Source organism: Patagioenas fasciata, chromosome 4, assembly GCF_037038585.1.
Source record: "Patagioenas fasciata isolate bPatFas1 chromosome 4, bPatFas1.hap1, whole genome shotgun sequence".
Classification (NCBI taxonomy): domain Eukaryota; kingdom Metazoa; phylum Chordata; class Aves; order Columbiformes; family Columbidae; genus Patagioenas; species Patagioenas fasciata.
This window is the reverse complement of record NC_092523.1, coordinates 45983893-46128071: the sequence shown is the minus strand read 5'-3', so window position 1 is coordinate 46128071 and position 144179 is coordinate 45983893. Positions and strand designations below refer to the sequence as shown.

Below are 144179 nucleotides of genomic sequence, written 5' to 3'. Positions count from 1 at the left end.
ATGATTAGATGTGTTGTTTATAAGGTTACAAATTTTAGAAAGAGATAGCTGCTAAGAAAGATAACAGCCTATTCAAACTTCAGGCATTTGGTGTGCAGGAAATGTCAAAAAATACTGCATGTATCAGAATGGAGGACTACCCACCCTCCTCTTCTTCGCAGCCCTTCAAAGCTTATTTAAAAACATCTACAGGTCAATCAAATGTGCTTCATAAACAAGTATTTTGTTGCAGATTTTAAAAGGTATTTAGCTCCTACACACATAAAGAGATGCTTTGCACTGTCATTAGCGTCACAGGAGAGATAAGTAAAGCAGGGTGCTCCACCAAGCAGCAGATGCAGAGTCCACATGAACGCCCTGAGATGCACGGGGTGTGGGTGAAGTGAGAGCAGATTTATGCCAGCACTCTGTTCCTTTACCCCACCCTCCTTCATGTCTGAGTTTCTACATGAAAAAGACAGCAAGCCATGACAGGTGCACAAGACTCCATCTACAATTAAAGCCACTAAAGTTTGGAAAGGTCAGGTATTACAATAGTTTCTGAGAACCTCTGTTTGACTGTTCCTGAATGACGCAAAATGTTTGGAGACAGGTTTTCCAATCCTGATCATGTAACATTACTTAGAAAAGGAAGTAAACATGGAATAGAAATTGAAAAAAAAATCTACCATTTCTCCAATGATTTCTAAACATCTGTGCCATGTGTTTGCCGTTTTGTTGCTTACTGCTTAAGTAGGTACCTATTCAATTAATGTACCATGTGTAATGTTTTAAATACCTTAATGTATGTTAATATTACATTCTTAGGAGTAGTTTACTTAAGACCCCTATTCCTCTTTTCTCCCTGAATGTTTGAATTTGTTCTTTATTTAGGTGGAAAGCTTGGAGGCAGGAATATGTATGTTCTGGCAACTATGCTGTCAATACATACTAGGTGCTATATAATTCAAGCAAACTGAAAAATGGTCCCTCTTTGAATTATTTTGTTCTAATGTACACTTGCTCAATTTTATTGTATTTATGTACAAATAGATACTCAGTTATATTTGGTCTCAGTCTATTCACACAAGAAGTATACAACTTTCCAGAATACTTAAGCATTCCCTCAGGGATAAATCCTAATTGAACTAAAACCAACACGCAGTTAATCTACTAGTCAATCAAGCTCTCTGGCTTCCTATATATTATCTAAGTAATGCCATTTTTTCCACTTTTACCTGTGGAAAAAGTGCGTCAAAGCAAAACTTCACAGCAGTTTCCATTATTAACACTCATGCACAATACCCTCTGAACAGTGATTAATGGGAACTATTGTAGGAATTGTATCAAGCTTGAGAATGTTTACTGGCTGAGAGACATTAGGACATATGAAGTTATTGAATGCAGTCATATGATGCCTGAAAATTATTATATTTCCATACTACAGAAACAACAATAATAGTATGCGATACAACACAGCTTCACAAGTGGCAATTTCCCAGTATCTGTTTTCTTAGTTTCATTCTGAACTATGCCAGCATGTTTTCACTTCAGTACCTCTGAAAACTGAAGTCAGTAATTTACAAATGCTTAACCAAAGGTGACAATTTGGGAACTTCTCTGAATGTGAGGAGGAAGAGCAGTGCTGAAATGGCAGAATGGAGAGCACATCATTATATAGGAGTATTACCGATACTGCTAAAAGAAAAATAAAAAAGAAAGTATTTCTAACTCCCATAGTGTTTATAAACTCACGTCTGAGTTCCTGAGTTCACCCTATGAGTTCTGCCACTGTGAGCTACTATCCAAAAAAACAAAAAGTAAGCTTTTGTAAAGATTCGGATAACATTCTTTGACACATGAATAATCTGATCAATGTAAATAAACCCTCTTCTTGAGATCACATTGAAGATGATCTCTTGTATTTCCATTTTTCATATTAGAGAATGAATTCTTCTTGCCAAGACACTGGCAAAGCAGTTAAATGGAAAACAAATGTCCTGTCAAATTAATATAGATGTCTACTTGGAAAGTCTGAGTTACTGGTTGCACTAGAGCAGACTTTATATTAAAAACAAACAAACAAACAGAAAGCTCATCACAACTTATTCTCATTGGAAAAAAAATTAAAATACACTGTGAAATGAATCATACTTTATTCACAGTGTCAATTTGCAAAGAGTATAAGTGTAGCACTAATAAACAGCATTGATCCAAAGCTTATTGCATGAAGAACTGCCTGTGGCCTTTGTGCCAGTCTTAAGTGAAAGTAATTTTAATCCAAATATTTTATTTCTGCATCCTTGTCTGTGCTGCTTTCCAAGTATGAGACTGTATGCATTTGCTTTTTTTTCTAAAAAGTTCCTATTTTTTTGTATATCAGGTTGCTAGTATTTGAGGATGGGTTTAAACTATGAAAAAAACCCTGTGTCATTGGCAGCACAAAACATTCTGACTGTTCAGAGGAAACTACAGGAAGGATAACAAGTTTCCCATATTACAGAGCAGACAGTGGTATCTTGCACAGAATCGAAGATGGTCCTATATGGACTAGCAAAATTCCTGTGTGCTGAGTTTATCTCCTACACTACATTAAGTATCGTATAATCCAAAATGGCAGCAATGAGAAACAAGAGTTCATGTTGACCATAACCAGCTAAAATGATATTTTTATAAATGCACATAGAATGCTTATTAATATTGTACAAGCTATTCTACTACATTGCTTGTTCTCTGTACAAACATATTACTTTCACTGGACCAGATAAGTCATGCTACAGGTGAGCCATTACTAATTCCATAGGGTGACTTTGGTCTAGCAAAGTAACTTAAGTAGGAAAAAGAAGATTCTAACTTTACCATAATGTCATAAACACAATTCTGTCTGCCACAGGAATAGATTTTTAATCATGTATTTGTCCTATTCATGTTGAATTACATGATTCAGGATCCTCTCTAGCAAAATAGGAATACCTGACCACATCCAAAATTAGCCTTAAGATATGTTGCAAGCATTCCCCTTTTCTATCTGAACCTCCTCCGTTGACTCAATGTTCCTGCAAAGAGGCCTTGTTCTATTTATATTGCTAAGAATAGTAAGATAAGTAAAAATCAGTACTGATGTAACATTACCTCCATTCACCTCTGCATTTTGTTCTCTTCCTGAATATTAGTTTATTGTTAGTATCGATGACAAAGCATTGGTATTTTCTCTAACTTTTGGCTTCACTTTTTGAAGCAGAACTTGGAAACTCTCCAATAAGAAATCAGAAACTGAAGGGTTAGTTCTTTAGCCATATAAAAATCAGCCTTTTCACCAGTTTCACTAGCAAGTATTTCCTCTGCCAGCCTGTACTTTACAGTTTTCCTTTGTATTTCTTCATTTACCCTGAGCTGTAACAAAAGTATGTGTGAAACACAGGAACAAAGTCCATAAGCATTTAAGTGCTTTACTGACTTACTTAAAAAAAAAAGTCAGGCAATAGCTCCTTGTCACATTGCCCTGCCCAAATTTCCAAACCGGATGTACTAACAAGAATCAAGGCTTTCACATTAACTCTGCTTTTCACAGACTTTGAATATCATCCATCCTGTCAAAGACAGCAACTTGCATTTTTCACTGAATTTCATTATGCTCAATATATAACTTGATAAAATGCCAATATTCTGCTCAAGTTTGGCTACTGTACAGTGCAATTACTTTTGTAAAGGAAGGACAGACTGAACTCCATTTTAGTACAAAGATGTGCACATGCTGCACACATGAGGTGACAGTCTACAGGACTCGGAATGCGGGAGCAAATCTGAAAGGACTCATCCAATGTGAAGATGAGGATAACTTTCCTGTCCCAGATCCTTTAAGATTTTTCCAAGAAGTGGATCCACTGTTGATAAAAAGAATATCTTGTAAAGACTATGTTCTCTCATGGTGGTCATGGACATATTTTTTCTATTGGCAGATACAATAGATATCTATTTCTACTTATGTATAAGGCATAAAAAGATACTTTCTTGCCTTCTTTTCATTGTAAAACTCACACACAATGCAGCTGTAAAGTGCAAGTTTGCTATTCATGATCATTTTAGAACACGTATCCTCCAAGGACAGAAAAATTATGACATTTTTTGATTTTCATCCTCATTCTCTAATATTGATACTTTTTCTGCTTTTTTTTTTTTTCTTTTTTTCAATTTAAAGGAAACTAACCACTGAATCTGAATGGTAAGATGTTAAGTAATGAGACAAAGGTATTCATGGAGTGAGACAAAATCTGAAGACTTCCTAAAAGCAGCAGGAGTACCAAACTATCATGCAGGCAACCTGGAAGTCAATTAATAGATTCAGAGTGAAATCCAGCAACCTAGGTTCCAAGTCCATTGCTTTTCATCCTAACAAACATATCTTCTGCAAAACTAAAATGCTTGTTATGTGGAATGAAAAACCCCTGGATGTGTCATTTGACAGTAGATGTGAAAGACCATTATGCATACAGTGGAGCTTGAAATAACATTCCATATGTGCCTCTATTTCCCTATGGGCCTGAGCACAACAGTTTCTGGATGGCTGCATAATCAGTGAGTTTGGCATGTGATGGATGTGAGTGGAAGCTTGGGAAACAGCAGAGATACACAAGGACAACTGACCACCAATAGGACCCCACTCCTTAATGTACCAAGATAAAACCCCATTTTTGAGATTGATTCAGTTTTAATTAAAACATGTATACAAAACTGGCGCTAGAATTAGTCATGGGGTGGAGGAGAACGTCTGGAGAAGCACAGACTAGATTAGTTCACTTAACTTTGCAAGACAAACACCATGTGCTCTTTATAGACCTGCTGCCTGATGTTTTATGTAATACCAGGGGAGAAAACTATGAAAGCTATACGAGAATTATGTTAACAGCAGAGCAAAATTTTAAAAAAGCTAAAACTTGCTCTGTATAACTTCAGCCTAGAAGTCAGAAGGAAGTTTCTTACTGTTAGAGCAGCAAGGGTATGCAACAGTTCTCTGATTAGAGTTGTGCCAGGTAAAAATAAACCCTTAATTGGTTTCAAGACTCATAAACTGATCTAGTTAAGAGGAATTACAAGAGCATGTTGCGTACAATAGGCTGGTTCCAGCCCCCTGCTCCTATTAAAGCTCTGGGCTCCTTTGGTAGTGTCCTAGCAAGAGGCAGAAGCCTTACAAGGACCATTGTGGCATCCGTAGCCAAACCTCCCCCAGGAGAATCAGAGCTGGTATCAAAACTACCTGGACTAGTACACATCTCCTCATATCCGATTGCCTCTCTGAGAAACCACAGAACAGAGCAAATGTGGAAGCCTCGATTCCAGTTCTGTTTGTTTTCAGAGTAATTATCCCTGTTGGCATCTCTGACAGAGAAGGAATGACTCAGAGTAAATCAATATGTCCACAAGCAAAAGCAGAGAGTTTACAGCTAAAACAGGACACAGCTACAGCTGCATAAGCATATCCATACTATAGTCATAATAGAGGAGCTTATCATACACAATACAAATCAAAGTGCTTCTTTATTCCTCACTTGCATATCCTCTATAAGTACTTGTAACATGAGGAATCACATCTGGATTGTTGCTAACAATGGAATTTTTTTGAAAATGTCATTATTGTGGTCTTTCAAATATTGCAATTTCACTTATGCCAAAATTTTGGGTTTCAAAAATGCTTTTAAACAGTATCAGTAAAATCTAAAATCCTGGACTTGCCCAATCCATCCTGACTAGAAAAAGAAATCTCTGGTTTTCTGTAGGCAAATAACAATTTATAAAAACCTTTTGTTTTGTGCAGAAAGTTGCACCATTAGAATACGGTGGAAAAAAAAAAAAGTCTTTGCAGTAGTTTTCAAACAAAATTCTTCTCTGGTCAGCTGTGCGACAAGATCAAATTTGCCTGCCATTAATGTGCACAGTGCCCACTAAACCTGAAATACTATTATATTGAAAACTTTGACAAATAACTACCTATTGTGGCTGCAAGTGATGTTAACACCAGTTTTGAACTGAGACAAATCAGGATTTGCAAATTTCAAGAATTTAAAAAACCACAACCTCATGTATCAGGATCTGAGTCAAAACATCCCAGGTCCAGATAAAAAGTTCACATGACTATGGTCATGATGTGTGATCAGAATCCAGTAAAGGTTAGGTCACTGGCCCCTGCTCTCAGAGCACTCCACATTCATCAACTGCTTATGTGAAACAGCCTTCCTCCTGGGACTCTCCCATCCAATGGAGTTTCCTGCACTGTGGCATAGTTCAACCAGGGGAAAAAAGCATCTGTCTCAGAATAACACGGCATATAGTTTGTGTGAGTAGCACTCTAATGCAAAGCGGAACATTCAAGTTGGAAGTCCCCCAGGCTCAGGAAGATTAAGACACTAGGTTGACTTTCTGGTCTAGCCCCTTGGCTATGAAAAGGTGGGTTATCATCAGTCAGATGACACACGAAAATAGTGGCTGGAGATAAGGTTAAAAATCAAGACGGATCTGGACTATTGGAGCATGGTTGTGTCTGTGAGGAGCTTAAAGTCAAAGACAATGAGCAAGGTACTTAAGGGACTGAGCAAGTTGTCTGAATGTAACAGTTAAGGATTTAAATAGAATTCATGCACCTAGTTCCACTTCGGATCGACTCCCCTATCCCCAGGTTTTATTTTCTAACTCTGTGTGCCCTGTGATACTCACTAAAAATATGCAATTCCTGGTTTGCCCTGAATTTGCTTCAGATTTTTGTTAGCTGCTACATTCCAGCACGGTCTTTCCTCTCCTTGGCAAGGTAAATTTTAAGAAAGACTGGGGCAGCAGAGCCATGTTTAAAGTAATTGTTAATGTTAAGGCTATTTAGCCTTATAGCCCACAGGAAGCAAAGGAAATGTGCAGTTAACTACTCCCTGTATGATGGCACACACCGAATATTTACCAAATAAACCACAACCTTAATGAAAGGTAATTTTCAGAGCTATTGCTTAACATTTAACATGCAGTGGTGGGCACATAATTTGTCAAGTTAAAGCCTTAAATATCTTTATCTCCTTTAGCTCTCCACACCATTATTGAGAGTTAAAATGAGGTAATGCTTTTGTGTGTTTGTTTGTTTGGCAAATAGATTCTAAGACACTAACTGCTTGCAAAAAAAAGATAGTCACAGCCAAATGGACACCAGGTAATTGTTAAAAAAAATCTCTACCAATAGGAAAAGCTCACATTGCGTTACCAAATGGCGCATTTTTTCAAAACTCCATATATTTGCAGTGATCTAACAATAAAAGCTCCCTTCTGTAGTCCTAATACCTGCCTGAAACCTCGTGGTGTCACTTTTCACACCGATTCCTTTTCTGAGGATGCTGTGGAAGACTGGAGAACAGCTCTGCCACCAAATCAATCCAATTGATTTATAGTAAGTTCTTCACATAATATGAAGAATCCTTCACGTTAAAAGTCAGCTGCAAGAGTTCATGACTACCACAAACTCCTTGCCAAGCCTTCTGACTGAAGTTTGAGTTTACTCAAATAGTTGCTGGAACACAGCAGTATTGTTTTTTCTAAGTGCCTGAGACTTTCAAATATTAAGATTTTGCATTCAAACTAGACACATTGTGTGCAAATCTTTCCTTCATTTAGGTCTTTGCACAGGAGACCAGGTGCACTGCCAGCAGGCTGTTCTGTTCAAATGATATGCAAAATACTTGGCTGTATACCAGACTATTCTGTAGAATATTAGGAAACTGGAATTTACAGGCAGGTCAACTAAAATCTTCATTTGCTGGGCAAAGGAACTGTGTTTAATTCATCTCTGGAAATGCTTTTCACATGAAGACACAACACTTTGTACCTTCTGCATCACTGTTCTATGGCTTCATTGTTGTTACCACACATAATGTCTGAATTTTTTCCACCATACATGAAAACAAATGAGTTCTGAGTTTGAGGAGCACTAGAAGTTCAGTTTCACTATTGTCCAATAGGAGATGTGTATTTAAGACATATTGCACAACACACCCACCATCTCTTCATCCACACAGTAAGGAGATGGTTTGTCCATTATTCCTTTTGTTCTGATATACTGTTGAACTCTTCCTTACACAGAATAGTAATTCCTGCCCAGCTTAATCAGACAGAAACCTCTACTAATAAAGAACTGTTTGTAGAATTTAAATAAGCTTATTAGTTAATTTTGCCAGGGGAAAATAAGTTGCAGAACTAGAAAATGGAAGATATTTCATATATTTGTATTTTTCTATAGCACAATTTTATTTCCTGTAACAGCAGAGAGAGGTTTCAGCAGACCATTGAGTGTATATCTAGCTGTGATTTATTTTATTAGTATGATAAATTCTTCATTATACGGAAAACAAGCCCCGTCTTTTCATCGAGCTCTTAATCATCTGGCAGCAACTTGCAGCATACATTTTGTAGCATAATTCATTGACTTTTAGATATGGACACTTTTTGGTATTCAAAGGTGCATCCACAAATTTAGTTCATACCAGGAGTGCACCTTTAAAGTGAATCTCCTAATTGCTCCTACTTACTGTTTATGGATCACAGAAGAGTCTTGGTGTACATTAATGGGTTCCTTCTGGATGAAATGAAAGCTAAAGATGGAACCTAGAAACCACCTAATGGACTCTGACCACAACTGGCCATTCAGTCCACAGGATCTTGTCTGAAACAAAACCCCTTGAGAACTGTATAGGATGGACATTAAGGGCCTGTTGCCAACCAGCCCCACTAGGCCACAAGATTAACTAATACAAGTGTAGTCTAAGTGCATCCCTGTAAGGTTTTGTGATCTGGAGGTTAGCTACCAGCAACCACAGACCCACTAAGAGGCTTCTGACATACCCAGAAACAGAACTTCAGGTGAAACAAGAAATTTAGTACCCAATGCATTCAGGTCTCAGAAAGCACAGATTTCTCACAGGCTTGGCAGCAGCTGAGCACTGAATGACACAAACAAGAAAAATGTTTTAGGTATTTAAGACATAATCTGGTCAACAATGTTCCCAGCTGGGCAGGTTAGGGCTCTTTCAGTTTTGTTTGAAGAGCCCCCAGCAACCTCTGTGCATCATAAAGCAAGTCTCAGCACTTAAATAAGGATGTTTATCCTCCCGCAGTGGATAATCATCAAAATGAATCACAGCCCTCCATGCTTTGACTCTAAAAATCCCGCAATGTGCACATATGTGACCCCACATCACTGCAAGGAGCTGTTATCTGAGATTCTAGAGGTGTGCATTAGCACACCACTGTGCCGAGACCAATGAATCCAGCTTCTCAGAGGACTGCCCAGCCAAAGTGGCAAAACCCTTCTGACACCATTTCATTCCTTCCAGGACCACCAGCTCAGCATCACATCCAACAGCACAGATGCAGCTTCCGTACAACAGGGCTTTGGCCTTACATGGCCAAATGTGGCAACAAAGACTCACCAAAAGGGAGAAAAATAAAACACCTGACAACAGTGGAGGTGGTCACACTACTTTGTAAAAAAATAACTCCAGACTGCTCCACAGACAAGTGTATTATTTAAATCTGCCTTTTCAGTTATTTGAAGCGGACCTGCGTAATTGAATCACCACAACTCTGATGCGTCAAAAGACCAGCCCCACGCAGTGACAGAAACACTATGTACCTATGCAAGCATAACCGGTGGTAGTTGGCTAAAAAAACCTGGCCATGCTCCTCACACCTCAGACTTCCACAAAAGCACCAGCTAAGGAGAGCCAGACCTCCTTCCAGCCTCTGTCAGGCAAGCTGATGCCCTTCCTCTGCAATGACCTTCACAGGTAAACCAGGACAGTGCTAGTTTAGTCTGCAGCAGCCTGCTAACACATCTTGGGCTAGTGTGGGGTTTGTATTTGTCATCAGAGAATGTTGTCTTGATGTTTCATGCCTTTATTATAATACTACCAAACTTTGCTGTACAGTGAACAAGCTACCATGTAACTTTTTTTTTTTTTTTTTTTACAATTGTAGTCCTCTCTGTACACCCTCGCTGAATCAACACCTAGTAAACTCAGAATAAAGGAAAACATGTATTTTTTCGAATCTGCTTCCTAAATCAGATGGCGGCCTCTCACAGAAAGCAGAGTGCTTTCTGTTGTCTTCGATGAACTTTTATCAAAACCTGTCAACTGCCACCTTCTTAACAGAAAATCTCTTTCTTCCATGTGGAATATTACATATTTTAACTTTGAATTATATTAATTACCTAATTAAAAAAAAATTTGAAAAGAATCCCAAATATTTCTCGCACCTTTCTTTTACTTGTAACTCTGGCAACCTGGCGTCTAAGTAACAGTAGGGACACTTAAAAAATGCTATGGTTTATCTTTGTCACAAAAGCAAAAATATTAATCTCTTTTTCAGCAATGCATTTTCCACAGTGACCGCGCAAGATCATCTGTTGTTTGTCATATGCTGGTGTAAGACACCCACTTTTCTTGCCGATGTCAAAACAATAAATGAAAACTGAGAAATCCTGGCATGTGTTGCTTCATGTTCTTAAATATAGATATGAAAATAGATATCACTCATAATTTTGTTTAGTATAATCTTTTGATACTCTGACAGAGAAATATCACTGATAGATATATAGCCTGATCATCAAAGTTATTGAATACGCCTTCTGCTAAGACCTTCAATAAAGACGTTAGCACAGGCACTGGAAGCAGTAGCAGGTATGTTCTCCTTACCACATTTTCAAGGCTTGTGTTCTGGAAATATGATCACTGTAAATCTGGCAGCACCCAAGAGCCCCAGGCAGAGGGAGAACTGACTGTTCTATCCTGAACCAAACAGTCACTGACATCTCCCCAAAACTACCAAGCGTGTTTCACTAAGTTTCTTTGTAGGTCTAACCTAAACTGCATTCTCCATAAATAGAATCATGTATCTTGCCTGAACCAAAGAAAAACAAATGGTAGTATCAGTTAAATCTGCTTAATTTGTTTCCTTGCAGGCTGGTAATATTTTGTGTTCTTAGCCATTCCAACTTAACACGTGCCTCTCTCTCACTGGGAGCTGCTACTTAATCATTGCTTGTATGTCTCAGTGCGTATATGCAACTTTTACTATCTGGTGAAATTTTTTAAATGGAGCTCCAGTCAATATCATTAATTTGTATATTAAAAGTGAATTTGCTGTCTCTGACTAACAGTTTTGCTAGACTGAAAACATGACATTTTGACTAGCAAATACACATGGGATTCACAATTCCAGATATATTCCATTAATAAATGGAAGCATAAAGTAAGTCTCACATTTGATCCCTGTTCACAGGAAGTTTATTCACATAGGAGCAGACAATGTCAGTCTTGCATGAAACAGTTGACAGCCATTGGCAGGGGACTAGATTTAGTCTGAACTATCTTTGACCCAGTGCCTTGCATTGTACTTTAAACAATGCTCCAGGAACGGAGCAGTCTCACAAACTGTGGATGTAAACTAGCCAGTTTTATACCCTTACCTCTAACGTGGCACACTGTTTGCTTTTGGATCTGACTATTACCTGGGAGGATGGGGGGCAGTTAAGTCCAAAAATAACTGTAGGGAAATTAAAATGCTCTGTTGCTCTGCGAGCTACTTCTATTATTACATCTAATTATCGTGAGAACCTTTCCTCAGTTCTCACCAGTAATTTTTTAACTTAAATAACGTGTCATAATAGCTGCCATCAAAGCTCTTCTTTAATCCAACTATAGCTATTTTAAATTCCTTAATTGACACTTGGAACTTTCTTGAGACAAGTTTTACAGTGACATAACCACTGCACAACTCTGTCAATGTCAGAACAAAACCTGACTCCCTGAGTCAATTTTTTTTTGGCTGAAAATGATTGTATTGAAATGCTGTATGCTATGGATAGGTTAGGAAGGTCAAGTTTCAGTGCTAGTCTTAGATGTGAAATCAGCAGATGAAATGCATTTGTCTCAATGTGGTTACTGAATTGCTATTAGTGTTCCTTTATTGCACTTACCCTGATTTTACAAGTTCCTTGTGTGATAAAGCAAAAATTATGAAATAATGGAGAAGTATATTAGAGAAAATGTAGGTATAAATTACGGGTGCTCTGTGCTGTGTTAATAAAGAATATTTTATTTTACCTATTGAATTCTGTTAATGTGGCAGTAACCTTCAAAGAGATTATAAATATTTTCCTTACATTCTCCAATGAATCATAGAATTAAACATTTTCTTTTTAGATATAAGCACAAATTTCACTCCATGCATAACAAAGTAGTTCCTTTTTTTCTCTTCTATTAATAATTAATTTGATGTGTTCACCTCCTAATATAAAGTTATGTGAATTTACATGTATATGGTTAAAAGCCATCATGAAGTCCAAACAACACGAAACATGAGACACAGAGACTTGCATGGATGTTAGCTAGTTAAATCTGAGTCTTGGTAAGCTGTTTCATTTACATTACTGTTTCAATGTAATACAGAATTTTTAGACTTGCTCATCTGAATCACAAATGACAAAATAGCAGGTCAACAGGACACCTGTAGTTAAGCTTCGGTTAGTGCTAAGCAGGTGTCACATAGAGGCTTTAAGGATTCAAGTCAAGTAAATAAATTGGATTGCATTCCCAAGCCAAGTTTAGCTAAAAGAAGAACCTTCTTTCTACCAACAATATTATTCAAATATTCCTATTTTGGTAAGATAAATTGATTTTGTTACTTAATTCATATACCAGCAGACTTGTGGAACTATTTAGCTGGTTACTGGTTAGTTTTGGCTGATCTAAGTTGATTTCTACTGAAAGACAATTGCTGCAGGAAACAGGAGCTTGGCTTGAAAACATCTGAGTTTCAGCAAGAATCGGGAGAAAAATTCAGAAAACTTTCCATCGGATTTTCCATAAACATTGAAGAGAATTATATAAACATGTGATATCCTCCAGTGTGACCACCAGGCTTGAGCTTCTCTGGTGTTATATCCCTGGATTTGCCTAAATAGCTCAGCATGTCAGTTACATGGCTGGTACTTTGTCTTATCCTCCGCCCTTGTATATACACTGATCATCCCCTAAAAACACGGTTTCCCAGGGATTTATGGAATTACATAGATGAATAGTTACAAAAGCAGTAAGCAAGGCACGTTACAGATCAGCTTCAGAAGAAGCTTTCTGCTTCTTCGCTTTGAAAAGTATTTTTACTCCTGAATGATTACAATTACATTTCTCAGAATATTGCTAACATTAAAAAATGATAAAACCCAGTAATCACGTATTCTTTATGTTGCAGTGCACTGTTGCTGTAGGAGAAGTGTCCTACTTTCACAGTGCTTCCAGAAAGGAAAAGCCCTCTTGCTCTGGGCCCCTTGCCTCTGTGTCCCGTCATAGGTTCTTGCTCTCTCAGCTAGGCCTCAAAATTTGGAATATAATAATCAGTTAACTACAAAATACACAGACCAGTGATGACAGTTGTTCGGTAGAAGTAATAAGATTTTATATTCCCATCGTTTCTTTCCAGTCGTGTCTGTAAAGACTGCTTAAGCTTGACACTTGAGAAACAAACTAAAAGGCGGTTCCTCTATCATGTCTTTATACTCAGTTGCATATTTTTGCATTTTCTCATCTCACATCATCAGCAAGGCCTCCTACCACTCTCTGGCGACATATTACCACATAAGTGTCAGTAATTTTTTTCTTTAAAATGCTGTAGCAAACAATATCTTCAGAAAGTTTCTGGAGAGTCTTGGTCTGTCAAAAGGAATAACAAAGTTTACTTAGTACTTTGTCAGATTATGATTATTTTTACATGGGTTAAATGCTACTCCTATTATACCTAATCTTGTCATGTTTGAATAGCTGCAAGTGAAAAAGGCCAGTTGTAATCAAGATACAATGTTTGCAAATCTTGAATAAACCATTTATACAATTTAAGCACAAGTGGAAATAAACTCTGGCATTTTAGTTCCTTACATGGCGATTTTTCTTTTTTAAGCCAAATTGTTATTTTGTAACTTCTCATAATGCAGAGTAAAGCACCACATGAAATGAAATTTACTTTGTGTTGTTATTTTCATGTTTGTTGCATTGCAGACATTAACAAAGGTCCAAAGTGATGACGCTGTGTTTAGAAGATGTTGGTGCGTGTAGTCATGGCAAGCGAGCACCCGATGTGTACCAGCCTTCCCGGTATTTACGGAACTTGTCAGATGATGTCAACATGCATTGAGTTACTTGCTGCCATAGTGTACGTTTTGTCAGAACCACCTAAGGTGGTTATGTTTGTACTAAGCTAAAATCCTGTGAGCAACTAAGGTGTACTAAAGCCAAAGCATTGTCTCCTTCCAGGGGTTGTAGTCAGCTGTGCTGCTTCTCCCGTGCACTTTGATGCTCAGGCAGAAAGTAACCTGCCTTAGATTTATTGAATACAGATGTAGTTCAGCCAGGAATATCAGCCTAGAGGGAAAAAACTAGGACGTTGCCCTCCAAAATACAAAATCTGTGGGCATCATTGCAGATGTGCCCCCTACCCAAAATACTGAAATGACACAAAGTTCAATGTTTGGTGACAGTCAGATAAAATACAATATAACAATTTCAGTCAAGCCACCTGAAAAGAAATGCATTGTCTTGATATTCCTGATAAAAAATGAAAAAGGACAGAAGAAGCAATCTTTCTGAGCACAATTTCAATGTCGTGCGCTCTGAATTTTCTTAAGAATTACTTTTAACTGCTCAACAGTATTTAAAATTATTTTAAATTACATTGTTTATATACCTTATTGAACAACAATGTGTGCAAACACGCTTAAGCAAATGTTTTTTCGCATTTGTCCTTTGTGCACATACTTTTTTTGCATCTGTCCCTTGTGGTGACATTTTCAATAACTAGCCTGTGGGTGACTCTAAGTTGTGTCTACTTGCAACAGCCAAGAGAAGGGGTAGGGAAGAGACACGCTGCAAGTCAAGAGGATTAAACTTCTATGTTAATGCTGAAAAACTTCCTGCGCTCAAGTAAACTCTTACACATAAATTCTAAAAAATTGGCAAAAAGGACCGTAGTCGACCTGATACCAGAAATGAAACTGGTTTTCCAGGGGCATTGGGAAGGGATCATTGCAACATTAATGGTCAATGAATGTAGATTTGAGGAAGATCTTAGAGTCAGCCATATCTGTCAGTGTAAATAAAGATCAATGAGTAACTATGCCAGGGGTCTTCTGACACAAGACATACAGTGATACAAAAGTAAGAATAAGCCCTAAGTACTGCCCTTGCAACACTAACTGGATACTAGCAGATTCCGAATTCCTTGCGCAGACATATTTTCTTGTTTACATTTAGTATATAAGCAAATTACATTAATCCCAGAAGTCCTATTTCTTAATTCTTATGCATGGTGTCCACTAGCAATATTACCAGTGTCACGGAGGCTCCCAAGAAATCTATTTAGGCAGGTGACAAGCTCCAAACGGACTTTATTCTACACAGAACTGTCTAGCAGAGAACCAAGTAGGAACAGGATTTATCCAAAATTATTCATCACTCTGGCAACATTCAGTAAACCGCAGGTTCAGTGTTCCAGTTGAGGATATTATTACTGTATGACCACACAAGAATAATGATCCACAGGGTGCACACACAAAAAAGAAGAAGCCTCTTTTACTCAAGGGTACCCAGAAGAAATAATTGTTTGCCTGGAGTGGGCAAGGGCTCATTCAAGGGTATATCCATAAGAAATCACTCATCAAGGAGAAAGCGAGGGCTCTCAGTCTCACGGAGCCTCCTTAGATGGTGTCCCTGATCTCAGGGCAGGGCTTTGATCACAGACCCACTGCTTCCAGAAGACCACTCCAAGCGGGGCTTTGGCAGGGGCCCTGTTTTATAGCTTGGTCAGATCTGGCTGTGCTCATCACAAGTGTGGTCCAGAGGCTTCCCTGGGCCTGGACACCTTCTTGGCTGAGGACCCTGTCTATTGACCGGGGGTCCTGCCCTTCCTGCCCCCCAGCCAGGGGAGGTGAGCGAGGAGTGAGGAGTCACCATGCCCAGGGCTGGGGGTTGAAGGGTCTATCAGAAACTTGGCACCAAGAAAGGTGTGCACCTTAGGACAGGCACAATGGGGGACAAAAGGTGCTAAAGAGCCATCAGCTGCCCTATTGAAAGCTCCAGATCTCACGGCGGGGGGGGGGGGGGGGGGGGGGGGGGAGGGAGCGGGGGGGACGGTGCTCAACTGCCACAACCAGGATCTGCCAGCACCTTTTTTTTTTCGTTTTTCTATCCCTGAAGCCTGCTGTGCAATCAGTCAATGCAATTAAAGGCTGGAGATCACTGCAGATCACAACATTTTCTACAGATATGTGAAGGACCGTAGCTTGTCTCAGACCCCTTAGTGTGTGCATTCCAGCTAAACTGGGCAATACTCCATAATAAATATCAATCTCTGTCATCAGCATCTACTAATAGTAGCTAGGGGCACAGCAATGCACTTGGCGATTATAAAATACTATATATATAAAATGTATATATATATAACATGGAAATGCGTAAGTACACTGGTTTCTTAACCAGGTGACTTCAGGTGTTTGGGTTTCAAAAAAAGTGAATAATATAGACAAGTTTTTTACTCTAATCAGTGGCAAAATATCCTAACGTGTAGAACTGATGAAGTGGAAAAAAAAAATAACAAAACAACACCAAAAAACCCCAACAAACCTCCAAAGTCTTAACTTCACTGGTATTTTTAGGTATTTGTCAAACAGTATGAAGGATTTCAAATAATTGACCCTTTGGAGCCCCCTCCATCTACGCAAACTTGTAACCCAGTTTTTCAGTTCACAGAAAACAACATTTTTCTCCTGTTTTACTTGGCTTGCATTTCAATTGGAACTTCTCTTTCCCACAGTGTACTCAGAAGTGACAGAGAGAGACAGATCAAGCATTTTCTTAATGGATGACGGAGTTAGCAGTAAAGGTCTGTGACTTGCTAATTTTCAGTCAGCAACCTCTTCAGTTAGTGAATATGCTAATTCATCATTGTGCTGTTCAGATTTTAAAATGTATTTATAATGTACCCTCAGGCAGCCTGCCATGGCAAATCTGCTAGCCATGCATTAATGGGTGAGCACAAGAACCAAACCTTTACTGTAAGACACCCAGCCAGTCCCTGCAGAAGAGGCCAGAGAGGCATCCTGTACTGCAACAACCCACAAAATCTATTTATCATCAGCTACTTGAATTTCAAAACAAACCAATAAAATGTTCTAAATCTTCTCACTGCCAGCTGGGAACACCTAACAAAAAAGCAGGCTTTGTGTGGTTACCCGAATGTCATTGTGTGTGAAGCTGTGGCTGGTTTATAAAGTAAACTACTCTGATGAAAAGTAGTGATGTAGTTCATGTTTCAAGCTTGCAATAAGAGTAAGTAATAAGGTACAGTAAAGGACCTCATGTTAACTTCAGCCCAAGTACCCTGTTTGGGTGTGACGCAAAGTGGAACATCTCCTTAAAAAAAGGCAAAATGGGGGAAAGACAACTTGCAGCTCTGGACAAACTCCAAAAAACATATCTCGTATACATATTCCAGGAAAGAAGGATTTGATTGAACTTTCACTGAACAGCAGTCTTCACTCTTCAACTGTCAGAAAGAATTCAACCACATAGCTTCGATTTTCTGGCATTGGTCTGGATATCATGTACTTCTAAGACTATAGCTGCAGCACTACTAAAATCAAATTTACTTATCTTTCTCATTAAAACTGTACGTGAGTCTGGACTATCAGGTAGCTATTAACCTACCAGAAATGCCCTCTGACTTGATCATTGCTGTATGAATCTATAATACAGACAATTGATTATGCCTGTACATCAGTATCAATTGTGGTTATGACCTTTTTAATTTACTTAGCAAAAAGTAATATGATTCCTGACAGGTACTATAATCCACATTTCCCAAGCTACTGTCAGCCATTCTGATAAGAGAAACACTGTGGTTTACCAGAGTAGCAGCCAGATCGATGTTTATGCATAAGCACATAAAATAGAAAGCCAGTCCTGTGAGAAGATCTGTGCTGTACCCAGAGAAGCAATTCAGTGTGTTTGTCTTTGAATACAAGAGCAACCTCATTATTTCCGTGAGCTGACTCAGATGTTTAATATCAAGTATATGTTGACCAAGCTGGCAGAACTAAAACCATAAAGCCATGCACTTTGCAAGGCTGAGCCCAAGGGGCCTTTCATCTCAACAAACAATGATTTCTGATCACACCACAAGGTCAGCCACTCACTACTGTTACGTGCTCAGTATCAGTCAGCTGCACAAAATGTATCAAAAAGCATTTAGAATAAATGAGATTATTGAATATTTTGTTGAAAAAGACTAGACAGAAGTACTAAAAATTTTGAGCCGCATTGTATCATTATAAGTTTACATACAGTTTCCAATGACTTCATATCTGCTGACTGCAGGGGAGCCACATGCTTCTGTCTGAAAGCAGAATTTGGCTCTATGACAATTTAAAAACAGAAAGAAGCCTTTCAAACCAGTTGGTGGATAAATACATTGTACCAAAGGCCTTTGTATTTCAATCACAGTGAATCACCACACTTTCTGTTTAGACAATACTTTTTCGAATCAAGTCAACCTTAGGAAAACCACAAAATCACATATGCTTATTAAAATACATTCTTTTTTTCCAAATGAGAAAAATTCTAACCATCCATGACCTACATAACTATTTTCAGCTAGATAGAGATTAGTCACATTTACAAGGCACTTTACTAATTCATCTTTACATTCTGATAGCAGAAAGCCTGTTAATGGAATTGAGACACTATAGCAACTGCTTAAATGCTTTATATATAAAACATATACAGATGGGATGTACTCACTTAGATGATCACAACTGATTATGAACTACATTATTTACCCTCATTAGTATGAGTATACAAAAGCTAATAACTGAAGAGAGCAGTCAGAACACAGAATTGACTGATGGCTGATAAACATCTGTATCTTTAAACACTGCCAAACTCCCTGGTGTGATCTGGACCTGCTCCAGCCAACCTTTTCCCAAACAGTTCAGCTGACAGCATGGGCCAGGGACTGTTCCCAGTGACCAGTCTGCATGTGATCACCTTCTGAGGGTAAGAAAGTCCAGATGCACAGACATGAGTATGTATGTCTCAGGGTCAGAGAAAACTCCACAACCCACTAAAAATTACAGAAACACAGAATAATTTCAGTTTGAAGGGACCCTGGGTGGTTACCTGGTCCAGCCTTCCGCTCACAATCAGGCTAATTTCAGTTGCTCAAGCCCCTGTTCACTTGTGTTTCCAATATTTCAAAAAATGAAAACTCTGCAACATCTCTGGACCACCGGCTGTAATGTTCAACCACCCTCACTGTGAAGATGTTTTTCCTTTCAGACATCAAAATTTCCCTTGATGCAGTTTGTGTCTGGTTTTGTGTCTGTTACCTCACCTCCTTTTGCTGCACACACTGTGAAGCTTCTGGCTCCATCTTCTCTGTAGCCTTCCATGAAATCGTGAAGATACCAATGCAACCCTCATGAGCCTCCTGTCCTCCAGACTGGACTCACTCCAGTTTGTCAATGTAGGTACACTCCAGCATAAAAATTGCTCCCTCAGCTTAGTCCCATTCATTAACTTCCTAAGTGTGCTTTCAATGCTTTTTTTTTCTTTTGTGAGCAGGGGTTAATGGTCCCTAAGAGATACTGCCTTGGCCATTTCTCTGCAACATTCTCAGTCTGGGCCTGCGACATGCAACAGACCTCTTGAGATTGCTAATGTACGGCTAAATTGACTCGTACATAATGACTAACATGCATTCAAGATAATGATCTATATTAATTGTGCCTATAAAACCTGCTTTAGTATATCCAGCTTTTTACATAGAGTCATGCTGGCAGTAGAGCGGATACTAGAAGTGATATAGCAACATTTCTGTTGAAGCTAATCCAACTGGCATTTTGATCTACAAATCCTTTGATGAAAAGCAGCATATATTAATCCAACCAATAATCTTTGCTAATTTGGTTTTATTACTTTCAGTATTCAGGCTCCTCCATTTACACATAACTCTGGCAATTCTACATCGTACTGCAAAGTACAGCATAGTCTTCAGCTGAGCCAACTGTATTCACTGTGACTAGAACCCGAAGAGCTTCCTTCTCATACCAGATGGCATCGTTTTGGCTCATGACACAGAAAGGAACTCATAGCTAGTCTTTAATGCATAAAAAAAATATGCATGTTGCTTCCATTTTGAAATCTGTTTGATATCTGCTTTTTTCAGTGCAGATAGTACTTCTGACAGCCCACTTTATAATTAATCCTGACATCTTTGATGGTCTGTTTTTACATGGAGAAATGGTGTTTTCTTGCTACACTGGCATTTCACATCCCACTGAGTTCAGAACAAAGGTGTTTTTGCTGTGCTGCTTGAATACTAAGCTTAGAGTAAGAGATGACAAGGTGAATGTAAGCCTTTGATTAGGTGGATCTATTTTTAAGATATGATTGATATATAAAATCTGCATCAGATTCTTATTTAAAAAATGTCCAGCCCTGTTAAAATCCACAGTATTTCCTAGAACAGTGCATGAACAGGATAAGTTCATACTGCTACTGATAAGTTAACATTATGTGCTATGTAACACTGGTGTTAGCTCTCTTATAACTATTACAAGTCTGGTTATGAGAATTTTTTCTACTTTACCCATATCTGGAGCATGTAATTTTGTTTCAAACTGACAAAAATCAGTCTCGGGAACTTTATCACAAGTGAGGCAGTAAATACCTGAAACTTGCAGGCTTTGTACACTCTTCTAACTCTTCATGCCCTCTATGTGATGGCATCAGAAGAGTGTAGGATATGGCTGCCTTTACTTGTTTGGGACAGAGGACCAAGTAAGATGCAGAATCTGTTCCTCAGTCTTTACACCAGCCAAGGGCAATTCAGCGCTCGATGAGCTGTCAGTTAGGAGCTTTAAAGCTCCTGTGCTCTACCATGTAATACAAAAATATTATATTTTCTGTCTCAAAACATATTGCACTAAGTTATTTTTCAATCCTTTTCCCACAGCTTCGCTGGGGTAGTCATAGGGGTTTGGTAGGTGATGAAGGTTTAATTTTATTCCTTTGGAGCCATACTTATTTGTTGATTTTGCATTGTAATCAGCTAAGATAGGTGCTGTGATTCAGCTTTAACGATAATTATGGTTCATTTAAATGATACTGAAGAAAGGTTTATCATCATGTAGCTAGTAGAATCAGCTTTATTACAGAAACTTAATGCCTTTGTTAAAATTAGGAAAACTAATAGCTTCTATGAAATGTATAACATTCCTCCACAGTAATAAAGACCACCCTCTATCTATTTTATATTTTAGTGCAGAATTTGCACATGTACAAAATCTGCATCTCAACAATAAAAGACATGGTTAACTGTAGATAAGCTTTTTGATGTGTACTTAATATTATGTCACAGCATAAACACCAAGTTCATCTTTAAGTTCTAAGTACAAACAGGACAATGCTAAGTTCAAGCCTCTGACAAGCATGAAAAAGTCCTGCATATTCTGATTATTGCTGTCCTGTCTCTGATCAGTAAGACATATCAGCATACAGCACTTCTAAGCAGATCTGATGAAAGCAACTATAAGCAAACCAGACTGGGCATGTCCACTTGCACTGTTGTATAAATTTATTTTTGCATATAGGGATTTTTTTAGATTTTACAAGATATTCTCATATTGCAGGTTTACACCAACCAGCAGACTTAAACAGCTTTGTAAAGATAGAGACTCCAGAAAAAGACCTTGCTGCAAATATTTTTGTAACCTTCTGAGATGCATGTCTCATACTGGGGGCCCAAAAATATACGGCAAGAGTACACCACCCACACTGCAGCGCTTCTTATGCGCCTGGGTGTGGAACAGAGAAGGATTGTCCTTTCTTCGTTGCGCCTGTTTTGAGCAACTGACATCTTGTTTGTGAAGTTGTAAAGAGGAAGAGCTTTCCTCTACTATGGGGTACTGGATTCTTTAATTTGCTAAAACAAGGTTCACTTGTAACATGCAATAAATGGATTAGATGGTTTTCTGTACATAAACATACACACATTTATAAATTTACTTCCACACATAAATGGGAAAACTGTTTAAACTCCTGCACATCTTTTCTGGTTTGTAAGACAAAAGAACTCATGAAGCAACTGACTTTGACTATAGTAATCCAGTAGCACTGTACAAAGCAAGGGATACAGTTCCTAAACTTGCATGTTTATTTTTATTTACTGCTGAGAAGTAAAGATGAGAAAACTTTGCTTGGCTCTTTTTCTCTCATAGATTAATAAGTTAATTGCCATGCACAGGTAAGGTCTGATTTTGGGAGTGAGTACCTCTGCAAAACACTTGCCAAATGGATTTGTGGACATTTGCCACACTATGGATGATCAACATCAAAACTGTTGTCACTGTAACCGATCCTTCCAGTGATATTTACTGAATCATTATTTGGGTGCACTGCAGCAGAAAGAGGAATTTGATATGTGCCATCCCGCTGCATCCAAGAAGGGATACAAAAGCTCAGCTTTAATATGGTGAAGTGAGGAAGCCATGATGGAGCTGATTTCCATTCTCATTACAATAACTGTCATTCATCACCCATTATTTTCCATTCCTGTCAGAAACTTTGCTGGAAATAAGAGATTTTCGGTTTAAAATCAAGATGCCCAGACCCCTTCACGCTCTCCAACATTTAAGTGAGAGGTACTCAGCATTTCAGAGAGCTTGGCCCAATGCTTCCCATTTTTCTAAAAGACTGTAGAAGAGTGAAGCACTAAAGAAAGGGAAGGAAAGAAAAACTCAAAAAGCTACCAAGAGAAAGAGAACAAAAGACAGAACAGCCTCAAATCCAGCTAGCAATACATTAATTCTGTCTGCTAGTGGTAAGAAATAATCAGAAATAAGAATTTAAGGAATAATAAAGGAAAAGAGCAGCTAGAACGCTTATTCTGATGTAATACAACCCAGAAATCTACTCTTTCTCTTACACTAGAAAATCTTCCCCATTAAATACATTTTTCAGTCTATTGTCCACAATAAATCTGTGTGCTTAATTTTAAACGGCATGGAGGTTTTTTTTTTCTAAAGCAAACAGCTCTTAAGTGGAGATTTCATAGTAATTTGATGAAATTTCATGGACTGTTTTCCATAGCTTTGTGAACCCTGGTGAAAGTCAGAAGGACAAAAATAGGATTTTTTCACAAATTCTTCTATTTCACTTTTTATCACGGGTTTACTGTTCTGCAATTTCTATCCTTCCTTCCTTCCTCTCTATTGTGCAACTTTATTCAATAAGGCTTTGCATGTACATATATTATACTTTTTTGCAATTGCTTCCTATAATTATGGCAAATGGCTTTTGCAACATCATCTGAATATGTACTAGGCTGCTGAAGTTTTGTGCGTGAATCCATAGCAGGAAAGCATGAACATTCTTGACAGGTTTTTAGACTGAAGCAAACATTACCAAAATGAACAAACCACAACGTGTTCACAATTAATTAGTTTAACCAGGGCACTTTTGTTTCTCATGAACAGAAATTTGAATGAATACGAAGAAAAATAATTTAATTATAAATATACTTGCAGTTGAACATAATGGTGCCATCAATTTTTTAGCAGACTCTACATCACAGTCCATGGGGGATCTGTTAAAATATTGATAGCAGGATATGACCCATTAGGAGAATACACAATGTGTTCTATTTTAAACAGTGAATTAATAAAGATTTGTTTGAGGAGGATGTAAGAGGAATAAACTGTAAGCTTTATTTCAGTATATCGCTGAAGCATATAAGGAAATCTAAATTATTACATTTCACTCCTTTTTGCCTTGCAACATGCATGTTATTCATGGAGGGGGGAAAGGGAACAGTGTGAACTAAAATATTTCCATTACATATATATTTTTTTACTTCTCTTACATAATAAAAACTAAACTCCTCGAATAGACCCTAGTACTCAAGGAAGTTAATTTTTTTCATCCAGGTTTACCAGATGGCAAAAGATGTTTCCATTTTTCTGAGGGAAGGAAATAAAAGCCTCCATTTTCAACTCAACCTCCTTGAAGCCTTATGGAACACCTAACAGATACAGACACTAATCCAGTATTTTGTATCTTTTGTCCTTTTCCACTTTGTTAGAAATAATTGAGGTACCTTTTGTAAATGTTATCTAACTGATACTTTCCAATGCTTAAAAGAGAAGAATATAACACTGGTGGCAACTTAGTCTTTGGAATTTTTATGTGATAATCCTTTCTCATTTTACATTTTGTTCCCACACAAAACATTCTTTCCTCCCCTTAATTTATTTCTTCTACTGAGGAAAGGGAGAGAAGCACACGTGTAACAAGGAAGCAGAGGGTTAACCCAGCCTGTCAAGCCAGCACAGTCCTTAGGACCCAACAGTTCAGAGGGACAATCTCCTTCTGTCTGCTGTATGCTGGGTTCATCTGTCACTTTTGGGCAGCCTTAAAAGCCTATTTTGGAAACAAGGGGAATTTATCACCTTCTAGACAGGGATCTTGAAAACCGATGATCAACTCCTTTATCTTCAGGTTTCACAGTTTAAGTGAAGTGGAAGCTTATGTAAGGTATTGTTACTTATTTTAGCTAGCACAATACATGAAGATAAGCTCTGTGAAGACAGCAAGCTGACAATGACAAGCTTTTGGCTGAAGCAAGCTTTTGGCTTTCCCTGTTGGCAGGGCTGGGATATCTCTCTGAGCAGTGATCAGGAGTTCACAGCTCCCCTTGCCTCCCAGAAAGGAGCGAAATCCGGTGTGTGTGTCACAGCTGCCAAGTCCACTTTGAAGCTGGAAACAGTTTATGCCAGGTCCACTGTGCAAGGGTAATTAGAATTGATAGGTCTTGGAAATACATGTGGCACCTGTACAAATGCCAAATCAGCTTATTAAAATTGGTGAGATTATGCTAAATAATCATTAAATTAATCAGATTTGTCTGAGCTATAAAATAAAGGGAAAATGTGTATTCCTGAATCCCCAATATCTGAAGTTACCTCAGCTTCCTGAGTTTCCTCTTTCCTTTTTCTTCACCTTTTACCTGTGTTGTCCAAGTCTAGCTAGCATACTGTGATTTAATCCCGGTCTCGCTAACATCAGTTTCAGCAGGGCTGGGGTGACGACCTTGAACCTATTCAAACATGGCAACTGAACAGGCTCCAGCTAACTGCATCTTTGTACAGAACCAAAACAAGCGATCTCAGTGGGGCCAACAGTCACTCATGCTGATGGAGTTCTATTAGCACCTGGTGCTGAGAGGACATTCCCTCCTTTTACAAAAGAGGTCACGATGACAAGAATTAGATCCAGGGTGGGGTTTCTCCAGGAGCTGCATCACAGGATGCAGTTTTCTACATCTATACTTCAGTGCCTTTTTAAAATTTTTAGTTTTAATGCAAGCCTTGATATAATTACTTAGTCCTTGTTTATATGGGAAGATGTTTACATGGAAGATCTAGAGGCCTCTTGAAAACTGAAACACAGAAGACCAGACTTTTTGTGAGGGAAAAATTTATACCTGGTCTAGTGTAGTCACACAAATAAATGGGTAGGAAAACCATCATTTTTCATCTGTCTGAACCTGCATCTAAAATGTGGATAGAGACTGCACAATTTCTCATAGGAGTAAAGTGCTAGCAAGTTGGGCATTCTTCTTGAAGGCTCTTGGCTTCAGAAAATATGTAAAATACCATATCTTGGATTTATGGAGATGGCATAAAGGTTGTATTTCACCATAGATTTTCTATACACAATTTTATCCTAAAATTGAATTGCTGATATATTTTAGCTACTCCACGGAGTGTTTGCTGGTGGTTTGCAGAAATTCAACTGACTTACTGCTGTTGCTCACTCCTATTTTCTAGCAGCTGAGCTGCATTACAAGATGTCTGGAAATACACAGAATACTTTCCCAAATCTGACCTACTGTGGAAAAAACTGCTGCTGTTGTCACAAGAACCTGAAGCAGCTGCAGAGGAGAAGAATAGTGTCTGTACAGATGTGGGTTGGAGGAGCAGCATGTGCGATTTACCAAACAAGGTCTGCTTTAAACAACTCATCTGTATGAAAGGCCAAAAAAGAAGGACATCTGGTGACTTCTCCTCTGGTGAGTAGAAGCCTTGAGAAGTCCAAGGCAATGGAGGGCAGGAGGGGGAGAGACCAGTCAGGAATGAGGTGGTCACAGCCAGGTGATCAAAGCAACCTGCTGCATTGTAAAAAGGGAGGATTTGCCCCAGATACACAACTGTGGTTCCTAAACTTGTATGACACTATTGAGTGCGTTTCCCTAATCAAGTTTAAAAAGTAGTTTGCCTGTGTGCTGTTCCTTCAGGAGGTTAGAGATGGAACTTTTCTGGTGAACAAGAAGCTCAGTGGCCCCAAAGCTGTTTTAAGCAGCCATTTTTCAAAACCATTTCAAAAGATGTCTATGTGTTTAATTATACCAGGAAGTAAAAAATATGATAAATGCCCTCTACATGTTATATCTATATTTAACCTATGTTTGCTTTCTTCTTTTTGTGAAATTTTATACATGATTTTTCTGCTGGTGATATTTTACAGAGTCAATAGAGGAGATCAAAGAGCAGAACTAAAAATAATTCAGAATTATTTATTCTCCTCCCTCCCTTTCACACTTCCCATTTTCTGTCAGTTCTGTTTAATTTCTACTTTTTCTCCTTCTAGTAAATCTGTGTCCTTTTAAATTCAACCAAAGCTCTGACACTTGATATTATTTTATTTTTCTGGTATATTATTGATAATAAAGATTCTATGGGTCAAAAATTTCTGTTACTTACAGAAAAATAAGCCATGGCTCACACGTTAGGTAACCAGTAATTTCCATAAAACTTAGTATTCTTTTATAGGGAGAACACACAAAGTTTCTTATGTTTCAGAGATTAGCAGGCACATGCCCTCTAAACAACATTTATTGTTAAACTTCCAGTACTCTGTTATTTGATTGTTTTTCGTTTAGCCTGCAATTCAGAAGTCAAAGGTTACATCTGAATCTCATTTCTTATTTGAAAATGAATAGGAATAATTTAAGAATATTTAGCATGCTATTTAAAATATTTATCTTCTTAAACTAAGATAATGATTACTTAAAATTCAAAGCCGTTCTATTAATGCATGGGATACTAATAGATAATATATTTGATGGTGATAACAACTAGCTTTTTAATGCTCTAGGAGCTTCAATGAAGAGCCAAAATTTGGACTTCACAGTAGTCTTATTAGATGAAAAAGACTTGTGTTGATCTCCTTCAATGACAAACTCTTCAAATACTACATTAAGCTCCAAATTTGTGAATAGAACTAATAATGTTGGGGAATAAATATTTGGGGCCAAAAGTCATAAGCTTGACACTGAAGAGATATCATTTTAAAAAGTTACAGAGGGTTCCTCCCAGGTATGTACTGTATTCATCTCCATGTGTCTCTTTGTCAATATTTATAAAAGAGCTTGCCTTACTCTGCTAAACTGAATATTTTGTGCAATGGTCTCCTAAACACAGGTGTGAATATGACAGGTACAAAAGAGCACTGACACCCTACATGTTGAAGAAAAAGATTTTTTTTTGCTCATGACTAAAAGCCTTTATCTCTCTTTCAATAGAGTCCTTTTGAAATTGCATAATAAGATTTCAAATAGGCCCCATCAATCCTTCAGTTCAATTAGTATATTAAATTGTCCATCTCACAAAGTAATATATTTCCCATAGAAGAGGATAATTATGTTTTTAAATGCACTTTTCTGCTGATTTTTTTTCTTTTACCTAGGAAACATAATCCAATCTCAAGCATATAATCCATTCCAAAGGAGCATGGGAAAATATATTCACGAAACCAACCCCAAAGTTAATAGACTGATCCATCATTCCAAGACTCAGGTGGGAGGTTTTTGGACAAGAGGCATGAAAGCAACATTTGAACAGAGTAAGCCTGCAAAGTTTGATGATGCTGACCTCATCTGCCTTCTGGCCTGAAACAAGTTTTTGTGTAGTTTTCCATTTATCTGTATAAATTGATACATTCCTAGTAAAAGATGCCAAAATCTCTTGAAAATCTCATTTCATGTTGCCCCTTTCTGCTTGGAAACCTGTTTAAAGTATACTATTCGTATAATAACATATGTCACATTTCATACATTTCAACTATATATTTTGATAGTTTTATTTGCATTTATTTTAAACCATCTTCCGCTGGCTAGAGTGAACTAGTTCAAGTTCTGCCCCTACCTTGATCTGATCAAGACATTAAGAAAACAAAATAGCATCATTTTAAGTTTTCGGTAAGTTTGCTTCAGGGCATGGATAAAACAGACTAGTTGATTTAAAATGTAGATTTTACACAGAAAAAAAATAGATACAAATATGGCAGTTAATCATAGAATCATTCAGGTTGGAACAAGATGCTTAAGATCATCAAGTCCAAACATATATGCTGAATATCAGTTTCTGGCACAGTCAGTAGCTATCACTGCAAAAGCAGTGATGGCAATCTTATTTAATATTTAAAATAGCACAGTATAACATAAAGAAAACTGTAGCTATGGTGTAAATCTGCACAGACAGGGATGAACAGGTTTTTTACTTTTGAGAACTGATTGGTTTCCTCATTTGCCATCTCTTTGTGAAGTCTCCCCTACAATAGAGCTTGATTATATAAAAATATTTCTCAAATGTGTAAATAGCCTCTTTTCCTTTCCCTCCTTCAGGGGCCCTCCTGATATTTTCCAAAATTAGGAATAAGAAGACCAGGAAAAAAAAAAAAAAGTGTTATTTGGGCTAGGATTTTTAGTGGTTTTGCTGTTGTACCTAAAAATTCATTATTTAGTTTTTTCTGACTTTAACATAACAAGTAATCAAGCAAGTAGCAGGAAATTCTATAATACAAATCTGTTACTCAGTGTCCTTCTCTGACTGATATTCCACAGGTATAGCAAGAGGTACAATATAAAACACAAGACACTGTTGTATCTTGCTGCATTTCTGTGTGCCACATAAGCTGTTATTGAGAGCAATCCTTCCACGCACAAATCCTACTCTGTGTAGCCACAGACAGTGCATAGGGATGAACAAGCTTCTGCCATGCCTTTATTCTGAATGTGGGATCCTACACTGAGTTATGACTTTTAATGGTGACAAAATGCCATGGATAATAAAGTAACTTGCATGTTAATACAACTAACAGTTTAATGGGAACCAACAGTTTAACAGAAACACAGCTGATTGTACATATATATATACCTATATTTTAACAAACAGCCTTCTCCACAATACTGTTATTTTTTTAAAAAATAGATCTTTCATATTTTGCTTGGTAGACAACACATTGTTCCATCCAGTTTAGCTCCCTACCAAGGGATATTGACTTTTTCACTAGAATGTCTCAAGTGCTCGCTCCTTCCACGACTCCTAGAATAATTAAGCCCAGAAGCCATAGGATAATGAATAACATAGTTGTGGGGTTTTTTCTCCCATAGACATAAAGATCTAAAACTAGAATGTAGGTAGTTGCATATATTTTTCCATTATTTTTTCCAGTCATCAAACATCTTTTGCACCTTTATTTCACATTCACCTATCTGTGAATGTTTTATTTCAAATATGCTTATATGTGAGTATCACCTGCTATTACTTTCTCCATGAATAAGTCAGTGTCATGCTTGGACCCAAGGCAGGAAGGTCCATTTGGATGCTTTGAGGTTCCTGCTGAAGGCAATTAGTCATTTCAGCTGTTGCTGTACAGACCCACACCCTCTCAGAGTGGTAGATACAAAACTGCACACCACAGCCTGGTCTCGTCATCTATTTCAGAAGTTTCCCACAAATGGATTGCTACAACAGGACACCATCACCTGTTATTCTGGCACTGTAAGAGAGATATTAAAAAGAGACTGTTTCGCATCACAAGTGACAAAACCACCTGTGGGATGGCAGCAGTTTATACACTGAGGTGATACGTGCAACTGAAATAGAATTAAAGCAGATGGAGGAAACTTGACCTCCGCTTAGAATGTCTTATGCATATGAATTGTCTCATCTTGAGAGATCTCTGTTATTGTGAGCTCCGTGATTACATTAGGACTAAGAGAAAGGAAGCGATGCAATAACATTTCAGTTTTGACAATTCTAAAACTGTGGCTACTAGGAAAAAAATTATTACAGTAAATTTTCAATTTTTTTCCAGCTCATTTCTAAAAGCAGCAAGCAGATACTTTTTTTTTAACCCATGAACATTTATAAGCAGCTATAAATAGTTGATTTACTGTGGACTTGGTCAGAAACTGGATTGACTATCTGTGCAGGCAAGTAAAGGAACAAAAAATTGGCTAGTGAAAGGGTGCACTATATGAACAGGAAAAGCAGATTTTGTCAGGATTTTTCCTGAGTGTAGGAAAGGATTGGAAATATATGATTTAAATGATAATCTGATTCTAGACATGTTTTCACCACACACAAGTAGGCTGGCTTGTAAGGTTACCTAGTTCAACCTTATGTTAACTAGAAAAACTCAAACAGTAGTTACCAAGAACTTAAAAATGCAAGCAAAGGGTACAAATTAAGCACAGAATACCTGGGGAAAAATGAAATGGATGAAAATTCTCAGCCTATTCTAGAACATTTTTGGTTTTATTTATTTTAGTATACAATCAAAACCTATCAACACAAAAATCTCTTTTCCAACAGCACCAGCTCCAAACAGTTCAGATATAAGGTGTGGCCATTCTGTATAACAACACAGGCATATTTTGTGCTCAAAGTCAGCATAGACCAACTGTAAAAAATAATTCCAATATGGCAGTTCTGAGATTTCCTCTGATCCCTGATTCCTGTAATTTTGTAATAGGATGGTTAATACTGAGTTTAATTTAAAACAGGCTTTAGGTTGTATATGTTGACTTTCAGGAAGTTACACTGCCTTGTACATTGCAAATTAGTATTGCTCTGTGTTATGAAAATTTTTAGTCATCAAGGAATTGCTTGTGGCTGACGAGGTTTCAGGAAGAGTGTAAAACAGTAGACGTATAAGACTGGTGACTTCCCATTTGGAAAGGTTAGCACCTGGTTCATTGGATGCTACCTGCCCATATCTCTTCTCATATTCTTTCAGCAGCCCAGTCTTTATCAGAATTATAACTTTTTGAGAAAGTGCAGAATTATTTTCTTTTTTAGGCAATGGGCAGCTCTTCAAAGAGATGAACCATCACCTCCCAAATGTCTGAAGCAATTTTTCATTCTAAAGCTTACCAAATTAAACATTTTTCTGAAAAAGGATGGCAGGTAAACAACCCTGCTGAATCTTTTCTCCCTAGTCCTGAAACATTTTTCTTATCTGGATATGTGCTGGAAAGGTTTATTATTATAATAATTCTTTTGACTAAGAAATCAAAGCAAAAGAGAATAGGACAGACCAGGATCTTAAAACTATCTTTAACTTCATCAGAACTTCTTTTTTTTTTCAGCCTTCTCTTTTGATTGTTTGTTTCACAGTGTGTGATTCTGTTTTTCCTAATTGGAAAGATAACTAAATACACTTCTGAGGTTAGGAAAGCATTTATAAAGAGATGCTTTCACATACCACCTACAAATGATACTAATTAAGCTACAATGATATTTATATCGTGCCTTGCTAACTGATAACTCCACAGCTTCGTAAATAACTTAGTTTGTGGTGCTGTGGCCTGTGCCAGCTCTGCAGTGGGCTCATTTCCATAGGGGGAAGATCAGCCAACTCCCAGCCTCATGTACCTACCCAGACACCTAAATCAATTGTAGGCAGAAAAAAAACCTTATAAGTACCCCATTGAAGGTTCTTCTGTCCCCCATGTTTTCACTTTTAAAATGGATTTTAAAGTGAAGACTGTTTAAATTCAGATTTAAGGTAAAGTTGCTGTGGTTCTGTTGCATGAAATGTCACAGGGTGATCTTGGTGGCAGCATCTGGATGTGCAGGAGGAAAGTGAACATCAGTGCATGTGTCTGTAATATCATGTATGTGCTTTGTATTTTCCTGGTTGCTGGTGTAGAGCATACAATTTCAAAATATTACAAACATAATAAAGTATACTTTTCACCGCACTTTCTTAATATTTTTCACCTAAGGAGCTACCTTGAGAAAATCACATTAAACATAATGATACTACATAAGTACTAGGGGAAGTGATGAGGCTAACAACAGATGCACGTGACCTTTATTATTTGAGGAAGAATGCCTTTTGTCTGCTGGCTGAAGGATTTTTTTAACTCTTGTTTTAAGAATGCATGTGCTGTGCAAAACTTCCCTGACACAGAGCTCTAACTTTTAGGACCTTTATGATATCAGACTAGTTATTATAGGAGTGATAATATAAAAACATACATTTGAAGCTTTTTAATTTCTCCCTCTTAACTTTGTGAGCAGCAGTTTGGACAGTGCAAGCCTGGATAGTGCAGGGACATATTTCTACTATTGACTATCTTGCAGCAAGTGCAGTGGCACTTGGTGTAATTTAGCAGTGGAAATTTTCATGGAAGAGCTAATGTGTATGGAATTTGAAATACAGAGACAAAAGAATAAAATCACTCAAGTGATGCTACACTCTTATTACTATTCACACTTTTTTATTCTTAATGATATTCCTCTCTTTTGCTAGGTAGCTCTTCTGGCTTTTCAGAACTTGGCTTCTTTTATCTTTTCCTTATTCTGGTTCTAGTCATTATATTAAGTCAACTTCAGATTTCCTTCTTTTGTTGTCTTATTATCATACTTAATATTCAAAACTAAGAGCATAAGTGCTACTTTGTACTGATTTATACAAAGAATCTGCTCAGAGACTTATTCTGTGGAAAGGTCTAGAGAACAAAAGGAGTGTCAGGCTCATTATAGGACAATGTGCGCTACAAAGAACTAATTCTTTGTGACAAATCCAATTGCGAGGTGAAAGGAAAATGACAAATGTTCATGCCTACCATAAAAAAAAAAGTTTCTGCTGAAATGTGGGACATATTAAAAATGACTTTAGGAAGTTTCAGAAAGAAGGGAAAATATATATATTTTTTTTTTGGGGGGGGGGCTGGGAAGAAATAAACATCTTATTTTGTAGAAAATCAAAGCTTCCTGTACTTAATGTGTCAAATTCAGGTGATAATACACCTTTATCTGTATTCAGTCTTCAACTAATTAATATGTGGTTGTTCTTGCACCATGAGTGCTCAGCCAACACAATGCATTGGGCTTCATAAAGATTACTGAAATAACTCTTTCTGGGTGTTATTTCATAAGAAGTGCTCTGCTTCTGCTACAGAGAGGCAAGAGGCAGTTCTACTGTCAGTTCCCTGTAAGCCACCCCATTTCTATCTCCCTGTGTGTGTTATTCCTTACCAGAAAAGTAAAATGAGAATTAAGAAGCACTGAAAGAAGAGATGAAGTAAGAGGAAAGTTACCTGACAGTAGCCTGCACTATTGCTGGGAAGTTAAAGAGGGGGAAAAAAAAGAGATGAGTGAATTGGGAGTGGGGTGGGGAGCAGGGAAGTGAAAGGAAAAAAAAAAGATCTAACAGGGAGGAGGAGGATAACTATAGGAAACTGCTTGAGAGTGCAGTTCCCATTTGCTTGAGTGCTCCCAGAGAAGCGAACAGGACTGCTTGCCTGTGCATAGTCCACAGGAGAAGACCTGTGAGAAAGAGGTTCCTTCTCTGGTATTTTTCTCAAAAACAATAACCTGGGGGGGGAACAAACAAACAAACAAACAAACAAAACCCCAAACAAAAATAAAAACAACAAACAAAAAACAAACAAACAAACAAACAAAAACACAAAAAAAACCCAACCACCTGAATTATCATTTTTGTCTCCATATGAATTTGGAGGTAGGTTTCCATTATCTAGTCATGATTTCTCTGACTAGACGAATTGAGGTTAATGAGGTCACTGTAGCTCAGTATTTATTTGAATTTACTAAAATTAAACAACACGGTTTAAGGGATGGGTGGCACTGTACAGTTTTTCTGATGAATCAGAAAGCCAACTCCAATCAGTTCTTCACAATATGATGAACCTATTCAAAATTTCCAGAATTCAGTAAGAACTGCTGAGAGCTACATGCTGTTGATGACAATGCCTTTGTTCTGTAAGTAGACCATTCATGTCACTCCATATGAACCAAGCTAAGAGGTTCCAAACTAAAATGATTCAGGAACAAACACTAGAAACTCTGCCCTGTTTACGGTATGGTCAGTAAGTTTTGCCATGGTGGGTAATTAGAATAAGAGAGAAACTTTTATCTATACAAACCAGTGTTTGCAAAACTGAAGTCAACCTAATTTTATCTGCAAACAATGCTCTTGCTATCTTAGTGGTGACGATTCAGTACCGTGTTTCATTTTCTTTTGACACAAAAGGATTTCTGGAATAAAGTCCCTCATGATAGTTTCCCACAAAATTGAGTGGATCCAGATGTTTGCAAACCAGTATCCAAAAGAGAAGCTTCACAGATCTTCTCAAGAATGCTTTAATAGGTGATTATATCTACAGAAAATTGAGAGATTATGTGTGTAGAAATTTGATCTTGGCATGTATTTGTATTCCCATAGCATCCAAACATGTAAAAAATGACTGGAACCCATTGTACTTGACACAATGCAAACAGAATCTCCTTAACAAAAAACTAATGAGTAATTTCTATAATGATGTAATTATGGAACTTTATATAATTTAGAAGATCAAAGATTGAAATATTGAATGGGAACTACTGTTATGCACAAGAATAATACTTGATCATATTTTCGATAATGCTAAGACAGCGGCTAAAATGAGCGCCAACTTGTGCAAAGGTTTTTTTCCTTCTTACATCATTTTAACAGCTGAATTAAGCTGATATTCAGAGACTGGGGAGAAAGGATGGCATTCCAGCAGTGGACTACCATACATAAACCAAATATTTCTCAAAACTGAGAAGTTTAGAAATAAATATATTTTCTGCATAATAACTGGCTTACAGTATCAGTGAAAGGCTGTTAAATAGCAGGAAAATCAGTCTGGAATGGCTGCTTTGTCCCAGTGCAAGTTTTCCACCACTGGTTAGAATCGTAGAATTGTTTTGGTTGGCAAAGACCTTTAAGATTATCGAGTCCAACTATTAACCTAACACTGCCAAGTCCACCTGTAAACCATGTCCCTAAGAACTTCATCTATGACTTTTAAACCCCTCCAGGGATGGTGACTCAACCACTGCCTTGGGTAACCTGTTCCAATGCCTGACCACCATGTGAAGAACCATGTGAAGAAGTTTTTCCTCATATCCAATCTAAACCTCGCTTGGTGCAGCCGTTTCCATATTGTTTTTCCTAGCTGTAAGAAATGGATTGAATAGACGACTCTTTATATATCAAGTTTCTTATATACTAAAAAATACCAAAACTTTGGCCAGACTTGCATTCCTGTACCTACAGGAATCAATTCACTAATCTGAAAATAAAATGTTAAAAAGGCTAAAACTTATTGCAGCCTAAACGCACTTTATGGTGTTTGCTCCCTGCAGTCCAAAGTCCCTGAGCTCTGTGCTCCCTTTGGGAGCGTTCTGCAGCCACGTCCTTGCCTGCTCGCCTGCCTGGGCTGCCTTTGCATGCAGATCAAGGCACAAGGGAAAAGAATGTGGTCACAGAGCTCATCCAAGACAAAGTCAGGGTGTCATCAGGGCACACACCTGGACCAGGGAGCTGAAAAATTATTCTGGATCACACGGCACAGGCATAGCCAATGTTTAGTACAACGCATGACAAAGATTTCATAACAACTCGCTCGGGACAGGAAGGATGCCATAACAGTTTAAATTAGAGGAGGATGCAAAGAGCTTGCAGTTACCCAAGCTGGAACTTGTATTTAAAGTTGAGAGCTTCCTAAATATGACCTCAGAAATGAAATACTTCTGTCCTCTGGCCAAGTATCACTGCTTCCTTGTCTAAAAAGAGGCATTAATACTTGATCAGTACAAACAAGCATTACACTTGTCTTCCAACTGAAAATAAGAATGCTGGACAAGAAAACAAATCCACCTGGCAAGAAAAGATTTCCACAGGAAGTTTGACTGCTTGTGACTTCCAATGAAGAAGAAGGTTGAGAATCCTATTTGTCTGTTGCTGCTGTTAGAACCATTGTAATATTTCTGAGATTCTCCATGGTAAATCACCTCAAAAATCTCACAACCTGTCTTTCTATACAAGATAGAGACGTATAATCAGAAGATATACAGTAAATCTAGCCTGCACTTCAGGAAACAGTGGTTTCCTAAGAAAACTTGCAATAGCAACAAAAATGCTTTTGATCTTCAGAAATCTTGTGTTCAGGGCAGCTTGCCTGCATGTGCATGAAGTCTATGAAAGAATAGGGAACCTGTGCTTTTGTTCATTCATTGAAACAAAACCCTTCCTCAAGGTAAATTTGAAATGTCTTTGGCGAAAATGTAGACATCACTCGTGATCAGTACTCAGATCTGACTGACCAAAGCTGAGTAACAGTAAGAATATGACATGTACCATTTGAAAAGGAGTCTTTCAGTGGAAAAGGGCAAAGGAAGAACATTTTAATATTGATACCCTTTTGAAACACAGCCTATTTCCAAAGAGCAAGACATGTTCCTGAGGAAGATATTTGTGAACCTTAAGTAGTTTCTAACTGAGATGATTTAACATTGTCCAGAATGGGACAAATTGAGCTAGATGTGGATAAATCTCTGAAACCTCCACTGAATTTGATATAATTTTAATGAGAAGTCCAGAGGACACCTTCAGGCACATCAGTGGTAGTAGATTTTCCACAGTGTTTTCAACTCTCTATAGCAAGACCAAGTGAAGCAATAAAATAATACTAACCAGGTGGCAGAGGTATCTAAAACCCATAGTTAATTTCAGTTCTGGTGTATTTTATGTACTGGAAAATTAAATTAACTCTTCAGTTTGCAGTGCACCTTTTGGCACTTAGATTGATCTTAGAAGACTCTTAAAAAGATACAGTGTATGATACGATATTTTTAGGTTTTCATATTCCTATCCACCTTCAGGAATACTTGTCATTTCTTGCTCTGTAAAACCTGATTTGATTACTAGTGCCATGGATCAGGTGACTGTCACCTTTTGGTGTCATGTGCACCTCCTCTGCACTGGAATGAAAAGCTAATGTGTTCCTCACATGAGTATCTAATAAATGTCATTGAATGGCAAAGCTGAAAATGTATCATTATGGAGTGGAGTAGAAAGTATAATTCCAAATAAGAAACATGATTAAAAAAAAAAAAAAGTCCCAAACAATCAAAGCTACAAAGCCAAGCATTATAGTTAAGGCAAGAATTAAGTTTGCCATGCCTTGAAAAAAGAGATGCACAGCATATCCACATGACTCCTGGGTTTAACAACCCACAAATTAGAGGTGAACTGAGCCAGGGAGTCCATGAGGACTCTGGTTGACCAGGTTGGATTCAAAAGCGGAAAACCTAAATGAGCGCAGTACTACAGCCAAATGGAGTATTAACTGAAGTGAAAAACTGCACAGTTGCAACAAGGCTATTTCTAGTGTCAGTGATAAATGCAAATAGTATCATTTGGGCTGCAATAAACCTTATATGGCCTGCAATAGGAAGACCACAGACAGCAGGTGGAGGGAGGGAATGTCTCCCTTCTACTCAGCAGTGGTGAAACACATCTGGAGTGCTGGGACTATGCCTGGGCTCCCCAGTACAAGAGAGACATGGACTTACTGCAGCAAGTCCAGCAAAGGTCTGCTAAGATGATTAAGGGATTGCAGCACCTGATATATAAGTAGAAGTTGAGACAGCTGTGACTGTTCAGCCTAGAGAAGAGGATGCTCAGGGAGACCTTATCCACAAGTATAAATATCTGATGGGAAAGAAAAGAATAGGGAGCCGGACTCTTCTCAGTAGCATCCTGTGAAAAAAACAGGAGGCTGTGGGCACAAATCGAAATACAGGAAATTCCATTTAAACACAGGAAAAAACTTTTTTGCTGTGAGGGTTGTCAAACAGTACAACACATTGCCTATGGAGGTTGTGGAGTCCTCATCCTTGGAGATACTAAAAACCTGACTGGACACTGCCCTGAAAAACATACTCTACTTGACCCTGCTTTCAGCAGCAGGGCTGGACAATCTTAAGTCCAGGGGTGCCTCACAACCTCCGTCTTCTGCCAGCCCTGTGATCTGCCAACATCTGCAGTCCCATGGTGACAGTGCCTGAAGCCGTAAAGGCTGAGCCATCAGTCGCTCAGCACCACAGCTCTGGACTGCAGCTTTCTGTATTTTCAGAAACTTCAGTTGTCATGGGGGAGATGATAAATTTGAGTGGTGCGTCTTTGAAGACATCTGATTTTTGAGAACTTGATTTATATACAATAGGTGCCAGTAAATGACAGTTTAGGAGTACTGATTATGCTCTAAATTATGATGCCCTTATATTTGATTGCACATGCAACTTAGTATCATTACATATTATATATATATATATATAATATAAACTTTCTGTTTTATTGGTCAAAACCAGATCTTTAATTTAAAAAAGAAAATTAAGGAAATGTGGCCATTTTAAAGTGTGACATAAGCGTTTCTTGATGGAAACACAGTTTCTTTTTAGTGTGTGTAAAATTTTATGAAATAAATTTATCTAATCTAATCTTGCTTAGAGAACCAAATTTTCAGTAACTAAAGTAAAATGAATACTGCCTTATATTTATATTTCAACTAATCTAATTTGAAACAGTATTTTCTTCTCCCAATACTCATTGCAAAGGTCTTACTTATATGCATTTTTTTGTTTGTTTCTTATTTTGTGCAAGTTTACAAGTCATTAGTAGTACATTGAGGGGATGAACAGTGTTTTTTCAACAACTCTGGGAGAACTTTCGGTGCTGATGATCCAGTTACTCACCAAATGTCCAAATTCACCCGTTGCCTGGCATTAATTCATTGCACTGAACATGACAGGTTTACACTGCAGTGATCACCATATCTAAATTTGCACAGCACATCCTGGAACAGTCATTCTGTGTGCAACAGAAGCTCTTACTCCTTTTGGTACAGAAAGTTGATAATGGAATTCATTTATATCAGTTGCTCAGAAGCTGGTTCTACTTTTTTTTTTTTTTTTTACAGAAGAAGCTGGTTCCATGAAGCAAGAAAAGTGGGACTAAACAGCAAGAGTTAGGGTAGTTTGCAGACGAGGGCAAATATTAGCAAGACCATGCCTTGCCTTGAGATTAATCTTTGTTTCTGGAGGCAAGAGGCTGCATCGATACATTATCTATTAATACAGTAATTTTCTGAAGTACACAATGTCCTAGACTATTTAGCACTCAATTAAGCTTCACAGTGCTTGTCAATAACTTCAGAAATGGCAACAAAATGGGTTTTGGTAGATTATTTTCAGCTGACTAACTGGTGGTTGAAGGAATTTGTCAGTTCTTTACTCTAGCTGACAGGTTTATCTTCTTTGAACACTGCAGGGAAGGAAGCATGGTGTGAAGCAGATATATTTATTAAACCGTTTTTCAGTTTTGACAGTCAAGGAGGCAACAAAACATTCACATCTTGAGCTCTTGCATAAAGCAGGTCTGTTCAAAACCACTTGGTGATGTGCTGCTTTTGTTTTGGTTGATTTCAACTCTCTCTTCTGCACTAGCTTGTTAAACTACAACAGAGAGCTAAAATAAATGATTACCCTTTCTTCTCTTGCCATGTAGGTATGGTGCTCCTCCAAATGCAGACTTCAGCTTACAACAGCTGTTTCTCTTGGTGAAATCTTCTGTTTGCTTCCATATGACTTGATAAGGCAGCTAATCCTAGTGTGAGGTCAGTCACTATTAATTGTCCGAGTCTAACAAAATAAAGATTTCTGACCCCGGGCTTCCGAAAAACAACAACTGTTTTCATGGTGAAAATCCTGTAAGTGTGTTATGATGTTAATGAAGATTTTAAAATTGTGGAGCAGTCATTCTGTTTTGTTGGAGGTATGTAAGAATTAAGAGTATGATTTCAGACCTGGGCAACTCTATAGAACGTGTTTTATGAATCTGCGTTTTAAATTGAACTTAACTTGGCTCTCCGATATTCCGATGTTCTTTGGATAATTTTTGTTTTCTGTGCTTATTTGGAAAGTGTCGTTTCCCTTCTGTGAGCACGAAGCTGTTAGCCGTAACAGTCACACTGCAAAGCCACATTAAAAATGTATATATTATGGATTGTATATATTACAGATTGCACAGAGTATCACTAGCAACAAGTAAATCAAAGCCGTAGTAGAAAAAGTGCAAATAAAACAAATATGGTAGTACAGAATTTTCAAATTGGAGAGTAATGGGAAGGACACTTGCGTGGAAAAGACACCCGTAAGTACAACGCCTTGCAAACCCTGATGACACTGGTTCCCACCCGTGCAGAAGCTGCAAACGGAAGCTCCTGGCCCTGCGCAAACTGACATTTCACGAAATCCAAATTCCTGCGGAGCTGCACGAAGAGGGGGAAACACCCCAACCCCTCACCCCCCGACCATGACGGGGGAACGGGCGGCAGCCGGGCAGTACGCGCCCCTCTGGCAGCCCAGCTGAAGCCCCGCACCAGCAGCCACCACCGCGCAAGGGTCGCGGAGCACCCGGGGGCACCGCGCCTCCCCCGCGCCGCCGCCGCTGCCCGCGCCGCGGCCCGAGGCCGCCCGCCCCGGCCCTGATTGGGCCCGCGGGGAGGCCCCTCCCGCCGGCCCCCCTCCTCCCATCGCCCCCCCCCCCCCGCCCGCCTGGGCGGCACCGCCGCCGAGCCGCGCCCGCTCCCCAAATACACCTTTGCGGCGCCGGGGATCGGCAGCGGCGCCCTGCCCAGAGCCCCTCCGTGGGGCTGCGCGGCCGCGGGCACCCGCGCGCCATGGTGAGTGAGCGGCGCCTGAGGCGCGGAGCGGGGCGCGGAGCGGGGCGGCGGGGACCCTGGACAGCGCTGGGACGGGGCGTCCAGTCGTGCCCGCGGGGAGCGGGGCACTCGGGGCGGCGCCGGGGCCGGGTCTCTGGGGCAGCCATACGATGTGGGGCTGAGCCCCGGGATAGGGGGGACGCGGGCAGCCCCCTCCCCTCAGCACCCCCAGCCCCGTTTGCAGCGTGCCCCGCGCCAAATATGGTCTTGAGCGAAATATGTCGCGATTCGGGGCTGGGAGCGACGTGGGAGCTCGTTGAGGTACTCGGGAGGCCTTTGTGCATTGTGAGGCTTTCTAAGAATTCGCGAACTGCTCGTGCCCGTCAAGGTAATTGAACCATTCAGGCTGGTTTTACTGCATTATACTTAGGTAAGGTTTCTTATCTCGTGTCCAGGGTAATGAATATCATTACACTTCATGAATTAGACAGAAACCTCATATTTAATCATATACTTGGTGCTCTAACAATAAATTCATTTTTGCATTTGTTATTCATTTTTTTTCCTCTAGAAAGAATATATGAAACCCCAAACTATGTTACATTCATTATGATCGGCAGTTTACTTTTTTTCAGTCGATTTTCTTGGCTCTGCTATTCCTTCTATTTTTTAAAGACTTAAGGCTTGTAATTTATTTTCTGAGAGAATAGAATTTTTTCTGTGACTGAAGTTCAGGGACCATTACAAGCCTACGGCCTAGTAGTCCCTTTATAAAATCATCTCTATGTATGAACGTGAGACACTTGAAAAGTTTTTCTCTTGGATGTGAAGGAGTACTTTTTATACATCTTGTGTACTTGCTCGAGCTTGATCTAATGCTCCTCCTAAAATGGCTTTGTCTTTGGAGCTGGTCACTTATTGTCTGTATGTAGTGAGATGGGTTTCTAACTTCAAAGGATGAGTTAACAGGAAAAAAAGTCCTGAGGAAGGATGTGGTATTACTAAAAACGTGTATTGGGGTGAAATGGACTATTAGTAATGCTGGATTTGGGCTGTGCACTTTCACTGTGCTACAGGATACACTGTGCTGCATATGGGTTGGTCTAAAGAGGAATGGTGGGACTTTTGATAGCTGAAATACTAGTAGGAAAAAAGAAATTTGTGTTCGCTCACATTTTCCATTGTGAAGTCTCAGAGTACAGAGTTGCAGATAAATGTAACAGCAATGTTTCATAACAAGTGTAAGAGTTTAATTATCTTTCTATGAATAGAACAAAGTGTTTTACTTATTTGGAAATGGTCTAATGTTATACTTTTTCCTAAGACAAATCTCCCAATGGAGCCACTCCCTTTTCTTTTAGTTATGATTCAGATGAATTGTTTCCAAACCAGAGAAAGTAGGCACAAGGAAGCATGCACTTTAGATCACGTAAGTGGGTCTACTGCTTTTCTAGGGTTAGGAACAGGAGGTAGTGACAGCCCATGCTGGAAAGAGATTTCGATAACAGACTGTTTTACATAATTAATCAGAATTTAAGCAATTTAAGCAGCCAGGGAATGTGTGCAAATATGTTACAAATGGAAGCACAGGAAGTTCTCTTTATTGTAGAGAACTTTATTTCTTGGATTGTATTGCTCTGGGGCACCACATATGGCCATACATTCTGCAGCTCTGATTACTATTCTCTTGCTTTACCAATAGCAAGAACCTTAAATGAACTAGGTGATTGTAAGGAAGCATGACAAATACTGTATTGGTGATGTAAGAGACTTTATGTTCCACATTCTCAGAAGAGAGAAGCAATTGCTGAAATCATGGTGGTCTAAAGCACGCAGGAAAAGTAAGGAAGGAGAAAGAAGGAAATCACATCCTGAGATCTCCTGGTCGTATTTTTTTCCATGGAATTATGTAGCTTGTATTATGAGTCATGATAGTGCAAGATCATAAGCCAAACATTGGAAGAGAAAATTAGTTCTACACTGGGTTTGTACCCTTTTTTGACATTGTCAATAAAATGGCTCACCATCCCCTCTCCCACTGGTTCAGCTGCTGAGTATTCATTTAAGTAATTCAATTAAGTTTTTGATGAACTTTCAAAAAGGCGAAGTCAAGGTTAGTCTTTGATGTCATGTCCATAAAAGTAAGTACGAAAGTCTTGTATATTTGTGTTACACTGATTAATGCTTTCTTTAAAAAATCTGTCTTTAACCATTCTATGACAGTTTGTTTCAAAACAGATCCCATAGTGAAATCAAAACATAAGTAGAGTTTATAATAAAATACAATACTCAAAACATCAGCAGCAGTCAAAACCTGGTTATATCATGTTATAAAAGGTAAAATATCACAGCCTTTATCAAGATAAATGCCTTCTGTTTGAAATTCTAAAAAAAATACTGGGACTCAAAGTAAGCAATCCAAGAAGTCAAAGCAGAGTTTGTAGCAAATGCAGCTATTCTATTTTTTTTTTTAAACTGAGTTGTTAAACCAAAAGATGTTGTAAACCATCCCTTAGTTGTTTTGTCTGTTTGTTTGTTTGTTTGTTTTTTGGGGTTTTTGTTGTTGTTGTTGTTTTTTGTTTGTTTGGTTTTTTTTTTTTTAAAGAAGGTCAGTAATCTAAGGAAACAGGCACAACATGTTAAATTATCAACAAGGAAATATGTATTAGAAGGTTCTGGCAATATTTTGTATCTTCTCTGTAGGCAAGCAGCGAGTTTCCTTTTTTAATACAAACTCATTTATCTAAAAAAAGTTCAATATAAGTAAAAAGAAGTGTTTAAAATAGTTACTGAAAACTACAGGACATGTTTTAAGGAATTTAGTTGTAATGATATTTAGGAATCATTACATTTTAGCTTGCACATTTTATTTGCAAATGACAATTGAGCTGTGGAGAGCTGCTGTTAGAGATTCTTTGCTGAAATTCCTCTCACATTTTGTACTATTTCCTTTTATAAGATCTTTATGTGTTTACTAAAATTCACTGCATTTATTTAATCTTTAGCACTGCAATTAAGATTCTTAGCACTTGAAATTTAAGTTAAGCCAAATCTCACATTTGACATTACTTTGAGTACTCTTTTCAGCATGTTTTGAACATCTGAGATATGGCCATAATGCGTATGATATATATTCAGCAAGTCTTGCAAGACTAGTTGTACCAGGAGTAGAGATTCAATTTTACCATTGAATAAATATTAATATTTTAAAGTCAGTGATCAAGGCGTAAGTCTTTGTTCAAGAAAGCAACACTGGTCAGGACAGAACATTAGTTTCTACTTAATTTTAAAATTCCAATAGGATTTAAGCATGTGCATGAATGTGCTAGGACATCTGGCTAGGGCTTCTAGCTAGGGCGTAAACAACAATTTTTTTTTTTTGTAACAAAGGCAGCAAAATCTGCTAGAGACAGCAGGTTTTTTGTTAGGTTTTTGCATATAGAACCACCTGCTATGAAACACTTGAAAAGATCACGTTTATATCTCTAATGAAGCCTTTTACTTGTAACATTGGTATTGATTGCTACTCATTTGGTAACATGCTGTTCTTTCAGGTTTTTGGTTGTCCTGCTCAGCTGATGCCACTCTTAGCTCAGTGCTAGTGTTTCCTTGTCATTTTGGCTCCTCATTTGTGGATGCTTTTTTATTTTTGTAGATGCAGAGTCTGGAGCAAGTTGACATCTGCTTCCTTTACGTAGGAGCGCAAGTTTCCGTGCTGTCAGTTCTGCTGCTTCATGACCTAAGTCAGAGCAAATATGTTCTCTAGGGATTAATTTTACTTCACCACAGGGAGACCTCACCAAGTCCTGTTCTTTGCTTCAGACCTCAAGTAAATTTGAGCTTCATGGCTTCCATAGGCCTTCAGCCTTTGGGAGAATCTAACCCTATCGGAGAACAATATTCACTTCCACTTATATTTACTATTACACAATAGTTTTGTTAAGTGGAATCAATGCCCTTGCTAAGAATATTACTGCTTTCAGGTGTAACTGCGGGGTATTTTAACTAACGTTCACATTTGACTGAAATGCTCCCTTCTGCAGTTGAGACCCTCACCGCTAATTTAGGCACCCTCCTTGCTTGTCAAACTCAGCTGAACTGTACTAGCCATTATTCTTGATTTTACTGCTCTGACGCCTTAAATTAGTTCCTTTGTGTTGCTTAAAGCCAACTTGTGAATTTATTTTCTTCTTGCATATTGATACTAGAATAGCTGTTCCAAAAGAATGGTGCCCTGCTAGTAGAGGTATTCAAACAAACCACCTCCTCCTGCAAGTCAGCACCAGCAGGCTGCTTTCTTACAGGCAGCATACTGAGCCTAGATGATAGCCAAGTTGTGACCTTCTGTATTATTTCTGAGAGGGCACTTCTTTGACAAGGCCCCTGGTCTGTACATCCTGTGCATACATATCTGCCTGAATAAGAACAGAATGCTACGCTCTCCCTGCTTGAGTGCCAAGGCCACGTGTTCTCTGCCCTGGGACAAGGAGGAAAATGCCAGAAGACTTGCATTCCAGCTGTGGGACACAGAGCTGTCTGAAACCCTCTCTCGGGACTGTTTGGCTATGCCTTGCACTTTATGCGTGGCTGTGTCCATTGATTGTTTCAGTTAAGTCCCTATAGGAAATAGGTCAGCCACGCAGTTGCTTAGGAAGAGAGCTTTGGTTGTATGGGTTGGAGTGTAGAAAGCAGGATGTGTGCATCATCATGGAGGAGACTGGAACCAGTACTGAAGATTTTGTCAAGTGTCATGGAATCTAACCCTTAGACAACTATTTGTATTAGGGGAGTTGCAGGGAATATCCCATGCAAGTCATCCAATTGTTTCAGTGTGAGGCAAAAATTTCTTACTATATGGCAATGTGCTAAAATCCTTTCATTATTTTCTCCTCCACAAATGGAGATGGAAAGAAATATTTATTGAGTCTCTTTGTCAGCCACATTCTAAGGTATTCAGAACAAAAATATATCACTCTTTTGTGGAAAATGTACTTTGTGGGAATCCTCCTGGTGTAATTGTAGAACATCATTTATTCCAGAGGATGCGGTAAACCTTACAGATTCTGTGATGCCACATACAGTAGTTGCTGCTAAACTGTCCACTTTTAATGAATAATAGCACAGTTATTTTTGAGATGCCGGAAACAGATTTCTCTGTGGCATATTAGACAGGAGTGTGATGACTGCCTTTCTAATGCTGAGCCACATAAACGTGTGTTTAATTTCGTTTTAACCTTGCATTTCACTTGGCACTTGATACAGATGGAGATTGACAAAAGTTGTTCAGGGAAAGCTGATTTCCCTCCTCGGCAAATATCGAAACTCTTCACACATGAAAGAGCATTAGAAAAGGCTGACTACAATGGAAGAACACCTCAGCGAGATTTCCAGTCTGTTGCTTCGAAAAATTGGGATTTTACATTTGCTCATAATTATTTCTGTGATTCGAAAACAGAAGACAATATACCCAGTTGCCGTCTTCTGGTTGGTAGGGAGGGGTGTCTGCTTATTAATAGCTGTGTGGCTCCCTAGTCCTGACTGCAGGCACCCTGGAGCCTAAAATACTCCCTGCAGTTCCTGTTTTAAATAGCATTGCTAAAAATGGCAAAATTTCCATGTCTTTGGAGAAAGCATGCATCAATCTAACTTTAAATTTCTTTTTTTTTTTTTTTTTTCCTTCCCAAAACTATCTTCATAGTTGTCTGTTTGCAGTGGTAAACTGAGAGTGCAAACCCTATTGTTTCATGTTGAGAAAAAATATTTGGTGGATTGATGAACTGTTCAAATTTTGGTGAAAATGTAGCCACTAGTCCACAGAACTCACAAAGCATGTTTAGAGGTAGGATTTTAGAGTTTCCACAGGGGAAGGATGGTCTTGTGGCTTAAGAAACTTCAAAAGGCTTTTGGTCAATGTGGAACTGATTTTTTTTTTTTTTTTTTAAAGTCAGAAAATCATGACAGCAATAATTACAATTAATTTTAGATCTAGTTAAATGCATATTTCGATGCAGTTAGAGCTTCCCAAACAGGTTGCATGATATTAATAAAACCAGCCAAGAGGAAATGCCTTTCCTATTAGCAATTACAGAGCCTTCAGATATGAGAGAAAGAAGTTAAACCTGGTGTGTGTTAGGCGTGAAGCTATAAGGTGAGGACACCTTCCTTGTTCTGCTTTTATATATATATTATGTACACCCTTTTTTGAATCCTACCTGCAAAATCTATTTGAATTTTGCTTGTAGAAATGTGCAAGCGTTTCAGTCCCATTGTTATTTTTAAAATCTGGCTGCAAATTTTGACAAGGTCTTTGACCTGACTTTTGTAAATGACTCAGATCTACTGAACTCCTGGCCAAAAACCTTATGCCGCTGTGTTCAAGAGATCTGGATTCACTTCTTGGCTCAGCTGCAGTCTTTCTTCTGTGATCCCCAGCATGCATTATTTCCTCACTTCTGAAAGAGACATTGTAATGCTTCCTTTCATATCCCATTTTTCTGTCTTAGTTATTTAGAGGACAAACCCTTCAGATCAGACATAATCTTTCACTGTATATTTGTATATGGCCCTGATCTTAGTTTTAGCCTTCTGGGAAGTTAAAATAAATAATACACCTAGCAACAGTGATAAAGAAAAAGCAGAATGTAAGTTAACATTGGCACAATTTCTCTGCTGAGCAACCTGCCCAAGGATGAACTCACCAGACAGAAGGTTAAATACTAGTATTTCCATTTAAGCAAAGGCTTCATAAGAATTTTCCCATGTTGACAAAGTATCAGTCTCGCTGACTGAATGGTGGCCTACATGAATGCTAGGAGGTATTAAAATAGTTTGCTTCCCAGACAAAAACATTTGGTTGTGTGGTGGCAATGAAATAGCATAGAGGGGACCAGTCTTTCAGCCAGAAGGTAGCATGGCTTGTGAAACATTTTGATGGGCTAACGAGGCAGAAACTACATTTGTAGTATGATACCGAACATTTACAGCTGATCTGAAAATTAATATCAACTTAGATCAGCTCTGCACTTGCTCTGCATGTCACACGCTCCAGATCTGTGGGCGATCCAGCATATTAGTCAACTATATGTGGAAAAAGTCATTGACCATAACTATATCAAGTTTTAGAACAGCTAAGTCAAAGTTTGAAGTGTACAACGATGCCATGCTTGAGATGATGGTGGTGGTGAGCATCATGAGAAGATAATTATTCTCTTAGAAGATCAGAGGCTGGTACTATTAAATACCAGTAAAAAATGTTTTCAGTTGTTGATTAATATAATATATGAAATGTAATTTCATCATATCTTCCAGTTTCTCTTTGAAAAGATTATAACTTGCAGTTCTAAGCAATACTAAGTTCTAAGCAAAAATAGGTTTAAACAATACATAGAGGGGACTTACAAGTTAAAAGTATCTTTTCAAATAGACCTTGAAACTGTGAAGAGTAAGGAGTACTGATGGAACACAGGATTATGACTTTACATGTAGCAAGAGCTAAAAAAGAACATCTATTCCTGCCCATGTTGTGGGCAGATTTTTGTTAACAATAAATTGGAATAGGAAATAAATAAGAAAATGAAATTAGAGTAGTAGTGGCAGAAAAGCATCTAATGGGGTTGGTGTATTTAAAAAAATATGGTTGGATTTTATTGCAGTTTTTGTAATGCCCTGTATTGTAAATGGCTGATCTGTGAAATGCTGAAATAAATATGCAAAAAAAAGGCAGTTTTGCAAGTATTTATATAACATATTCTCGCTGTTTTCTTTCCCAGCTGTTACTCTACAACCATGGAAAACCCTCATAATCTTTAGTAAAATATTAATAAATGTATTCAAATCTTTAATGCTAAACTTAGGTTTGGTACCCTGTCTTGCAGCAAAGAAGCTGTGTTACTTAGGAATGCAATCCTGTTGTCTGTTTAATATATTATGGGGAGTGTGGGTTTTAGATGCCTACTATAAACAGAGTTGAACACCCAGAGCAAAGGTTTACAACATGAATATTCTGCAAAGATGCTTGTGATACTGTGGGGACTTCATTTCTCCATTGTCACAGGATACTTGTAAAGTTAGCACTTTTGTCTCGTTGGAACTTACCAAGTACAAATATTTACAACAAATGTTTTGAATTTTCAACATCACCTAAACTGTAAGCAGAAATGTCAAAAGTTTCTGACCCCATGCACAGAAAGACTATACACAGTGCAGCAAACTTTCTTTCCTCTTTTTTTTAAACCTGGTGAGAGTGCACAGTCTGCAAGATTCATGGTGCTTCCAGATACTCCAGAAGAACAAAAGGCTTAAAAAATATTGTCTTCATCTTGGCAGGAAAATCTTCATGACAGAGATACTACCTTTCTTTACCATTAAACTTAGGTCTCTGGTTATATCCTCATGCCTCCCATTCTCTCCCTCTGCCCCAACTATACACATGGTCCCTCAAACTTTTCATCTTGGAATTCCACAGATTTCTAGAAAAAGGGAGAACTTCCTATGTAGCATCCTCTTTCCGTGCACATACATAAACAAACACAGAAGTGCAACCTATTATTTGTTAAGAGAGCTCTTTGATCAAGAACCCAGTTAATAACAAATTTAACTTGCCAGTCAGAGAAGCATTTCTTTTCAGGATGATATTCAAATGACATTCAAAACCTATTTGAAGTGATCCTCTGAGTATATATGGCCTTGCTAGGGCCAGAATTGGATTTTGGTTCGTTTTTAGATTTTCTCCCACAGTTCACTGTTCAGTGCCTCTGCCCTTTCACCTCTGAAAAGGCTGAACTGTTTTCTGTGCTGGCTTGGAGCTGCTATTCACAGCACCAGTATGCAACATAGCAAGTTGGAGACATTCTATTACCTGGCCCCATTTTTGAAATGAATGTTGTTTCCCAATATAATGAAAAAAACCTCAGGTGTTCAGTGATGGATGCACATTTTACAGATTTAGAAAACCGCACATACAGAGTTGTTGTTCTTTAGCATTCTGGTGGGAAATAGTACTTGAAGGGTCTTTGATGGGGGACGGCTCCTACACTAAGAGTGAGTGTTGTGATATCTGGGTAGTTTATCTGTTATTGCACAAGCTGAAGTGTTGAGACAAAGATATTTAACAATTACATTTGATATTAGTTTTGGTTCTCAACCTAGTAAATCTGAGATGACCCCATCTCTTAGTCAAGGCAATGCAGCCGAGATCCTCAACAGTCCTTGGTGCCACTTTAGGGTTCAGATTTCAGCCTTCAAGGACGACTGGCACCTCATGTCCACTGGCCAGCTGTCATTTCCCCATTCCTACCTGCTGCTGCTTCTCCTTAACTGACTCTCTCATTTGGAGCCGCAGCCTATAGAGCAAAGTTCTTATGCTGTGTTCTGTGCTCATTTTGCCTGAAGACTGAAACCCAAAGACTCCCAGCACTGAAGCATAAATTGCCACACTGGGAACAAAGAATGGAGTGCCCTTGTAGTTCCTTACCTTCTCTGGTGGCACAGCAGGAGGAGGTTATTGGTGGCTTGCAGCTGCCAGTGGTCGCTGACACCGGTGCAGCTCCATGCTGCCTCTCTGGGATGCAGGTCAGGTAAGTGGTGCTTCCATCTGGGATCTCAGATGCCTGCGTGGCACTGACGGGTATTTCAAAAGGCCTGATGGAGAGAGGAAAGAGGTGCCTTATAGACATGTTATAAAGGAGAAGTGTAATATCTTTACAAAATAAAATATAAAACTGTGAAATCTTAAATCAGGAACAATGTGTATCTGGACTTTAACTTACAAGTCAATGCCATTTATAACAAAATACTAGAAAATAACGTGAAATGTTCGAGCCTAGAAAGTTTTTACTTCTTTATTAACATGGGGTAAATTCATCACACGATGCAGCAAAACAAGGTGTCTCATGCCCTGGCTCCTATTTGATGCTAGTGAGGCAAAACACTGGAAGTAGATATTTGGTCTTGGTAGCTGAATCAGGGTGATAAACACTTATGCTTCCTTAATTGTGCAACACAGAGTAACATATAACCAACAGAGTTGGTTAAAACACAAGCTGTAACTACCACAAAAAAAAAATCCCCTAAAATCTAAAATATTGCTGAAAAGCTCCTTGAAATTATCATTTCAATAATTTCTATATGCTACTGTGACACATTACAGAAAAATTGTTTGCATGAGTACCCACCATACTTCAGTGGATTTGTTTGTAAGGAAAAAGCGATATATCAATAAGAGAACTGTCTGCCTTTGCAAATTGTTTTGTTCTATTACCCATGTTTTCCTTCTTTCTTACTTTTTTTTTTAATCCTAATGCCTTTCTACAGCCTTCCTCGTCTACTTTATTCTGTTTTTTCCTCCTTGCTCCTTTATTCTGTCTGTATCTCCCTTCTGTCATTTTTCTTTCTCATATAAGAACAGCAGATTTCTCAAAATAGCACTACAATAAATGATAAAAACTATGCTATCTGAGAAATGGAGCAAAGCTGTAATCCTTCAGACTTCAGTAAGAATGCTGTGATGTTAACATTGTTGCAGTCAATGCAATTATACAGGTTGTGAGATGAAAAACCGTGGGCAGTTCTAGGTACTCTACATAGAATAATTCCAGGAAATTACCCTGTGGTTCACACAATGCACAAAGTTCAGGTTATGTATCACAGAAACATATTGTGTATTAGTTTGAATGACAAACATATTTTTGGTAAGGGTTTTCCATATGATTCTAGTTTTTTAGAAAATCCAAATCCTCTGCTGAAATCATTTTACTTGTTTTACCTCCATATTTAAACCCTTAATTTGTACCTCAGTTGAGAGGCTGGTGATCTGAGCAGAGATTCTGCATTGTGTTCTTTGTTAACCCTTTCTTGGATGTCCATTTCTCTAAATCTCTTAATCTGTTTAATCTCTTAATCTGAAATGCTTGCCACAAAAGTCAGTAAATTTCAATTGAATTTACAAGCATTTCAAGGCAAACATGTGCTTCTGTGCCACTCTCTGCCTGGCACTAAAATATCCAGAACTGAAGCAGACAGTAGAGTTTTAAAAAAGCTGGATGACATTATTTTTACTGTTGCGGGATTTAATATTCAAGTTTGATATTGCTACAAGAAGCTGCAATTCAGCAGCTAGTGCACTTGGATCAGTAAAATGCATGGTTTGGAAAATGCTAAATCTTTCTAAATGCATCTGATAAAACCGAGGGAGCAGCATCGAGGGAGGCTTCCACTGTTTGATGATTTTTTAGCTGTAAGGTTGGACCTTTTCTCTGTTGTTCAGCACTACTGAAGCTTTGGAAAAGTATTTTCAAGTATTTTCCTTTGCCTCATGATCAATGCCTCAACAATCCTCTGATTTTCACTGAAATTATTATTAAAATAAGAAGCTACATTTTAATAATAGCTTGAGAAATTTCTTTGTGAAGGATCTCAGATTTCTAGACCGGAATAACTTAGATTTCTGCTATAGTCTGTCTCACACATTTCTTTTGTTTTTAAATAGACGTGTCAAAGCTGAATAACCACCCATAAATATTTTCAGCTTATTTTTCCACAGGGCTACATATTCACCTCAGTCTTTACATGAAACTGCCACCAAGGACAAGGGGAAATTCCACATACAGAATATGTTGTGAATAGGGCAGTTATCTGTGAGTTAGTTTTGCATGCTGCCTTCTCCCTGTTGCTGTCATTTGCATGTGCTGACTTCTCCTGTGCAAAAGTAATCTGAGAAACACTCCATCCAAATTCAGTTGTTTTCATATGCTTTAAAGAAAAGTAGAATAAATGGAACAGAGGGATTTAAAAGATCTGTAGGTGTGGTAACTCCTGCAGTTGCACTGGAGACTATAACAAGCATCACAGATTGAATGTTCTACAGGAAGCCAAAATCTGCCTCTTGATTTATTTAAGTTTTGGTTTTGTTACAGAGGTGGTATATACTAACAGTAGCGTAGTGTTATTCATTAAGTGCATATTTACTGTGATTAATTAACAACATTAATTTGTCTTAATATCACATGTGCAAGCTCAGTATTTCACAAAACATCTCACCTTTACTTTGCTTCATCATTTTAGTGAAAAAAAGAAGCCTGTGTTTTTAAGGACAATATAAGTTCACATATTTACATATTTACCTAGCTTTCTTTGTTTTAAATGCATATCTGCTGTATTTTCCAGAAAAGTGCTAGGGAGCAACTAAGTGATAACAGTGAAATTAGTATTCTAATGTACTCATAGAGCATTCGGTCTCACAGGATGTGTTGATAGCCTCTGGAACTGTGCTTTGCAAAGGTAAGATCCACTGCTTTTGTGTGCTCAAATCTTACTTAAAAAAGCAGATTTTGAAAGTGATGGGCTGTGAATAGGCCAATCAGCAAAATAAAAAAAAAAAAATGAAGGTACTAATTTACAGTGCACATGGCCAAATCAGCAATTTTGTTTATTTTAAACAGGTTTTGTAGCAGAAACCATCTATAAGCATTTAATCAAAAAGGAAGGTGCCTGCTGGTCCTACCTAGCAGATACTGTGGAAGAGAACAATGGGAAAGTAGCCGATTTCTCCTTTTCTTCAGAGCTGCTTTCTTTGCTGTGAGCTCTAGTTAAAGCGAAATCAGTAGCTGCATGATGGCTGTGAAAACACCTCTTAAGCCATCTATTCTGGCTGAATACAGCTCTTCAATCAAGATATTTTTCCCTATCAGAAAAATTACAAGGACATGACCTCACTGCTGCAGGATAAACCATTTTCACTGATTACAAGTTCCTGTTATTAGCTTCCCATGCATAGTATTTAACTTTTCCAGAATCTCAAATGACTTTAGTTCTGTGTTTACCATCACATATGCACACCTACCTGAAAAAAACCCAAAACAAAAAAAGCCAAGGTTATATTTTACTTCCAAAATATGAAAACATGCAAATCAGTATTTCTGTGACAGCAGTCACAGATCTGTTAGGTTTAATCCTATTCCTTCTATAACCAGAAACCTGCTATTGACTTTTGATGGGAGTTGTCATGAGTGTGTAACTAGGAATAAACATGAAAGGTAGTTGTCAGTGATTTTCAGCGCAAAAATGATTTTGTAGACATTGTAAACAGAAGTGGCAACTGACACATAGTAAAAAAACTCTGCACTTGAAATCTACTAATAAAACACTTTGCTTTCTACAGACCTAATTTTCAAACAGTTCTCTAAGATCTACAGAGTTCAGGGAAACTTAGTACTCCATTATTTATAAAACTTGCTGTTCATTATAATTTAAAGCTGTGAACACAAAGGGAATATTTAACCATATGCGCTGTTATAAAAACACTACAATCAGTGTTTTATATTGCTCTGCAATACTCTGGTATCTTTGAGAAAACAATAATGATATGTATGCAAACTTGTGTGTCAGTTGTGTAATCAAATACTCACATTCAACTTTGGATTGATGAGTACCTGCATGCACAAGTCTCAGCAAGATAAGTGTCTTTGGAGAAGTAGGAGAATTATTTTATTGTCTCTGAAGATGCTTCACAGTTAATCCACACCATGGTTCTCAAATGAGAAGTTACTTAATTTGTTACAAATTTGGAAATCTTAGAATCCTAAAATCTGAATCATTTAGGTTGGAAAAGACCTTTAAGATCATCAGGTCCAACTGTTAACCTAACACTGCCAAGTCCACCACTAAACCATGTCTCTAAGTGCCATGTCTACACATCTTTTAAAGACCACCAGGGATGGTGACTCCACCACTTCCCTGGGCAGCCTGTTCCAATGCCTGACAACAGGCATTCCTAATATCCAATCTGAAGCTGCTCTGGTGCAACTTGAGGCCATTTCCTTTTGTCTTATGGCTTGTTACTTGAGACCAACACCCTCCATGCTGTAACCTCCTTTCAGGTAGTTGTAGACAGCGATAAGGTCTCCCTTCAGCCTCCTTTTCTCCAGCCTAAACAGCCCAAGTTCCCTCAGCTGCTCCTCGTCAGACTTGTGCTCCAGACCCCTCACCAGCTCCGTTGCCCTTCTCTGAACTCTCTCCAGCACCTCAATGTCTTTTCTGTAGTGAGGAGGCCAAAACTGAACACAGGATTCGAGGTACAGCCTCACAAGTGCCAAGTGCAGGGGCACAATCACTGCCCTAGTCCTGCTGGCCACACTATTCCTGATACAAGCCAGGATGCTATTGGCCTTTTGGGCCACCCGGACACACTGCTGGCTCATATTCAGCCGGCTGTCAGTCAACACCCCCAGATCCCTCTCTGCCGGGCAGCTTTCCAGTCACTCTTCCCCAAGCCTGTAGTGCTGCCTGGGGCTGTTACGACCCAAGTGCAGGACCGAGCACAGCTTAAACAGTCGATTATTTCATTTATTATAGAATATGCAGCTGTCCTGCATGGTAAATATTAGCTAGAGATTTCAGTGACAAATACTATGAGATAAAAAGTTCCTCGTTTTCACTTTTAATAGTAATTGTAAGTACAATATTGTTTTCTTTCTTTGCTCTGAAAAATTGTTTTATGAGCTAAATAAAAATCAGATTTTGCAGACATTCGAAGTTAGAGGTCTGCTTAAATGAGTAATGTTATATGCATTTGTATCTGGAAAGAATCAATAAGCAAAAGTGACAATTACTTCATATGCTAGAACCACAGCATTTCTCCTTTTGTGGACTCTAATTTACATTCCATTGGCTTCTAGCAAGACTTTGATCTTTACATTTAACTGATGGTAACTGTCATGAACACCACGTCCTCAGGACAAGTTTTGGTTCTTAAAAGGAAGGAGTTCTGAAGACATGCATTTATTTCTTAGCTTTCCTCTTACAATTTACATGAAAGTATTGTACTTTTGTGGACTACAAATGCAGATTAAATGCTAAATTTAAAATATATTCTGTCAAAGTGTGAGAATAATTTCCAGACACTTTGGATTGGTTTTGCTTGTCCTCACTGTAGCACCTCCTCTGTTTCAATTGCTTCCTCATCTGGCTACCCAGATCAGTTGTGGTGTCCTTAGTTCTGTCTGTTCAATATCAGGATTTCTCAAGAAAAAAAAAAAGTAATGTTGTTACGTACAGCAGGTTCTTTCTAGTCTCTGTGAGGTATGCTTAGCTCTCTCTTAGGAAAACGCCTGTGAGCTGTGAACCTCAAAAGCTCCCACAGTGGAAGGAGGCCCAGGTTTTCAGGGGCAGCATCTCCATCGTGAGTTGCTCAGCTGGTGGCACGATGCCTGGGACCAGGGCTGAGAGTGCGAGGATGTCCCATAGCCGAGGGATGCTGTTTCTGCTGTTCCTGCCTGGGCATGTGATGGGGGAAGCAGAGAATCGGGTGCTACGGGGCTGCCCGCTGGGCTGGCTATGGAGTGTTTGCACAGATCAGCTTTGACTCACAGGAACTGAGAATATTTTTCCCACGCTATCTTCTTCTCAGCATGCCTCCCTGTTATTTGGTCCTAGCGTCAGGAAAATATTTACCCTATGAAAGTACATGTGATACTTAAAATGACAAATATATATTTTATAAGTAACATTTGGGAATTGGTCCTTCCTTTAGCTACATGCCAAAACATGGGTGTAATTAGGGTTCCTTCTGTGCCTTTAATTGAAACCAGAGATGTGGCTGCAATATAACTTTCACATCTGGAGTCTGGGCTTCTCTGAGGGCTATATTTGGATCCTGGGTTTTGCTTCAGACCATGAAATGAGTCAATCACAAAGTCAGTATCTGAAATTCAGTGATACTTTAAAACTAGGACTTTCTCTGTCTTCAAGAACACTGCTTTCAATATCAAGGTAAAGAGCTTGTTATTACACAAATGCTAATATTTTAGAACAGCAGAAATGTCTGCCTTGTAGTGACCTTAAAATGTGACATAATAGCAGTTTTGAAGTTTATTTACTCCATGAAACTTATTTTCTGCTGATTACAATAGGGACAAGATGGAAAAGGATGTAACATACTTTCTTCTCAGAAAACAAAGGTAATTATTTTCTTCATCTCCTGTCTTGATAGCTGTCTAGTGTTGCAGCAATACAGATCACAGTCTGTTTGACATGGACCACAGAAGGAACACTTCATTGCATTTCTCTGTTTTTTAAAACCCTTCATAATGAAAATAGGTAGAAAGGTGACGAAATTGCACATTATGTGGGGACAAAGCATTTCTTGTAAGCAAGGTCTAGATTTTTAGCGTACCCTAAGCAGTCATATAGGACAGTCACTGGGATGAGTTACTGAAATGTTTGGACTGTTAAAATAATAATGGATTGCTATGACTTGTATTATTTTATCATAGTCACTTTACTACCTTGTACGTAGCTTGGTTATCACTGTGGTCCCACTAGAAAATTCAGTAAGTGCTGTGGTGTGCTGTGGTATTTCCTTACTATCAAAAATATGCTGTCGCTTGCAGAAAGGTTTCAAGCATATTCAGATATAGATAGCCTCAAACAGAGCTGCATCTGGCAGTAAAGACACTGGAATTGGGTTTGGTCAGCACACAATGGCCATTGGTGCTTTGGAGTGAAAAATGAGAGGGCTACTCTAAAGGGCTCTGGGGTACAGACAGATCAGAACAAGGGATGAATTGTCAGAAAGAAGGGTGGAAGTTTGGGGGAACAAGCAGAAAAGTTAATGCCTGACTGTCGAGGGTTAAGATTGCGGGGTGACAATCAAACCCTGGCAGATGTATTGTTAACCTCCTCTCCCCCCCACTTCCCCCTTTTGCCCCTCCCTCTCCCCCCTTCCCACTCAGGACAGGCGATCGGGAGGGAAAGAAGGACACAGAGAAGAGAGTTGGAAAAATTAAAAATGTTTTACTAATGCTACTAATAAGAATAGAGAAAATAATACAAAATATACAGAACCAATCTTGTCAGTCTCAGCAACTGCAGAGCCAGCACCCAAAGTCCTGGATTAGACTCTGTAGCCAACCGGAGCTGGATTCAGTCTCTCACTAGGCCTCAGTTTGCAGGGACAACCAGCAAGGTCCTCTCCTAATGTCAGCCATGAGGAAAAAAAAAAAAAGGAAAAGGGAAAAAGGGAAAGGCAAAAGGGCCGAGATCCTCGTGATCTCCCACTTTTATATGAAGTATTCACGTGAATGGAATGTTATACACCGTTGGTCAGTCTCTCGGACATCAGTTTTCTCGTTGCCCCTCTTGCGAGATGTCCATCCGTGCTTATCAATAAGTTTGCATTCCATTGCTGGGTTTAACCAAAACATGTGTTGGGTTCTCCAGGAAAATGCAGCTAACATGAAGGCTTTAGCTGACAGGCAAATTCACTAAAAAAGAAACTTGTTTTTAACAAAACCAGGACACTGACAAAGCGTATTCCTTTTGAGAGCTAGAGTGGAATCTGAGATTGATGATTCTTGTAATTTCTTGGGTACCATTAAATTATTGTGAAGTTCTCTCTCAAATATCATGTTTCATCCTGATCTACAGAGAGGATAACAACTTTTTCATCAGTTATTGCCTTTGGTCAAGTAAGAAAAATCAGTGCTGTAAAAGAGCCTAGAATCTTTCTGGAGAAAAAAAGGTACTACTGTTGGATAAGTAAAGCTAGTATGCACACAGGGGTGGTAATGGTTTAGGATTGAATGGTCACCTATATTAGAGATTTCCTAGAGCTCAAGACCTTGATTTTGCAATTTTCTTTTCATAAAGTTATATTCTTCATGCAATTAGGTCTGATAAATATTTTAATTACGTTTGTGTTGTGGCTATAGATTTAGGTATCCTATCCCTACTGTGTACTTTACCTGACATGCAAGTTACATGTGATATGGTTTTAAACTATTCTTATGTGATGACACAGTTAATGCTGAGCTACGTTAGCAAATGTATTTGCTGTGTTAACAACAGGACCAAATTACTAGAAAGGGGTAAATGAGGCATCTTCAAATTTCAGTTGATGGGTTAGTCAATGACAGGGGAGGTGCTGGACAACGTCTCACTCCTCTTCAGAAGGACACATCTTTTCCAAGATGTCCTCTGTCTAAGCCAACAATTGGCACTTTTCTGTTAGGTATGACTCACTACTACTTAGAAATTTGTAAACAGGTTTGCATGGCTCCTCCAGTTACATCTTGTGGTCTCCAAAGCAGCAATAGACCCAAACAAATTAAGGTTTTGAAAATGTGTGCACTCTGAACATGTGTAAGTTAACAAAGAAGGAGCCAAAGAAAGCTTATTTATTTGTATAGGATTTAACAAGATTAATAAATACTTCAGCTTCTTAAAATATTAACTTATATATTGGTGCAGACTTGAGCAATTTCCTCTGTGTATTTTAGAACCCTCCTTAAAATTCTTGGAAACTGACAAATCACCAGGGCTTTCATTTTTGTTACTACACACAACACTTGAATTAGAAAAAGTGAAGTGCAGATATTGCACTTCAGATTAATAAGATGAAATTATAGAATCCAGTTATTTTCCCTGTGTTTGTTTGCTGACAGGCACAACAGCTGAATCCACAGTCAGCTGCTACTGATAGGGTGATGGGTACTGACCTGTCTTGCTAGAAGCCCGTTGTGTTTTTCTGGTGCATAACAGAAGCAGTTCCTGCCTTGGTCTGTGCAGAGCTCTGCTGGCTGGTATGAGGCGAAAACCTGTGATTTCTGAATCCCTCAGAGATCAGAGCTCAAGGGGGATCACAAGCCTCCATTTTACATAAAGACAAGTCAGAAGTTAACAGCTGCTTCTCCTGAAGCAATGCCTCCCAGACCACACTGAACTCCTGCAGTTCACCTAACAAAGTGACATGGATGATTAAAAATAAAAAAATTATAGCATAATACCATATTCTGTCCTACTCTGAGCAGAGGAATCTGCTCATAAGAAAAACGTATTTGATGTTGCTTCTAATTTTTGATCCATGTCCATAAAGTAAGATCATAACCCAACTTTAGCTACTGTTAACAAGTGGAATTGCTTAATTCTTATAAATGGCTGCATTAATATTAGAGAGTTTTACTGTATGATTGATTCATTGCACTGTATTTCATGCCATTGTCAAGAAAATGTTTTAGCAGAGGAAAATATTCAGAAGCAACTAGTACAAATAAGCATACAGGAAGGCATTTTGGCTGTAAGACAAGTATAGATGTAAATATACAATGAAATGTTTGCACAAAGCATTTTAAACTATTCTGCTTCTATGACTATACTGTGTAAAGTCATCTTAGTTTTTTGAATGGCACAGTGCCATGTTGCATTCAGGCAGGCACTGAATAAATTGGCTGCTCATAGTTTGATCTCACAGCAGATGATTTAGTTTTAATTTTCAATTTACTTCCCAAGGTAAATATGACAGCAATTAATATGGCAGAGACTGAGAATTCACATTAAACATTGCTGCTCCCCCGAGATGAGCTCTCTCAAAGCACGTTTGGAGAGAAATTAAATCCAGAAACTTTTCCCATGTTTCCTGATGTTTCTTATTTTTTTATTATGAGCAGAAAATGTCTTTAAACATTGTGAACAACGAGAGAGCTGGTGTTCCTCAATTTTGAAACACACCTGCATCTCCTTTCTCATACCTTTTTAAGGTCCCTTATACTGCTGAAATTCCTTCTGTAAACACTACAATAGCAATTTATTATCTCTTTCCCATCAGACATTTCAAATCACTGTCTGATTACTGTGTGAGTTAGACAGGTTTTCCTATAACATAATAGACTTTTTTCTGAATTTTACTTACATTACCACATGCAAGCTTGATGTTCTAATAGAGGAAGACGTAGTATATGCATTGGTTCTTTCAGTATTTGAGTCACGGAATTAGGTTTTCCACTTTGTTTCTTTAAAGATGTGATTCAGGGAGTCTTGTCATTGCAGAGGTCAGGAAGAGAGTCATGAATTGCTGAGTACTTGAAAATTGTTATGCCTATTAAGTTGGCTCTAAACTACAATATATGTTATCAAAGAACCATCCCACATTTTTTTTCTGGGAAAACAAGAACTTCAGGATACTTAGCAAATAGTTCTGCAGGAAGCTTTATTTAGGAACTCTATCATCATTACTTGGAATTTAAAGATCTGTACATTAATGATATTGCAACAGTGTTATTACTAGAAACATCATGGATCTCCACTTTCCTGCAAATCAATAATGATTTTGTCATAAATAGCAATTGGCAGGAGCCCAACGTCATGTTCAGAGCAAGGGCACAGATTCCATTCCCTGCCAGGGGAGGAAGGGGCTGAATGTGCGTGTCCTGCAGCCCAAAGGATGGCGGGCTGCATTGCAAAAAGCAGGTGCAGACCCAGTAGCTGCATGTCCATCAGCTTTGTTGACTCAGGGACCTTCACATCTGTGCCTACTTTGCCCCTGAATAAGTCCTGGTCCATGACCATCTAGGACCTCTCCTTCCCACCTGGCAGCTTCTGGAGACTTCAGGTTTTCCAGGTGTAAAAGAACGACATCGCTTCCTTCACAGACCTGATTCTACCTGCTTGGATATTTTTCCTATCACATCAAATGTAATTTAAGTACAATACAATATGCTAGCATGGAAGTGAACCCTCAAATAATTCCGAATTATTGTCCTCCAGAAACAGAGAAGTAGTTTCAGCAGCAGGAAAAAAAAAGAACCAACACCAAAACTACTGGTAATTGCTGAAGGTCATCCACTTCTTTTGTTCTTGGTTAGTGCAAATGCAGTAAATATTTGCTGGTATCTAGTTTAGCCATTAATTCAGCCTGATATTCTTCACAGAGAGATAGACATTTGGGTTTGTTTGTTTTTAATAGCAGCACATATAGATGCAGTATTACATTCACTGGAAGATGTTTTAAATGTTTTATTATATATTTTTTCACAAAAATATATTTCAGGTTTTTTTCTTCCAAAATGCTAGTATACTTGGTTTAAAAAGTTCTAGCAGTGTTACTTCATAAATTCAAGTTTTATCTTGAAATGTAAGGCCCAAATTCAGCAAAGGACATGAGTATATGTGCAAGATCCATCAAAGCCACAACTTTTTTTATCCTTTGACAATTATGCCTTTATACATTTATACTACTGTTTTCCTTAACAGTTTATTTCAGTACTATCACTGTTTAATTGCAGGTTGACAATAAACCATGGCAGATGCTTTGTTAATCCCCTTCCCTTCCTCTCCCTGCTAGTCTCCTCTCCCCACTAAAGAAAGGCAATAGGAGGGCAAAGAGAGGCAAAGATAGAGAGGACTTGCAAGTTGGAAAAAGTTAAAAATGTTTTACTAAGGCTACTAATAAAATAGAGAAAATAATACAAAATAAACAAAACCAATCTTGAATTTCCCGGCTCCACACTGCTCCAGCAGCTGCAGGGCAGGCACCCAGAAGTCCTGCGTTGGACACCACAGCAAACCAGAACTGGATTCAAGGATGCAGGGTCTGTCACTAGGCCTCAGGTCACAGGGGCGGAAGCCAGGGTCCTCTCCAGATGCCAACCATAGTCGAAGAGAATGACACCCTCGTGATCTCCCACGTTTATATGATGTGTGACATGGATGGGATGGAATGCTTAATTGGTCAGTTTTTGTCACCTGTGCTGTTCGCCTGTCCTTGCAAATACGGGACGTGCATTCTTATCAGCGACATTGCATTCCATTGCTATGTCTGGAAAAACATGTATTCAACTTCAGAAAAGAGCAGTTACTTAGAGGAACTTAGCTGAAAGGAAAACTCACTAAAACAGAAAACTGCTCTCGTTTTTAACAAAACCAGGACAAGTACACAGATCAGTCTAACTTCAGAAAACGTGGTTCTTTTTTCCTTTTTATTTTTTTTTTTTTTTAGTGAAGTAATACGAGGTTACATAATGGCTCCTGAATAAAAATAATTTTACATATATATGAAGATGATTACATTATGAAGTATTATGTGTATTTATATATTGAGAACGTGGTTCTGGCTTCAATTTTTTCACTGCCTCATTTGCTACACAACGGTATTCAACTAAAAAAATATAAAGCATTACTGATACATGCAGTAGACACAAATGAGTTCTATGTAAAATCTCAAATCAGAAATATGGAATGTCATGCAAACATTCTTCAGCCGCTTGTTCTTAGCACTGTGTTTATTGATTCTTACTGCTTTAATAATATTGATAGATGTCCCCTGGAAGCTGGCCTGACACCATCATTATTACAGCATACGTTAAAAGGACCTTTTCTGCCAAATGTATTTTTTCAGCAGCACAGAATCACAGCAGGTCCAGCCAAAGCTGGTTCTGCCCATTCCTCCTCTCCTCCATGCCACTTGTGCTGGGTCTGCAGCCTCCTCTGCCACGCCATTCATTCCAGCTGTTTCAAAGGAAGCAGCTGATAACCTGTACCAGGGAATTAGTTATTTTTAACCCTGGTACAGTTGCTGTGTGATAAGAGCCCTTTGGGTGTCTTAGGGGCAGAAATAAGCAGTGTGGTGTGCAGGCTGATTAAAGCCATAGTGCCTCTGAAATAAACAGTCATTGTACTGTATCTCCAGAGATAAGTGTGATACTTTAGCTGCTTCCAGAGTCACCAAAAGCTCTCAAGGATTACCTTGTTGGAGTATTGTATGAGGATGAGAGGATCTGTTTCAATGAGATCCAGTCAATAGAAAATGAAGCCCTTAAGGGAAGAGCTTTTTTCACATTAAGTCTTACTGAAATAAATGTAACAAACAGGGAACAATTACTAACATTAAAAGTTCAGGCCCCTTTTTAATGTGTTATTTGAAAGATATCACCTTCAAAAACATAAAAATCCCTCAGTGTTTCCAAGCAACTGCATCAGTTATGTGGTCAAATGCCCATGATGCCAGTGGCTTTGGCCTTGAATGGTTTGCTGTTCCAAAAGTGCAAGTACTAACTTAAGTCATACATTTCTCTGTCATAAAAAGGATATCTTGGGCATCAAGTTAATTGAGATTTAAGTATCCCTAACAAATCAGTATCATTGTGCCGCATCAGGTGGTTTTTAGTAGCTATTTATGAAGAATTAAAAAAACCTTTTTATAATTTTATAATAAACCTTATTATGAGGTTTATAATAAAACTTATTATAATTCTGCTCTCTATTCTTTCAGAAACCTCATCCATCAATGTGACCAAAGATATATCAGATAAAACAACTCCTCTGCCTTAATCTCTAGAGCCCCAGATCAGCCAAGAACTTAACCATGCACGCAGCTTTAATTACCTGAAGCACTGAAGTCAGGAGGGATTGCATGCTTAAAATGGCACATGAGCCTAAGTGATCTCCTGAGCAAAATCCTAGAAAAACCATTATTTTAATGCACATATGATCAAACTGTAACATCACAGGAATTTTAAAGAGAACATAAATGTTTTTAATTTTTTTTTTAATTTCTTCTTGTTTTGTAGGGGCACACATTTGTTCCTGTGGTGATTTATAGCTACCAATAATCTTCCACAGTGGTTGCCTTATCTGCTATTCTGGCATCTTCTGCTCTTGTTAGTAAACAGAACTACTAAACACAAAGCCAAGTACTGTTAATCTGAAGAGAGACACTTTGTACAGTATGTTCTGTACAAAACTGAAAGACTTGAAGATCACAGGGGAATGTCCTTTTTCCTTACTGCCTCAAAGTCCCATTACTGAGGACCATGACAAGGACTGCACAGAAAACAACTCTAGAGCTGCTTTGCCCATCTGCAAAGAAGTCCATGAAAAAGATGCTCACGGAAATATTCCACAAAGGAAAACAAGCAGAAGTAGAGTGTACCTGCACACATTAACTGAAAGCATCTGCAAACTACTCTTTCCTGAGGTAAAAAGATACTGCATTATAATAATTTAATAGCATTTAATGATAAATATTAAAAAAAGTATTTCATACATTCCTTTAGGTGTAAGCCTTTCAAAAGTTAAAAAGGTTGTGTTCTTATGTAGTTCTGCATAGTTTATATCCTCATTTCATCCTCTTCCATTCCTTCTGGATACAATTTTGCCACAATCAGCTTTGCATATTTTAACACCATCCCTTATTTCACTATATTTTTGCCTTGTATTTGCAACATTCCACTGATAATTTTAATTGCTCCTTTTAAATCCATGTATTTCTATAGCAATTTTTTAGTGTAGAGTTACAATTAGAGAAACTGTCTCATTACCTAGTTATGTAAATTATGTGCTCACCTCATCAATTCACCTAACTGAATCTGTACTGCTATGTGCATTAGTCATTATCACAGAGAAATCAAAATGGCTGTTTTCACCTGTTGTGATGCTAACCTCTTTGCCATACTATTTTTAAAAACATTACTGTCTGTGTTTGCCACAAAGGTATTCTCATGTCTGCTCAACAGTTATTCAAGTCATATGCTTTGGAACTTTGTCCACGCACAGTAGTCTGTTCTCATGCTGATTTGGGGTCAAGACCTAAGCATCTTCCCAATCCCAGTTATTTTCCATAGAAGGGTTTTGCTTATTTAAAAACATATTTTTAATTGCTTAGATACTATATAGTGCCTTACTTAACCATAATCGACTAACATCATCTTCTTTCCAATTGGAAACTCCAAAACAGGAGATCACATCGTGACCCAGATTGATTCATGAACACAGTCAGTTGTGCATGGGACTCCAGGACACAGTGAATCCAGAATAACTGCTCATTAAATTTGAGATATAATGCAGTGCATGTGATTGTTTTATTTGCTTCTTTGGGTGTTTACAGAAATATAGAGAATATTACTTGGAGATAAGTAATGAATTGCATGGCATTCCACTTACTGTACCAGTTTACACACAGATGTAATTTACATCGTGTTCATATATGTGGTAGAAGAGTTGTTCAATTTAGATTTTTGTTTGCAAACAGTTTCCAGAATATATTCCCTTTCTTCCACATGATATTTTCTTTGCGTGTCCAAACTTTCCTTTTGAAAATACAAAAAGTAAACGATGCAGTAGAAATAGCTAGTTTCTGAAAAGCAAAGAAAAACCAGACCACAGCCAACCTCACAGCCAAATTCTCTCATGGTATTATAGCACTTTTCTATGACCCTGTCTCTATGGAGAGTTTGGATTTTGAATGATCAGATACTATGTACATAGAACAGCTTTACTGGCCCCAACAGCTTGAAATATGTGTGTTTGGAAAGTGTTATATCTGTTCCAATTAGGAACTACAGAAAGGATATGGAACCAGGCGATTGAGATAAATTAAGGTAAATCTTCATGATACTCTAAAAGGGTCTTTTATGACAGAATCTTTTTACAAGGGTTATTTACAGTGACTAGATTTTCATCTGGCAGATATATGAGTTTGAAGCATTCATAGCTGAAATTCTTTTTATGGAAATATAAAATAAATGGTTTTAACATTGTCTTGAAATGCTATAATCTTGAAAACAGAAAAGAAGGTGATCTGGAGCACAGAATGTTATCTTGATCTTTTATAGCTGCATTTGAAACTCTGTCACCTTTTGCCATTTCAACCTTGACACTTCTGAAAATTGCCCTGAAAAAAAAATTTACTCTTAATATTCCAATAAAAGTTACTAGCTAGAAGAGCCAGTTTTAACTGTCTTGCTGTGGGCACATTGCAGAATATAACTGGCTTTTTTGTGACATATTTTAAAGTGAAAAGATTTTTTTCCTACATTTTGCATGTATGGTAGGGTGTTTTTTTGGGGGGGGAATGTTTAATAATAGAAAGTTGGGATAGTTATACTTCTGTCTTAGCAGCACTGTCTTCATTGCTATATGACAACTTAGAGATAAAGCATATCACTATATTTAACGTGCACAACCACTGGCGCACATCAGCTAAGGGGCTTAATTACAGTGGTACTGGAGCCGAAGAGATCAACATGAACTAGACTCCAAACACAGAAATGACATACTGTTTCTAACAACTATACCATCTTGAAAAAAGCCGTTAGTTCCAATGACATCGAAGTAATTATTTTCTGTGTAATGATATTACTGACGATTAAATTTTCAGCAATGACATTTTAATCAACTTACCATTTTTTCTTCCCCAGTTTGAAAGACTAAATCTTGCACTTCAGAGAACACTTGCAAAACACAGAATAAAAGAAACCAGGTATGCATGTGTAATGGATTTGCAACTAACTTCACAGCAAAAGTGTTTTGCAGGCAGCTCATAGGAACTGGGGTGGTGGCTGGGAATCAGGACTTCCGGAATCTGTTTTCAATTATCTTGTCAAATTGGTCTGTAACATTTCATGTAATCTAAGTTAATAATGATTTTGTTTATTTTAAAATATTCACAAATATTTAAATCACTCACAAAGTTAACTTCGTGATCAAATTTAGCCATTCATGCAGGGAAACAGGCAAGGACTTTGTTTAAAATAAGCAAGTGTTTCGGAGGAAGTCAGAGACTACGCAGGCATAGATGGAAATGTAGATATGGTTGTATATGGATCAAGTCCAGTGTTTCTAAGATTCCAGGAAAAGATTTTGAAATGCAAACAATTAGTATTATTAAAAGAAAAAAGGCTTCTGATACAACAAGCTATCATACGCTACAGATCCTGACACGCATGTGTTTACTGGGCTCCCTTGGTTTCTGGTTGCTGTTTCTGAGGAACTCATCATAGTGCTAATCCAATATTAATCATTTGAGCCTTGTAGGGATTGAGAATTTCTTAGTGTCTCATTATACATTGATGATTCAATGTATGGAATGCATCTGTAAAAACAAGCCCTCAGTTTAAGTCTCCTTTCAAAAGTGGAGAAGGATAATGAAGTTGGAAGCTACATTGTTGCTCACCTCTAGAAGGTTAATTACAATGTATGTTTTAAATTATACTTGATATTCTTAAAACACTTCATACGCATTGACTGAACCAGAGATAGTTGGTCAGATGTGCATTGCAATTACTGACTGCCTTATTGATATGAATATTTTCCCACCCTTTAATTTTGTGCTACTTCCTGCAGTATTAGTTTGAAACAAAAAAATTATTATGCTTTTCTTAATGCAAATGTGAACCGGATCTAAATGTCTGTATTGCTGTTGCACATAAACATATCTAAGGTATTTCAAGTGAAGAAATTCAGAAAGTCTGCACCATTATTGCTTATAGGGAGGTTAGTCTAAGCTACATGTCCTCATCATTTTTGGGTCTGACATTCAGGTTGACGTTTATTGACCTCAGAGAAGTCAGAGGTCTGCAGTTTTATGTCACAGAATCTGAATTACTACCAACGAACAAGTAATTTTGAAGTTAATAGTTGTTATTGGTATTTCGTCTCAAAACAGACATACTTTCTCACCTCTTTTGAGTTGAATCTAATGTAATTCCAATAAATGCTTGAATATAAATTCCAATTATATTTTACAATATGTTACGAAATATAGCTATGGTTTCAAACAAAAAAACTGAACCAAACAAAAACCAGGACTGTTGGAACCTAGGAGTTTTTAATTAGTGATAGTCTATAGCATTTGTCCTCAATCATAATCTGAACCGAGACCACTAAAACTGTAATTTATCACTAAGGATAATCTAAGATCCTACCAAGACTCTTTTTTCAATTAATGAAAAACTGCCTATTTGATCAGCAGAAATTGGTCTGTACACATTAAAGGCAGCGTAGGTGACTTCTGCTTCTTACTATTTTTAGCAGGTTTATCTTGATTTTTCGAGGGTTTTATTAATGTTTTTATCATCTTTACAGGAAAACTGAGGATAGAGAAGATTTTGAAAAAATAATCAGTGATCATGCTAATGCCGCAGGTAATGTAAGCTTGTTTGATAATATGTATATATAAATATGTAGATTAAATGTAAGTTACATATATAAAGTAGGATATGTCTATATAAGTTAGGCTAGTTATAAAGAAATAATTTTCTCTATGTAAGGGATGCAGTGATGCTGACAACACAGAGCCTAAAGGTGATCTCTGCAACTGACAGTGCAGAGTGTCAAAATTTGAGCTAAAGGGCTGAGTTTCTCAAGTCTGAGCTGTCATAGAATCATCCACCGCTCAGATCAAACATCTAGAGAGAATTGTAACACACATTCAGTAATAAATTACAGTTTTATACTAATGAAAAAGCATTTGATCCTTTTCATCTTCTGAAGGACTATAGTCCGTTGGAAGAGAACTGCTGTAATTTGCAATACAGAACTTTCTGGTTACATCTGTAATAATAAATTAACATTTCCAGGAACTGAAATGTGGTCTTCTGTGCACTTAAACTGTTACGCTGGTCCTGGCACACAGTTGGCCTGTGACAGATAACATTTTTCCAAATGATTCCCAGTAACAGTTGGGGAGTTGGAACGTGCCCAGTAGTCAGTCTGCATGCAGTTATCCTGTTAAAATGAATTTACTAGCAAAGATCTGAGCTTTTCTGTGCCAATTGGCCTCAGTACCGTGGAATACTCCTAGGGTCATTTAATTTATTGTATCAGGCATAGTACTTATATCTGCACATGTGCACAGATCCTTTTTAATTCTTCTTTCAATTTTTTAAATTCTTATTGTATTACTTTATATCAAGCTAAGGGAATCAGGTTAAACCCTGTGCCAAAACCTACATGCATTTTGTCTACATCTCTAAAAAGAACACTGGATGTTGGATCTTTCCAAACAGCAACTTACTGTCTCCCTGTTTTCCAGGCACCACAAGTTTGTCTTTTGTTACAGCAGGACTCCTAAATGGAGGACCCTCAGGTGTCAGTGCTGGATCAGGGAAGGATATTGCTAATTATTTGATTTGGTCTAGCATGAAAAAGATGGAGGTTAGCCTGTGATTCAGCATGATGCATGCAGTTCTGACTAAAATGTGATTTCATGCAGGTGTTCCCGTGGAGTCTCTACGGGAATCCCTTGGTGAAGAGCTATTCAAAATATGCTATGAAGAGGATGAACACATATTAGGGGTTATTGGAGGAACCCTTAAGGACTTCTTGAACAGTTTCACTACTCTGCTGAAGCAGAGTGGCCACAGCCAGGAAGCAGGAAAAAAGGACAGACTTGAAGATGCCTCCATATTATGCCTGGAGAAAGATCAGGACTTCTTAAATGTGTATTATTTCTTTCCTAAGAAAATCACGAGTCTTATTCTGTCTGGTATTATTAAAGCAGCAGCTCATATTTTGTATGAAACTGAGGTGGAAGTGATGCTCATGCCTCCTTGTTTCCATAATGATTGCACTGAGTTTGCTAATCAGCCTTATATGCTGTATTCTATACAAGTCAAAAGTGCAAAACCTTCCTTATCTCCATGTAAACCACAGTCTTCACTTGTGATTCCTGCCTCTATGTTCTGTAAGACTTTTCCGTTTCATTTTATGTTTGACAAGGATATGTCAGTTCTTCAAATTGGAAATGGGATAAGAAGACTTTTGACCAGGAGAGAATTTCAAGCTAAGCCAAATTTTGAAGAGTATTTTGAAATTCTTACCCCCAAAGTAAGCTGCACTTTTAGTGGAATAATGACCATGCTAAATATGCAGTTTACTGTACGAGTCAGAAGATGGGATAATACTGATATGAAATCATCCATGGTAAGAGACTTTTTATAGCTGTTACTTCTGTGAGGAAATTGTTTTCGTAAGATAGAGTTAAAATAGCCACAAAACATGGTGCATTTTGCATTGTCTACCTCTCAACATCTGACAGAACTGAACAGTAATGATTTATTGAGGGCACTCTAATGTAATTCAGATTCTGAAGCCAATATTCATTCAAAACTCTGCTTTAGGACTTTAACACACGTAAAATCTGACTGTTAATTTGAGATAATAAATTAAGACAAAGCCAATGACATGCCATGCTGCTCAAAATAGGGGCATCTCCAACACAAAGATAATGGCAGGGATAGCTTTACTAAAGTGTCCCTCAGTCATCTGGAAACAGCAGCTCTAGAATTTGGGGAATGAAGCAGACATTTCCTGTGCTCATTCAGCCTGTGGTATCTTTGGTATTGTGGTATCTTTGATATTCTGATGTTTTCATCGGATGCAGTTGCCAAACATGTCAGTTTCAGCTGATGGGATATCTTACTATCTTTGCTGAAGCAGGGTCTGCAGCAGATGACCTAGGTCATTAAAAAACATCAAATATTCAATGACTGCTTTTATTCATCACGGGCCCAGCTGAATTCCAGCTGATATATGCCTGAGCACTCCAGGATGAATTAGGAGTTCAGACTCAACACTCCAAGAACTTAAATGAAGAACAACGATAAAGGTTACACCCTTTGAACAGGAAAAAAATGTAGCACTCATTAGCTGCTTCATCTCAGATCCATTTCTGCACTAGGCAAGAGTTCAGTGATTACAGGGGATGGTAGACTCTGCTTTGCTTTTGCATGTACTTACATATGCAAATGCCTATTAGCAAGTAACAGGTTTTCTTCAAAAAATGGTCTTTCAAAGCAATGTTAAGAGGAGCTCTGCAGCACCTTGCACATTACACTCCTGGATATAGAAGGGACATAAAAACACTTTACACAAAATATTTCACCTTTTTAGATCATTAAAATGGGATATTTCTGCCATTTATGTCTTTAATTTTAAGTTGCAGGGAGTACTGAACATCCTATGATAAAATTGAAGCAGATATTCTCACTTCATCTTACAAAGTAGTGCATGACCTAAACACTAGAGTTATTAGCAGAAATTCATAGACCACTGTACTCAGTGACATTTTATCAACAGATGAAAATGCACAATATTCTTCTTTTTGTTTTTCTTTTCTTCCTAAGCTAAAACTGATACTAATAAGCAAAAATAATTAAGTGGTTATCCTTAAGTTGTCATCTAACTTTTATACCAGAAGGCTTAAGCAGAGTGAACTTATTTTATGGCTTTATGATTTAGCACCCCATGTTTTCTCTTAAGCAACTAAATGAAAATGTAAGGACTATGGACATGTCTGATTTTCCTACCTTTCAGCAAAATGTATTTCCTCTAAAACTTCTTGCTTCTAAACCATGCATGTTTTGTATCAATTCTTGTTTCTTTAATTGTTGCAGGTAATGGATCTTAAAGGCCAAATGATATATATTTTTGAGTCCAGTGCTATCCTGTTCTTGGGATCTCCTTGTGTGGATAGACTAGAAGATTTCACAGGACGTGGATTGTACCTCTCAGATATTCCCATTCACAATGCATTGAGAGATGTTGTTCTGATAGGAGAGCAGGCCCGAGCTCAGGATGGACTGAAGAAGAGGTTAGGAAAGCTAAAAGCAACCCTTGAGCAAGCCCATCAAGCACTTGAAGAAGAAAAGAAGAAGACCGTAGATCTTTTGTTTTCCATTTTTCCTGGAGAGGTTGCTCAGCAGCTGTGGCAGGGACAAGTTGTGCAAGCCAAGAAATTTAATAATGTCACAATGCTTTTCTCTGACATTGTTGGATTCACTGCCATCTGTTCCCAATGCTCACCTATGCAGGTTATCACCATGCTTAATGAGCTTTATACTCGTTTTGATTACCAATGTGGAGAGCTAGATGTCTACAAGGTACACAATTTATTGCATTTCTGTGGGGTTCTGGGGCAGGAAAGGAAGACTAAATGGGACAGAGGATAACAGAAGTCAAAAAATTATTTTGCTCTAAACTTTCATTATAAGAACAACATATTGAGATAAATCAGAAAACAAACAAACAAAAATCAACATAATCAGCTGTTCATGCAGCCATGAGAGAAGGGCATCAAAACTTAAGAGCTAATTTAAAAAACTAATTTCAATGACAATGCTGTGAATCTGGAATAAATAGGTGTTTAATGTAGCTATGGGTGTCTGACAGCAGGTGAGCAAGGAAAAGTATTTTAGCATCGTGCCAAGCAGTAAATACAAGTTGTACAGTTTTTCCTTTTGAATGATACTGCAGAATTTAGCCCAGGACTTCAATAATTGAGCAGGACAAATAAGACTTAGTCAATATATAAGTGCAATTCTTGGTGAAATCACAGACTATTCTTTTTTATGTCAAACTGCCTAACAGTAAGGCCTGTAACAAATATTCCTGTTTTAGGTTGAGACTATTGGAGATGCCTACTGTGTCGCTGGAGGTTTACACAAAGAGAGTGAAACACATGCTGTTCAAATAGCATTGATGGCCCTGAAGATGATGGAGCTGTCAGATGAGGTGGTATCTCCCCATGGAGAGCCTATCAAGGTCATATATTTTATTGCATTTTATATGGCTAAAGTGGCATTTTTGTTTGTTTAGTTGCTTTTGGGGTTTTTGTCTCAAGGAAATTTTCACATAATTGTATTAACTCAGAGAAGCTGGAGATTCAAATATGTACAGCTGGAGAACAGTTCTATAAATGAGAGTTTTGTGAAGAGGTAAAGATGAAACAGAGATCTGAAAATCAATGCAAAATACTTGAATGCAGTGAAATCAGTAGGTGCGCACTGACGAGCTGCAGTTTTTGTCTCAGTAGCACTAAATTTGTCAGTTGCATGGTTATTGTTTTTTAATGAGGAGACTAATCCTCTCTCAAAATTAGTCCCAGTGAGAACATCTAAATCTTTTTAGGTAACAGGTATAAATATGATTTATCAAAGACGTGTTCTGATTGCAGTAATCCACACATCCTTAAAGGATTCTGTTGCTGTTCTTGTTTTATAGTCAGATTCTAAACCACTACACATGTACTGAATTTTTCATGTAGGTTTACCTCTCACTGAGGGAAAAAAAAAGGAAAGGCATGACAAATGACGTAGGCCTTCTACCAAGTTAAAATGTCCTGGAATGGGGTTCTATTATTTTTAAAACAGGTGTCTCAGTTCATGATGTCTTTCATTTGCTCGTTTTTAACATTTATCTGTTCCTTTGTTCCTTTAGAAAACTTCAGGCTGCTTTGATTTTAGATTAAGGAATATTTGTGTTCCAAGACAGAGAAAATGGTTATTAAGATGATTACATTTCACATTTATCACAGAGAACAGCAGTATTATATTGTAAATACATGTTGTTCTCTTTGTATTTCACAATATCAAATTAAATTCGACTTTAAAAATCTGGAAACATCTTGACAATATTATAACATGTTTATAATTTCCACACAAATGCTACCTCTATGATTTTGAATGAGGAATGTTATTACATTTTAAAAAGTAATGTTAAAATAGGGATAAAAAATTGCAGAAACTTCTTAGAAGAAAACTGAATTTTTCTACTTTTAATGAAAGCATTCATCTATTTTAATGAAATGCTTCACGAAAGCACTGGCTGTTTTGCAAAGCAGCAAACAGGTCATACACCCTACTGTCATTTTCTATATGAATTGTCAAAAAAGCGTGACTGCAAACTGCATATTTTAAATCAGACTTCTATTTTGATGTACATAATTCAGCCATCTTTGCTGTGTGGGTGGATTTTGCTTTTGTTGCAGGGTTTTCTGGTTTTCCACCCAACATTAGAAATTGTGGCTTCTTCATAATGGGATTATATTCTCTAGATATGTATAGAGTAGCACACATAGTAGATATGCAAGCTTTCTGATATCATGCCAGAGTGCTACTCGGAAGAAAATGTCTATGTATGTATAATGTACATAAGAGAAAGCACACATGTCAAAGAAAAAGGAACACAGAAAGCAGCAGCAGCTAAGCAAAACTCAGAAATCTCAGTATGAGTTATAAAGAAGAGGTATCAAAATGTGTCAATTGCTGTATTAATTATCTGTACTCTGGGCTTGGGATTTACTCTGTGTGCAACCTTGTCAATAGAGTTTATTTGGAACTACAGCATATGTAGATTGTCTTTGCTGTTCCTTAAGAGTTGTCTTCTGACCTTAACAGCAAAGCAAGAACTATTCATTAACTGTCACCAGTCTAACTACATCGTGTCACGTAATTCCTCCCAGGAACATATCCAAGTGTCATAGTAACTTTTGCTGATGTTTCAGATTAATTTACTGCTGCAGAGTGCAGTGTTATCACAGTCATATCAGATGAAGATCTACATACTATAAATGCAAGGCAAGGTAAACTTCAGCTGGTTTGCTCTTCGTGAGCAGTGATGACAATACAGATATTTTAAGGAAACTGTACTAACTCAGTTTATATTAGTAGGTCATTATTTATTTCTTTTTATTTTTTTTTTTAATAGAGGAATAATTTATAAAACTGACTTTAACCATTAATTTATACCTAATAATACTGTTTTCTATCTTTTATTTAAAGATGCGTATTGGCCTTCATTCTGGATCTGTCTTTGCTGGAGTTGTTGGGGTTAAAATGCCTCGTTATTGCCTTTTTGGAAATAATGTAACCCTTGCCAATAAGTTTGAATCTTGCAGTGTACCTAGGAAAATAAATGTCAGCCCAACAACTTACAGGTACAGTGCTTCATATCTGTAAAATGTCAACCTGAAGTAGTTACTGTAGTAGTTCATTATCCTCCAGTTTGTTTTTTTTTCCCTCTGAAATTCTGCTGTTTGTTTTCCTTTTTCTCTTTTTATCTGATTGCTCATGAATGCATCATGGTTATTTTTAGTCACAACGCAACAAGCAGCAGCAAGAAAAAGGGTAGAAACAGTAGAGCCGATATTTATTTTCAGATGTCACATTTGGGACAATTTTGCTTCTTACCTTGCAGCTGTTCTTTGTTTTTGTTTTTGTTTTTTTTTTTACTTCTTCTTCTTCTTTAATATATTTGGCTCCTCTTTGAGCTATGTGGCTGTCAGTATGAACTGGATGCCAAACTGGCTGCAGGTGCCCTTCAAAGTAACAACCTAACTAAAGAGTTGTGAAACATCACCCTACACACCCTTATTCTATTTTGCTTCGGGAAGATGAATGAATAGGTTGCAATGAATCAACCACACCAGTGTTAAGTTGTACAGGTCTTGATACCAACTCAGTTTAAACCTTTTAGTGTGGAACTTAGGCTGTACTGTTTATCCACTCAAATCAGGCATTTTTAGTAATGTGTACTATGTGATTATGCAGAAAGCTAGCAGGCTCTCCCATGTGAAATACAGCGTCTTTGTCCTCCCAATCTCATACTCTCTTATTGTTATCTCTTTAATGTTGCTTAAAAATAACCTTGCAACATGTTCATGGCCAAGTAATAGCGTCTTATAGGTGCCAGGCAAAATAATAGGAAACTGTTTCGATTTTGAAGGTAACAGCAGTCTACAAGCTGAACTCCAGATCGAAGTCTGGATTTTATACCACTGACCTGATAGAGATGATTGTTTCTTCTAGAAATTCTCCCTATAGATTAGCAACCTGTGTTTCAGATATAGAAGACCACTGGGTTTATTGGACCCATGTGTGAAAAAAAACAAAATTATTAGAATATTAGAATTGGTAAAAGGATCTGAATAGATTAGTTAACAAGCTTTTCAGTATTTACTTAGTTGAAACATTAATTGTAGTGCTGGTTTCATGTGCAAATCTGAGACAGCTTTCAGTACTGAATAATTTTTGAAAATATTTACAGCAAACATAGCACCTACATGTAAAACATTGATGAAAGAAAAAAAAGAGAAGCAGTACTCCTGTTCATGCTGCTGCATAAGTTAATAGGTTATTAGGGTTACCAAATAAACAGTATTATTTTTTATTTTCAGTAAATAACATATAAATACTAAATTAGATTCTGCCCGGCTACATTCTACTCTGCTGTACATGAAGAATTATCAAATGTCTGCACTTGTAGTAACAACCAGTGACTGATTCATTTTTAATCAAGATGATTAATTTTTGTTCTAGGTTGTTAAAGGAGTATCCAGGTTTTGTTTTCACACCTCGCTCAAGAGAAGAACTTCCACCAAATTTTCCAAGTGATATCCCTGGAATTTGTTATTTTCTGGATGCTTATATTCAAGGAACAAACTCACAGACTTGGTTTCAAAAGAGAGATTTGGGAGATGGCAATGCCAATTTTTTCGGTGAGGAAACAGGAATAGACTAAATTGTACATTCACAAGTGTATAAAAGAAATTTATAAATATTTTGATTTTTTTTGTATAAATTGAAAATTTTTAAACATGTACGAAACATGAAAGCACTTTAGATTGTGATCACCTGAAAGCCAGTATTAAAATTTCAGGAAGTATGTCACTGACTACTTTTTATTTTTCCTTTGCGTAAGGAACATAGTCACTAAAATAATATTGGAACTTCACTGTTGAAAATGCTACTAAAGACTACATTTTTCCTGTGGTAATTTGTAAGTGCTATGTAACAACCTTCTCAGTTCTCTCTGTACTGAGAATTCTAGATGTATTGTATATGCAATGTGTCAGGAAATGCGATGTGCCACATGCAGTGTTGTGAGCTGGTGCTTACCAATGACTATTAAAAATATTTTTTCTTAGTGATTCCATAAGAAAATATCCATTAAAATATTGTCATTGCTATCACATACTCCTTCTGAGTGCATCATTTGGGCCACATCGTAGAAGCTGCTGACCATTTTCTAACACTGACTGGAGTCCATGTGTTGAAGGTGCTCAGCATCTTCTGGATCAGGCTGCTGATTGTAGCTAATACACATAGCAGAGTTTGCTGCTTACTGTTTCATGAACTTTGCGTGTATAAAATGAACATAGATTAAAACACTGTATAATCACATACTGAAGTCTCTGCAATGATCAAATAACATTTTAGTTCTTGGGTTTTTTAAAATACAAGAAATAATAATACCCACTTGCTATTATGTATTAGAGCAATAAATGTTTTCTTTTTGTTGTCAATTATATTTGAAATTTTTTAAAAGAAGTGTAATAAAACATGCTTTGGAGTGTTTGCTTAGAAAAGAAATTCCAGTCAGAGTGTATAAAATGGAACAGAAGCACACCAGTTTAAAGCTCTGATCCTTATTCAAGGACAGCAATGTGGGTATGACATGTTATTGAAATACCTATGGTATATTCGCTTGAAAGTTGCCAGGGGAATATACAGGTGAATACAAATGCTATAAAACATATGAACACTTATACAAAGCATTAATATTACTACCATACAAGCTTTTCTATTGTGGAGAGTGGAGACCTCTCAAGTGTCTGCCTCTGGAACTGGCAGAACAGGGTTAGTTATGAGTCCCAAGTTTAGGATTCTGCCTCTCAAAGTAACAGATCCATCTGCACAGAAATGCCTCTGTGCTGCAGTTTGATCCTGGCTGCAGGCTGTGGAGCTGCATTGCTTTCACCTACAAATATTTCCAGTAGTATCGTATACTATTAGTTATTATTCAAACTTATTGACCTCTTGACTTTTGGCCTATCAAGCCATAAGTCTTTCTTCAAGCCACTTTGCCACTGAATCATGTATTACTCCCTGAATATTTACAGAGAGCAATTACATTACATTAAGATGCCATTCTGTTCATTTTCTAAACCTAACTGGTTTATTTTGAAGCTGCTACACTGTTTTATCCTACTGTTTTTCAGTAATAACTCATACAGAGCAGGTACCATCAGAACCTTGAGAAAAATCCTGTAAGAGACTAGCACTAAGAACATTTTAAATGCATATTTTAATTCACATTTCCTGTAAGCAGCATTTGAACAAAACTCGAAACATTGAACCCTGCTGTTCCTTGAGGTCTCCTGTATCCATCCAAGATGCTTAGAAATAATTCTGTGACACAAAGTTGGAATCTGAAAGTCTCCCTATATATTATATATACACCTATCTCTTGCACATGCCATATATATACATGCACATATATAAGCATATGAATTTGTAACATTTTTTATAGCAGTGTTTCAAGGAAACAAGAACTCTGCAAGTCTTGGCTACTGCTCTTTATGATTTTGATCAGAAAATTCTGTTCTATTGGCATAAATACCCAGGGGCTAGAAGCAGTCCCATGTGCATGCTCCTGGAGTTAAAACTGAGTATTTGACTACTGATTTTTCAGTAGGCTCATGATATTGAGCCAGTAATGACTAAAGTCAGTAGGAATCTATACATCCCTGTCATCTGTTGAGTGTTTAAAAACAAAAGGACTTTTGAATAAAAAGGATTTCTTTCTCCGTATCTACCGAATGGGAGGGCCTCTTGGGAGGGAATGTCCTTTTGTCCCTAGAAAAGAACTACTGCCGGACTGGTTGATTCTCAAAGCCAGATTTCATCTAAGTCTGTAATTCAGTAGGATGTTCCTCATGGCAGTTCCTGACACCTTCCTGAGTGTATCTCTGTAACATAAAATGTGTCGTAGGCCAAAGTTCTTATTACAGATCAAATTAATCTTCCAGCATTACTTTTTATAACTCTCTTTTTTAATACACCCCAGGCTACATTACCTAGGATAGAATTGCTGTAGAATTAATTTTATTTCACTAACTTTTTTTCTGAAAAGTTCGAAACATTCCCATGTCTTCTTCAGCCTTAGTTCATGGAAGTATCCTGATACGGCATTTGAGTGTATATAGGAAGCAATATGCTTGAATGTCAGTAAAGTAAACAGGATTTAGACACGTATTTAAGACAATGATTCAATAAAGTGCTTTAAAATGTACTTGTGTTCAGACTTGTTCTACAAAAAAAACCCAGAAGTGTATGTTTAGCTTTAAGCATAACGTAAGAATTTAGGTCTCACTGAAGCTGTTCCTCTGTTCAAGTTGTTGTTTTGTGTGTTTTGTTTTTTTTTTTTTTTCTGAATGAATATATATTTAATAAGAGACAATTATCTTTAACTAATCTTTTCGCTTAGATGTTAAATAGTCCTTTTACTTTTCAAATAACTTTTCACTTAAATTAAAGCCAATGGGGAAAAAAAAATTGGAAAGCTTATGAACAAATTGTTGAGATAAACAAAAGCAAGGCAATTTAACTGATATAATACTGAAAGATTTTGCAAGGAAATAAAAGTTGGTTTTAAGCTGATGTCTTGTATAGTATTATGTTGTATGATATCATGAAAGTCTTAAGAAACTATGTAGTACTATTTATATAAATACACAAATATTATGTCCAGAAACAATTTTGTTATTATGTGATTTTTAAATTTTATTGGTTCATGAAGATTTCTCTGGGGCTGATTCCTGTTCACATTTACACCATGTGATGGAAGATACATTTTTATCACACTGCAATTTCTTTACCAAAAAGGTGTGAATGTCTCTTGAAATAAATAAAAATTGGGTCCTTTCAATCTTAACAGTGACATAGCACAAGTAAAAGCTATAGCAAAAGAATTCAACTAATTTTATTTCATTCAGGCAAAACCCAATAAGATTTCAGGGAGGTGTTGGAAAAATGTCCTTGTTGCTGGTGTCAGAGGAAGTGCAATTAGTATGGAGCCAGTGTTTTCTTTCTCTCTGAACTGCTGTCCAAAAACCAAAGCAAACGAACTCACAGAAACTGCCTAAGCAGTAAAGCACACAGATCATCCAGCCCCAGGCCAGAGTTACTTTTTCCTGGGAAATCTTAAAAAGGAAGAATTCAGACCTCCCCCAAACACAGTTTATTTCTCCCATCACTTTCTTTTGCATTCTCTGCAAAAACAGCTGCAACAGATAATACAGGAGGCAAAATCAGTATATCCAGCTGAAAGCCATCAGAATTAAGGGGACCTTCTCTTGAATCTTGGCAAGGGGACCCTTTTTCAAACCCCACCCATCCTATAACCTAGCAGGCCACTCTAGCTGCTGCCATTTTTCATGCCTGTTCATTGTTCTGCAAAAGCAGTGGAAGGGGAGTTTTTGTTTCCTGCAACAGCAATATTTTTTGTGGCTATTTGCCATATAGTGTACAAGGGATTGTTGCTTTCAAACATTTCAAGAAGTCAGCATGGCAGGAACCAAAGTTAACATTGAGGCTGTTTCTGAAATGAAAGCTAGGACTTTTCTGACTCTAAAGTGTGCTAGATGTGTGCTACAACAAGCTTTAGAGACCCCCTGAAACCATCTCTTATTGTATGGCTGCTCACAAATGCATAGGAAGGAAATAATCAGATGCAAGATAGATTTTTTTGGTTTTTAATTTCCCAATCGATTTGCATGAGTTCATTGTCAGTCCTTTTCTGCAGAACAAATGGAGAGAGTAAAACTCACTGTCTTACGTTACCGAGCGTTGGTCTGATACTGAAGCATAAATAAAAGATGGAAAATAATCGATGGTTCTGGAAACTCTGCTACATCCAGATGCAACAGTTTAAAGATATGTACTCTCCTGAGCACAAACAGTAGGATCTGAATGTTAAATATGCAGTTAGGCTGGAACATGAAGCTGGAAAGCTAGTCAAAGAAATAATAAACTGTGAAAGAATCTAAAACAAAGTAAACAACCTTATAAAGTTGTGTGTCATCTACTTCAGCAGATCTTTGATGCTAACAGTAAAATTGAGCCAGTGGTTTCCCAGTATAAACGGAAATGAACACATTGGTTTGCAGCCCCATTATAAGGCCTCCTTTGAAGATCTGTGCTGAAATTGTTTCTCATCATCTGAGCAGTAAAAAGTTACAAAATGTTGTGCCACTACACCAACAAATGCCATATTCAGATGAGTATCCTGCACACGCAGCATGTAATGGGAAATAACCTAGAGGAATACGTGCAGTAACATCCCAAGGATGTGAAAAGGGGCAGGTTAAGTCATAGATACACTTCCACTCTTGTGATTTTTTTCAGCCCAAACAAAACCTATCAAAGAAATATTTAAGACAATAATGTTCCTGGGAGCTTTGGACTACAAGCCTATGAAAATCAACAGGAGTCTTTCCACTGATTGCAGAAGGTGTCAGAGAAGATCTAGACACATGATTAGTTTGCTCTGCATTGCTAAGATTAAACTCCTCTTACAGGAGGATGCAACAGAGCCCGCAGAGTTTCTCAAATCTACTGCATTACAGAACAGCACTGGTATATTGAGGGCTGTTTCAGTCACAGCTTGTCAATACCAGTATTGGATAATGAATGTAACTGTATAGTGAAATAGTGTATAGTGGTATAGTAGAAATAATGAATCTTGCTGAAGTGATCTTAAGAACAGATTTCTGCACCTGGGAAGTATTATTATGACAATCCCAAATGTCAAGTCTCAGACCATTATGATTTGAAACAGACAACTAAACAATACCCATAATTCAGTTTGATGTCAGTAAAGTAACTCCATCTTCTGTAAGTGAAATCCAGCAATACCATATAAGGCAGGATTAAAGTAAATATAAACTGTAAGGGTCCAAGTCCAAACTAAAAAATGCAACTTATTAAAAAACTTTCTTTGTTTTATGTTTGGGTATTAACACAAACCATATTGAACTGAATGTAGATGTTCTTGGCCAGCTAGTGGTTTTCCCAAAGTTACTATCTCATTAAGTGCCCTTTCATCCAGCATAAAAGGATCCTAAGCTATTTTTTACTTTCATGGATCTCAACAAGAATTTCCAGATGAAGCTAGCGTCTCACATCAGGAAAAAACATGTATACCATCACTTTAAAAGTACAACAGTTGTTTTTCTCCTGTGACCACTGTCTGCAACTCTTTTGGCTTTCTGACAGCCCATACAGGAAACTCCTCCTGAGAAACATGTTCAGGGAGACACAAAGTGAAGAAGCTGCCTTGTGGGATTTCAGCTACAGAAAATACTTTCTAAAAGGCTACTTTCACATCAGCATTCCATCCCATGCACATCCCAGTTGTGGCTAGTGCCTCAGTTTCTCTCCCACTGCAGAATACCAAAAAGCAGCTGGGCAGCAGCTCATGAGCCTTACCTAGTGCATGAGGGTGCCCAAATGTGAATGAGATGGCATGCTGTAGTGAACAAGCTTTAGGCTTTGAAGTACATCAGATACAGTCCAAATGGTTGCATGATGTGCATAATACATGTGACCTAACGGTCCTGATACTGGTAGGGCTGGGCCTTGAAAACAGCCCAGTACTAACAGCTTAGTCTGATATGTGCTTTATCTTTTTGACTTAGAGCCTTTCCTTCAGCTGAAACCAAATCTTGCCTAAGGCCTACCAGACAGTCTTGATTCAGCAGGCATCTGGAATGGTCGCTGGCCCCTCTCCGCAAGTCACTTGGTTGAATTCCTTAATTCAGCATCTTCCAAACTTTTAAAAGTGGATGTAGAAGAAAGTCAATTTCACAGTTGTCTAAAGCAATTTTGACCTTTGCAGATATCAGCACTTTTGAAGAAGTGTCACTCAGGTACACAAAATTGCCAGGATAATCTACTTTCTGAAAACCATATCCAAAAAGAATTCTATGTAATCCCTCCAGTATCATTTTAGGACCATGAGGGTTTACCCTATATACAGTCTGAGCAAGTGGATTCCCTTCAAACTTGTGAAGAATGGGGATGTTGTTAACACTGATTCTCAACCCAGTCTTGTCGTTTCCTAGCCTTCCGGCAGCATACCCTGTGGGATGTGCTGTCGGGACTTCTTTCACATTTTATATCCTCAAAAATATTTTATAGGTGTGTGAAGATGAAGACTACGCAACATCTGAATGTACTGTTATGCCTATGTGACCCAAAAGCAGGGTTTCCCTCTACTGTTCTTGGAGTGCCTATGATATGAGGTTTGCCTAATTTCTGATGGCTATCCTCCCATAATTTGTCTACCTACTTACTAGCAATTTTAACAGAAATCTTTACACAGATTCAAAAGTTCACCGAGCAATAGATGAGATTTCAAAAGATTCTAAATGTTGTCATTTAACTCACTGACAGGGAGGTCCCAACCCATAAACTGCATTTTTTTTTTCATAAAGTATGTGAACAGTTCAAATTTTCAACCGATATTGCACTATTTTACTGAGCTCTGAACTTCCGTAATTTTACTTACATCTAGAATCCATCTGAACTGATTAGCATCTATGGCTCTATTGATTTCATGTAGCAAGGTCTCTGCCCAAGAGCTATTACAATAGTAGCCATCAAGCATTTGTCCTATAATCCTTTTAGGTAATCCGTTTATCTCTTGGATGTATTTTGATTCTTTTTAAGCAAACAAAAAAAATCAGTACTCTCCCCAGGATTTTTATTGCATACGCTGAGGCCAGGTCTTTAGGTGGCACAAAGGGCTTTAAACTAAATGTATTTTTCAAGTATTGCAACATATTTTTTGTTACACGTATATGATAACATATGATGACAGCATGTTATTTCTGGAAAGTCCCTGGCATGTTGCCAGTAATCCTGTGCTGAAGAAGTCCTGTTTTAAGGGTCATACCTTACTTGGAGAACCCTTCTAGAACCCATGTGCAGCAGCTTACTGATACAATGCAGTGTTTATTCATGTTGGCTACTGACAAGGACTTAACACCATCAAACAAAGTTACTGAAAGCACTCATTATTATGCCTTTAACTTCACTAGCCTTTGCAAAATGAATGCACAGAAACAGAAATGTCTGTGATCACTTTGCCCCTCAGATTCTTCACTTTTTCGAGGACACTAAAAGCTAAGCGGTTGCAACTGAGGACATAGCTCTGTTCCTGCAAAGGCAACCACTGCAAAGGGCACTGGCAGCAGAGCAGACATAGCCCTACAGCCCTACCTCCAGGAACCTGCCGGGCACTTTGATTAATCTTCTCAGCATCTGGCAAGTCCCAGCAACTCCAGCTGGAGAAAAACATTTGGAAAGTCCTTTTTGATATGCAGGAAACTGTACGACAGAGGTTCGAGGGGTTCCTCGCTGAGGTGAGCATGGGGGTATGAAACCCGTGCGGAATGTTCCTATTTCCTCGGCCTGCCCCTCCTTCTCTCCCCCGCACACGCCAGCCTGGGGCGACAGCAAATGCTGTTATCCCGCCGACCGCCGCCTGAGCACCTGAGGGGGCGCAGGGGGAGCCGCAGACCTGGCAGTGCGCACAGAGAACGCACCAAGCTACCGGGGCGGCCGGCCCAGCCCGCTACCTCCAGCTCCCCGCTGGGCACGGGCGATGGCGCCCGCGGCCGCTGCGGGACAGCGACCAGCTCCGGGGCGGCGGCCACCCGCGGCCCGCGCGACCAGCCCCTTCACCCCGCCGCATCCCTCAGCCACCCGCAGTCCCGCCTCCGCCTCTGATTAGAGGAGAGCATGGCGGCCGCTCGCGCCATTGGATACTGTAGCAGCGGCCGCGCTCGCCATTGGTTGCCGGCGGATGCCATTCGGGGCGGTGGCGGCCGGGGGAGGCGGTGGGGCGATCGGGACTGATCTGCTCCGCGGCTTTGGCGGCGGCAGCGGCACCATGGTGAGCTCCGCCGGGCCACCTTCCCTACCCGGGAGAGCGGGGCTGACGGAGACGTTTGGCCTGGCCTGGTCTGCCCGGGCCCATGGTGGGAGGGAAGAGGCTGAATCCGCTTGGGGAAGAGGGAGCCGTGAGGGGAGCCGACCCCCAGCCCTTTGTTTTGGGGGGAGCTGGGAGGAGCGGGGTGGGTTTCGGAGGGGTCGCGTCCTGCCGGGTGACCGGCACCGGGGTGGGACGGGTGGGATGTGATGCTGCGGGGCGGCGGAAGCGGCTCCCCCGCCGGGTGCCTGACCGCGCTGCCGCCTCGGCTTGCCCCGCAGTACGGCTTCGTCAATCACGCCCTGGAGCTGCTCGTCATCCGCAACTACGGCCCCGCCGTTTGGGAGGACATCAAGTGAGTGTGCGCGTGCCCGTGCGCGTTCCCGTGTGCGCGTTCCCGTGTGCGTGTTCCCGTGCGCGGGTCCGTGTGCGTCTCCCTCCGCCCCGTGGCGGGGCCGGGCTGGGCCGGCGGGGGTACCTGTCAGGCCGGCCGGGGCCCGTGGGCGCCCCGTGTGACGCCCCGTGTGACGCCCCGCGCGGCTCTCGGGTACCGGCAGGTCTATATAAACGCCCAGCAGCGGGCCCCCGGAGGTGGCTGTCAGCCGCGACAATACCGGCACGGCGCGGTTGTTGTTGCCGCATTTCGTCCCTCTCGAGGCCTTTCTTTACGCCGCACAGTCCCACCTTGTGCCTTCTTTACCGGTATCCAGGAGCCGCAGCGGAGATGACATTGATCCCCGCGGTTCCCTCGGTTGTGCAAAGTATGTGACAGAAGTGTCCAAAATGTGCCGGAAACCCCGGAGGCCCTTCCTTGAGTCAGGTCACCAGGTGAACCGTGCAACAGCTACATTTCTTTGCATTCCTGAATGAACTGACATCGAGTTTTTAGCTGGTAAACTCCATCTAAAATGAGTGTGAGATTTTGGTAATGTGTGCAGCTTGATATTTTAAAAGCTTCTGCTATGTAGAAGTATAACTTCATGTACGTGTAAGAATGATTTTTTGCTTCTATTGAACGTGATTTCTTGTGTCCAACCCTTGCTTGTCAGGCGTTTTTCCAAGGAGAAGACTGTCTTCACTTAAACTTTTGATGAATCGTGGGATTGCATAAGAAATTTGAGATGAGTAGTGCAAAGAAAATTTACCATACATATGGTAGTATTGATACTTAGGAAAAACTACTAGAAATATTTTTAAAAATACAGAAATGCTTGGAGTTTTAAACTTGCATTGTAAGGCTTTGTGTAGCTACATGATTAGAAGAAATGGTTAATGTCATCTGTTAATATCATGTTTTAAGGGACAGGTAGATAATCCAACTTGGAGAAAAGAGTCTTCTTTCAGATGGACACCTTCTTCTGTACTCCTCTCTCCATTTATTTTGGGCCAGCTTTAATATGTAGCTGTGTTGTCATTGTCCTAATACAGTTTTCTGAGTGAAAGGACTGCTCTTAACTCTGAGATTTCTGTGACCATGGCACTTTTTTTTATCAATGTGGTCATTAAAATTGTGGTAACCTTACACAGTACCATGAAATCAGAGCATCACATAAATGTTGGTTTGAGGACCTCTGGAGGTCAGCTAGTCCAGTCTCTGTTCCAGCCAGGACAGTCACTGGCACTAGATGAGAACTCAGCTATGACTTCCATCTGCCTGAGTCTTTAAAATCACCAGAGGTGGAGAGTCCAAAGTTCTGGTTCGGCAGACATTCACTGTTCCTGTGATCCCCAACAGTCTATAAATTATATTTTGCAAATGCGGTTCTATGGATTGCGTAGATGAATCTTCAGTGAATGCCACATAGTTTTGGGCTGTAAGTTAAGTGAGCTATATACATTTCTTTTGCTTACATATCTTATTTAAACACACTGACCTATTTTAAATTCTTACGGTTTGATGCTGGTTTTATGTGACACATCTAAGTCAAGAGACTTAGTGAAAAAAAAAAAGTTATAAATCATTTTCTGTGAAAATTGTAATACAATCTGTATAAAGTATAATGTTCACTCTTTCCTGGCATGCCAGCCCTTGCCAACACGCTTATGAGTATTATGGTCCGCTTTTGTCCAGATTACCCAGTGAACAGAGTTTGTATTTAAAACTAATCTGTCTGAGAATATACAAAGTTTCACCTTCTAGTACAAGGTCATGTTGCAGACTGTCAGAACCCAGTCATAATTCCTGATGCATCCTATCTCTACGATTTTACACACACCTAATAGAATACTGAGGTTAACTAAAGCCTGTGAGGAGTATTACTTATTTAACATTTTGGAGAAATTTAATAGAAAGATATGAAATATTTTGCTAAAGGTCAGCTGTGAAAATTCAGGAAGCTGCTACATCCTGTTTCTGTCTTTCAGCTGAGAAACATTTCTGTCTCGTAGCAGCCCAACAAGTAGGCTCTCCTATTAATTCACAGAGAAGATGCATTTCTGGAAGGAAACTGTGCCACAACACAACCCGAACAAAAGAATGTAACATCATCTGCAAGAAAGAACCAATATATGCAACAACTGCCATAGTTCCTTATGCAAAAGTGTTTGCAACAGGATATTTATTTAGCAGGATTTATCTTACAAACTTCTGTATCCTGGAGTTTAGAAACCACCAAACAAACCCCTATATATCACACCGGAACAGGTTATTGTGGTTGTGCTGGTTTAGGGGATAGTACAGGGTCAACTGGTAGCCACTAAAGGCTTGTTAGTTTTGGTGCTTTAGGTTCCTGTGGTGCATTTGCAGTAGTGTTGTGGAAGAGGTTAGGTGTTTTACCTTATGTAAGCAAATACAGACTTCTTGCAAAGGCTTTGTTAGAAGTGTTAATCATTTAGGAAACAATAGGAAGAAATACACCAGCGCTGTGGCATGCTGGGTTGAATCAATTGAATCACCGATGATTAAACTGTAGTAGTAAATGTCCAAGGGTCTTTGATTGTTTTAAAAAACATGAGAGGAACTTTGCACTGTTAGTGTGGTTGAATTTGCAACAATGTAAGCATTTCTGTGAAGCAGAAAGGGTTCTGGGTAGTTCAATACAAAATTTGACATCTAAGCTTTTTTTTTTTTTTTCCCGTGTTGATCTGAACACATATTGCTATTTTATTCTCCCTTAAGTCACCGCAGCAGCTGTGAATCAGCATGGGTTGTGATTGCTGATTGATTCTCAAAGGCCAGTGGGTGAATTAGTACTTAATATTGATAGAAGTGAAAAGAAAACATAGAACTGACATTCTTCAAAAAAGAGAAGTACATTCAGAAAAGTTAAATAGTGAATTGAAAGGGTATTCTCCAGCTGAAGCACGAAGACTATTGCCTTCTGTAGCCTCTTCACTCAAAAGTGACTTTGAGTGAAGTTCTTAAATATAGATTATGGGAGACCAAATAGTTGAGTTTGGTGCTTCTATGAGAGTCGTGTTTTCATTGCCATCACTTAATGTTAACTGAGTCAGAATGATGGCTTCAAGTGTCTGTTTCTGCTGTTTCACTAATTTTTCAACATTCTTGTGACACCACGATCTTTCTGAAAAAGATATACACTGGTTTTGTTTTTAAATGTCCCAGAATAGAATTCTTGGGAAAGTTAGACTCCAAGTTGTGGGTTTTTTTTCTCCCACTTTTAAAACAGAGCATAACTAAAATAACTAAACAATGGATTTTTTTTTTTTTTTGTAAACATGAGGCATCAAGCTCATGGAAAAATTATAGTATATGTTCTGAAATTTTACTGAACATCAGTTTTGTCAGCTCAATGGAAATATGGCTTGGTTTTGCTAAAGAACTAGAATTAAAATGCTTAAAACCTGGAACAATTCAGACCCACGTATTTCTGAACGAACATTGCTGATCCCAAATAAGTTGAATTCAAAATAAGGTGAAGCAAGCTGGCATATGATCAATGAAAGATCATCTTCATTAATGGAGTCTTCATTAATTTTCTTAATGCAAAGTCTCAAAACCTCATTTCTCCTTAGTTTTTCTCTGGCTACCACTCACAGAATTGAGAATTTGGTCTTGCAGACAGTTTTTTTGTGATGAACCCTGGAAGCATTAGAGGGATTTAATGAAGCTGGATGAGAGAGGAGGAGTGAGCACCACTGGGGAGAGTCGTGCAGTTGCTGAATTCTGCATTAGCAGATTTTTCTTAGTGGAAAGTGAAGATGGTTCAGGATAATAATTTAATTTGCTTACTGTCAGTTGCAAGCAGAATGTGGGCTTTGCATTGTAGTTCACTCCTTCAGTCCTTGGAAGGAGAGACTTAGAACCTGGAATACACAGAGGCATGCTTCTTTGATCAACACTCCGCTAGTTCTGCAAACAGTTATTTTCTTAGTAAGTAAACTGTTACTTAGAGCTGTTAACTACATCTTTGGTCAGAAGACACTTTTGAGTTGTCCCTTTCCTGCTTAAGAGAAAACCTCTCTCAAATCCCTTATTTTGTCAGGGCTATTTCAGATTGTGTGGCCACAATTGAAATGGCTTGAAAAGATGGTTCTCAGGATTCCTTTTACATTAGATATCTTCAGTTCCTCTGCAGCCAGTGTAAATGTCAGCTGACATAAACTAAAAGCTGTCAGGCCTGGCCATTCTCACATACTTGCCATTGTGTTCTCATGTCTGATCAAGACCAAATTTGTACTGCTGGGTGATATAGTCGTGTGTGAACGTGATAGTCATTAATGTGTATGGAATTACTATCTATGTCAAAACAGAGAGATTACCCACATTAATACAAAAAAAAAAATCCAAGTCTTCTGAAGGTCTGTCTTCTCTAGTAAGTTTTCTGTGATGGACATTATTTACAGGTGTGGTTACACATTTTTAAAGGGAGCTTCTATAATGATGAAATGTGAGCTCTTCTGCAACAGGTGTTGCATGTGGCTGAGCTGAACAGCCAATGCATGTGAAATTCTGATCACTCCATTCAGCAGCTCTAAAGGCTTAATTGTATAACAAAAAAGAATTAACAGGGATGTCCTCTTGAAACAGCTTCAGGACAATATGTAGTAACTAGGGCCATGTTGTCAGCAGGGAATATGTACATGGTCATTTATCCTGTGTTTCCCAACAGTATCCCTTCATGTTTGATTAAATGAATACAGGCTTTTCCCATGGGCTCCTAAATCTGAATTTAGGCGAGGTTAGATGCTCTAACTGTGACACTTTCAAATATATTGCCAAGAAAAGGAATGAGAGCTCAAATATCATATTAAAAATGCATTAAAATGCTTCATCACAAGACTTCAGGATAAATTAGCTTTTCCGCATAAAGGTATATGAAAGAACTGGTTTTGCAAAATGAGATGGCAAGATTAGTCAACTACAGTCTTCATCTTCCTTCTGTTTGTATGGTAGTTCCCACAAAAAAAAAAGTTCCCACAAAACCATGTGTAGCCTGATGAGGATGGAAAAATTTGAAGAGAAGCTGAAAACTCTGTGCTTGCAAAACTAACTACCTAGAGTTCAAACCAATTGATTCTAGAAAATAACATCTGTGTTGAAACTTTCACAGTAGCAAAATAGGCATTTTGTACCCCAAGAGCCACATATCCTTTGCTGGCTGTACCTCAGTGTGGAATGCAGAAGGCAATAATCTTATTTTCGTGGTACTCTATGCATAGCAAAGAATTAAGGCATTATCCTGCCTTTGTCCTTTTTTGTCCTCCTTTTTGGGTGGGTTAGGCTGGTGTGTGCTGTCCACACATGCTATTACCTGCCAAGACTCCAGCTCTGGGGAGCCCACTGGGTAGCACAAACTTTACATGGATCCATGTAAAGTGCACATGAAAGAAGAGCAAAAATATATCACTTGTCCAATGAGGAAGGAAAGTGTTGTTGTTCTGCCCCAAACTTCACAGATTATCACCTACCAAAGCTCCAGGCTAGTTGACTTATCAGAATTTGTTTTCTATAACTATGAAACATGGCAGGTTGAGAAATTATCCTGGTGCAACCTAAGTGGAAAGCATCTCTTCTCAGTTTCAAGTTGGGTTCAACTGAAGTGGTGGAAAACCCTGTACAATTTTGGGGATGGAGATAAGCTGTAGGGCTATCACTTGCCTTGAGAAAACAAAACAGACACAGAAACTTGTGCATCATGTTGGTAATAGTTAACATAGGTCAGACTTTAGTAACTCCGTGTGGCTTTTGCAGTAAAATGTAGGTGATTTAAGAATACATGCTCATTGGGTGACTTTTCAAAGGCATTCCTAGCAGTGAGGGACATCACTGTTGTTGCAGGTTGCCAGTTAAATTAGGAGAAGTAAATGCTTTTATTCATTTATGCATTTAAAAATGTCTGCCACTGACTTTCACTAGAATTTAGATATTTATGAACTCATTGACGGAATGTGATATTCTGATTAATTTTATTTGCAGCTATATTCCAAAATAGTAAAAAATATAAAATCAAATAATAGAATAGCAAATCTACTCAACTCTGCCTTTAAGAGTATGTTTTACTCTTTTTTTACAGGGGACAGAATTAGACTTTTTTGAAACTCACATTGGTTCCTGGGAATTTCTGGCATAGCAAAAACTGTACCTTTTTATGCTTCTTGAACAAAGCAGATAATAGAAAATCTTTTGTAGCTGCAGAATAAAGGCACTAGCTTGACTTATTGTGTCTGTATACTGAATTAAGAATGTCACCTTGGCAAAACACAATTTACATTTTTTGAAAAATCGTGTAAAAATCAAGGTTTTGGCCTGTTACTGTTGCTTAGCGCAATGTTGAGATGTAATAATAATTCATATTATACTATTGTTGGCCTTTTCAGAAATCACACAAAAGCTGTAATGACAGACTGTTGTTACAAGTGGCAACAGTAAGCTCTTAAGAGGTCTAGGAATTCAGGTAAGTTGTAGGTCTGATGCTGGTGGCATGTAAGGTCCAGGAAAGCTGTGTTTTGAGCATAGAAAGTGCTGAGTACCTTGAAAAAACAGGTCCACCTGTCTCAAACTGAGCACACAAAGTTAATGAAACCTTTCTGATCTGTGGTAGTCTTGCCTGCTTAAAATGGAAATGGTATAATTAACCTCTTGTTGGAGAGCTAATTAATGCTCGTGCATGCAAGTAAGTATAGGGATCAATTCCACAGGAATGCTTGTTACAAAGGAATAATTCTGTCTCAGAGCTGGATTTGAACACTGCTGTAAAGTTAGAAATTAGATTAGAAAACTATGCTGTAACCTCAAGCCTCAGGTTACATATTGATGAATGGAATAAAATTAAATACAGAATAGTTGTGCGAGGGCTGAGTAGAGTCTAGTGTCAGTATGGAAAGAACTGGTAGCCTGGAGGTAGAGGAGCAGGTTCTGTGGGCTCATGGGGCAACTGGTGGGTTGTGTCGTGCAGGCTCGGGGTGAGCCAGGGACATGTGGCTTGGAGCAAACTTCAGTCGTGTCACTATGAGCGGTACCTCAGTCCATCTCTCCTACTTTCACAAAACAACAAAAAAAAGCTGATAAAATGCTTGTGTCCCTTTATGAGACACTTGTTTGGCTTCTTCATAATAATTCTGGAAAACACCATCTTTTCTAAGTTTTCAGCTGGCTGTAGTTTCTACATACATAGCAACCCTTTAAAAAGCATGTAAACCAGCACCATAGTTTATACCAATCTGTCTACAGTGGTAACCATGTCACTTCTGCTACGAGAGAAGGTGGATAATCATCAGCTTAGAATGTAAAGTTTTTGGAGAAACTATATTTGTTTATTTATATGTGTATGTATAGGCATGTGAATGTCATGTCTACGTAACTACAATGTGGCCTGGGCAATAAAAATGTAAACTAAATAGGAGATAAGAATCAAAGATCTGTACAAAATGTGAGGTGTGGCATTTCGGTTAGGTATTGTGTAGCTGAAGCAAATGAGAGGCTCTTCCAGTTTCTTGTATTTCTCAACAAGGGCTGATTGCAAGACAAACTTGGCGCCAAACTCCTTTTAAACTTCTAAGCATAGGTTTGGCTGTGCCTACCTAGAACTTCAATTTTTTTGGATCCTATTAATGCCTTTGGGATTTCTCCCATCAGATTTCTGGCTTTCCTATTCCTTTCTTACGTATGTCTCTTCCCAGGAACTGTAAAAATCTCCAGGTGGCTAAGGAGTGGTTTATGGATTTGTCGAGGGTTAAGATTGCGGGGTGGCAATAAAACCCTGGCAGATGTATTGTTAACCTCCTCTTTCCCCCCACTTCCCTCTTCTTCCCCTCCCTCTCCCCCTTCCCACTCAGGACAGGCGATTGGCAGGGAAAGAAGGACAGAGAGAGAAGAGTTGGAAAAATTAAAAATGTTTTACTAATGCTATTAGTAAGAATAGAGAAAATAATACAAAATATACAAAACCAATCTTGAAAGTCTCAGCAACTGCAGAGCTGGCACCCAAAGTCCTGATTAGACTCTGCAACCAACCAGAGCTGGATTCAGTCTCTCACTAGGTCTCAGTTTGCAGGGACGACTAACAAGGTCCTCTCCTAATGTCGGCCATAAGCAGAAGGGAAAAGAAGGCAAAAAAGGGCAAAGAGGACGAGATCCTCGTGATCTCCCGCTTTTATATGAAGTATTTACGTGAATGGAATGTTATACACCGTTGGTCAGTTTCTTGGTCACCTGTTTCTTGTTGCCCCTCTCGCGAGATGTGAATCTGTCATTATCAATAAGTTAGCATTCCATTGCTATGTTTACCAAAACATGTATCTGGTTCTCCAGGAAAATGCAGCTAATATGAAAGCTTTAGCTGACAGGCAAATTCACTAAAAGAGAAACTTGTTTTTTAACAAAACCAGGACAGGATTTTACCACATAGACATGTGTAGCTCTATATTGCAGTGGTGGTAATCAGCCCTGTGTGAATCATCTCTCCTGCTTTGTTAAACTGCTATGAGCTTGCTCAGTATTTCCCTTTCACAGCCCACGACTAATTTATTATAAAGAATACTTACTTTACAGTTTACCTGAAATTACTGGGGTTTTTCATGCTCAAAAAGGTTGTAGACATACTGTGTTAATTATCTTAATTGTCTTCTCACCATGAACGCTAATGAAAAAACAGACTATTCACTGGAGTTTTAGATTGGAAGTCCAGACTTACTTTGGATCATGTAGGATTCAGTTATAACTAATTGCAGCGGTTGGTGGAAAAACATTAAAACTGATTTATTGCAGCCTCCATAGCACCATGTGGGTTTCCCCAGTGCTGAAGATGGAGTGTTCTGTTCAATCAATCTTGTAACAACTTCGAAAAAATACAGATTAGTTATAAATAGATGTCAGAAAGAGACTTTGGAAATCCATTAGTAGTGAAAGGACAGTAGATTTTTTTTTTTTTTTTTAATCCATACACCTCTTTAACATTAACGAGTATTTATCTAGAAAGTGGCATTAAGTAGGGACACTTATTGTTGGTTTTGTTTCTAAGTCCTTATTCCATAGTATTCCAAAGTTCTAAGCATTTTTTTTAAAGTTTTCTTTAAAACTGTTGCTGAATGGATGGCTCTTTGTGGGTCTGGAGGTTAATGTTCACAAGATTTATAGGGTCAGGCCACTACACTTCCTGCTCCTTCAGTTCCTCACAGCGGAAGGATCTGCTTGAAGGTCAGGAGTTTAAACTGTGTGGTGCCAAATTCTCTAGTTTTCTGGGAAAGGCTTAGCTGAAAGGAAATAGTGGCATTTTGTGAAAAATGTTGTGAGTGTTCCTGCAGCATCTCTCAGGTACTTTGCAGTCTTCCCAAGATTGGGAAGTGCTTTTAGACCTGTCAGGATACCAGGTGTTAGAAACATCGCTCACTCTTATAAATGAAATACTTAGAAGAGTATTTTGTAAATACCATTCCTTTTAGTCCACTTGTGTAAAATGAAGCAAAATAATACTAGCTTTGTATTTAAAAAAATATTTTTAGTGTTTGGAGTAGTAGCAAAGAACTTGTACATTTGTTAACTGTATTTTCTAGGATTATCTTATTTTGAAAACCTACATTAAACACTATCATATCCAGCCTGTAAAACTGGGAAATAGCTCAGAGCTCTGAAGTCTATAAATACACCTATTTACTTTACCCCAAATGTCATTTTCCTGGACAGATTCCCAATTTTCTTTAATCTTGTAACTTAATATAATTTATGTTTTTCCCAGCTGGATGTTTTAAAATATCTCTGACCATCCACAACATGTACAAGTCTATTATGTTTTGGTTTGTTTTCCTTTTTGGAGGAGTGAGAAGAGTATTTCAATATTTTTAATAACTTTTAGCAAAGTGTCTTTGTGAAATACATGAAAAAAAAATGAGAAACATTTTGAAAACACAAACCATCTGTGAAGTAATATAATGAGCAGTGAGTTTGCCATTTTAATGTAAAAGAGTTGCAAAGATGATGATTCTGGTTTCACTGATACCATCTTTAGCTCTGACACATGTAATTCTGCTTAATGGTGTTGCTCTTGGAACAGAATTAAACTTGACATGCTCCTATCAGTGAGATCAGAACCATGCTGGGTTCCTAAGTGCAGTAGTGTTATTTTGTCATTAAGATTGTTTTGACTGGTCTCTTCAATTTAATGAGCACTTTTTCCATCCTTCGTACACCAGGAGTAGTTAAGCACAATGGTGGCACAAGTCCCAGCAGAAACAATACCAATCATGGAAGAAGTCCTAGAGGTGGTCTTGGAAGTAGCTGCTGTTGTGGTGTGTCCAAGGTGACACACCCAGGGCATGTGCTTGGGACTGGAGTTTGGAGAGGAAGAGATCCAGTTGTGCTTTTGGGACCCTAGATCATCTGTTAAAGTGATAACTAGAAGCTTCTGAAAAATAATGTTGCTGTATCACAGAGAAGCCTGTGTATCTTCAGGATACAAAGTCATTGTTCCTTGCAGTCTTGTTTTCATCCCTTTTGACTGTTTGTATCCATGACATTTTCTCAATATTTACTGCATGCAGAGGTCTCTAATGGGAAGGGCTCTTTTTCTGTAAATTTATTTTTTTTTTAATTCCAGCTTTATGGCTGACTACAGAGACAGTGCAGCAAGTACAACTTCACATGAATAAGAAAGTTCTGACAGCAGCAACCTCCTTCTTGATTGTGATTTATTCAATTTCCTTTTAAATGCTACTGTCTGTCTGCAAAACTACAATGAAATCTGTTTTGTGCAGAGTAGGCTATGTAAGTAAGACCAACCTGACATGGTCCAACTATGTTGTCTCTAAAATCTCTAAAGATGGCAAAAGAAATCTTTGTTACATCAAAACAGAGTAAGTATGTCCTCTGAAATAAAAATGTGTGCAATCTGCAGTTTAAAATTCTGCAGTGCAACATCTGTTCGGATTTTAAGAATGGTTTTTGTTGGAATGTTTGTCCACACTTAACATTTCATCTGTGAATTATTAACATTACCTGTGAACATTAGTAGTGTGTTTTCAAATACTAAACTAGTTTCACAATGGGAAAGATTTTCGAAGGTCCTATTGTATGCGCATGGTATCACCTGTAACACTATTATGTGCTGATAGACCAACAACAGTTTGGGGTCTGTCAGCATGACTGATGGAGGAAAGGCTGCTTTAAGTCTTGGTCTTGCTTTGATGTACTTCATAGGAATTTTTCCATTGGTTTCAATGTCAAACCTGTACGTGAAAAATGGCCTCTCTCTATAGCTGTGCTATTTTCCATGGTGCAATGTTTAAGGTTCTTTTTTCCCAAGTAAACTTCCTCTCATTAACCTGGATAATATAAACATTCTGGAGGAAAACAAAGGCATTTTGGAAAAGTCTGGGCTGAAATATTTGTTTCCCACAATTCAAAATTAGTCTAGAGTAAATAAAAAAGGGCTGCCAGACTGTAGCAGTTAGGACAGGCATAACATAGGATGTAATTTTTGAATCATGAAATATTACATCCCATGTGCTGACAATAGGAGTCCATTCGGGCAAGAGCATTCAAATCCTTTTTATTTTTAACATTTTGAATGTAAACTTACTGGGGAGCAAAGCACAGCTTTTTTTTTTTTTTTGTCTCTAGAAACGTAAATGAGACATTAATTGTAAATTCTGTTCTATTTGACATAGAAGTTATTATGAAAGAAAGGCCATATAAAAGTTAAAAGTTTGCTACTGTAGTACAGCTACTTCTCTAAAGAATTAAACAGGGCTTGGGAATTTGCCAGAGCTTGTTGCTTTTGACTCATTTCCAGTCAAGCCCTTAAGAAAACCACCAACATGTTATTACTGTTAATGACTTTGTGATCAAACACCACAGTTGGCAGAAAACATTAGCGCTATGCTAGTTTAGTCCCATAATTTTATCTGGTCAAAAACTGGGAATAAAGACTGCAGCAAAACATTTCAAGGGAGATGCCACAGTTTTTCATGAAGTTACGGGTTATGAAATTTTCCATGAAATATGATCAGCCAAATGTAAATTCTTTGCATCTAAGGATGCCATGTTATATTGTAGTTCTATCCCAGCTCGTGAACCAGCCAGGAGAGGGAAGCTGTTCAGATAAGAACAGTTGCAGCTTTCTGGTCTTTTAAAATTCACATACCCAGATTTGTAACTGTACCTTGTTGTTTCACAGAGGCAAGTTTATTTTCATACGTGGTACTTATAGGTTGCGGATTTAAAAACAGCAATGTCACACTGGAGGAATTACCAGTGATGGACACCCAGCCACAGCGGCTTCACAAAACTGACAGAGTAGTCTCACTTTTAGCATTACTTATAACAGTTTTCATAACACTCGCATATATGTTTTCATTTCCCCCTTGTTTTAGAAGCAGTTCCTCAGTGTAAATGCAGACAGGTTTGATAGATTAGGTAAGGGTCAGGTAATTAGGTGAGAAGACAGCAGCCATGAGGAAACAGTTTAGGGTTTGCCCATTATTATTTCAGCGACTTTGTTCTGTTTCCTGGACTGCTGGTGACCACATCCTGGTCAGCCTCTCTGGTGCTGACAGCTGTGATGCTGTGCTCTCTCAAACAAGTTTGTTAGAGGACCTGCAGTTTTGTAGACTTGCTGAAGGATGAGTGCCTCTGTAAAAATAGGAGTGTTTTCACATTGCATTGGCCATTTTGGGTAAGCTTACAGCAGCATTTCCCCATCACATGTAGTCTTAAGGCTGCTGAAATATTTCAGAGGGAAAGACTTTTTCAAGTTCTCAGCACTGTCAGGTTACAGAGGGAGGCAGAAAGGCTTCAGAAACTGCAGACCCACTGGAGGCAGGGAGAGGCTTCAGCTGGCTTCATTGAACTGCCTGTCCTGTCCTCAGCCACTCTCTGGCTACCTGTTGTTCTGAAGGCACAGCAACTTCTGTGACCAGGCAATGAAAGCAGACAGGGAAGTCCATCCAGGACAAAAAATAACCCAGAAAAACAAATATGTAGGCAATGATTAAAACTTTGACAAAGTAAACTAGAGACAATTAAGTAAGAAGAAAGGAAGCATGGCTTGGCACAGAGAAAGAAATAGGAGAAGTTCCAGTCAATGTAACTGGAAAGAGATGCAAGAAGTTTGGAAAGAGACATCAGCATTATCAAACCGGGTCAATTTTTTAATACAGAAAATTCTCACACATAAAATCTGTGTCTACTGAATTGTGCAATTATGTGGTGGTTTTGAGCATTTTAATTGCTTTTACAGATGTTCGTGTTATCCTTTGTGGTTTGGCTGAGATCAGAGAGATGAAGAGAAAGCACAGTGTGTATCAGAGATGTGGGAAAGTTTGCTCATGCTTTGCAGACTTCCCTTCAAACTGTATCTGACTTCCAGTTACATGGCATGTTATGAGAATCAAAGAATCAAGACAGTTTTCTTTTCTCATATTAATTTCTGTTCAGTTCTTAGGAAATGTACACTCTACCTTCTTGTCCCTCACTGACCTCATATGCTTCAAGACAACATTTCCCAGCTCCCCTACTTAGGAAAAGTAGGAATATGTGGCATGGGAGCTGTTTTCAGGAGTCTGTGAGACTTGGTATCCTAAAGGCTGATCTGAAACTTACAGTAAATGGTCGGGGAAGAGGATGAGAAGTACTATTTTGGAGTATGAAAATGATGGTTGTTTAGGAGACTGTGTGTATGTATACCATTCCTGCTTGCTACTTTATAAACATACTCTTTCTTCAAGTACTGAACAAATTATTGTAATTGATTATTTTAAAAAGATAATACTGTACTTGACCCTTTTGTATCTCTGAGACACTCTTGCAGCCAGTTTTGCCCTGATTGCTAGTGTCCATTCTTTCATTCCTTTTGGGAAGTTCCCAAAGAGTTTAAGAAAAAAACCCAGCACATTATGTTTTTCATGCCATTGAATAGAGAATTATGTTCCCTTTATGTAGAGTTATATAGGCTGGTTAGTTTCATGTCCCCTGTAGCCTTGTCGTATTACTGTGGGAAAGTTGGTTTGCTTGTTTTTAGCTCATGATGCTGATTCATAGAGTAAGTATAAAATGTATGTGATGAGTGGCAGTTACAAGACTTAATTAATTAATTAATTTTTAAAAAGTAGATATATTTTTGAAATGTGAAAACAGTATAGTATAATTTTTGGTCAGCAATAAGAATTTGATGAGCAAGATTAAAGGAAGATGAAAAGGAAAAAAAACAATGGGTTCCAGACTTCCATTGATAAGTGAACATTTTATCAAAGGCTGATGATTACTATTTGGAGGGCTAAATGACAAGTAATTTTATTTAGGTCAATAGGATACTACCATGTGAGATTGGAATCAGGCCTTATCAGCAATACTACATGCCATGTAGCAGTTTTAAGATGAACAAGTGCTCTTAATTCTCAGACCTCTCTCCCCTTTGAGTAATGCAGAAAATGTTTCTGTTTGTATGGCTGGCTAATTCCACTACAACTGTAAATGCTTGAATTGTTGTGCAGGCATTATTACTTGGTATTATTTTATTTTGAAAATAAATTATGCCAGCTCTAGAAAATTAGAATCTAAGTTTCAGTCAAAGACTTTAATTTTGACTGATGGTTGATTATGTTGTGATGATGGAGATGTAAAAGAGGATGTCGGATTTTACATAGCAGATTTAGAATCCACTTTTTATGGGTACAAAATTCCTCTGATGACCATTAAAAATTTAGAGCAGTTAGGGATATTCGCTCCTGAACTGTATGTTTCAAGTCTTATCTCAAGAAGCGTTTCTGTCCTACTCTGATGAAAGCCCTTCACTACCATGGTACTAGTAAATATTTTTTACTCATGGTTCTCTTTCAGTTGTACATTAAAAAAAAAATTATTTCAGTCCTGAGTTGAGTATTTTGATTGGCAAGGCATATGCTTAGCTTTTTATAAAAAAATACTTCATCGTCTGTCTTTTTAATATTTTTTTCTAATTCTAAGAAAAAACTGAAGAACATCTCCCTATACTATTTTTTTGTGTGTCTGTAACATGAGAAGATGTGATTCATTCTCTTCTAGGCTTTCCTACCTCTTTGCCTTTCTTTTGTCTTTTTGAAGTGTTCTGCAGCAGAGAGCCGTGACTACATGAATCACAGAATGGTTGAGGTTGCAAGGGACCTCTGGAGATTGGGGTATTTTTTCTTTTGATACAGTAGCTGTGACCCTCCACCTGCAAAGATACTATCAATGCCATGATCATATTGGTTTTACTGAGCCAAAATACATTCTAAGCACATAAATTAGAGCATGAATACTTACATGTCTTCTCTTGTGTCACTATTTCTGCAAAGCACATTATCTTTGTAGAAAGTCATCACAGGTGAGATCACAGAAGGTGAACAGCTATTATAAACAAGTCTTGTCTTAAACCTGGGGTTGAGAATTGTTTCCTTTAGTGACGAAATGTATGTTTTTATTATGTTTTAGCTGAGTGCTGACACTTCAGTCACGAAGGACTGATGTGCTGTGCAAGAAAAATACCTCACAAAATCCTAGCATACTTTTTTTTTCTTCTATCTGCTGGGCATGTGCAGAATTCCGAAAAAAAAAAAAAAAAGAAGTATTTTATTAGATATCTACATCTGGATTTTAGATTCCTCTTTGAAGATAGGTGCAAATGTTTGTTAAAAACATCCCATGCCTTTTGTAAACAAAATGTAATCAAAACTGAAAGGAATGGAAACACTTGCTTAAAAAGTGCTTAAAGACCCATTAGATATTCCCCTATTTTAAATTGCAAATTCTGCCTTTATTGGTTCAACAACTTCTTTGTGAGGCTCTGTAGAGAAAAATAAGGCTTGTTTTCTCACAGCTATTTATTATTTTCAGAACACAAGTGGTCTGAAATATTTGTATTGTACCTTAATGACTCTGAGATATGCAACAGATTTATTTCTAATTTTATGTCTTAAGTAACTTCTGAAAGGCACAACCCACAAACTTATTTTATTTAAAAGACTTACACCAAACAATATATAATTGATTTATCGATACAGTGCTTCTCCCTCAAAGAAAAATATGTTTTTCTATTTTCTTTTTAGGAAGGAGGCACAGCTGGATGAAGAAGGACAGTTTCTTGTCAGAATAATTTACGATGATTCGAAAACCTATGATCTGGTTGCAGCTGCAAGCAAGGTCCTTAGTAAGTAATGCGGCTGTCTTCTTTTCCCATTCATCACATAAAAGGTACAGCCTCCACCCCCCCAAAAAAAATCCATGTACCAGAGAGAAACACGATTTACCACAGAGGAAGTGAAAACAGGGTATTGGTCAAAGAGAGAATTTTTTAAAAATCTCAGAAGAGAGGATTTTTTTTTTTAATTTATCGAAGATATTTTTATTCCTTTTATTCCTTGAAGTGATTATTACTTCCAAAGTATTTCCAGTCATAGATACCCCTTAAACTGTAGTAATGTACCTTGTCCTTAGAGAATGGTATTACAAGCCATCATGAAGTAACAATATACTGCTGTAACTACCTTGCCAGTACATTCAGGTTTCAAACACCACTGCAAGAGCAGCCTGTGAATGAATCCCTGATCTCTCTGCTGAGCAAGCATGCCGAGTTACAGAAACATTTGTGGCATGGGCACATCTCATTTCATATCTGGGTCACGTTCATTTTCAGTCATTGCAACTCTGGTCTGGAATTGAAAAGGTAGGATTATGCCCATTAGAATTATTTTATCTGAAGACCCAAGTGTGGTATGAATTTGTTCTGAATCAGTAATTAGCCAGGAATATGCTATACATTCATGAAATGCACAATGTGGCAAGGTCATAGTGGTAATTGGTAAATTACCACCTAATGAAATTCCTGTATTGAATACTCATTATTTGCCATGTGGACCCTGAATCTTGTTTTTCTCATATTCTTGACCTACTGGATCTGGGTAGAGTTTAGGTACTGTCTTGTTTATTAATATGAGACTGAAGTAGTAAATAAAGTGCATGAAATGCAGTGTTTGGACTGAATCATATTTTCCTGTTTAAACTAGATCTAAATGCCGGGGAAATTCTTCAGATGTTTGGGAAGATGTTTTTTGTGTTTTGTCAAGAATCTGGTTATGATACAATTCTACGCGTCTTGGGCTCAAATGTCAGAGAGTTTTTGCAGGTAAGAATTTTGTGCCAAATTATATCGGGTACCAGACAGAAATATGATCTAGTCAACAGGTTAGATTGAGATTTGGAGATAACAGTTGTACTGTATAATCTTCCAGTTATTTGTGAAGAGGTGTCTGAAAACTTTCTTCTGTGGTATTTATATTCTGTAGAGCTTTCCACTGCTGAGCAGTTTTGTCATTGTTCTCTTTCCCTCTCAGCTAGTATATTATTCAGTTACCTGATAGAATAATAATTTTCCCGTAGCATCTTTGAATGTAATTTTATAAGAAAGGACTGAGAAGGCAGGAAAGCTGGGGTTGCAGAGACATTCATGAAACTAAAATTTCATTTGAAATTCCAAAGAAAAGTTTTAAACAGGAGTTTTTGTATGTAACAAAAGTATAGAGTACAAGAGACATGAAAAAAAACACCAATTCAAATTTTCTGTGTGTGTGTCAAGTAAAAAGACTTACCTTTTTTATACTAACAGAAGATGTGGTCTTCAGATTTGTAGGATATTTCTTTTCCTTAGTTATCTTTTACTATAAATACTGGTTATTTCTGATTGTACGTTATGTACAGATCTAGTGCTCATACACAGCTCATCTCTATGCCATTGTCCTTTATCCATAAGCTGAAAGTGGGCTAGAGCAGCAGTGAAGTGAGTTTTTGTGCTTTCGTAACTGCACACAGTGTGATACTGCACTGGAAAACAAAACAAGAATGATTTTTCAATACCATGGAACGTAGTGACTTCTCTAAAGTGTGATTTCTACATGTCGAAAAAATTGGCTTATCTTTTTTGTCACCTGGAAATTGTTCACTTAAAAAAACACTTTACGACTTATGGTATATATCACTCTTGGAGACAACTGTGTGCAGTAATGAATTTACAAACACTGAACTGATTAAGATTTCATGGGAGATTGCCCAGAAACTAAGTGTCAAATCTCTATTGATTTTCACCAGAAATTTAGCAGCCTCTTGTCATCTGTTCCCATAAAATCTCTCCAAGAGCAATCAGTAAAAAGAGCAGAGTGCATAGTTTACCGGAATACTAGAATATTTACTTCTGTGTCTCATTACCTGCCCCAAAATCTTGGATTATTTCAGAGTACCCTAAATGAAGTCAACCGAGACTTCTTTTAAAAATCCCATGGACTGTAATTGTTGGGCAGATGGACAGGGTATGTCTGTGCTCCAACATGTATATACCACGTGTGGTCTGTATACTGTTTTCTGTGAGATGTGACATCCTTTATATTTCATGGCTTCATTCACAGGCAGCCCTTAAAGCAAGCCTTCAGGTGAATGTAAGTTTTAAAGATGAGTCATGTACTGAAGTTGTAGATAGGATTGAGCAAGAGCAGGGGAGGAATTAAAAAAAGGTGTAGCTGGCCTGGTGCTCCATCACTTTGGATACACATAGGTGGGCCAGTCCTTCCCTATTCCTTCCCTCATCCCCTTTTCCATACAGTATACTTCTCTTTCCATTCCTTACCCTGTGTGATTATGAAAAGACTGGACATGTTTGTAGTACACACCAAACCTCTATAAAAATGTGAACAACTTACATTTGTATGCTTCTAGTGACAGTATTTTAAGCTGCTTTCTTTGAATTTCAGTGTTAACAGAGTACTTTGGCTATTACATACTTCTGTAAGTTTTAACAGGACTAATGTATTAGTAGCTGTGCCAAAAGTGTACTTTCTAGCTTTCTGTTGTTAAGGAAAATCAGTGTAATCTGTGATTTATTACTTTTGCATCTTCCAGCAGTTAATGAGATCAGGAAACTGATTTATATACTTATTACAAAAATAGGTGCAGATTTGGTCTTATGTGCTGAACTTTTGTCTGATTCTTAAAATCTGTAATAGAGTTCCAAAAGGTGCTTCTTGAAATCTGTACTGAGTCCAGGATGTATGAAAAAACTGAGGGCTGCAGTTTTTTGAAGCGTATGAAAATAAATCTCATGTTTATGTCCCGTTTCCCCTGACATTTTGGAGAAAATTTAGTTTTTGCATAGATGAAAAACAGGTACTTCAAGCTTCATGAAAAAGGAAAAAGATAGCATGACTAAATCTAGTATTTATATTTTCTATGAAACACACAGGCCTGGAAATACTGCAAATCATATTGAAAGACACCATGCCAAAGAGAAGCAGTGTGAAAAGAGGTTCCTCCCAAGAAACTCCAAGTGTGCTTTTATGTTATGTTCAGTAGCTTTCTACTGAATGAAAATCAAACACTGGAGTAGTGATTAGTACTCTTATTGAGGTGCTTTTACATTGTTCATAATTGCAGTGCAATAAACTTCAGGGGACTAATTCCTCTTTTAGAAAACTTTCCAGATGCTCTGTACCACACAGAGCTCAACAGCATATCTTTGTATTTCAGGTGCCAATCACAACTCTTTTGATTTTCAACAGGCCAGGATCGGCCTGATTTAGTGTCACTGCTTGTTCTTGCTTGGAGATTCCTTTGTGTTTCACCATGGAGCTGATCAGTGCTCTCCAGAGCTCTAGAATTAGTGTCTCTGGACACAGCATGAGCTCTGGCATTCATCTGAGGAGCCAAGGATTCAAAGAGAGAGTTCAACCTATTATCTGTACCTGACCATGGTCCAGAGAAGGTGAACAAACCAGAAAAAAAGACACATTTGTTCTTCCAAAAACTGCAATATCAATTTAGAATGGATCAAACACAATAAAAAATAGAAGTGGGAGTGACAATGACAATGTCTAAACAACAGCATCTGGGAGTGATTTCAGCTTCTTGATCTGGAAGCACATCTCTACCTCATCTCGAGTAGGTGCTGGAGCAAGGGTTTGAATATAATAAGCTCTTTGCTCGCCCCATAATCTGTGTGCCTAGGGAGAAAAGACACATTGGGGACTGGAAAGCAGCTGCAATACATCCTGGGCAAGTCCCCACTCTGGATGATTAGAGAGTAGAGACTCAAGGGCATATCACATGGGCTTGCCTGTGACACTGCTTGGACAAAGTCAGCAGTAATGGGGTAGTAAGGTGGTAGAGTGGTCTTGAAGAATGAGGCTACTGCTATTTGTTAGCAAGACGTGCCAGAAATACATGTTAATAATTAGACAGCGGTCTTGGAAAAGTTCTGTCCTTGACATTGGCCATTCCCCATAACAAACTCCTTTTGAAATCAATTCTTCAGGTGTTGATGATGGTGTAACCAGAAGGTTATCCTACTTACCCATGTATCTCCTTAAGATTTTTTTCCCAAAAGGTCAATAGATCCCAGCTGTTTCTGAGGCATATGTGCTGAAAGAGCAGTCCTGCACCCCATTAAGGAGATTGTGAAGCGCTCCCTTGGAGCCAGTGAGATCTCTCGCCTTCTTCTCATCCACACTCTTTGAAAGCAGTCTCTTCCAGTTTCACTGTCTTAAACCCTGCAAAGATCTTCAGAGTTTGCCTTCAAGTGTTACACTTTTTGCAATGAATTAATTGAATGACCACTAACAGCTGGAATGAATTGACTCCCAGATTGTTGCTTCTTCAAGTTTTAATTTAGAGGTGTTGATATAGCAACAAAAACATGAATTTGAAACAAACTAAAAATCTGAAGGAGGAAGTTCCAGGTTGAGTGCATCCTACGGAATTAATTTCTAAGAGTCCCGTTTCCTCTGGAGGTTTCCCAGGAGAAGAAGCAGCTGTTCGAGCACTTCACAGCTCACATGAAATCAAGTTCAGTGTGCTTCCACAAATTTGATGACTGACAGATGCTCTTGAAAGGTGGAGAATGGCCCAGACAGCAAAATGAAAATATTTTCACTTCACTTCTCCTTGTGCTGGCAGAAAGCAATACGCAAAGCCTGGTGCTAGCAGTTACCTGGGAGGGTGGGAGAAAAACATTCGAAATGTGCAGTGATGTTCTGGACTGAAGATGTAAAGGAGTTGCATGAATTTTATAATGTGGGTAAAAATTATGTGGGTTGTGGCACTATCCAGGAAGGTTCCTCTAGGTTGCTCTTTTTGTGTTAAATGTACAGTAAATAGTAAACTAGAGCCCTGGTAATTGCTTCATAATCAAAGTTGGAGCTAATGTTGTGTTCTAAGTGCGATTTTGATCTCATTGTTCTCTTAATTGTCCTTATTGGATATGCCTATCAATGTATCATTTAACTTTCCTCTCCAGACAGCAATTTTTCTGGTCAAAATTTAAAGTTAAATACATAAGATGTCCAGGACATCAGCTGGGAAAATAGAAGACCTCTTCCCTTTCTTTGATAACCTGTTCTGAAACATTTTTACAGCAGCTGTGATGTGTTTCATGTATTCTATGGATTTTTTTCGATTGTTCTCAAAGGAAGTATGTATTTGAGGTTAGTCTTTTGATTGTTTAAATATTTTATTTAAAATTTGAGACTTTGTCAGGCCCTGTAAACTTGGGTTGACTGTTATGATGTGAGAATTAGATTCACGTTTATTCAGACAAGCGTATTTGTAGCTGACTATTTCAAAATACAGCATAGTCAAACATGAATTCTTGATACCTGGAGTAATTTTTAATAGTGCCAATTTTGATGACTTTCGTTGTCTCAATATTGCCACAGTAGATGGAAAGAGTATCACAAGCTACCTGAAAAGCCTGCTATGATGGCAGTTCTACACGTAATAAGGCAAATACAGTGGGAGTGTGAGCAGTAGGAGAAAGGAGATGTTCAGATTAGATAGCATATGTATGTACTTACTTTCTTCAGAACTAATAAGTGAATGCCTTATAATCATGTTTCTAATTTCTTCTTCCAGAACCTGGATGCCTTGCATGACCACCTTGCTACCATTTACCCAGGTATGCGAGCCCCTTCCTTTAGATGCACTGATGCGGAGAAGGGGAAAGGACTCATTCTGCATTACTATTCGGAAAGAGAAGGCCTCCAGGATATTGTTATTGGAATCATCAAAACAGTCGCTCAACAGATCCATGGTACAGAAATAGATATGAAGGTAATGTCTGAAGGGATGTACACATTGGAAGTTTATGTCAGGAGGACAAAATCAAGAAAATCAAAAGTGAAGTGATGGCATTGGAAGTTTATGTCAGGAGGACAAAATCAAGAAAATCAAAAGTGAAGTGATGGCATTGGAAGTTTATGTCAGGAGGACAGAATCAAGAAAATCAAAAGTGAAGTGATGGCAAACAGTAATTTTTATTGTTGCTGTCCTCTGTCAAGCAGTGGCATCAGTACTGACTCAGAAAGAGCCATCGTGATTTGTGTTGCTTTAAGGAGATGTTGGCCGTGTGCTGTGCAGATCAGCGCTAATTTGCAAACAGACCCAATCAGGAACAGTTCAGGACAATATCCCCTTGTTCAAAGAAGGAGACAGAATGTACAGAAATAACGTACTGGGTTGTTTGGGGTGTTTTTTTCCACTTCATGTTTGGCCCATATGTTTCTTACTGTCTACTGTGTTCTGTGAGAACATGGACATTTTGTCCCTGTGTCCTAGATTCTTCATCTATTAATATGTGCAAACTGTAAGGCTGATGTGTGTTGATGAGACCTGGCTGGTGAGCAGAGGGTTTTCCTCCAGCCTGCATGCCAGATCTGCACCAGAACCAAGATGTGCTTGTGGATCTCACGCTACCACTGCGTGAACTTGTGGCTGGATATGTACCTACTGCCCCAGAAGTGGAAAAATGTTACTCAGTCACAGTTTACATAATGTCATGTGTGCTAAGTCCCTTGGGAGATGGGAAAGAGTCCGTTGTTTTGTGTCCATGCAGAGCAACAGAAAGATTTAATTGATCAGGTCTTTCATACGTAGTAATATAAAATCAGATCTTGATCCAAGTTGCAGATATATCTGGGGAAAACCAGCAAATAAAATCTCTTTGCTGTTAGAAATATTACAACTGATATAAAATATTTTTCACCAAGTAGAAAAGAATGTAAGCAGGTACAGCAAGCATTCTTTTTTTTTTTGACTGCTTGTCATGGTTTAAGGGACACTACTGTCACGGAGGCACCCCGAGGCTAATTTAAGGGACAACAGGGTCCAAAACAACTTTTATTAAACCGGTGAGAAACAGGGTTTTAGCGCTCCAAAAGTGACTTTAATATAGGTTCGGGTATCAGTTGAGGAAAATTATTAAGGGGCAGCAACTAGTACAACAGGAGGTCCACAGAGTGCATGCACGTGGCTTCACCCAAAACAATGCCGGAACCACCCCCAAGTCCCAGAGGAGTACACACCTGCCTGAACACGGTGCGGGATTATTCATAAAGAGATACAGGTAAAGCGTACGCTCGCGATTCCGCGAGGGTAAATTTATAATACACTCGCAATTCTGCGAGGGTTAATTTACTTACACGTGCGAATGTGCACGGAATACTACACGTGCTTATGTGGAAGCACGGGAGGAAAATACACTTGCGATTGTGCGAGGATAAATTTATAATACACTCGCAATTGTGCGAGGAAATAAAGTTACACTCGCGATTGTGCGAGGAAATAATTTAAAGTACGCGTGCAAATGTGCACGGAATATAAATACACTCGCGATTGTGCGAAGAAATAATTTTGTACGTGCTTGTATTAAGCACGGGAAGTTACACGTGCATATGTGCATGGAAAGGATAAATATACTCGCAATCCTGCGAGGGGTTTTACTCACACACGTGGCGGCAAGGCAAGCGGGGTCTCCATCCCGGGGAGGGGGGGTCTCGGCAGCAGCATCTTCCTCGTGCTCCGAGAGACCGGCGACAATGGGCCCAGTCTCGACGAGAGAGTCCCGTTTTTATACTGGCTGATCAGACCTGACTGTAGGCATTCTAGAAGCTTCTCTGCACCCCCACACCGTGTGTGGGGTGCCCCTGAAGCCTCCAAACATCCCCCACACTGGTCACAGGTGCCCAGCGGCTCACTGGCACCTTGGCAATCCCTTCTCCTAATGGCCCTGGCCAGGGTGCTCTGGGCCAAACAAAAGAAGCTGTTAGCCTCAAGTAGCAGAGAGAGGGAGATGTGCCTACTCCCTCCATACTGAAGGAGGCGGGGGGAGAGAGGGGGGTTTGCATTCTGCCACAACTACTCCTAGTCACATTACATTTTTAGCACAGTTTCATTGTATACTTGCTCAGAAAATCCATTCCAGTTTCACCTATCAGAAAAACATGATAAGAGGTCTACAAGGAACCAAATGACAAAGGAATTTGTATTGCTGTTTTGAAGGATTTGCCTTTTAGGTTTCTTGTTATAAGCTAGCTCAGTTTTAAAGTGAGTAGCTAGTTCTGCATAGTGATGATTATATACTGAATGTCGTAATTGGGATTCTACTTTGTAGAAATCTATAGCTCAAACTTTTACAGAGGGTGTTAGATACAGAAGGATGCAACAGAATCAAAACAATTTTCTTCTCATGTCCATGTTTGTTCAAGGTGTTGAGACAGACAAGAAGGACTGTGTTGGAAAGCTGGCTGCAAGGCTGCTGAAGCTGTTGCTTGACAGGCATTTCTCTTGGTAGCACAGGCAGCTCACACAGTCTCCCTTCTGCTGCTCAAGCTTGTCCTACAACAGCTTCTTCAGCTGTGTCTCTCCAGCTGTTGTGAAGCTGTAAAATAAACTAGACTGGGGAAATGAACTGGGTTCTAAATAACAGGGTTTTTTTTTGTCTGGGTTATTTTTGTCCACGTCTGTTCCTGTGTGTGGTTTGGTGTTCTGTCTATCAGAGTTCTGCCAGCACAGTTGAGGGGTTGTGCAGAGACAAGATCGATCAGTGGGGCAGCGTAGAAATATGGGTTGTGCAAAGCAGCTACCAGAACAAACTTGGGACAAACTGCATCCTCGCTCTGAATGTTACTTTGTTGAGAAGATTGTATTGGAGGGTACTAATATCCATTGAGGACTTCTCACAAATAATATATGTACCAAAGACGTTTAAGTATTGGTTCTAAATTTACTTATTATTTTAAATTGACTTTGTTAGGCTTTTCTGAATATTTTATTGTTGTACTGCAATGAAGACATTTAAGTCAAACCTATTTTAAGTGGGCACAAAGTTTAACTTAAATTCAAATTATTCTTCCAGACCATCTCAGATAAAAGCACATAGGTGCCTAAAAATTAGTATTACCTCTAAACAGAAGAAAGTGTATATATTGTCTGTATTTTGTTCTGTCTGTTACCCTGTTTTTCCCTTTGTCCTCGTTAAAAGTCATGTGCCCTTGACCCAGAACTTTTTCTTGTCTCTGCTACTTAATAAGGCCTAGCCTTTGACACCTTCAGTGACAAATAGTGCTTTACTCCATGGGTACTCATAAACTTCAGTGGTAGATAAGCAAAGAATAATCAGCTGCTTGTTTCTGTAAGGTGAGAGTGCCAACATTTGCAGCTTATCCACACAAACAATGAAAGCCTCTCCATTAGTCCACAGGTCAACTATTAATCATTAATGCTATAGAGTGAGGGTTTTAAAGCAGAGTAAGTCTGCCAGTGTGGTACCTGGCTAGTTTTGTGCTGTTTAAAAAAATGAAAACAGGAGAAAAAAATTGATTGACTTCTTTCATCTCCACCTCTTGCCTTGTGATTTAGTCAATGAATGCTTTCATGTTTCAAACATTGTTTGAAATAGCACAGCACAGAAAAACAATGGAGTTGCTTTTCACCTGCTCGGTTTTTGTGGACCGGTCAGGTACATATCGATAAGATCCTCCTGACCCTTTTGCAGGCTCAACAGTGCCAGCTGTTCTGACTGTCATATTACTAATGGCAACATAAAAAACAAAGCCAGAATACAACCAGCTGCAGAGTTTACCTAAAAACTACTTACATAGTCGCAGAGGACAAGAAGTACTGATCCGTTCGTTGAAATGCTGGCTATGTATGAAGATAGGTCAATCATGGAGCATGACCAGCCTTTAATTAAGGGCAGCTGGAAACTTCTCCAACTCCAGGCCTGGCTGTTCGATGCAGTGCAACAACCTGCCTTGAAACCAGCTGCCAGGGGAGACATCTCCATGGTTTTAACTTTGGGTGTGCAAAGTGAAGAGTGGCGCCATTTCCAGAGTGAACTGCCCTGCCTCAGGACCACCCTCAAACAGCTGCAGTGAAATTTGACAAGTAGCCTTGCACAGTCAGTTTTGATCAGAAGAGGTCAAGAATTTCATACTGTATTGACCTTTAAATGGAAAAAAACCCACTTTGTATTAATTTTCACAATCCAATGGAAAAGCTCCGTGTCTGAGGACATTTTGTCCCTCCCCCATGCTGAGATAGGAGTGCATCTTGGAGACATGCTTTTATCTATAGAATTGAGTCTTGTCTTATAGATACATCAGTGCAAGGTTAACAGATAGCATGTGTTCATTATACATGCTGTATCACAGTGATGCTGCTTGATTCAATACCTCGTGTGAAGTTCACCAAATATATAAACCACAAAGTCATTTTAAATAGCTGTTCTCTGAATTGACCTTCCCTGAAATATTGCTGTGATATTTCACTTGTCTAAGCAAGGACAAACTCTGAAGACAGATCTTCTGGAAGGCACAGGCAGGTTAGCAGTTAGATGTTACATATTCTCTTTGAAACCAGGAGAGTGATTTTTCTCTTCAGTTTTTTTAACTGAAGTTACTATGGTGATTGATCTCTTAGATGTGATGAACCGATGTCACTTCACCAGCTGAAACTGCAAGGGAGGAAGAATTAGACTCAATTCCTGGCTTTGTTGCTTCCGTCACTGAACTTTCATTTGTCAAACATTTAACAGAGGCTTCTTCAACAATATTTAAATGATACTGAAAGTCTGTGGCTTGCAAACTTTACAGTATCGTAGTATGTTGGGATTGAAAGGGACCTCAAAAGATCATCTAATCCAATCCCCCTGCTGGAGCAGGAACGCCTAGGTGAGGTTGCAGAGGCACATGTCCAGGCAGGTTCTGAATGTCTCCAGGGAAGGAGGCTTCAAAACCTCACTGGGCAGCCTGTTCCAGTGCTCTGTCACCCTCACTGAGAGGAAGTTTTTTCTCAAATTTAAGTGGAACCTCTTGTGTTCCAGCTTGATCCCATTATCCCTTGTCCTATCATTGTTTGCCACCAAGAAGAGCCTGGCTTCATCCTCGTGGCACTCACCCTTTTGTATATTTATAACCATTAATAATGTCACCCCTCAGTCTCCTCTTCTCCAAACTAAAGAGACCCAGCTCCCTCAGCCTTTCTTCATAAGGGAGGTGCTCCACTCCCTTAGTCATCTTTGTTACCCTACGCTGGACTCTCTCCAGCAGTTCCTTGTCCTTCTTGAACTGAGGGGCCCAGAACTGGACACAATATTCCAGATGGGGTCTCACCAGGGCGGAGTAGAGGGGAAGGAGGACCTCTCTCGATCTACTGACCACCCCCCTTGTAATACACCCAAGGATGCCATTGGCCTTCCTGGCCACAAGGGCACAGTGCTGGCTCATGGTCATCCTGTTGTCCACCAGGACCCCCAGATCCCTTTCCCCTACACTGCTCTCTAATAGGTCATTCCCCAACCTATACTGGAACCTGGGGTTGTTCCTGCCCAGATGCAGGACTCTACACTTTCCCTTGTTATATTTCATTAAATTTTTCCCTGCCCAACTCTCCAGCCTGTCCAGGTCTCATTGGATGGCAGCACAGCCTTCTGGCGTGTCAGCCACTCCTCCCAGCTTGGTGTCATCAACAAACTTGCTGATAGTACACTCAATTCCCTCGTCTAAATTGTTAATGAATATATTGAATAATATTGGCCCCAGTACTGACCCCTGAGGCACTCCACTAGATACTGGCCTCCAACTAGACTCTGCACCATTGACCACCACTCTCTGGCTTCTCTCTTTAAGCCAGTTTGCAATCCACCTCACTACTCTATTGTCCAGACCACACCTCCTCAACTTAGCTATAAGGATGCTGTGGCAGACTGTGTCAAAGGCTTTACTGAGGTCAAGGGAGATCACATCCACTGCTCTGCCATCATCCATCCACCTTGTTACATTACTTGCAGAATGAAACAACAGATAAATTCTAATCTAATTAAGCTTACTGCAGAGTACCTAGCCAGGTCTTTATGCCGGATAAGTTTCTGGCCAATTTGGTTGGATCTGTAGATACAAGGACGAAGGGACAGAATTTAACAAATTATGCTAATGGCCAGAAGTACTAATTTGAAATTTGCTGACAAGGTAGATAAAATCATGAGATAGGAAGATTAGATAGTGCGTAAATGATGTGAGCAGAAAAGACATAATGAAATTACACATCCAGTGGGAAGTTTTTTAAGGATGAATCAGTAGCGTTTTTAGCCTGGAGAGGGGTGTGGTTGTGGCATCTGTTAATAAGGGTCTGTGCATGGATGACCAGAGTCATATTCAGTAAACCAGTCATGGCTACAGCATATCAGGTTTACTGGGTGTGTGCAGCTGACACCATGGCTGTCCTATAGATCTGACAAGTTTTCATGTGTTTGGCCTGTTCTGATCTGTAAAGGCTAGAAAAATAGCACATTGTATGCAATGACTGACTTCGTCACTGTGTAAACTTGTAGAATTTCCGGAGGGTCATGTCTCAAATTTAGCTAGATGTCTTGAAGCACATAGCAGTTCTATTTTTGTAGGTCCTTTTTTGAGTTTTGTTTATTGATGCATCAGTACTTTCTAATAAATTGGAAAAAATGAGAAGTTATGAAGAACCCGTTAGGTGCTGCATGGTAGCGAGAATAAACCTGTACATACAGGTGCAGCTTGTAGTGATTAAGATGGTCATTAGGTGATAATGTCTCTGGAAGGAGATGTGCTGTTATTATGAACGTTTCCTTAAAAATTATTAGATCTTTAAAAATGAATTTTAGGAGTGCTTTGCTGAATTAAGAAGCTTTTCATCCAAAGTATGCATTTTTTTTGCAGTTGTGGCAAGAGCAACTCTTTGAAGTAAGATCCAAGAGTGAAAATGATCTGGAAGCATAGATCAATTCTAGTGATAATTCTACACAATTTGAAAACAGTTACAGTGTATAATCTCAGCCATCCCTGGCAACAATAATAGTAGTAATAAAATAAAACCTCTGGGAGTATGCATGAGTGAGCATGTAAGTAAGAACTAAGACTCTGTGTTAGATCAGTTCTCAGTATGGCCACAATCTCTCACCATTTCAGGGATAATGCTTTAAAAGAAGAGGAAGACAGGGAGAACCTTGAAACCCTGAATTCAGATAAAACTAGGTTTCCATCTACTAGACAAACTCACATAACTTGTTTTCCTCAAATGACCACCACATATTCTTTCTGAGGTTTACCTCTTCTTAACTCATAATTTCCCACTTTTCTTTGCCACACACTGCCATATGGATTACCAATGCAGTTTCTTGGGGAAATTAAGTTTTATCATCATTAACATTTGAACTTGTTCATACATCCAGCTTTAGGGATCTACATTAGCTGGTAAATCTGTTAGGTTGATCTTTCTCTAAGTTACTGATATATGCAATAGAAAGAGAAGAGTAATGGAGCACATGGTACAGAGCACCTAAATCGGCCTTCTGCTCTGAACTGTCCTTCAGAAAAATCTCTCCTTTAAATGAGTAATCAGATAGGAGATTGAGGAACACTACCTTCTTCAATTACGCATCATTTAGCAATAAAACATTGTTTTGTTGTTTTACACTCCTTCATTTTTGTAGGAACAAATAAAGATATCAGCATTCCCCAACATCAGCTAACATGGCTGACAGTTGTGGAGGAGATATATTTAATAAACTAAACATCTTGGGAATCAAGCGCAAGGGTTTGTGCATATCTGTTCTGTTTTCTTATTGTAACTGTTCATCTTTGTGGTTAGACTATTTGTAAAAGGCAGAATCAGGATGCATTAGAGATTTTAAGAAGTCTTTTTTTTGCTTCAGTGACTTTAGGATCAGACTCTACATGAAAGTAGAATCAGGTTCAACATGTTCCAAAAAGTTGCTGCTGAACAATACTGTGTAAATAGAATTGTTCTGTTTCAGTCATTAAATCTAATTAAACTTGAGAAGAGGTGAGTTTGGCTTCTCAAGGTAATTTATGGGATTCCATTAGTTATTAGCTTTATTTATACTGCAATACATGACTCTCACTGCAAGCAAAATAATCCCTATTAATTTCTTTTTTTTTACTAACTTCGCGTAAAATGACTAAAGTGTGAAATACTGTATTGAAGACACTTACTTAAGATTCTGTTCACATAGATGACCCATTTAATATGGAATGCAGCTTGGAGAAGGTTGTCATTGCTTTCAGTTGTATCTGTTGGTTCTGATCTTACCATGTACCTAAATGTGTAAGGACTCTGTATTAAAACATCTGCTGCATCCATCTTTCTTCTGGCTGACTGTGACATGCCCGTCCTCTGGCAGCTGTGTTTGCTGTGGTGTTAATGACATTGCAAACAGCTTTCAGCAAAATAAGGATTTAAGCGGTCTGTGTAATTCGTTACTTGCCACAGGTTCATTCAAGGGAAGGGGAGGGTCCTGTTTCCCGGCAGGTGCTGGTAAAAGCAAGCGTAACCTGAGCATTGACCCCTGACTTCAGGATGTGCATTTCACTCAAGCTTTCTAAATTGTATTTGGGTGATATTCAGTGTTTTGTTCACAGAAAGAACTGTGGCTGAGCAAAGACATAATTATTCACCTTGAATTATAAAGACTCTCTAAAATCAGAAATGCTTATTAGAATACAGTGTTTTTCAAGATACAAAGATCATTCTTTAATTCATCTTTCTGCTCTAAATATATTCCTGTCTTCATAGTAGCATTCCAGTAGTTAGTGAGTAGCACAGGTTTCAGTTTTCATTTTTGCTTCATTTTTCTAGGTTATTCAACAGAGAAATGAGGAATGTGACCACATTCAATTTTTAATTGAAGAGAAAGAGTCTAAAGAAGAGGACTACTATGAAGACCTTGACAGATTTGAAGAAAATGGTACCCAAGAGTCTCGCATCAGTCCCTATACTTTCTGCAAGGCCTTTCCTTTCCACATAATATTTGACAGAGATCTGGTGGTCACGCAGTGTGGCAATGCTATATACAGAGTCCTTCCACAGGTTAGATGATTCTCATGCATGAATAGTCAGAGAGATTCCTAATGCTACATGCTTCACAGGTTTATTGTAAAGATGAATAAAGTAGATTTAGGGTTCTCTATCTAAACAGCATTCCCAGGTAAGTGTGTAAAATTTACTGTGTTGTGCTCCTCTTGTTTGTAAAAGAACTGTGAAAATAGCCCTAATTCTACAACATCTCTGTTTGTTATGATCATGTCCATGTGAAGTAAGAAAATAAGCTTCAGCTGATCATCCCCACAATTCAAGTGTTAGCTTGATACCAGATTCTTTCTTATAGCTCACTTCAAGATACATTTGCTATGAAAGTGGCAGATAACTCTTTAAAGTGAATGTGAGACAGTCAGTACAACTTGGCCTGGGGTTCAGGAAATGGTCTTGCCTGTACTACTGTGTAGTGTAGCAGCCTAAGTATATTACTTGACAGTAATGCCTTCAAATACTTAAGCTGTCAGATGCACAATAACTGAAGAGCAGAATAACCAAAATTATAACATACTTTCTTGGCTTGTGCATCAAAAGTATCATATCAGTATTAACTAAGATGAGCTAAACTATGTTTGTGGTATATATAAACCTGTGTTCTCAACTGAATGCAGCTGCTGTGATTTCCTCTGATTAACAGAAAAAGAATACTCAGAGGTCCATTTAATATTATGTATTCTGTAGATGAATAGGATACCTCAGTTCTTGCCTGAACAAGATGCTTATTTTTTCGAAAAATAGGCAACAGGTAAAAGCAGTAAATGAGAGAAGCAAAAAGGAAGATGATAAAAACACTGAATGATCTTTACAATTAGGGCAGCTAATGTTGCACACACCATGGTGACTCTGAATCATTGACATAATTTTCAAATGCAATTTTATGTTATTTGCTTTTTCTGCAATTTGTTTTTGGTGGTTTCTCTCTGAATTTTGCAGAAAGATTTGAAAGAAGAGCTTTGTAAGTAGCTCTGCCAGATTTTTCCCAAGGGTATTCACTGAGTGGCTATAACTAACAATTCAGCCTACTGAGGATGGTTGTCAGAATCCTTATTATCAGAGCTGATGCTTTAGAGAACATAGTATTGAAAAGGGAGTTTGAAGGAGGTCACTTAAGAGGAAGACACTGAAATAATTTTTTTACTATAGAGTAGAAACAGTTTGACAGATAACAAATGTGATAGTCTAACACTATTTTACAAAGTCATTTTGCAGAGTAGAATTGCACTTGAAAGGTGGTATACTTCTGGTGTAAAGTCCTTAATTTAAAAACCTTGTGTTTTAATGAAGAAATGCATAAGGTGTATGTTCTCTTCCATTCATTATTGTCATCTAAGCAAACTGAATATAATTACTCCATGCATATTTTTATTATAAAACATAACATTTTATTTTCTTTTTTCAATTCTAGCTGCAGCCAGGAAATTGCAGTCTTTTGTCAGTTTTCTCCTTGGTCCGGCCTCATATTGATATTAGTTTCCATGGGATCCTCTCACATATCAATACAGTCTTTGTACTGAGGACTAAGGTAACTAGAGAATATTCACCTGGCCTTTCTTTAAGTACGTACGTTTTGGAGAGATAAGAAGTGCTGAAAGCTCAGAAGTCTTCAAAGAAAATTCTTTGCACTATAGTACGCTCAGTCCCTTTTGAGTCTTTAGCCAAGGAAAAGTCAGAGCTGTGAATTTATGTGTAGCTGCTAAGTAGAACGCTTTATAGGGATGTTGAAGTACATATACTTAATGTCTGTTGTTTCCTTGCAATGGGCCAACCCATTATATAGTATTGTACGAAAGTAACTGTAGAAAAGCAATTAATTACGTTTACTTTTGCTTCATAACAGTGTGTGAGACAAACATGAAATGTGTTCTTGCTTGGGCCTGTGCGTTCATACACAGTTCTGTGTCCTTTTCTGTAAAGAGTGGAGGAGAGGAGACAGATGACATGAATGAATACAGCATGTAGAGTAGCACCCACTATGTCTAAGAGCCTGTTTATTTATAGAAAACTGGACCTGAGAGAAACCAACAAGCTTTCTTAGAGATACTTCCAGGCACATATACAACTTCACAGAATAGTCAATACTTTAGTCAAACTACTGTTAGGAAATGACACAGAAGAAAACAAGAAGTTATGAACATGAATGTAAAGGCAGATACCACGCTTTCTGTCTTTAAGGTAGCAAATCACGGTGTCAAAATATAGGTAGTGTATGGTGTTCATATTAGAAATTGATTGGTTTTTAATGTAGGCTGTAACTCTATTCCAAACATTCTGACTGCCTTCACAGTGAAGACCCTTACATACATGGCCTGGCGCATAACACATGTACCATTGCCCTTATGTAACTGTGACTTCTCATCACCAGGAGGGGCTGCTGGATGTGGAAAAGCTGGAGTGTGAGGATGAACTGACTGGCACAGAAATCAGCTGCCTGCGCCTGAAAGGGCAAATGATCTACTTGCCTGAAGCAGATAGCATTCTCTTCCTTTGTTCACCAAGGTACTTCAAACCTTAAGAGTTCTATAAAATTGATTTTCATTTTACAATTTCTAATTTTAAAAACACGAGAGTAGTACTACAGAGATTAATTGGTTCACGTATTGATTTTGTAGACTTTGTTATGTTTATACTAAAAGAGGGAGGAGCATTTACATTATTGAATTATTAAATTATTGAATTATTAAATAATTCAATATAAACATTGGGACGGACTGACCCTGTTTGTACAAATGGGAATTCCTCATGATTCCATGTTTTTTGGCAAGTTTTGTCCTTTGTTTCTTACTCTGAGAGTGCTAAGAAATGTCAAATTGATTTGGTTTCCTCTGTGGATTCATATATTTTTGAAGTAGTTTTAGTGTAATAGAGCAGTGGTGATTTTAAAGAAGTGGTTGGAATGGGGGATTGAATTGAGTGCTTCTTTAGCTAAGGCCATGTTGAGCTAACACATCAGATTACACAGTTATGATACGTTAATCTCCTGTATAAAAGGGGCAGAGTAGATGAAGACAGAAAGGGAAGAGGGTATCTTAGTGTAATCTCATATTTATGTATTGAAGTATGTACATTCGATATGTTAAAGGAACTCATCAATGAGAATTCTGTGTTTAAATGCAAAACTCAAGAGCCAGGTGTTAACAGGAATGAACACAAATGTTGTAGAAGGGATGTGTGGTACAGCTCATCACAAGTTCAGAGGCATAAGCTTTCTTTTCTTATTCAGCAGTCTCTGCTGTTCATTTGAGTTTTAAACGCTCCTTTGGCAAGTTTTATTGTATTTATTTCTCCACATTGCAGTGTGATGAACTTGGATGATTTAACTAGAAGAGGTTTATATCTGAGTGATATTCCATTGCATGATGCGACCCGTGATCTGGTTCTTTTGGGTGAGCAGTTCAGAGAGGAATATAAACTGACTCAAGAGCTTGAGATCCTCACCGACAGGCTGCAGCACACACTGCGTGCACTGGAAGATGAAAAGAAAAAGACAGACACGTAAGAACCAAATCCTGATTTTGAACTGGAACAGTCACAGCAATGTATTATTTATAGCTACCTTCTTCAAAAAACAACAGAATCTTGGAAGGAATAGGAGATACTCGAGGCTGTTAATTTTGGAGTAAAAAAATAGAATTTTACTTTAACACCTCATAGGGTATTTCTTTATGTAGCTTGTCAAATGTCATCTATAGTCTAGGATGTTAAATGCACGGGTGTTTTGATGGCTCTGTCTCTGATAAGGAAAGTTAGGAGAATTGAACTGACAATCTTCTTTGCTTCATGGATTACCTAAAACAGTAGTTTTGCAAATGTTCTTACATGCAGTCCCTGTAGCCAAGACAAATTTGATGAACGTCCAAGTGGTACTGTTTGACAGAGTTCGGTGACGCAGCTGTAGATGGCTTTGTCTTTCTGGACTGCCATGCTCATAGGTTAATAGAACAGAAAAAGATATGTTATAAGTCTTGAAAGTAGTCTGTACAGTTCTAATAGTTCTTTCTGTTTTGCTCCTGCCTTTCTTTTCTTACACATTTAGATTACTGTACTCTGTTCTACCACCATCAGTGGCAAATGAGCTGAGACACAAGCGTCCTGTTCCAGCCAAACGCTACGACAATGTCACCATTCTTTTCAGTGGCATTGTTGGATTCAATGCCTTCTGTAGTAAACATGCCTCTGGAGAGGGAGCCATGAAGATTGTTAATCTTCTAAATGATCTTTACACAAGATTTGATATTCTGACTGATTCACGAAGGAATCCATTTGTCTATAAGGTAAGCAGATTAGTTTCAATGTATTTAATCTGTGACTTGTCAATAATATATTATCGTCATTCTTTTCAATCCTTTGGATTTTAGGCTTTTCAAAAAAAATAGTTATGTTCTCAGTCTTTGAATTTTGTTATCTAATATTAAATAGCTAAAGAAGAGTATGTTGATTATCTCTAAATGTCTGATGAAACATAAATGGCTCACTCCTCAGCAGGATGTCTGCAGTCAGCCATTAGGTGGATATAAAAATCTACTTCCACGTTTAGCACCTATACAAGCAATTTGTGGTTCTGCTAGCCCTGTGCTTTAAGTTTTTCAGTCGTATACCTGGGTCTTTTAGTTGTAAATGATTTGGTTATTCAATGTGAATTTCTTTCATTCATTCATTAGGACTGAGGTGTAGTTGCAGATGCGGCTATAGCAGTAGATAGGTAGAGAAATATATAGATATCCCATATAGATGTACACGTGTATGCTTGTATGTTTATATGTAGAAGATTCATGCTTAGCTTTTACTGGAAATCAGTTTTACATCCAGTACCAAGTGAATCAAGGATGTGAATCAAAACATAGTGCTCAGTTTCTACAGAAATTCAGAAGACCCCAAAAGAAAGCCTCCAGTTCACACCATCAGTGTCATTTTGTTATGTTGTTGGCATATGATCAGTTGTCCTCAATAACGAGCAGAGATTACGGGATTTAGGGTGATTTGAATGAAAGTGAAGGGAGACTATTTGAAAGGACAAGCACTCCTGAAGGAAGCGCTATGTCCATTCTAGTACTCTAAAGCCCATGATAATGAAGTAATTGAAAAATATATATATTGATAGGTGGAAACAGTTGGGGACAAGTATATGACAGTGAGTGGTCTACCAGAGCCTTGCATTCATCATGCGCGATCTATTTGCCACCTGGCATTGGATATGATGGAAATCGCAGGCCAAGTTCAAGTGGATGGTGAGCCTGTACAGGTCAGTAAATGTGTGGGCTTGAATGAAGAGCCCATTCTTCGAGATGATGATAATGATGAAGTCCAGGCCACGCAAGCTTTGGTATGGTTAGATTTTGAGTACATATCTACAAATCACAGAATGTTAGGGGTTAGAAGGGACCTCAAAAGATCATCTAGTCCAATCCTCCTGCCAGAGCAGGAACATCTAGATGAGGCTACACAGAAATGTGTCCAGGCAGGTTTTGAATGTCTTCAGAGTAGTAGACTCCACAACCTGCCCTGGGCAGCCTGTTCCAGTGTTCTGTTACCCTCACTGAGAAGAAGTTTCTTCTCATATATAGGTGGAACCTTTCGTGTTCCAGTTTGCACCCGTTGCCCCTTATCTTACCATTGGTTGTCACCAAGAGGAGCCTCACCCTTTATGTATTTGTAAACATTAATAAGGTCACCCCTCAGTCTCCTCTTCTCCAGGCTAAAGAGACCCATCTCCTCAGCCTTTCCTCCACTCCCTTGATCATCTTTGTTGCCCTGCACTGGACTCTCTCCAGCAGTTCCCTGTGCTTCTTAACTGAGGGGCCCAGAACTGGACACAATATTCCAGGTGTGGTCTCACCAGGGCAGAATAGAGGGAAAGGAGAACCTCTCTCGACCTACTAACCCACCCCTCTTCTAATACACCCCAGGATGCCACTGGCCTTCCTGGCCACAAGGGCACAGTGCTGGCTCATGGTCATCCTGCTGTCCACCAGGACCCCCAGATCCCTTTCCCCTACACTGCTCTCTAATAGGTCATTCCCCAACCTATACTGGAACCTGGGGTTGTTCCTGCCCAGATGCAGGACTCTACACTTTCCCTTGTTATATTTCATTACATTTCTCCCACCCAACTCTCCAGCCTGTCCAGGTCTCGCTGGATGGCAGCACAGCCTTCTGGTGTGTCAGTTACTCCTCCTAATATAAATAATAAATATATTAATACAATAATAGATGTTATGTTATGTTATGTTATGTTATGTTATGTTATGTTATGTTATGTTATGTTATGTTATGTTATGTTATGTTATGTTATGTTATATGTTATGTTATGTTATGTTATGTTATATTAATATTATGAGGAGTCACACATAGATGTGACATGTGTAATTCCCAGACCTTATAATCTAATTATTCTGCTTAACCTTTTAAAGGACCAAATTAGATCTGCGTCCTTTATGTCTTTTTTCCAATCATTTCTATCTATTCAACAAATTTCCATGGTGCATCAAATACAGTTTATTGAGTCGGCTTCATCTCAATGAACAGAACAATAGTATTCTCTTACTGATGTTTTTGATCATGCTTCAGATCCTCATGTCAGCATGAGAAAATATTGCATTAAAAAGAACAGTAGAGTTCCATAGGCAGTTCTGGCAGTGGTTACTGGCAACAATGGATATTAGTGGAAGTTCACTCATTGTGGAATTTTATGAAGATGTTGTGGCATTAATACATAACTGGGGGAGCCTGCATTGACCTGTCCTCATCAGAGCATTGTGAGACCAAAATAGGTAATGAATGTGATGCATATTTCTATGAATATTATTGGTGCCGCACCTGGCTTAGATCTGTACACTTCACTTTGTCATTGGGCAAAGAAGTGAGAAGGTTTGATGTGGGGCATTACAATAACTGTAATGTTCTATAAGAGTGAGTTTCTCCATACCCCTGTCTTATCTCTTGATCTTTTAAATGCAAAATACCATGATGTTTCCTCTGGGAAACGTCTTTTTCTCTTGACGTACACCATCCATTTCTACATCTTCTCAGCACTCATAAACACAGACCTGCAGAGTATGCCTCTATTTCCACTTTCTTTAATTTCACAGTACATAATAGCAGCATGGCATGGTGCATGTTGGAAAAATATGGAGTTTGTTCTTTCATGTGATTGGCGGATCATGACACCGCACTGCAATAAAAAAGTGACACAAAACGCAAGGCTTTGAAGGAGTAAGAGGGGCACATTGAAAAAATAAACTCTAGTAGATAGAAATGGCATAATACCTGTGTTTAGTCAGAAGCATCAGATTAGTTACATTGATTTTGAATATTCAAACCTTATTTTTTCTTTCTAAAGATAACAATAGGAATCCATACTGGTGAGGTAGTCACAGGTGTCATAGGCCAGAGGATGCCACGTTACTGTCTCTTTGGAAATACCGTCAATCTAACAAGCAGAACAGAAACTACTGGAGAAAAGGGAAAGATCAACGTCTCTGAATATACTTACAGGTGAGTGGTGCAGTACTTTTATTAGTGTTGATATCTTAAAAGAAGTAAGAGCATAAGATGAAAGTACCTGTGGAGTTGAAAATGACAGGACTCCCCCAACACATTATTTAAGTACATGAGTTCCCTTGAAACCATATGGCAGACTGCATTATGATATACTGTTATTGATATGCAAATATAATAATGATCTAGAGATATATTTGACTCTTTTGTTAATTTGCTCACCTATCTGTAGCATGTTCAGTATTTTATATAGTTTGTGGCATGGAGGCACAGTACACACATTTACATGTTTTGTTTTTCAATTTCAGGTGTCTCATGACACCAGAAAATTCAGATCCTCAGTTCCACCTGGAGTACAGGGGTCCAGTTTCTATGAAGGGTAAAAAAGAACCAATGCAGGTTTGGTTTTTGTCCAGGAAGAGTACAGAGACAGAGGTATGACTAACCAAAGTGTAATTTTTTTTTTTAAGCAAGGCATAAACATGACAAATTTAATCTAAACCACTGAGATCCATTTGCATTTGCAAAACTAAATGTTCCCTAAAAAAAAGGAAGGGTTTTGTATGCTATTTCATTAATGTGTTTACTATCTTGACAGCACATCAAAGTCCTTGATTATTTGTCTTTGCAGTTTGTGCAGTCCCCAAAAGAATACTTTTGTGTTTTGAAAAGTCCTTGAGGGAATGCTAAGTGTTTAAATATTTATATCTCGTTCTTACAGATTTCTCCACTGTACTAGATTTTGCAATATAATGTCCATTCCTGTTTAGCTTACATCTGGTTATTAGCACTTCAAAATTCACCATTTGCTTCCTTACAGTGAATGAATAAATGTGCCTTCGAATATTTAGACAACGGTCTAGCAACAGCTTGCAGGCAGGTTCACACCTGATGTGTGTGGTGTCTGGTAACCCCAGATCTGCTTGTTCAGAGGCTGTTGCGTGATAGAGGTCTTGCTTTAGAAATTACCATGATGAAAACAATTTCTTCTAAATGACATATGAGCCTATATCCTCTTCTAAAAGCTCTTCAAGCACTGGGTGCTCTTTAAGCTTATGCCTCAATTTCAGAAGTCTGGACCTGTGTTAACCAAGATCTCATTAAAAGCCAATGAGATCTGGACTCATAAGTGTGCTACAAACTTAGACACTTGATGAGGTAACAGTATGCCAGCTGATTTGCGATAGCTGAGCAGGTGCATACATTCCACCCATTGCCACAGGGAAGAAAAAAAAAAAGCATATTAATTTACACAGCCTGAATTTTGTCCTAAAATAATATAAAGAGTTTTAAGCTGATGTATTTAATCTTAAAAAAAAACTTGGCTAAAATATTGACATTAATTACATATCTGAATAGTCATGTGCTTCTGAAAATTAAATTTAGGCTGTTAAACTGTTTGGGGTCTTTAAGAGATCTAATCTGGATTTATTACCACTGGTACCCAAGTGTATGAATAATGACTTTTTAGTGGGAACTCCCAGTTTTAACCCCCAGTGCTGAACTTCAGGGAAGAACTTGTGCTTTAATTCTGCTGAAGTCTGTATTTTAGTATATATTACTCACAATAATGTTTTGGGTGCCACTTTTGATAATACTTTTCTATTTTTATTTTATGTCAAGGTTAACAATAATTTCACATGGCTACCATTCTTTCAAATCTATACTTGTATTTAAAATATATTTTAATGAAACACCTTTCACTTTTTTCTGCATTTTAAATTATATTCTGTCATTTGTAGCAGGGCACATTGTAATTTTAAATGTAAAATTTCAGAGGGGTACTGAATCAGGTGGGTATTTTCCTTGTTTCAGCCTCACATGTGTTTAACATGAATATAGGATTCAAATAGTTTAGAATTTTAGATACTACAATTTCATTTTAGATCTGTTGTACGACAGTTGTTTTTTAATTGTCACAACAGTCCTGAAAGGTACTTGCTGATGCCGTTTTCTAGTAATTGAGCTTTTTAGAGGAGAACAGGGGCGCAGGAATAAACCTGACAGAAAAACGCTGTTAGACTGATTTTCAGCAGCACTTAAGACTCACAGTTTAAGCACACTCAAAGGCTCTCTGACTTTTGTTATTTTTGTTAATTCTGACCTTCAGATATACATGTAATTCTTATAGATAGGACTTCTCCCATCATAGGTATCGCTTCTAAATTGTAGTAAGTTTGGGAGGAGACTAGAAAGATACATTCATGTGGAACTGATAATAATTTTGTCAGAGGTGAATTTGAAAGGTGAAATAATATAATCCTCTAATCTTTTAATTCTTTTCCACTCTCTGCACAATTTTATCTGTCCATACACAAAAAGATGCACTGACTTTTACTCTAAGATTTTCTGAACTGTTTGCAGTTTGTCATGTAAAAGTACTTTTCATGTTATCTCTGGCACTTTATAGGCTGTATATAATAGTTGTAATCAAAAAACATACATCAGATAACCAACTTTTTATGTTTGATTACCTCAGAGTAATCACTTTGCTTTAGGCAATGGTGTAGTCTTGATTTTCTTTTCAGAGTCTTATTCTCTCTGACCTTTCAAACACAAAAATGTGCTAATGTATTATGTGCAGTGCCATTAATTTTGGGAGGGCTGTTCATAACAATAAGTATAGCATGTTAACATATATTCAGAAACTATATGGCAAATTTCCTGAAAGGTCACTCCACAATACTGGAAGAAGTGGCTTATAGAAGTAAACATGAAAATATTTCTTAAATCATCCTGAAGATACTTCTGCTGATTATTCTTTTACTGTGAAGTTTTCTACCTCTCCAGTATCTTTACATCTAGGATACATTCACAGTAGTGATTTATTCCTCTTTTTGTTAAATCTCTTATCTAGTGATTAGCTCAGCATTTGCAAATCTATCAACATATTTTATCCTGAAGCCCGATAATTAGTATATGGTGAACAAAGAGGACAAAATACTTAGAGCTGGCACAGAGGTGTGAAACCAAGGCTTAAAATATGCTGTCTCTCTGTGAGGCCTGTAGGAAATGACAGGGTTGGAGCAGCTCAGCATACCTCAAACTTGGTTCCTTAGTTGCCATCTCTATTTACCAGTCACCATGAGCAGTAGTTACTTCTGAGAAAGACCTGATTTACAAGGATCAGTGTTGCTTTGGAGTGCTGCTCCTTTACTTTTTTCCACTTAAGATGTCTCTTCCATGATACCATTACAGAGAAAATTAGAATTGCATCAGAAAAATATATAGAACAAAAGCAATGGTGGTCAATTACTCATTTTGCATCTGCTTGTTTGCATGTTACAAGTTTAACTATTACTGTGATTATTATTTTAACAGAGGTTCAGCTGCAGTTTCTCTCTTGAGAAACGGATTTGTTGTGAAAAATAAAGCTTGCAGAGAACCTGCAATTTCCATCATTCCTCACTTTCAGTTATCTTTCTCTTCAGCCTTGTCTCCACATCACTGACGGGATCAAGTTAAAGTATCTCAGTCAGAACTGTTAGTTCATCAGGGCATGTAGGAATTGTTACGTTCCTACATACAACTTCTACAAAAGAAATATGTGTGTTACCTATGCTGTGTTTTATTATTTTGATTATTTACTGATATTGGTTGCAAGTTCTAAAATGTATTCTATCGCTGCATTGACTCACCATGTTGTTGCTTCAAAGAAAATCTCTTACTTCTCAAATTCTACTTGCATGCACTCAAGGAGACAGAGAGAGATGCTTTCTGAGCTGAGGGAAGAGGAAGAGGATGCTGGATAGGGTGCAGTACTGTCTTCACGTAGGTTGCAGGCAGTAAGGTTGAGTTACAGATGTTACTTCACATCGTATCTCCCATTGCCACATGCAGTACCATTGTCCTTTGCCCTGCTCTTGAAATCATACTCACCATTTTTTCTCCAGACTTGCTTGCTGTTTCATTTTTCTTAATGTTTGGTATTGTTATATCTCTGCTATGAGCATGTATTTCAAGCTTTCTGTTTTTTTGATATGCATTTTTGCATGTCATTCATGTGGCACTTCCTACCACCAGATAAAACTTTTGTAGTACGCACGCCACAACTAACCAAACTGATACTTCACATGTTCATCTTCATCTCTGAAGTATAGTGGTTACATAAATCAGTGACATTTCTGGAAAGATAGGTATTTCAGTTGTTGGGCAGAACAATGAACCTGAAGAACTATTTTAAAGAATAATACCTGAAGTAGCATTATGAAAACCATTGTATAAATGCTGTTTATCAGATTTAGTTCTGCTATTACCATGCTTCCCATTCATTTTGTGAATAACACTTGATGCACTGTAAATTCCTGGTTAGAAAAAGGTTTCTCTTTTGATACCATCCTGCATTTTCCCTTTGTAGACACTATGTAAACATTTTCTGTATTGAAAGGGTGCAGTTGTTTGTCTGATACTGCCCTTTGAAGCATGTGCCAATGTACTTCTACTGAAATGCTGTTCACTTGCAGTGTATTTGTCATTGATTTGTATTAACTGAATTAAGTTGTCATGTTAATAATAGATTGCTGGACAATTTTAGACCACCTGTAATGCTTTGATTCTTTCCTGATGGGGACCCCAGAATGGAAAGGCAAGCTGCCAGGATGTGGTTTTCATGGTTCCCTTTTGGTTTGGTCTCTCTGATTTTCAGAAATAACCATACTTTATTCCTTGGGAGGACCTGATAATATTGTAGGCATCATGGCATAATTAAGGGATGTAAAGCTTGTAAGGGAACATAGTGTCTTTTATCAGCTGATACAGTTAGTAAAAGTGGACGAGGTTTTAGATGCATAGACTTGCCATAACTTCAATATACAGTGCATTGTTATGTGAATAATATCCATTCTTATTTGACTGATAATTTCTGAATATTTGCATTATAAAATAGGGTAGTGCAATTACTTTGTGTATAAAAACTGTATCTAGTATACCTTATCAGCACAGAATATATATGTATAAATGTTTCGTGTTAATGTGCAAAAGAAATTGCAATAAATTATTTTTTCCACTGACTTACAGAAATTTTGGGATTTTCTTTTCGGTGAAAGCTTTATTTCATTGTTTGATACAAAGCAAGTGTGTTCTTCATTCCATAATTTGAAGTCCAAGTTTAAATAATTTACCACGTCATTGTTCCAATGTTTGCAAATGTCCAAGAGTCTTCCACTTTCAAGTTAATGAATCACATTGTCAGGTTAAAGTGGTGTTCAATATGCACAGATTAATGCTCCAGAAATAGTAGATGAGGTCACAAAAATACATAGGTTCCTTTGAAACTCTTGGGAAATATTTAACAATCAACAATGATTAGCCATCCACTTTGAGCAGGATGTACATTGCCAGCCAAAGCTTTAGGAATGGCAGACGAAGAGAGGAGGCCACAGACATTCCTTTCCATCATCTTGTTGGACAGCAACGCACCCCAGCGCTCCAGGAGAGGTTGCCCTCGCTTCAGTGACTACACAACAGCAATTTGCAGTTGAAGTTGGTCAAGCTTACCAAAACTTTAATGGTGACTCCCAAAGACATGGGATGTGTGATGGCTGTGGTTGTGCATTGACATAATTCATGCAAATAGAGGGGCAGTAAATTAAGTTTCTGTATTACACTTCAAGCTGAGGGAACATGGCATGCCAGAAAACTCCAATAATGATCTGAGTTTATATTTTACCTTCTTATTACAGAGCATTAAAGCTCCTGTTAAGCTACTCTGTAATATAACAAATTTCTTTAAGCACTAGAATAATAGCTCATATATTGTACTCATATAAGAACTCTTTATCTCAAGAAAACCAATACAATTTAGGCACTTCACCACTTCTATTACTAAAACTGGTCTTCACTTAAATGCTGTGTTCAGCTACTGAAGTTATACTTTGCTTAAATATTACTTCCAGCTTACAATTAAAAACTTATGTGGGAATTTAGTTCTTTCACATGTGCTCTATTGCATCTTTTACTGTAGTGATTTACTTTTTCAATAGAAACTCTTGCTGGAACATGAGGCGGAGTAATTACTGAAGTCTGTTTCAGAGGCATTTACAAATACGTCTTTTATTTTTGCATTTTTTGTAAAATTTGAAACAAGCGGAAAGAAACAATGAAATTACAAATCCTGAAATCCATTGCTGCTTGTAATCTACTGGCTCATATGCTTTTCTTTGAATTCAGGTATGCAAAAGAGTTTGGGTTTCTGTGGTATTATCAACAAAGGCTGTGGCCTTGCAGGGACTCTGCTACACTACTGCTGTCCTGAAGTTGGCACTGTGCTTGGCTTCCCTAAGGCAAGGCTGAGCAGTCTGATTGCTGCTAATGTTTCTTGGATGATGTAATACTTTTCTTTCCTAATGCAGGTCTTGAAAGACAGCAGAAAGACTTTCACTGGATTCAGTAAATCTTGAGGCAAGCTTGTTAAACACATACTGTCAATCTTTAGAAGTTAAATTTTAAAGAATTCCACACCAACAAGGCCATTTGATAATATGGCCCATATTTTTTATGTTGATCTTTTCAATGACCTTCCCCATGTGGAATTCTATCAAAACTTGATTTTGTAAAATTTATATGGGTAGGAAAATACACGTGTTAACTTTTTTAGCAAAAATATTATCAATTCTACCATAGTAACAGGGTTGTATTATGCTATGTTTACATTTTAATCGCTAATACACTTCTCACAGGCTCTGTTGGGATGTTACAAGTTACGAGCCTTATGCAGTCAACTTTTATTTATGTTTGTATGCCATAAGGTAAAAACTGTAAATCCAGTCCTCAGTGTGAACAAACTCTGGGAATGTAATTTCACGTTTGATAGTTTTGGGGGAAAAATCAGAATGATAAAGAATGGATGAGATGCTCGTTTGGATAAGCTATTCACAGTATTATCACAACAGTTGTTATTGCATTTTTTACTTACAAAAATAAATGAAAATGTTGTACTACTCTGGTTAGGGAACTAGAAAGGCTTTATAAGTAAGAATAGCTTCAAAACTGTCCTGAAACTTCAGTAAATGGGAAGGGTATGGGTGTGATACTGCTGGTTTTAACTCCATATATGTTTCTGAAAAGTTACACGTGGGGACAGACCAAACAGCAAGCTACACAAGCAGAACTCAATTTTCTTTTAGGAGAGTGCAGGCTTGCAGACTTTGACGATACAAGAGAGTGATGCATTATTCATGAAAATAGTGTCTTTTATCCGTATTCCTGTGATTTCTGTTGAGACTATCCACTAGGTCCAGCTGAATGCACACTTGGATTTTGCAGGATCTGGGGACTTTTTGTTCACCTTCACTGCAGGTTTGGAGGAACAGCAGACAGCAGGATGGGTCTTAGACCTGGGCACAGGAGTAAAAGCTGTTGCCCAGAAGACACTTAATTCACACTGCTGCTATTAGGCGATATTTCATTTTAGAGGAACTGCATGATATTATTCTTACCTCACAAATGCATCATTGGCAGCAATGGTTTATTAGCACCCAGAAAAGTCAATTTAGCTCTTATATACATATATATATATGTGTTTTAAGCATATATATACACCCACATATGGAGAACATCCTCCAGGAAGAAGTCATGAAGGCAAAAGTGCAAAAACTGATTAGGTTATGTGAGATCTTTTTCATGACTTGGTGACAGTGTTTAGTGCAGCTGGTAGTACAAAACATATCTGACTAGTTACAAGCTCACATTTGAAGGACAATCATATGTATAAGAAGGAAATAGGAAGGAATATGTTAGCGTCTGATATGAATAAGAGCTGGGTGGAGCCTGAGGCACCACAGCCTTTTGTTTGAACAAGAGTCTAGTAAAATGTAAAGCTAATAAACATCTGAGTGTGCTGCAGCCAAGCTGTGCACTGCAGTATACACTGGTGTACTCTGAAATTTTGGCAGCCTTGTCAATAACACCTGCCAATAACACCTGTTTCCATGAAGCCAGAGCAAGGCCTGAGGCATCCACATCCTCATGTGGTTTTCATTGGCCATATAAGCAAGTCAACACTATACATATATTGTCACAAACTGTAAAATGATTGTTGAATGCATTTCCAGAACCATCGTATATTGGGGAAAAAAAAAAAAAGTTGGGTCACCACGTTCTTGCAGCATGAGAACTTGTGGATACTTCAGTAGTTGTGTTCTCCAGACAGTCCCCAGGCAGTCAGCATAGTGGTACAAGTAGGAGCGTATGGGCAACTGTAAATGAATTCTGTCAGTCACTGTGTTGGCTTATCATCTCCAATTAAAGGGATGTTACTGGACTTACAGTCCTGTTTTATTTGAGTGCTAGGGACATACAGAGAGTCTGTGTTATTATTTTTTAATTAACAAGATCCTTTCTTTCCTGAGGGAGAGTCTGAACCTTGTAATTTCGTGCACCTACTTGCAAATGACGGAGAAGTGGGTAGTAAGCCAGTAAACAGAGCTGTGCTAATCTAACTGTAAAGAAAAAAAAAAAAGTGGTTCCTTTCCCCAGTCTATAGCTGCCCATACAAGGCACTATGTTTTTTTTCTCTATTGTTCTTCAGACTTCTGGCTGCCTTTGGGTGACAGTTGTGGAAAAACTACAACAATACATGCTGTCTCCACTAATTCACTCTTTGTTTGTTATTAGCAGGAAAAAGCTAACGTACGTTTTCATCATAATGGTCATGGCTCTTCCTGCCAATGTAGCTGTTTTGGAGATAATGACTGCCAGGGAATGCTAGAACAATTTTGTGATTATTATTCTGGGATGAAGCTGTGTGTTCTTTTTTATAAAGGTTTTGTTTTGGTCCAGACTACTCCACATATCCAGCAGTCAGATTGACATTGCCTTTGTTACTGGTTTTGGGTTGTTTTTTTTGTTTTGTTTTTTTTTTTTTCAGAGGTGATTATGGGGATTTCAATATATATAAAGCACTTAGTAGAAATTTTATGCTACAGTACGATTGTACTTTCAAGGGACGCGATTTTGTGTGATGAGGGTCTACGAACTTGTAGCAATCAGCCAGTTCTAGCACACATTTGTTTTTATCTGTTCATATGCTGGACACCTCTGGTGTGAAGCCTGTGTGATATTATATATTGCAGGATCTCAGGGTCATTCTAGACTTCCAAAATTGATTTTATACTTTGATAAGTGTGGTATCCTGTCTAGTGCTCAAACAACTGACTTGTGATTAAAATGATGGAACATAGCTGAGCAGACAAAAGACTGAAAGTGTTCGTAGTGCCTAGCTGGTATTAGTCCTAATCCTGAACTGGAGACCGATTAAGTCAATAGTCCTTGAACCTTTGTTTAAAAATAAAATATAGACAAAAAAAAACCACACAAAAACTACTTGGCCATAGTTTTCAGATGAAAAATAAAACTTTGTTTGAGTTCAGTATTGCTGGCTTCAGTCCCTGTGTCAATAGGAGCATAGTGTTATCAAAACTGTGCGAAAAATCGCATCACTGTTTGTAAGGTTCCTTGAAAGAAAAGACAGCAGGTTATGTCCTGTTATTTTGAGATAGTTTATGCAAGTCAGCTTAATAAATGGCAATTTTCATATGCAAAGCATTCAGAAACGCTCTGATTTTCAAAGAAGAAAAAAAGTATTAGGACGTTGAAGAGTTAAGTATATTTTTCCCACAGAGAGCATAGTGAATCATTCAGAGATTTAGCAGCCTGTTCAAGAAATGAAAGCCTTGCCTTCTGTCACATTATAGGTGTGATTGTGGGCAGTTACTTGATGATCTAGAGCATAAGAAACTTGCCCACTAAGTGAGGATGCATGCCTTGGCACAAAGCCTTCCTTTCTCAGTATCCTACCCCTCAGGTTTTATAAATACATATATATATATATCTATCTCACACTTTTAACTTCTGTGTAGGCCACCTTTCTTCTTTCCTTGCTGCTTTAGCCTGTATGCAGGCAAAAAGACAATACTCATGAGGCCTAGAAAATAAGTACAATAGTACTGCATTAATCCTGATGAAGGCGCTATGCAGGGGCTATGTAATTACTTTCTACTCCCTGTCCTTCTTTTCAGTTTAACATAAAACATATGAACAATCTTAAGAGCACAATTATTGGCGGGGAAGGGTACAGCTATGGACAGGAGAGGAACACCTGAACTCCAACTAGAACGACCAATAGGTGTCTCAGATTACAAAAAACCTTGTTTTCTCATCTGCGGCTCATATTGTGTAAATTCAAGGTTTGATGTGCATACATTTTTAAACTGGAGATGTCAGTATTTTCTTAAGCTGTAATTACTTGTTCTATCAGGCAGATACCAAGAAAAAGTCAACATTTATTTATTAAATACTTGTGCTAGGACAGGTTTTTTTGCTTACTCTCATTATTGGGCATGATTCATTTTCCTGCTGTGGTATCTGTGGGTAAATGGTGACTTGTATTTTCAGGTGGAAAACACAGCACTGCAGCTGGAGACAATCTCCTTTGTCTTTAGCATTCCCAGGTGTGTCACATTTTAAATATGATACCTCCTTATCTTTCAACCATGATTTTCCTGGCACCATGGCACTGCAGCAGTAGGAAACATTAATCTCTGGCTGCCATAGCCTGTCAAAAGGAGGCAAAGTGAGCTTCTAAAAAAGCCACTGATTCCCTTTCTCATTATATTTTCTTAATTTCTGGTCTCAACATGCTAAGAACTCTCCAATTAATTGTTCAAGAAAGAACCTGCAAAATGACAAGCTGCTGCACCATGGGAGATCACACAGCAACCAGCCCATAAATATGATGGGGGAGCTCTTCACTGGCACAGCTGCCAGTCCCCAGGTTTTATGTTCCTCCTTGTCTAATGGAAGAACTTGCTCTGTGTCAGATGATGCCATGTTTTCTAATTAAATGCTGCAGGGTGCTAGTATTTTCTCCCCCTGGTGCTACAATAATACCAGGTAATCTATGAAGGACATTACAGCAGTCTGGAAGAAAACAAAAAGGATATCATATTAGACTGTTATGACAGATTTTAAAAGTTCTGCAAGGCTGACAGGATAAAGTTGTAGTGGTTGCTTTGTATATGATCCTGCCTGAGAAATACCTGCATGTCCCACTCTCATACTGCCTGGGTAAAATACTCTCCATCTGAAAAACAATTTCAATTCACTTTGTAAAATTGTAATTTAACAGGGTGGAGGAACACACTTTAGAAAAGGAAATCCTGCCTTTTCTCAGTTGAAACTTTAAGGGAAGCAATGAGATAGGTTGCTGAACTTGTGTTATCTTGCAAACGGTATGAGCCTTTTGTCCCCAAAGCCAGGACCTGCAGCTGCTCAGAACCTGCGCTGGCTCTGCTGGATCCCGCTTGGCCTGGCAGTGGACGCCATCTACTGAAGCACCACAACATCGTCAGAAATGTCTTGATACAACATTTGCTCAACTAGTTTGAGCTTCTCTTCTGTTGTTCATTAATTTTTAGCGGGAAGAGTAATTTTTCTTGGGCAGCAGCTCAAAACTGGTTAAAGAGCAAGTATCACATATTATAAAACATTGGGAAAAAGTAACAGTAGGGCCTTGCTTTGGCCTGACCCCAGCAAAAAAGACATTAACAGTCACATAGGTCATCCAAGGGTGGAACAAGAGCTGCCTGAAGAATGTGTCTGTTTTGTTTGGGTCTTTTTCAAACTGAAGTCTGTAGAAGAAGGTACGGTGAACTGGATAGTTTTGCCCTGTTGTGTTTTAATGTTTATTATCCATTTATACACAATTAGAAAATAAAGCTTTCCCTGGAAAAAAGCTAATTGACTGGGGCTCCGTGTTTGGTGCTGAGTTACTTTATGTTTGTTAGGCCATGGCATGAACACAAACGCATTGTACAGTGTTCCTCCAGGGTGGAGGTTGTCTTTCTGTGTCCTTCTGGCTGATCACTGTTGTCTTCAGCCGTCACCTCTACCGAGAGCAGGGCCCGCAGTACCATTAGCTGTGTTTCAGCATGTAAGAGTTTGCAACTAATGCCCAGGGAAAACCCTCATTGAAGGCAGTGAGCAAATTCTGGATTAAACAAACACAGACCATAGGGATAGCTCAGTTCCACAGATGGATCACAGCTGGAGGTAGTTCACAAGGCTTCAGATGTTTCTCTTAGACACCCAGAAGTGTGATCTGCGAACATGGGACAGAGACGCTGCTGCCAGGCAGGGAAGGGGCCAAGAGCTCGCTGTGGCTGCAGGACTGTGCACACCCGCGGTCTTGTCAGCCTCCCCTGCTGTTGCCATCCTAGCAAAAGGGTACGATGTCAGTTTGATATTTGTGGTTGGTTCATCTAATATGGGCAGTATTAATATTACTTTAAAACCGTACAGCTTGTGGCACATTACATTTTACTTCAGGAATATACAAACCAGATGTTTTGTCTCTGATGGATGTGTTGATACTTTGCATTGTAACAGCTGTCATGTAAAAGGAGGTAACAGAACCTATCATTTTAAATGAACATAAAATATTCCAGTATCTACATAAGAAATGGTTAAAATGCCATTGATCTATGGCACTTTTTTTTTTGATAAGGATTATGTAACATCGGTGTTCCATAACAACCCCAATTCGAGATGAGTTAAACTTTTCCCAAGCAACACACAGTATTCCCACAACTGCCTTTACAGGAAGCTCTTAGAAGAAAAGTGTCCTAGAAGCAAATAAAACTTGTTACAAAGGAGATCTTATTTTAAGGGATAATTGTTAGTTTTCATTTTTTAAGAGACCACATCTTTCTCAGCATTTCATTTCATATTTCATGGATAGTTTCTCACAGAAGAATTTTTATGTCATTTCCTCTTGCAAAGCAGAAGATTTTATTGCCTCCATGAACCTGGAGACTTGTGGCAACCACAACATTGCTGCATACAATACTACACTAGGGCACTACCACGATGTGTTTCTCTGGTCTGTTAATGCAACTGGTTGGTTGAAAGAACTGGTCAGCATTTCAGGAGTGGCTGCTGTTACGGACTGCTCTCACTTCGCTGCTAGCAGTTTCTAGTTCCTACTGACCAACAGCATTACACCCAATGCAACATAGTGCATTTTACACGTGTTTCTGTGCCTTATGTTCTTTTTGACCACAACTTTCTGGCAAATATACAGAAAAAGTTCTATTAATACAAGTGTTACTGAAGGTGTCTCTGAATTGGTGACACGACTGAAAATACTTCCAAAAAAAAAGAAAAATTAATGTCCTGTTATTTCCAGACTGTCGCTAATACCTGGAGTATGCCAAAAGCCCCTGATTCTGATGCTTCTGTTCTATAGTTCCACCATCTTCAAACTACTTCTCGGTCTGTAATTACAAGGATGTGAATAAACTGGATGGACTAATGTTGAAGAGTCTTTGCTTCCTTCCCTCATCTATTTCTGTAACAATTCCCCTTCTATTCATCTCAATAATGCAGACATGAACTTTGGGTTGCATTTACCAGAGTTGTTTCACTTGGTCACTGCACTTGAAAACATCCGTAAGTCATTAGTATTACTCACTACAGTAGCTGGGTCAGGTTGGAATGTCTCCTGCTCCTAAACAGTGAACACATGCTGGAAAACTCCCTGCCTGTGGAAAAATAAAAAAGCAGCTTTCTTCTGGCTGATATGCAAGTGGGTGAATTCTATCGGTGCATGGCTTGGTGCAAAAAAATTTAGTAGCAATCAGGGAATAGGGAACCTGAGCAGGGAATTGGGTGATGAAAACCCCCACCCACCAGGGCACACCTCAGTCAGGGAAGAGTTTTAAGCACTGCTGTGGCTTTTTCATTGATGCCTGTTTCCACCCTACAGGGACAGGTGAAACACATGATCAGGAGGCTGCAGGATAAAGGAGACCTAGTGCTTCCTGAGCATTAGGTCCTGTTTGGGCCCTTCTTGTTTGACACTTATATGAGCAGCTGCATGCGGGATATACCTGCCTTGTCCTGTGCTAAAGGGAGTGTGGCTCTTTGGGTGTAGGTGACCTGCATGAAAGAAACTGATTTGCAAGGTGCTGGAGGCACCTTGAGCACCGTCTGTGCTCAAGGAAACAGTACAAAGTGATGTTGCTACTTTTTCACTTTTAACAAGAAAAAGAGGGACAGAAGTTGGGCACTGATTCTGTAAGTATGGCTGGAGTTGTCATTTTGTTTTATGAACCTGAGAGCTGCTAGGCATCTGTTGTCTGTTCTTCTGTCCTTTGTGCTCTTTAGGGCAAATATTCATCTGTTGATGTATGTGAACTATGTATTCTTTTTAATTAATGGATTCTACATATGCTTTATTTCATTAATCTGTTGTTAGTAATACATAGCCAAATGTATGCAGTCAGAAGACAGGAGATAAATCCCTTCTTCTTGTAGCTTTCTCGGCAGGACAACCATTCTGTCATGATGGCTGATTGCTGAACAATCTCAAAAACTAACCCTCAACCTCTTTCAGCTGATTATTAGAAGGCAGAGAACTTTTGGGTAATGTAGTGTTCATAAATCTAGCCAGGGAGACTGGTAGTCAAAATTTATCTTTGATGTAACCTTCCAGAATTTGACTAGCTTTAGCCGTTGTTGCATAGGATTTTGTTGTTAATGAAATCCATATTGATAAGTGACTGGTGTGTTCTTCTTGGAGGACACCCAAGGCATGGTCTTGAAGTCATGTAAATGAATGATCCATCTGTGGAGGTGTTTATATTTTATGCTCTATTGAGAAAACAGTGTTACAATTATACAGTTGAATTCTCAAATATACTTGTTGACTTTGAACTGAGAGAGTGTGATGAAAGCTACTGTCAGGGTTAATTAACTGAGCCTAACTTCACTGCTGAGTCGAAACTCAGTAGCAGGCTCTGTGTTTAGAAAGTATATTTCTTGTTCCATGTTATGAAAGACACAGAGGTTAAGAAAGAAGAAAAATGTTTGGGTTTTTCCTTAGCACAGGAACTGCTTGGATCCTCAGCCCTTCTGATGCTCCTCAGATGTGTAAACCATACCTTTCATTGGAAGTGTCACAAGAAATACTGTTCTTCTGTTTGAAACTACCCCTTTTTCTTCCTCAAAAATCTCATTTCCCTTATTGGACGTATCTTTTGGGGCTGAATACAATTATTAACTTGCTTATAATATTCATGATTTCCGGACAAATTTTCTACTGAGATTGGCTTATTGTGCTTAAAACTTCTCATGGGATATGCAGAAATTGACAGTGCCAGCTAGAGACAATTTGGTCTTGTATCAGCAATAATGAACAGATGGTCTCCAAATTTAGGTATAAACCTCATAATCCAGTATTTGCTAGTGTCCCCAGCAGAGTTTGTGGGTGAATATTTGCCAGAGCAGACTCACAAGATGTCATCAAAACAACTGGGGGGCAGGAGGCTGGGCTGTTCAACACTATTCAAAACCATTGGTGTCCCCCATTGCCTTCTTCACACACCAGGTGTGTAACCTGTGTCCCTCAGCAAGGGAGGCTTGAGGAGAATCATGCCTGTCTCTATGGCAGTGCTGTTGCTGTTGTCTGCTCACTATTTAGGTTATTTGTTTTATATTGAGACACCTAAGCTTTCTCTGGTAGCAGCAGGAATGAGCAAACAGGTAATAGCCATTGCTTGCCTACCCCACTTTCCTATCTGACCATTTAAAGTGGCATCACAAAATATTTCGGCACTTTGAATTGAGGGAAATGCAGGTGCTTTACAGTTTTCTAAGGCTGAAGGACCATTGGAGCAGGGTCCACATCTTGTGAAGTACTTCACACAGTGGAGTCCCCATCTGAACTGGAATACTGGAAATTAAAGAGCAACTGGTAACTTACTGTTCAGGAAAAATGAAGTCTCTAAAGGGTGGTGCTGTACTGAACAATGTGACTTTGTTTTTCTATATTTTTTTTTTTTTTTTAGAATTATGTACCTTTCTTAGTAACATTTTTGCTTTTTTTTTTTCCTGCTACTTGTTACTGTCTGCTAGATTTTCATGTTTCAACAGTGAAGAGCTTCTTACAATTAGTCCTGAAGCAGACACTTCATGATGTTTCTTGAGTTAAATAGTATTTTTTCCTCATATCTGGTTTGTTTCACATGGGACGTTGTTTACTATTTTAATTCATACATTGCTTAGAAGTTTGAACTAAAATAACCCCCAAAATTCCTTTCATTCAGGCTACAGTAAATGATCAAAATATGATGTAACCTTTCCAAACTAGAACATGCACAATCTATAAATGAACCGTAAGTTTACATGGGCGTGGTCTGAAATTGTTTGGCATTTTTAGGTTGGAAAATTTCCACTGAACTCTGGATCAAGTCTGTAACAAATTATATTAGTTCTGCAGACAGTGGCTAGAAACGTTGAGGATTTGTTCAGATTACAAATGTAGTGGGCCAGGTGACCCAAAGGAAAATATGCCAGGGCTAGTCTTATTAGCTAGGAGCAGCAGCACGCTTTGTGTTTTCTTTGGAAGCTTCTGCACGCAAAAACCTGTTGGTTACCCCGGGAAAAGAGCTTATATTAAAATTCTTAGCTAAAATTATTGGAAACTGCACTAAGAGTGGAGTTATTTTCATGGGAGGCATATGGATTGAGCTGAACAACACCAGAAGCAAATTTTGGTTTTTTTAATGAACAGTTCTTGCATGTTCTATGGCATGTGTGCAGCCCTGAGAAGTCTACATTTTCACAGCTTGTGTACAAAAAGTCTTCCTTCATGTAACTGTTCCTGGTTTTTATCTGCAGTCAATTCACAGTTTAAAATAAAGCCTTTAAGTATGTAATGGATACATCCACAATGGTCAAATATATAATAATAAATCTTACCTTTAATGCCTATTTGCCAAGTCTTCAATAGGTAGAATAGATAAGGCAACCCAGTGCTATGCTGACATTGAGACCCACAAGGGACATAATGTCTGTAAATCTGAGTGTTCATGAGTTTAACTCAAAACAACTGGCTTGGTTGAGAGTGGCTTTGAAAGTGTCACAAAGTAAGCAGAAATACTAATAATTATAATGTGGGTTACAAACTTTCTTTTCATCAAGGACCCTGAAGTGTACTGGAAGTATTACTAAATTTTCTAAAGCTTGGGATCCTTTCTTTAAAAGGAAACCCCATAATTAGCAACGCAGAAGTAGATAGGTGCATAACCAGGCTTCATGTAGCAAAATCACTCATTTTTCTAGAGGGAGAAGTGCTTTAGTATTTCAGTCTGGAAAAATACGGCTACATGCATGGATCTCTGTATCTCCTTTCTACAGTTTGTGAAAGCAGTCCTGATCCCAGAAGAGGTGTTGTTTTTTTGTTTGGTTTTCAGTGTCCTTTCCTGAGATAGGATACAGGTAGGGAGCTCCCATTTGTACATCAGTTGTGTGTGTAGTGGGAAGGGCCATTTGGGAGTTTATCCTCTTCTGAAGAAGCTTCGCTGCTTCTTGTGGTGACTTTGCCTCCAGTGAGGAGTCGGCAGAAGTGAGTTTCTTCTGGCAGATAAAGAGACTTACAGTGCAAGAGTATTAACAGGACCAGGGTGGTCATAAGCAACATCAACAAGATGTGATGCTAACCCTGGATCTACAGAAGTATCCCTTGAATATAGAGCTTATTGTTTATAACTCAGTTGTGTAACAACAATTCAGTAAGTAATTACTACAATATGAGCTTGGAGATCTGTTTAGTGAATGGAGAAAAGGCTGTGGATATTGCATACTTAGATTTCAGCAAAGCCTTTGATGCTGTTTCCCACAGAATTCTCCTGGAGAAAGTGGCAGCTCATGGCCTGGATGGGTGTGCTCTTCACTGGGTAAAGACCTGGCTGGATGGCCAGGCCCAAAGAGTTGTGGTGAACGGAGCCAAATCCTGTTGGTGGCCGGTCATGAGTGGTGTTTCCCAGGGCTGAGTATTGGGGCCAGTTCTGTTTAATCGCTTTATCAATGATCTGGATGAGGGGATTGAGTGTATCCTCACTAAGTTTGCAGATGACACCAACTTGAGTGGGAGTGTTGATCTGCTGGAGGGTAGGATGGTTGTACAGAGGGATCTGGACCAGCTGGATTGTGGGGCTGAGGTCAATTGTATGAGGTTCAACAAGGGCAAGTGCCATCTCCTGCGCTTGGGTCACAACAACCCCAGACAGCACTGCAGGCTCGGAAGAGTGGCTGGAAAGATGCTTGGCAAGAGGGATCTGGGGGTGTTGATTGACAGCCAGCTGAACATGAACCAGCAGTGTGCCCAGGTGGCCCAAAAGGCCAACAGCATCCTGGCTTGTATCAGGAATAGTGTGGCTAGCGGGACTAGGGCAGTGATTGTGCCACTGTACTTGGCACTGGTGAGGCCGCACCTTGAATCCTGTGTTCAGTTTTGGGCCCCTCACTCCAAGAAAGACACTGAGGTGCTGGAGAGAGTTCAGAGAAGGGCAATGAAGCTGGTGAGGGGCCTGGAGCATGAGTCTGATGAGGGGCGGCTGAGGGAGCTGGGGCTCTTTAGCCTGAAGAAAAGGCGTCTGAAGGGAGACCTTATTGCTGTCTACAACTACCTGAAAGGAGGTTGTAGCATGGAAGGTGTTGGTCTCTTCTCTCATGTAGCAAGCGATAAGGTGAGAGTAAACAGCCTCAAGTTGTGGCAGGGGAAGTTTAGATTGGATATTAGGAAAAATTTCTTTACAGAAGGGGTTATCAAGCACTGGAACAGGCTGCCCAAGGAAGTGGTGGAGGCATCATCCCTGGAGGTGTTTAAAAGACGTGTAGATGAGATTCTTAGGGACTTGGTTTAGCACCAGCGTTAGGTTAATGGTTGGACTCTATGACCTTGAGGGTATTTTCCAACCAAAATGATTCTAGGATTCTATATTTCATGTATCATAAGTTTAATAAGTACATCAGCTGTCAACCTGAGGATGTGTTTAAGTCAGGACACAGTTACAGTAACTGATGTACTAATGTTTATAAGGGATATCCACTCCCAAAACACTGTGATTTGATGGGCAGTATGAGTGAACCATTATGGTTTATCTTGGTCTGGGATTCTTTTAGAGTTGCATGATGATCCTTGGATTTCCAAAACATGGAGCAGCAGTGCTAAACTGGAAAGGAGCCATGAGAAACAAAGGGTCTGTATCATTTTGCTGTGGGGCACTACTTGAATTAGAAATATGGCTTTCCTGAAGTTTTAACAGCACCACATTCACACAGTGAAAACAATTATATTAAGGCTACAAGTCAGACACAGCTACCTGCAAACGCGAGTGATTGTATAGGGATATTTCTCTGTTCTTGCATAGTTTAATGAATTGGTGAGGATTAAGGAGATTCTTATTTTAACCTTAACCGATATTTTGTTAAACAATAATAGATCAGCTGGTTTAATAAGGTCTTTAAGAAATACTTCGATCAACTTATTTTTATGCAGAATGGTGATGGCTGTAGATTTTTGTTCATATACTTACCTTGGAAATGAATCTGAACATTGTACGACAAAGACACTACTATTCAGCTCAGGCTAAGTAACGTCAGAGCTGCCAGCAACTCCTTTGAAATATTTCTGCAGCTCATACATTGTTAATCAGAGGGAAATAATCTGACTCAGGTTATAATGAGTAATTCTGTAATAGATGCTGAGAAATCAACTCCAGGCACAAGGAGGCTTGTGAACATGACAAGCCTAAGGTAAGTGGGGCACCTGCTGGCGAGGCAGTGTAATGAATTAATCTGCTACATAAAAATCCAGTCCAAGTCCTTCTCCTGGACAGGCCATTCTGTGTTCATTTTGCTTTGCCAATTAAGCAAGTGCCAGGCCTGTGCTGAGCTATTTTGCCAAAAATGCAATTTATCCTTGAATAAATCTTTAATTTCTGGCCGTCTTTTGGAGATGTCTTCCAATATTAGTCTTGTGAAATAGTTAGAAGAAGAAAGGAAATGAGCTAAAGAATCTTGTAAAAAGATGTGATGCAAGTCTTTCTTTCACAATCTCCAGCCCCTGCTTCATTCTGTCATGGCAGGTTCTCTGTTTGATAGATTATGAAGCTGTCTTCCTTGTACCAGGAGCTACAGCAACTTTTATCGGCTGCCCAAGGGTGTGAAAATGAAGCATAAGACAACACAACAGTAT

At 38.5% G+C, this 144179-nt stretch overlaps 2 protein-coding genes and 1 long non-coding RNA gene across 10 annotated transcripts; 2 read left to right on the top strand and 1 right to left on the bottom strand.

The window, feature by feature from the left end:
• Positions 1-39580: 39580 nt before the first annotated feature.
• LOC139827813 (uncharacterized) lies at positions 39581-41150 on the bottom strand. Its single transcript, XR_011738819.1, has 2 exons — positions 40897-41150; positions 39581-40266 (listed from the first exon to the last, which is right to left on the bottom strand). It is a non-coding gene; the product is annotated as an uncharacterized lncRNA (long non-coding RNA).
• GUCY1A1 (guanylate cyclase 1 soluble subunit alpha 1) lies at positions 40848-79821 on the top strand. 5 transcript variants are annotated; one of them, XM_071807765.1, is made up of 12 exons: positions 40867-40980; positions 52484-52592; positions 53122-53235; positions 56865-56912; positions 64296-64702; positions 66924-66985; positions 68590-68648; positions 69719-70428; positions 71901-72386; positions 72904-73047; positions 75066-75220; positions 76602-79821. In XM_071807765.1, exons 5-12 carry the CDS (start codon positions 64454-64456, stop codon positions 76801-76803), a joined length of 2067 nt encoding a protein of 688 aa, XP_071663866.1. In that variant the 5' UTR covers positions 40867-40980; positions 52484-52592; positions 53122-53235; positions 56865-56912; positions 64296-64453; the 3' UTR covers positions 76804-79821. The 5 variants fall into 5 exon arrangements, with proteins under 5 accessions (XP_065692513.1, XP_071663866.1, XP_065692514.1 ...); XM_065836442.2 differs by lacking the exons at positions 52484-52592; positions 53122-53235; XM_065836441.2 differs by lacking the exons at positions 52484-52592; positions 53122-53235; positions 56865-56912 and having other exon boundaries at positions 40848-40980.
• A 5096-nt stretch (positions 79822-84917) lies between these two features.
• GUCY1B1 (guanylate cyclase 1 soluble subunit beta 1) lies at positions 84918-129150 on the top strand. Of its 4 annotated transcripts, none has more exons than XM_065837877.2 (14): positions 84918-85023; positions 85341-85414; positions 101518-101618; positions 102475-102593; positions 107360-107557; positions 116411-116641; positions 118053-118169; positions 119010-119143; positions 119942-120139; positions 120681-120918; positions 121746-121886; positions 123984-124138; positions 124450-124576; positions 127839-129150. In XM_065837877.2, exons 1-14 carry the CDS (start codon positions 84934-84936, stop codon positions 127860-127862), a joined length of 1947 nt encoding a protein of 648 aa, XP_065693949.2. In that variant the 5' UTR covers positions 84918-84933; the 3' UTR covers positions 127863-129150. The 4 variants fall into 4 exon arrangements, with proteins under 4 accessions (XP_065693949.2, XP_065693946.2, XP_065693947.2 ...); XM_065837874.2 differs by having other exon boundaries at positions 127573-129150; XM_065837875.2 differs by having other exon boundaries at positions 127463-129150.
• The last annotated feature ends 15029 nt before the right edge of the window (positions 129151-144179 follow it).

What these genes read in the sequence shown, in the direction of transcription:
- GUCY1A1 (XM_065836441.2), top strand. Translation starts at nt 64,454, where the DNA reads ATGTTCTGTACAAAACTGAAAGACTTGAAGATCACAGGGGAATGTCCT. An exon ending in GCAAACTACTCTTTCCTGAG is followed by an intron (nt 64,703 to 66,923) that starts GTAAAAAGATAC and finishes TTTCTTCCCCAG; the next exon opens with TTTGAAAGACTAAATCTTGC. An exon ending in CACAGAATAAAAGAAACCAG is followed by an intron (nt 66,986 to 68,589) that starts GTATGCATGTGT and finishes TCATCTTTACAG; the next exon opens with GAAAACTGAGGATAGAGAAG.
- GUCY1B1 (XM_065837874.2), top strand. Translation starts at nt 84,934, where the DNA reads ATGCCATTCGGGGCGGTGGCGGCCGGGGGAGGCGGTGGGGCGATCGGG. An exon ending in AGCTGCAAGCAAGGTCCTTA is followed by an intron (nt 101,619 to 102,474) that starts GTAAGTAATGCG and finishes TGTTTAAACTAG; the next exon opens with ATCTAAATGCCGGGGAAATT. An exon ending in TCTTTGTACTGAGGACTAAG is followed by an intron (nt 118,170 to 119,009) that starts GTAACTAGAGAA and finishes TCTCATCACCAG; the next exon opens with GAGGGGCTGCTGGATGTGGA.